At 39.3% G+C, this 113,009-nt stretch overlaps 5 protein-coding genes and 1 long non-coding RNA gene across 6 annotated transcripts in view; 2 read left to right on the top strand and 4 right to left on the bottom strand.

Annotated features, from left to right (window-relative positions):
- Nucleotides 1-25,278: 25,278 nt before the first annotated feature.
- Nucleotides 25,279-29,372, bottom strand: LOC124067546. Its single transcript, XR_006844766.1, has 2 exons — nt 29,041-29,372; nt 25,279-26,787 (listed from the first exon to the last, which is right to left on the bottom strand). It is a non-coding gene; the product is annotated as an uncharacterized LOC124067546 (long non-coding RNA).
- Nucleotides 29,373-32,697: 3,325 nt separating this feature from the next.
- LOC124067405 (FAST kinase domain-containing protein 5, mitochondrial) lies at nt 32,698-35,916 on the top strand. Its single transcript, XM_046404732.1, has 2 exons — nt 32,698-32,821; nt 33,329-35,916. The coding sequence occupies exon 2, from the start codon at nt 33,341-33,343 to the stop codon at nt 35,771-35,773; it is 2,433 nt and encodes an 810-aa protein (XP_046260688.1). The 5' UTR covers nt 32,698-32,821; nt 33,329-33,340; the 3' UTR covers nt 35,774-35,916.
- Nucleotides 35,917-51,583: 15,667 nt separating this feature from the next.
- Nucleotides 51,584-58,112, bottom strand: slitrk5b (SLIT and NTRK-like family, member 5b). The gene is made up of 2 exons (XM_046404991.1): nt 57,889-58,112; nt 51,584-57,444 (listed from the first exon to the last, which is right to left on the bottom strand). Exon 2 carries the CDS (start codon nt 57,387-57,389, stop codon nt 54,786-54,788), a length of 2,604 nt encoding a protein of 867 aa, XP_046260947.1. The 5' UTR covers nt 57,390-57,444; nt 57,889-58,112; the 3' UTR covers nt 51,584-54,785.
- A 2,142-nt stretch (nt 58,113-60,254) lies between these two features.
- LOC124067673 lies at nt 60,255-62,400 on the top strand. The gene is made up of 3 exons (XM_046405243.1): nt 60,255-61,000; nt 61,109-61,931; nt 62,160-62,400. Exons 1-3 carry the CDS (start codon nt 60,432-60,434, stop codon nt 62,214-62,216), a joined length of 1,449 nt encoding a protein of 482 aa, XP_046261199.1. The 5' UTR covers nt 60,255-60,431; the 3' UTR covers nt 62,217-62,400.
- Nucleotides 62,401-83,103: 20,703 nt separating this feature from the next.
- On the bottom strand, nt 83,104-97,457 carry LOC124067547 (protocadherin-17-like). Its single transcript, XM_046404982.1, has 4 exons — nt 93,792-97,457; nt 92,583-92,641; nt 92,267-92,436; nt 83,104-84,393 (listed from the first exon to the last, which is right to left on the bottom strand). The coding sequence occupies exons 1-4, from the start codon at nt 96,258-96,260 to the stop codon at nt 83,816-83,818; spliced, it is 3,276 nt and encodes a 1,091-aa protein (XP_046260938.1). The 5' UTR covers nt 96,261-97,457; the 3' UTR covers nt 83,104-83,815.
- Nucleotides 97,458-112,077: 14,620 nt separating this feature from the next.
- Nucleotides 112,078-113,009, bottom strand: part of pcdh8 (protocadherin 8) — a 3,650-nt gene continuing 2,718 nt past the window's right edge. Inside the window, exons 3-4 of the mRNA XM_046404301.1 lie at nt 112,714-112,847; nt 112,078-112,572 (exon numbers count right to left, since the gene is read on the bottom strand). Coding sequence (XP_046260257.1) covers nt 112,229-112,572; nt 112,714-112,847 — 478 coding nt within the window. The 3' untranslated portion in view covers nt 112,078-112,228. The remainder of the gene's footprint in view (nt 112,573-112,713; nt 112,848-113,009) is intronic.

Here is a 113,009-nt window from a genome sequence, read left to right as displayed (position 1 = left end):
AGATCAACAGTGGATTAACATGGCTACCATCGCTGTGCAAAGGATTCCTATTGGTATGGGATACCACACTCTGAAAGGCTTGTTTCAGAGGGTGACACTGCACTGGGATATTTTGGATCAAATATCCAAATTCACAGGTGCAGGTGTAGGAGTGAAATAGTGACACAGGCTCTCCCTTTGTTGAGAGCACGTTCACTTTTATGAGCTCATACGGCATTGTTTTTTGGAAAGTCGTTTCTTCTGTCGTTTTTTTCAAAAAACAAATTACACAGTAGACAAAAGTTTTGGGGACTTATTGGGGCACTCAATCATTACACTAACAGGGACTTTAATGACATCACATTATAAATACACAGACAGCTTCACAGCTATAACAGCTTACACTCTTGTGGGAAGGCTTTCCACAAGATTTTGGAGTGTTTCTGTGGGAATTTTTGCCCATTCATGCAGAGCATTTGTGAGGTCAGACACTGATGCTGGACAAAAAAGCCTGACTCACAGTCTCCGCTCCAGTTCGTCCCAAAGGTGTTCGAAGGGGTCCAGTGTGGTCTGGTGTGGTCCAGTCAAGTTCTTCCACACCAGATGGATGTGTCATGTTTTTATGGACTTTGCTTTGTGCACTGGGGCACAGTCATGCTGGAGCAGAAAAAGACCTTCCTGAAACTGTTGCCGCAAAGTTGGAAGCATAGCATTGTCCAAAATGTCTTGGTATGCTGAAGCATTAAGATTTCCCTTCACTGGAAGTAAGGGAAAAACATCCTGAAAAACAGCCCCGTAAAGAGGTTTGTCTGGATACTTTTGTCTATGTAGTGTACTTTATGTATGTCCTTTGGTTTCAACCTGCAACATGTCCTTCCTCTCGAACCAAAACACATAGAAGTAGGACTTAAAACATTGCTGGCGTTGTGAATTGTGAGAATGGTGTAAACTCTGTAGGACACTGGTGTTCAAAATTCAAAAAGAATACATGTAATTCATGAACTACATTTACAGTCCTGTGAGTTTCTCTCTTAGATGACTGGAGTGCATGCAGTCATGTGGGTGGTATCGATGCAAATATTACAAAGAAACCAACTGAATACTTTTGTTGACCTAAGGTACAAATGTAGCCTCACACTCTGACAGTGGTTTGTCTGAGGTCTACCTCGCCATCATGAATTTTCCTTTCCACCTTTATCGTTAGACTTTTTGACCTTGACATGTTAGAGTTAATTAATGTTTGTTGCTTCTCAGGAGATGATCTCATCCAAATGTGTTTTTAATACAATGAAAAATTAATTTCACAGGAAATTCTAAGCCAAAGTAGCTGTCAAGTGTAAAGCACTGCAGGAGGGGCATTTGTATGTATGTGTGTGTGGACAGGCCTATGGGCAGCCTCCAGTGCTGGCTGAGCATGCTATTTGTAATATAACAAACGCAATTTTGCATTTCAGATTGGGTTGGCAAGAGATTTTACTTCAGCTCTTTTAGGATTCCCAGGCATCCAAGACTAGCTAGATATGTTGTCCCATGCTGTGTGCACCGAGTTTATCTTGAGGTCTTCCTCCAGCTGGTCATACCCAGTATACCTACAAAAGAAAGTGTGAAAAATAGTCAGTCACAAACTCAAGTGCAGTTAAAAGGCAGGAGACTGAGTGTGCAATAAAAATGGAGTTTCATTATCTTGGCAACACCACAAACACATCTTGGCAAAACAGCAGACACTGCAGCCATCGAGGTGACGAAAGTATAACTTTGTAGCTGGTGGTCAAAACAGAATGGAAATACACCCCGAACTGTCACACTTTCACAGTACTTAAGAAGAACACATTATCAGGAAATGGCACACCAGAAACAGCTACTGAAGATTTGGCAACCAACAGAAGTAAGTCATATAACCACACAAATAGGTGGATCCAATAGTTAAACGGCTTCAGTTATTGTAAGTCAGTTTCTTTCTGGCAGTTACAATTACACCTGACAACATGAAACAACCCAGAGAACCTGACAGCTCCCTGACGTCCACTCAATCAGCACCATGGAGAGCACTACATCCTTATCACGTACCTGAACTGCCTCGTCTAGTTCCGGCTAAGGCATGAACGCAATTGTGCAGCTTTGAGATCATCTGAGATGGTTCAAGCTTTTGACTACTTCATGAGAATGACACCAAGCGTGTGTGAAGACCTCTTGTTTGGCTGCTTGTATTTGTAACCTTATTCTTTTGGTCGTCAGCCAAAGCTTGCAGGGGGTCATAAGCAAAATGAAATGTTAAACAAATCGGTTAGATCTCCACCTGATCTTGGGCATGCATCACTGCGGTTGAGACCCCGAAGTGTTAAATGCTCAGGATGAGTCTGCTGGTGATCAGTATTCCAGTACAACACTGCTGGGACAATGGCGATGGAAGAACTTACGCCTGGTTATATGTCATGCTGATATACATTATTTTGTGGGTTTTTGCATATATGACAAAATGGTCTACGAATCAACAAGGTTTTTGTTCATTATTGTTTTATTAGTCATCTGTGTGTATGTGCATTTGGCTGAATAAGAACAGGAAAATATCTGATGATGAGTTGGTGAAGACGATGGAACAATTTTTGACTATATGGTAGAAGCTGGAGAAATGTGTTCTCAGCTCAGAGGGATTTATGTTTCTGGGAGCTGAAAACTGATGTGAAGAATGCTGATAAACTGCAAAACCCATGTGACTTGATTCCTGCCTCTCCTCAGAGTCATGACAACAGAAACAAGATAATTACTGAATATTATGAATACCGTATTTTCACGACTATAAGGCGCATATAAACGTCTTAGATTTTTTTCAAAATGTGCAGCGCGCCCTATCGTCCAGAGCGCCCTATCTGTGTGCGGAGTTTGCTGAGTTTCCGCGGACACAAGGCAAGGTGGCCAGAGCTGGAGGAAAGACTGGAGCAATGGATCGTCGAGCAAAGAGCGGGTGGGAGGAGCGTTTCGACGGTCACCATTCGGCTTAGAGCAGTAAAGTTAGCGGAGGAAATGAAAATTCAACATTTCCACGGAGGTCCGTCTTGGTGCTTCCGGTTCATGAAGCGGTGCCTTTTCTCCATCCGGAGCAGGACGACGGTAGCGCAGCAGCGTCCGGCGGATTATTGTGAGAAGCTGGCGAACTTCCGCTCTTTCTGCAGCAGACACATCGCCGACAAAAACATCCAGCCGAGCCACATCACCAACATGGACGAGGTGCCGCTGACGTTCGACATCCCGGTGAGTCACACGGTGGAAAAGAAGGGAACCAGCAGGCTTCGTTTACCGTTGTGCTCGGCTGCCATGCTAACGGACAGAAACTGCCGCCGATGGTGATTTTTAAGAGAAAGACTTTGCCTAAAGAGACGTTTCCAGCAGGCGTCATTATTAAGGCAAACGAAAAGGGCTGGATGGACGAGGAAATGATGAAGGATTGGCTGAGGCAGGTGTATGTACGGAGACCGGGTGGTTTTTTCCACACATCACAATCGCTGCTGGTTTGTGATTCCATGCGTGCCAATCTCACCGCCGACGTCAAAAAGCAAGTGAAGCAGATGAACGCTACGCTTGCTGTGATTCCGGGAGGTCTGACGAAGGAACTCCAACCGCTGGACATCGGCGTGAACCGGCCGTTCAAAGTGAGGCTGCGAGCGGCGTGGGAGCGGTGGATGACCGAAGGAGACCACAGTTTCACAAAGACTGGAAGGCAGCGCCGGGCGAGTTACGCCACAGTTTGTGACTGGATTGTAGCTGCTTGGGCTAACGTGTCTGCTGGCACTGTTGTTCGAGCTTTTGCTAAAGCCGGCATCATTTCTGGGGAGCCGCACGGCACGGACTCTGACTCTGACAGTGAGGAACGTGAACCTGCCATGTGTGATTTAGCGCAGCTGTTCAATTCCGACACAGAGGATGAGGACTTCAATGGGTTTGAGTGACTGTTACCGGTAATGTGCTTGTTTTAGTGTTGTTGTAATTAATACTTAAATAAAGCACAACCAAACTCAGTTTTGCTCCCGATCTATTTTTAAATATGCACGTGTGTGTTGTCAGGCGGGCGTACGTAGTATATGAATACACACAGGGGCGGACGTGTATATAAAACCCGCGCCCTATCTTCAGATGCGCCTTATCTGTGTGTTAAATACAATAATTGCACACATAACTGAGACTGCGCCTTTTCGTACGGTGCGCCTTTTCGTCGTGAAAATACGGTATTTTACCTGCCTGGCGTCCTAATGGGCATTGATTTCACCCCTGTACTGAATATCTGTACTTGAGGCATCTGCGCGCTCCTCATGTGGGTGAGAAAATCCATGTTTATTCATGGCAGGTGTCAGACTTGGTTGTGAGGTAATCCAAGAACTGATGAGGCCAGAACGATAATGTCATCTGCAAAACATAAACTGACTGAATGAATGCAACAATACTTTTTTACAAAATCCTCAGTACTTCCCCAACCCTGAGTGAGCATGTCAGTGTGATCCCACAATTATTGTGTATTGTTGTGCTATCTTATATTGCTCTTTAATACAGCTTTTTTTTTTCCACTTTGCAGGTATTGTCCCCATTGTTCCTGTTTATCTTTAAGACTGAAGAGACATGCCAAAATGTTCATTGTTTTTGGCATTATGACAGAATATAAGAATATATTCCAACTTAAAACTATTTGAGCAAGTAACGATTATCATATTGTTTTAATGGAAAATTGATTGTGCACATCTGAAAATATGTATACAAATAAGCAATTCTGTCATTCTCCCTGTGAGGTTAGCATCATCATTACATGCTGGGACAGTCTCACCGGTGTTCTTAACATCCTTTGCAGTATGTTTTAACTCTCCACCAGATCAGCTGATAGCTCAGCTTCAGCAACTCCTGTAAAATACAACATTAAACTGGTAGCTGACATAGATCATGTTACTCTGGTCACATACACAGTTTGGACAGTTTCTGTTGTGTTTTTTTTTCCTCGGTCTATAGCCAAGAGTGCTCCATGTAAACATTTGTGTTTGTAATGAGTGTGTCATATGTATGATGTATGGGGGAATTTCCATTTGATGTAATTGTTGATTGCATATCTTGGTTCTGATAACAGCACTGTAAAAAGCTCCTTGTTATTGCACTTGTTAGCTGAGTTCATTATATATTTACGTTGAGCAGACAAGCCATGTTGCAGCTAATAATCCGAGTAACCGAGTTACTGCCAATCAAAACGTCTGTGCGTGTCCCTGGGGTTAACCCCATGCTAGATAGCTTTGAGATTTGTGGAATCAAAGACCCCTGCGAGCGTTTTCGCCCCCACTTGTAATTCCTTCCCATTGCTATTGTTGAAATACTACACACACTTTAATCAGCGATAACAATGAAATGAACAACCAAAACAAACATTTAATTATCCACCGCTCTCTATATATTAATCCTCTAGTTTTCATTTGTATGCATGTTGAATCATGTTGTTGCCACAGTTGTTCAAACATGCTAACTGGAGTAGCGTCATTAAAAACCATGCCTGTTTATGTCAAAGGATTTCTCTTATGTTTTAAAGTCAGTACAGTCTGAACTGAACAAAACTGCCTCTTCATAAAGTCCACTGTGGCCTTGACATAAACTGCAAGAACAACTTCAGTTGTACCAGCCATTCAAACACCACTTTCAAAAAATGTTTCATGAAGAATGTAATTGTATGAAATAGTATTGCATGAAAAGATTTCCTCTTTTCCCCCCACTGAAACAGATAATTTATCTCAAGAATATACCTGTTACATATCCTTTAAATTATGAAAAAAAAATAATAAAAGATTTTCATTATATATATATATATATATATATATATCTTTATTATACAATTCAGTAAGACACTATTAACACTGTGATTATATTAAAGGAGTGTATCTTCCTCTAAAGTTACACAGCTACAGTTACCACTAGAGAGGATTCATAAGGGATAAAAAATATATATATATATCAATAAAATAAAAAAATAGATACACAGAGAAGAGAAAGATAAGTAATGAACCACTGTGGCCATGAAAAATTATATACAGCAATAATTTTCACCATAAAGTTTTTTATTTTATTTTTTTATTGGTCTACTGTATTTCAGTGAACTGCATAAACCTCCTAAACAGCCCCTCTTGAGTACAATAAACAGGATATTTTAAGCAAAAATATATTTAAAAAATGTGAATCTATATATATATATATATATATATATATTTAAATTCTTGCTCTGAAGCACTTCGCGTGAAAGGAACTCACCACAAACAAACCCACTTCAAACTGAGAGCCTCTGAGCAGTCAGTAATAAATCAGCTACTTTTAACTATTTTATACAGTGAACTTCTCAACCTGCCAAACCAGCCCACCCCTCCGTGGGGGTCTTTGAACATTTATAAACTGGAAAATAAGTGCATATGAAAAAGTGTTTGTGTTTGTTTCTTAAAAAAAATCTTATTTCATATCTGTTTTTTTTTTTTTTGGTTGTATTTTTTGGCATTGAAAATTGAAATGCTTCCTGGGAGAAATAGCCTGTATCAGTATGCATCTTTGGCACTTGTGTCCCCATTCAGATTTCTGTGAGATATGAAAACAGGCTTTTCCATGAGTAGTGTGGAGCTGCAGGGAGACACAACATCTCCTGCTGCACTGAACAGATGCTCAGAGGATAGGGACTCTTAATCCACTCCCAATGAAACAAACTGCTGTGTTTTTGGCAGAGCAGGGAGGCAGAAGACCCACTGAGGGAAGAATAAACAAACCAACACGAGCTTCACCAATGCCAAATTAGTAATCAAAATAATTTGATTTTACTTGAGTTTAATGACTTACCTGGTCAACAAACCCTTGACTGTGTGCACCACTTCTAAGCCAAGGGTGGGCTCAAGAGGTTCATTCGGTTTTGTTAAATGACTTGCAGGGTTCTTCTTGAATTGGCTATTGCCTAGACCTCCACCCGAGACCACTTTGCCTCAGGTGTCCTTACAAGGAGCACAAGGCTCAAATCAACCGCAAGGTTACTGAGGCTTTGAAACCCCTCCATCCCTCCATTATGTACATGCAATCAATTTCTGGTAAAAAAAAAAAAAAAATACACAAATAGCAAAAATAAATAAAACAAAAGTATTTCACCTTTTTATCTTTATGCCAACCCATCCATGTGTCTAAAACATAAAAAGTCAAGCATGTAATCAAGTAAATGTACTTACTATAACATAGAAAATTCAGTGTTTTTATTTTATTTTTGTTTGTTTGTTTTTTAAAGAAGAAAATGGTGATCAAGAACAAGCAGAATTTGAAAAGGCCATGTTTTCTGAGGGAATTTCATATGTGCTCACTTGCTGCTGCCTTTTCCCCAGAAACGTTTGAAAGGCATGAAATTCTCAAACAGTTAAAGTTGCCATCAAAACACAAATGCAAAAAAGAAGCTCAAACCGCAGGTGAAGTGGGAGTGCTGAAAGGAGATTAAGTTACAGTTTAAATGTAATGAAGCTGAACTTCTGAGCGAAGTCCTGAAATCATTCTGTATTTCACCTGAAAAGTGAGAGATAAAAGCAACTTAACTGTCAGTCTGAAGAGTTAAACATGACAAATTTTCAAGTGTCAATGGATGTGTTAAAAGTAGTTGAAATTTCAGTTGAAGGAAAAAAAAAATCAGTTCAGGTGTCCATTGAAGGGTCAGAGAAAATGTAAGTGTTTAAAGTGCAGGTGTAAAATGTAATTTAAGCTGTCAGTGAGATAGTAGAAATTTCCGGTGAACCGGATAAAACACATGACATCCACAAAACTGATACTGAGCAAAATTATCCTCACTTTCCTCCGACTAGCAACTAATGTAGTAAGACAGACAAGGCCACATGCACACACACTCACACCTTGGGGCAATATAGAGTAGCCAATTAACCTAATGTACATGTTTTTGGGATTGTGGGAGGAAGTCCACACAGGCACAGGGAGAAACCAGACCGAGATTCAAACCTGGAACCCTCTTGCTGTGAGGCGGCAGTGCTACTGTCCCTCTGTGGTTAGCACTGTCAAGAGTTAGAGTTAGCATTTTCAAATGGTAACAGGAATAACAAGCTAAGTTGCTAAGTTGTAAATCATGGCAATATTAGTTTCAACACTTCTTACATTCCTGTAGGGATAACATGACTCATTAAGGACTGAAAACTAAAACACCTCACATGCACACAGATTGTAATTATGTTTAAAATGAACTAATTACATTCAGACACAAAGCTAATTACCATCATCAAGTCAAGTGATTCTAATTAAATCAGTTTTAACTGCAAATACACTGAGGGCTTCCTGCATATTTTACTGTGCAGTATCAAGCAACTGGAATAATCTGCTATTGTCATTCATTTACATTGTGATGTTTATGATCTCGTTTCTAGGATGTTTTGATTAGGACAACAAAATTAAGATCTCAGGAAGACATGAAAACCTAAATGAATTACACAAAATCTGAAGTCACAAAACCCTTGATACTTCATATCAGGTCATTCCACTGTGATAGATGGCTGCATAAAGATGGAACTCTTTCCCAAACCCCTCCCCCCCAAAAAAACAACCTTAAATTTACAGCCCTTACCAGCACACTACTGACAACAGTGGAGTCAAGCCAGTCTGTGTATATTTTCCACTTTTTAGGACTTTGTACTAATCCAAGCCTCTGGTCATAATTATGTAAAAAGATGGTCTCCTTTAATCATGTATTTTAAAAAGATGACAGTACTGCTCAGAGGAGCAGAGGAACTACTGAAAAGCATAATGGGAGTGTAGTACATTAATAAGAGGAGTACACAATCTGCTTATTAACATGATAGATGAAAGTTGTCAGGGGTTACGCTACCGTCATTCCTGACTTGTGTGAAATGAAAGAGATGTCTGAAACAGTTCTACCTTATACCCAAAGAAAATGATTTAATTCAGGTCAATAGTAATGCAGATCCATCCATCTTTTCTAAATCTTGGGATGACGTGTGCAGTCTGGTGAAAGAATGATACTTGTTAATTTTAATTAAGTTATTGGTTAATTTCCCTTAAATTGATCACTCTAACTCCTTTTGACACAAATTAAAATGCAACACCTGGACTTACACCGTATAGATGCATATAGAAGTGTGAAAATCAAGGCATCGTGACAAAATTGCGTGCCTGTGACAGCGTCAGCACGTCTCTCCCGAAGGGGCTCAATGAAGTTTCTGTAAAGTATGAACAGAGAGGCACCACACATTCCCCATAAGCCCAAGGCAAAGGAAGACTGAATATATTTTCATTACTCATTCTTCATCACCCCAGCAATTGTTCATTGCATTAGAAACAAACATGTCTTTGGGGCATGTCTTGGGCTGTCTGTGAGAAATGAATCCATTATATAATGAAGAATGATCAACAGTTACGGTATGCAAATACAGCAAACAACAAAACAAATCTTCTACGTGATGAATCCTTTGTCTGATATAATCAGCTGTAACCCTGTTAAGCTAGTAATATCCCAACCAAGATGTACTGCAGTTTGAAAATCTCAAAAGCAAACATTAAAACATTTGACAATTTTATATATTTATCCATCCATTTTTTAACAAAGCAAAGCCCAAACTCCTTCCTGCCTCAGATCTGCTGACCGAGGAAATTAACATTCTCAAAACACTGGACTCTAATCTGCATGTAGACCACCACGAGGAGAGGAATTCCACCTGACAGAACCTGCAAACACTTGCAAACAGCCAGGACAAAGCAATAAAGCTGGGGAGATTAGCACATAAAGATAAGTGTGCTGTCATTAGACCTGACCATTTCAATGATTTATCTTTAGTCTGATGGCCTTGGCTGCCCCAGTCTAGTCTGTGCTTTTTTATGGTAGTGGTGTTTAAAGATCATGGTTTGTTTCAAGTACGTACAAACACTTAAGCTGGCCATTAATTACAAACCTTTCATTATGTTGTTGTAGAACTTGCAAATATCAGAAGACTGATTACTTAAACACACGTTCATAATTGAATTTAATGATGAGTAAATAAGCTCTTTTCTCTGCAGTTACTCACTAATTATTTGCACATGCAAGACACTGACTCAGGATCAAAGACTGCAGAGGAACATGGACACTTCAGATAACAAAGAGCCATCAATAAACTCATCAATTCATACAATAAGTGACATTTTGTTAGCCTGCTTGTTCTTTCTGTCATATTAATGCCTGCTAACCTTCGTTTCCCAGGATTGTATGTGAGTTAAAAGTCATGCATTTCAACCCACGACTGGTTATTTTATATTTGCATTTGGATCTTTATGGGTTTTCTTTATTCAACTGATGTTCAGCAAGACAGATTTAATATGCTGTGCAATCCCTCAAGCTTTGCCCCTTCCCTCCTCCTGGGGCATCTAATGCAGCATAATGAATCAGTGACAGATACTCTTAGATGAAGCCTGTGTCAGTGTCAACGGTATGGATCTGTGAAACTTTAATAAATGATCCAAAACATATGGTGCATTTGTATACTGCTGCTGTGCTCACTCTAAATGTCAGATGAACTTTCAAAGACATGCTGTGAGCTGACTAATTAGTTAATGTCAGTGGCAACTAACACGAATGCCACTAAACATTTCTAAACATGTTCATTATGTAATTCTATCATTCATAGTCATACACAAATGTCAGCGATATGAAATGGATTGTTTCAGGCCAAGATTTCAGTTATTCTTCTTTTTCTTCACATTCACACTTCAGCTGACCATAAATGCCTTATATCGTACAATAAGTGCTTAAAAGTGAATATTTATTTTTATTTCTTTACAAGCTTTACAGACTTTCCCAAGTAGATTGCTTCATAAACACGAAAAACTGAGCTTTAAAAAGTAAACATTTCCAACAAGCTATGCCACTGTTATGTTTTGTTGTCTTGTTTTGCTTGTTTAAATCCCTCACATTATTATTATTAAAATAGATTGCTGATGTCAGATAATTTTACTGTTAAACTGCAGATCAAAATTATATAAAAAATAGATTATTAGAAAATTATTAGAAAAGGATTTTTTTATGCCTCATTAAGGTAGTAGATTTGATCAGAATTAATGAAATTATTATCGTGGGAAACAAACTGACGCTGAAGTTGCTTAAAATCTTCCAACAACGTGCAGAATCTGGCAGCCCACATCACCCAGACAACCCAGCTGAAGTCCAGGCAACATTTGGCTGGTTACTTCAGATTTTCATTCAGCACAGCAGACTGACATTCATCATGACTGTGCTGTCATGAACAGGAGCGGGATCAATACAATCCAATTAGAAACACAGTATCTATGGGATCAAAGGCCTTCTCCGATCTTCGGGATTTGACTACTTGACAATACGCTAATATAGAACCTAGTTGTTCTAGTGACAGGGCTATCCCATCCTTTGACACTCCCCTACTGTCACTGCCAGAATATCAACAGTCTTTTATTGTTACAGCCCTTATGCAATCAATTTCAATCTAAGACTAGTGGTCAATCACTCTCCAATGGCGGACATGCAGAGCCTGCAAATTATTGTGAGGGGAGATAGGCTTGACAAAGCTCCTGAAGTCCGACGCCTCTTTGCTGTCTGCTGCTGGGCTGAGCAGACTATAGCACAGGGGGTTGTAAACAACACAGCTGGGACAAACAAAGCAAATCCTGACACTCCTTGGCTCTTGTCTAGTTTAATCCTTCTCTGGCTCTGTATCTGCCAGAAACCATAATGATTTGGACTATTCTGGGCGGCTGGAAGATGTTCTGAAAATATATTGCAAGTCAAATTACCTGTGGGAATCGGTAAGTCACAACACACCTGATGGCTTATAAACACAGATAAGAAAAGATGGATGGCAACACGGAGGATAGCAACACGGAGGATAGCACCGAGATCCAAACTACGTTGTTACTGAAATGTCCAAGTTAGCGCACTGATAGCATTTGTTTGTGCTGCACATACATGTTTTTAGAAAAAGCAGAGGCGGGAAGAAAGTGGAAGCAGTGTGTGTTCAGGTCCTTGTGTGAGCACATGTGTTTGTGTTTGTTAAGGGGGTTAGGGTTCACTCTTGTCATCAACATCAAAGAGGCACATTCCAAAACAGAAATCACTTCACGACACTTCAATAACACCAAAGTAGACCAACAATCAAAGTCGGCCTTTTATAGTCATTTGCTTACCTCTCTTACTGATGTTCCTGTAAACAAACTTAAGCTTGAATCGATTGCTTCTTTCCAAACAAAACAAATCAAGCAAAAAAAGACAAACAAACAGCTCTTTCGATTATCAGTGTTATCATGCTTTCATTGTAAATCAAATTGCAACATGTGCTTCTGTATTAAACTTCAGTTCCTAAGATATATTTACATTTTCAAAGCCCGCTCACAGGGACGTCCTCACAGTGGATTGTCTCAGATGACAGCATTTCCTCTGAGAGAATCATCAGCCTTTCTGTGCCTCGACAAAGGCCACCACAAAAACTTGATTGTGTATTTCACAGAAGCAGGACCAGTGTAAAAAAAAAACAAAAAACAAAAAAAAAAAGCTGTGTGTTTGCTCTTCCCCAGGCACTGCAATCTGTTTTGGCATACCTCTCGAGATAAACACAATTAAAACAAATTTCAATGCGCTGTGTGTGGCCAACTACACATTTTGGATGCAATTAACTGTGTTTTTATTGTAAATCAAGAAGTTTCAACTGCTGTGTGATTTGCTCATTTGTTTTCATGGCAAATGAACCTGAGACCCTAGCCTGCATCATTCTGCATTTTTCCTGTATTTCTGATCTCAGATTCACTGCTCTGCCATAATCTTGTTGCAACATCAAAGTATTTCTTGAGTCTGTCATGTGTTGAGGTTGCACATGTATTTTAATGGGTGTAACTGTTAACTATTAACCAGGATTTTTATGTGCCTGCATCAGATTAATTACTGGTCAAAAGCGTCATAGTGTAATTCCTTGACACACTTGAACGTCTCTTAGTTTCAGGTGAAAATGTGCTATCTGCCATGCCCTGAAAACAAATCAAAAAAGCTGTGAACAAGTCCAGAGGGGCTGTGAGTCTTCTTCTGATTAAAGTGAATTTCCATCAAGGAAGTGACACACTCTGAGAATTGAACACCACCAGTATGCAAGGGTCCAGGCACCTTGGGGACCCCAAGTCTAATTTGCTTCAAACCTAAAAGGCAGATAATAGTGCTGATCTGACAGCCAGCCAATTCCCAGCTTCCCTCATCAAGAATACATTCAATTTCAAACATCAAACTGCTTGCACCAAAAAATGAAAAACCCTTTGAATGAATGAAAGTTGGATGTGGGGGGAAAACCTTAAGGAATCCTTGATATACTTGACAAGTTTGAAACATGATCAGCCTTGATGCTATATGCTATATATACGCTATATGGTCCAAATTTTAAATTACATAATGTTTCATTTGAAAGTCGCAAACTTTTCAAGCGTGTAGAAAAAACAAAAAGTTTCTAATCATATTTCTTTATTTCAGTACAGTGAATATACTGTGTATATAGACTAATGTTTTCAAGTATGACTAACATTTAATAGTAAATTATATCACGTTCCTTTGGCATTTTGCATGCATACATATTACAGTGCCAGTATCACTGGAACTTTTCCTCCCCTCCACTTACATTCATTCAGGTCTTGTAACGCACAAAAAATTGACAACCTGATGGATGAACAGTCTGGAAGACTGCATATTTTTTGGTTGCTGCTTGACATTAGGATTTTATTTTCTCATTTTGAACATTTTGAACACAAAATAATCACATTAAATATCTGCAAAATGTTGACTACTGCTGTTTTTCAATAATACATAATACTGAATATATATGCACATGGTATACACAATATACAATGACTTTGCACTCGTTTGGTGTTCAAACCATATGCAAAGTAAATCTCAGAGGCCAGATCAAAGTCAGCATCAAAGTTGCTGTAGAAGGTTTGTTAAATTTGGGGTTAGTGAAACATCAAACTAACAACAACAAACTAATTGGTACTGTAGAATTAACATATGGTGAAGGTTAGAGAGCTAAACCTCTTAGTAAAGTTATGATGGACAAATACTTTAAAAAGTCAAAGGTGACTTAACATTCATAGGAAACCACTGCTATTGCAACTTCGATGTAAATGAACACAACCGGCAGGAGAAATGCTTTGGATCATTTCATATCGTAGATGAAATCAATGCAGTCAAAGACAAAAAATGATGTGACTCAAGGGCAAGAAGATAATGGAATTAAAAAGTAAATGGTACATTAATCGACTTCTATCTGTAGCCAAGAAATTGCATCAGCAATCGACAGATTTCTGGCGGTTTACAGGGGCCTGTAATTGAAATAAATAAGCCAGCCGGTAAACCAGCTAATTAAAGGAGAGAATCAATGGATCAGAGCAGAGAGGTCTAATGAAGAGGCCATGTATGTCTTAATGAAAAATCCTAACAATATCATCTTTTGCCTTTTTGGAAATGAAAAGGTTTAAACCTGTACTATCAGCACCTATCAAATCATTCTGTGCTATGAGGCAGGTATATCCTATCGCATCCTTAACCTGAGGCTGTGGTGGAGGTTTGGTCAGACCATTATTATAAAACACAGTCCTTTCTAAATAGTGGCAGAGAGGCGAGGATATGTGTTATTTCGCAGCGTAATACCTGGTTATGTTAGAATCCTGAAAGCTCTGCCCTGCCTCCTCCTTTACTCTTCGTGACCTTGGTACCTCCGCTCCAAACACACTAGTAGTGGGAATACAGTGGAGCAGAAAGTCACATTTTGAGATAGTTACTGGTAGTTCGTAGGCAGACATTGGTAGACTGAGAAGTTCAGTTGTAGTATGTTTGAGATTTTAAGAAACCTTCTAAATGATTTGCTGAAGTAAGTTTTTCAGTTTTTCTGATCTATTCTAACAGGTGATAAGCAGTTAATCTTATTACTGGTACCTTCACTGTGACAATATTCATATTTGTAAGTGTCTTTTGTACCTCTGTTTGACAGAAATGAAGTCCGTCCATCAAAAACCACTAATCTTACTATTGTACAATAGGACTTTGTTCATGGTAAATTTGCTTGCTGTATTTTATTTTATGAAGACATTTTGTAAGTTTTGAATACTGAACTCTATTTTTATTTGGGCTTTGGTTTAATGTTTGTTTCTTTCTTGTTACTGTATTGAATAGAGTATGGGCAAATGATTGCTTTTTTGGGGGGGGGGGGGTTTGCTTAAGTTGTCTTCACAAATTTGTGTCTAATACTTTTTTGTAGCAGTTTTCATTACAGTGTGTTGTTAGCAGATGGGTTGAAAAAGTCTCTCTATTTCTCTTGGTTTGTTCTCTCTCCGTGTTATTTAGGTGTTTGTGTGGAGGTTTGTGGGGGTTTTCTGGCTTTCACTTCTCACCTGAGATAACCACAAGGTCCATGCAGATTTTACAGATTTTAAAAATATTTAATTGCAGGGTGCTGTAAAATTATTACAGGGTAACAAGGCAAGGAAATTCATTCATTTTTTCACTGTAATTATAATGTAGTCGGGCCACACGGTGGTGCAGTGGTTAGCACTGTCGCCTCATAGCAAGAGGGTTCCAGATTCGAATCCCGGTCTGGGCCCTTCTATGTGGAGTTTGCATGTTCTCCCTGTGCCTGCGTGGGTTTACTCTGACTTCCTCCCACAATACCAAAAACATGCACATTAGGTTAATTGGCTACTCTATATTGCCCCTAGGTGTGAGTGTGAGAGTGTGTGGTTGTCTTCGTGTGTTGGCCCTGCGATTGACTGGCGACCAGTCCAGGGTGAACCCCGCCTCTCGCCCGTAGTCAGCTGGGATAGGCTCCAGCTCCCCCGCGACCCTGACAGATAAACGGTATAGAAAATGGATGGATGGATATAGTGTAATCATGCTGTAAAATATAACTCTCTTAAATAACTGCAGTTAAAGACTTTATTAATATGTTTGCCCATTCTAAGCACAAACTTACCTGCTCTCTCTGAGCCTTTCACCCATTTACAGTGAAATGATGTGAACTTGCTCCGTCCATGCTTCATTACCAAGATGGTGCTGCCACAAAAGTTACAGCTCATTAATTCAACACCTGTATTACTTGTAGTAGTATAATGGAGTTTAGGACAGAAGCAGTTCATTTGCAGAACAATAGATAGACCTTGTAAGAGATGTTGCACGGATGAGGCAGATTCCATTACTGTGTACAATTCTTACAGGTGAACATACATTAAAGCGATGCTTACGAGTTTCATGAGCGATTACTTGTGGTGAAAATCTCCTTTAATGAAAAAGATCTCTGTTTTCACATGAAAAACACAGTAACTCTGAAACAAGACATTAAGGTTGCTCTTATGCACATCTAGCTAGACCTTGAATACAATCCACCCACTAATTCATCAATAATCGTCCCACGCACTTCTGTTGTAAGAATTCTTTGATTTCCCCTGTTCTTTTTCAATTAAAATGCATACATAAAGCAACTCAAGTCTCTACAGTTATGCATCATATATGGTGGAGTTCACTGGGTCAAGAGTGCAGTATGTTTTGTGGTATGCTGTGACAAGACTGTAACAGGATTGCTCCAGTGAGACAGGTCATCATAAACTACTGTAGAATTCACACTTGCTCACTGCACTGTGATGCCTGTGTCTCTGGTGGGCAAAGTCAAAGTCCTTTCAGTATTCAGTCTGGCAGCATCGCCAAGTTCCTTGTCAAAACTGTCGAACAGTGAATCTCGACCAGACTCTATGATCACATTAGCAGAAAGACTGGTTCTTACATCTAGGACAAAGGGCGCGCCAGCACCACAGTTGCATGTGTGCCACAGGAGATCCTTCTAATAAAGCATGCAGTCAGAACTGCCTTGCAGCAGTTATGAAATGCAAAGGGCCAGAGAGCTGTTGCTGAAAGGAAACATTAGTTTATTTCTGACAAATGGTACATCTTTAGCAGCAGTCAGCGATGTGTGTCATCCAGAGTTGGCCCCAGCTGTCTCATTTGACATTGCCTGCAGGAGTACGCGTGTCAAGTGTGATTTTCAGACAAGTGGGGTCAAACCGTCAATTCTCCAGACTGAAGACGGTGACAGATAATTGCTTGCAGCTTTACTTTGTAAACTTTCAGAGCATGGAGCTGAAATATTATGTTAATTCAGACAGAGCAATTAGGAGACACAGTAATCTAATATTAGCTCAGAGGGAAACCACTATGTGATGACAAATTATATGATTCATTGTCCACAGTGGAACCATAAATTTATCTTTTCACTGTGATGAGGGAGGAGGAGTACTGCAAATGCTCTACTGCCCCTCAGCAATATGCTTTAACATATAAAATTTTCAAAATCAGCGGTTTTGGATTATTTGAAGACGTTAAATACAATAAACTGATGGTTGCTTTGACTGCATGAGATAAATTTAAAAATTTCCCAAACTCAAAAGGGCCTGGGCATTGTTCCATTATCAAAACATTGTTTAATTATAGCTGACAAATGGACGGTGGTTTAACAAATCACTGAGGTTTTCTGCCTCTCTCCCACAGTGCCTACAACAGTACAGATGCAGTGTATGAGACCACTTCTTTTCCCCTTTGAGACACTTTATTAATTAATGAGACACTGCTAAGAGGCATGTGTCTATCTCCTCTCAGCTGGTTTCCTCAGAGAAAATCAATGTGCCATTTGAGCTGTCAATAAATCTCTCCTGCCACACAAGGGTTGATTTCCCAGAGACCTCTGTATCAAATACTTCATACAGTGTGCAGAAAGACAAGGTAAAGTGTCAGGTGATGAGACAGCATCCCCATACAGACGGACTAAGATCACAGGACATGTGTCAAAGATTACCCAGCCACATCTAATGCTGCTTAAAGGAATAATACACTGTTTCAAATACAGGTACAAAGCAAACAAACAAACAAAAAACCCTGACCAATACAGTGATGTGGGACAGGCCGCTTTACACTTGTATGGCTGTTTTACACTACAGTTGCATTTTACCTGATGGTGACCCGTCTTCACAAAGCTCTTCCAAACCCCTCATCAGGCTGGGCTCAGCATTAACCTTTAGCAACTAAAATTTTCACAATTTATTTACCACTGCAGGAATTAAAGAATTTCCCCCCAGGGATTAATAAAGGAATTCTGATTCTGATTTTGAAACAATAAATAATAAAAAAAATAAAATCAGCGGAGCATTCCTTTAGTTCATCCAGAGTCAATGCGTCATTCCCATAGATTATCGTCCATGAATGCAGAACTTAAAAGATTTAAAACCAAAAGGAGTTTTTCTTCAAGCAGACGTCACACACTACATGTTTGGAGAGAAGATGTTCTTTGAGGGGAAGTGAGTTATGTGCAGAAATAAAAAAGAAGGCTTTGCTTGTCTTTGACTGAACATAACTCTTGCAGCGAAATGCTTTAAGTGAGATAAGGCTCAGTCAGTGTTTCATGTTGCCATTATAAAACATAAGAATGGGCTGAAAAGACTCAGCTGCAATCTTTTCTCTTCTTTGTCTGTTGGAAAACAAATATATATTTAACATCTCGCAGACACACTGCCACAGTGGCACACAGTGTTCTGTCATTTATCTAACATTTCAGTGATGCTGGTGGTCATGACCAGTGGCGTAAGTGAGGACAAAGTGTAAGGTGACAGAAACACGAGACACCTTGTATGAGCATGCATCAGCACAGATGCTATTCTTGGAAATTTGCGAATATGCTTTCAGCTCACACGTTGAACAAAAAATGTGACATACTGTGGTAATCATGTGTTAATGAAGTCTTAAATGAATATGAAACAGTGGTTGAGGTAGATGACAGTCTCCATCTCATCACCACATTCACCATAAACCAGTTTACTTCATTTTAATTAGAATCCCTAACTTCAAAGTATTTTTCCTTTCCTTTTTAAGAAGAAAATACATCAGAAGGATTTCTGTATTGGCTTTGACTTGATCCACCATCTGCCATTCAGAAACCTTCTGAAAATATTCAGTGTATTTGTTCTGGAAAGAGTCTGCTTCCTGTTTTGTGTTATACAGTAATCCTCTAGATTTCCGCCACAAAACCCAGTCTGGTGGCAAAACACTGTAAAAACGATGTGAGTGAAGGCCATTTTCTTGCAGTTAAAATGCTATGAGTTGCAACTTGACCACTACAAAAGAGAACTCATTAAAGCCATTTTCCTGTGTAGTGAGGTACCGCTGAACTCCACAGTAATGACTGTGATCTGTGACCCACCAGCTGTGCCAGCCTTTGCTGCTTTGTTCCTAAATGAAAAATCTACTTATAGGACAGCTTCACCATTTAGGCACCTTGAGAACTATCTATCTATCTAAGTCTTTTGAACAAAATGACATAATTGGCAATAATGTTGCTATAAATGACTGTTCCAAACAGACAGTTTATGTTTGACTGATCACGCTTTAGGTTAAGAAAAGCATTTATTTTTGGGCTCAGAGATTTATCACCTGAATCTGTTGTTTCCTTCAGCTCTACAGGGCATATTAACGTCTTCCAGCTCACCGCTTCAGTTTTACAGAGCAAAACTTTCCTGTTTTGGTTCAGTCTCTCTGTTCTCATCATGCTGCTCTCAGCAGCAGCTGGCAGCTGTTTTTACTGAAAAGGTTTTAATAAACCCACTGTAATTTAGAGTATGCCACAGTCTTTATGTTAGAGAAATGTTAGTAGTCTTATCTAAACTTAACATACGCAAAACTGAGTTATTTGATTATTAAAGATGATTGCACCCCAGTTAAAACAAAATGTGGGGACTGCACAAGTGCCACTGTTCATAAATAGGACCAAAAGCCCAGATGGTGCATTTTGGATATAGCTCATACCATATAATACTGATGGAATACACACAGATGTTTCACTGCCGTTTGCCTTGTGTGGCCTTTCGACAGCCCAAATCCAAGAGATAGTACCCAATTCCATTGCAATCCAGCTTTTCTACATCCATAAGAAGACATTAAATAGAACAGTTGGTGCTTCAGCATCTGCAGTGCTGAAATCTCTCCCAGTACCGTCTTACTGCTTGGCCTACTGGAAATTAGTTGAGCCGATGAAAAAAGATTGGAGAGGTTTTGAAGCCAAAGGGAACTTTGACTCCCTAAGGACAGGAAATGAGAGACAGGTGACAGTAGGGTGAGTGAAAAATAGGACACAGATTGGTAGCTGTGAAACGGTGTGGTTAAAGACATTATGTGTGATTTAGCAGCCCAGTATATAACCACAGCACTGCTCTTTCTTGCACACAGTGCCTGCAGGCCCCCACTTAAGACCACAGCTTCCCACTATCATCTCCAAAGTGGCCTATATTTTACAAGGACGTTTTTTTAAAGAAAGTTATTCATCAAGATCCCCATATAACTTGCAACTGTTGTATACTGCACAAATCATACGACCATGATCTATTCTACTGGAGCAATTCCAAGTTTTTTTTGTCAAAAGATTATATGGCTGAAATATATTTGAAGAATAAAGAAACAGTAAAAAAAAAAAACTAAACTAAAAATATTTTACTGGAATACTATAAATATTAAAGTTTAAATATTTAACATTCACTGCCACTAGATACCACACTAGACCACCAGACCAAAGCAGATATGCATGCTGTTTATGCAATAAAGTTGAAAACAACAACAACAACAAAAAACAAAAAAGAAAGCAGCATCTGGACACACAAATCTCACAATATTGATCGCTGAACAAATGTATGTAAAACATGATTCTGATACTACACCCTAATCCTCACCTCAAATGGATTTCAGAAACAATTTTTATGCACTGTTTAGCAGTAATACGAGAAAGTTTCTTAGCAGGTTGCCATGTTGAAACAAGAACAGAAAGAAACTCACTTGCTCTAATGTGATGCACAGCGATCACGGCAACCAAAACCAAAAACTGAGAAACTCAAATTACAACACACTCATAGGCATTACCTCACTATATCTTTATAGCAAATATTTCCTTGCTGCTATAATCTTGTTTAAAATATCACGTATTTAACCTTTGAATAATCTCATTCAAGATCTAATAGGAGTTTATATTGTTCAGTGATGTAACACGTGATATGCTGTCAAAATACTGTCTTGTGAAAGATCCTTTATTCTGGAAGTTGTGTAAATCTGTGTACCAGCAGGTATTAGCAACTTAGAATTACTGATACCATTGCTACTAACTCAGAAAATCACAAGGTCCATGTTAACATCACAGCAGATTGTGTGTGTACAGTTTATTAAGCAGGCCAGAGATTGTTTCCTAATCTCGAATGGACATTCTTTAAATTCTGTCCATGTCTCACTTCACAAGTCACATAGTCAGCAAGTGTTCCAGCACAAAAGACTGTGATTAAGCTCCTTGTGAAAACTCCTCATCAACCTGCTCAGAAAATTAATTGTTTTTCATGGCTAATTCAAAAGTACATTAGCATAAATTGACAGCTGCAGTGTTCCATACGCATACATAAAATTGGGAGTTCATCCTCCGGTCGGGCATGATCCTGGAGATAGAGCCACGGTTAACTCGCGGAGGTCAGCTCAAGGAACAGACCCCTGTCGGAGTGAACGCAGCAGTGAACTGCAGCCTCAGCAGCATGGCTGACACGGGCTTTTTGTGTCTGTTAGCAGAATTAAACAATCCCCCGAGACATAACATCAACACACACACAAGGTCCCTTCTGAATATTCAATTAGCCCTACAAGTACTGTGAGAAGCTAAACAGGTTTGTCTGAAATCAGTCACACCCTGATAGCCATGAGCACACAGCTCTCGAGGTTAAAGCAAAATAAAATAAAACAAAATAAACTGATAAAATTTTAATAAATTTGATAAATTGTGACCCCTGAGTGTGCTACACATTGCTCTGTAGATAGAAACACAGCTTTGTTATTACTATCAGGACAAGAGTCTGTGTTCAGGACTTATGTTGAGGCCATCTGCAGAGAACTGAGGGTCTGTTAAATGTTAATAAAACCAAAAACAGCCAAATGTCCATGAAAAATGACTCTGACTCATGGAAACGCATAGATGTTTCACTGCAGTAGCCATGCATAGCCTACTGACAACCCAAACCCAAGAGATAGTACTCAATTTCATTGCCAACCAATTTCCCCAATTCCATAAAAAGATATTATGCTCCTACATGGTGCAATGTGGACAGGAAACTCTAAGAAGAGACAGCAGCTACACTGCAAGAATACTCTAACATTTGTTGACAAAAGACAAAGGGAAGCTTGGGAAATACAAACCTCTATGAAGAATGACTTGTACTGAAATTCGCACATCCTTCTCCTTTGTGATCCTTCACAAAGTCACAACAGTAATTGCACCAGGGAACCCAACAAATTTAAGTGTGAACAAACTCCCATCAAGGAATCATGGCATATTGATTTTCCTGTTAGATGTCGACTGTTGCTCAGAGAAAGGGAGAGCACATCACACCCAGACTGTGACTGAACAGTCTTGTTAATTTGATCCTTGTGTCTTATATCATCTCCTCTAATCCAGAGAGAGTGAGGGCAATAACTGTTCACAATAAAAGGTCAGTTTTGCATAAGTCTGAGCTGAAAAATACCAATCCGGCAACTGGTAAGGGGCTTGTAAAATTTCAGGAGAGACACACAGAAATAGAGAGAGAGAGAGAGAGAGAGAGAAGCTGAACTCTGAATACAGATTAGGGAGGAATAGGTCTGTGAGATAAACAACACAATCAAGCAGAAAGGCAGAAAGCCCAACACATCTCGTAAAGAGTACTTTTGTGCTGAGAGGATTGTGTCTTAATTAGAGTCTCCCTTTGAATGATTTGAGACAACTTGCATCTGCAAAGAGACAGGCGTTCATTTCCCAGGGCTAAAACTAATAGCTCATGAAGAGATATTCTCTAATCACAATCCCATAGCAAATGTAATAGGATGACATGTCCCAAACAACATACTGAAATATTTAATAACCTGAGCATGCCATCAGATGTTTCATCACCTTCATTCATCTGTTCAGCACAGCCTCTTGAGGAGTAATGACTTCGCCCATGATTTTTATTCTAATATTACAATACAAAGGCAATCAAGTATAACAGTTCTTTACCAAATTACACCATTTCACCTTTTACTGTACATTTGATTAAAAAAGTGACCTCTTCTCATCTTACTTCTGGATGAAACATAATGGCACTGATATAATGACTACAGCTGCACTTACAAAGTGGTGCTTTACTTAGTGCATTAAAGTTAACATGCTCACAATGCCAACATCATGATTTTGATGAAGTACAATGAAGCAGGTATAGGCTCACCATCTCACACTGGCATGTTACCATGCTAACAGCTGTTCAGGCTGTTAGTAATTCATTTTTGCAGGTATGATGTCATAAGATTTCAAGGAGTCTGGGATCAACAAATTGATTGCAGTTCATCCTGAATTTCATTTCAGCCTCACGCTAGCAAAAGCAGATAAGCCTGGAAATCAACAAAGTCATTAGGATTCATCAGAGAGGAACCATGGATGTCTGTAAAAAGTCTCATGACAATCCATTTAGTCTCTGTTGAGATATTTCAGTAGGAAGCAAAAATGAGGCCCAATGGACTGACAACCAGACAGATAGATAGAATTCTGCTTGCTTAATTGTAATATGCACTTATATAAATAGTGAACTTTCTCTACCACAAGCTTTGCTCCATAGGTGTTATATCATGCATTTGAAATAAGGTCGAATGCCAACGTAATTTGGCCACATTAGCACAGCAACTTCGCCAGGTGTCATCCACCTGACAACCCACAATCATGCAGCATTCTACATCTAATAAAGGCATAAGAGTTTGTAGTCATCAAAGTAAATAGAGGTTGCAAGAGCAATCAACATGGGCTGACAAGCAGAAATGCGTTTTTGAGTTGATGTCCTTTTGGGATGCTTCCCATTTATCTTGACTGTCAAGTAAAGAGGACATGATAATTAAAGGTGAACAATTCAGCGGATGTTTCTCTGTGCTTGGCCACCACACAGTGCCATATAATGAAAACTCATAGTGCAGAAGCTAGCTGGGTGGTGGATGTGGAAGTGTGTGGATGTGTGTAGTGGGCATTTTAGGTGGGGCATTCATCTTGTTAATATCTGTCTGTGACAATGGAATTCGAGGCAAGAATAAATATGTAACATCTGTCCATTTCATACATTTGGACATTTAAAAATACAGAGGCCAAGATATTAACAATTAGGGAAAACATCAAGAATTGTTTCACGAGTTTGTAAAATCTCAAGGGATAAGCATTTGGTGATACAATATAATTAAAAATAATTCATTTTTTTCTCTTATTTATGACTCTCCAAGTACAAATTATAATCTTTTAGAGAGTAAAAGTGTTTGAAGTTGATATATTTGTGTTAATCTGAATGGTGCTTAATGTACAAACATTTCATGCAGCACACTGGCTTCTTGCCCTGAAATAAGGAGACACTTAAATGTACAGATACCTCCCTCTGCTGGAAGAAGGCATGAATGCACTCCTTAAACTGCAAATTCAATTTAAAGAGAAATTTCAAATAGACAAAAACAAATAAATAATAGAAATAAATAAATACCAAAGATCCCAACTGCTACAATATTGATGCGTCATATAGTACAAGGTGTGACACCCGCCAAGAGCGAACCTACATCAAAATTGTGCTATTGGTGGCTACTGGTGCTATTAAACATTTGACATATACAATTTGTAAAATACTTGCTTCACTTCACATGAAATAATTCCATATATTTATGACAATGAGCAACTCTTAATTACTGACTGCTGAACAAACTCCTGTTCATCGACAGGTGACAGCAAAATGTTTGGGGATGTTAGATTTATTTCTGTATAATTTAATTTATTCTAGCAATGTTTTGGCATTAGATGTTTTACAGCAATCATTAAGCATAAACTATCCTTAATAAGTAAACATCTATTAACATCTACAGGCATGTGTTGATATAAATTCTCACCTCAACCTACTATTCACTCCTCCAAAGCTTAAAAAGCATTTAAAACAAAGTTCACCCCTCATAAAAAAACAAAATATTGCATCAAAACATTAACAATCAAAATTTAACAAACTATTTTTTGCTACCGAGACAGCAACATACAAGTGTGACTTTGATAAAAATCTTGTTGTCCATTTTCCATAAAAAATTTATTTGTTTTAAATAATTCTTATATAATGCTTTTGGCACTAAAGCACCCTTTGGCCTTTAGTACTCAGGTAATCAGTGGGTTAGAACTGGTCTAAAAATAAACACCTCAGTGAGCCAATGGAAATATTTTATTGTCAAAATTTGAACATCAATTGTACTTTGTGACAAAAAGGTACATTTTTAAATAAAAGCTGTTTGGCAAAGTTCTATTCAGTAGTTAGCTATATGAAGTGACTTAACACTGAGGCAAATTAAGTAGCCAACACTTAGCAGTTAGATCAAGATAATAGCACTTCTGATAATATGGAAATGTCAAACCAAAGGTCTAACACAAATACATCCTAGACGGCTGAGGACACTTCACGAGAGACTGCAGCAGAACAATTCCCCGTTTCCTCAACAGGCCGGGACAAGTGCAATACCACACAAATACAGAGCATTGCTACCTCTCCCAACCTGCACAGAAAGGGATCACTTCTGAAAGATTCATTTTAGCTCTATGATCAGTTTTGCATGGATTTGCACAGCAGTACAGTAAAAAGCTGAAAGCAAACCAGCAAAACTAACCAGAGACCTATGTGCACGGGTTACGTCAGCAGTTTTCCGAGATGAAACACGCATCTAGAAGTACTTTAAGTGCTCATACTGCAGTAGAATTTTATAAAACTACCTGCACTATAAGCACTTTAATACTACTGAAACCTGACTTTACCTTATTAACAGAGCTGAGTGACCAGCATGAAGTAAGAAACAAGTCAAAAAGAGGATTCAGATGGAAACACAGGCCACCATCAGTTTTGCATAGATTTGCACAACTTATTTCTTCTTGCAGCGCAACTATGCAAAACTAACAGAGAACTGCAACAATTTAAAGTATGAATGTATACATACACTGAAAATACACATACACAAAAGATACAGTGAAGATGAAAGTCCCAGCTCCTTATGCCAGAAGGAGCACTTAGGGCAGTAGGTGCTAGTCTACTTCACTATCTGCACTAGATGCACCTTAGCATAAGCACTAGTGGAAGTTATGCTGAATACCCGTTTAACAATGATTTGTCTCAACGGCAAAGTGGCATGGGGAAAAAAACTATATAAATCGTAATAAGTAAATCTGCATCATTTTGTCTGTATTTTAATGGACACCACAATACAAAGCAAAGGGTAAAACTTTCAGCAACACACAGATTTCATGCACATCTGAATTATGCAATGTGATTAACGGTGACCGGATGCATGATGCCTAACAAATAAAGCATATTTGAGAAAAGGGGACAAGTTCCAGGCACAATTGCTTCACCCAGGAACAGTGGGGCTCCAAACCTCACAGCAGGATGGAGAGGAGGTTCTGCCAGATGTGTATTCACATGAGCATTTTGATTCAGTCTATCCTGGACGAGTTGTGTCTGAACAAGTGACATCCTTTAGTCACCATTATCAGAATAGTGGTGAAAGTGCCTTCACTGCAGTAGATTTTATAAAACTACCTGCACTGTAAGCACTTTGACACTACAGTGACATAAAATTGTTCAAGATGAGTTTTCATTCACAGAATGAAATCATGGTATCTTTCAGTCCACAATGAGATGCTCTCCAGAGACGATGTGTACAGGGGTCTGCAAGAATAAATGAGACATGGCATCAAGACAGTGTCAGCACCTTCAATTCAGGGCTGAAATCAATGATTTTAATTATCAATTAAAGGAAATTTTGTAATTATAGTGTAAAGAAAATGCGAAAAAACTGTTAGTTTTCAGTTTGCAGAGACAAGTGATGTCTTGGAAATGTTTTCTTGTTCTAAATGCAAATTTCACATGTAATAATTTTCAGGAATAAGCACAACAACTCTGCATTTGACAAATTTAAATCAGGTCATGTCAGGCATGAATGTCTGATGAAAGATTAATAATTCATAGGAATTATTGTGGATAAATTATCAGCTGGCTAAACAGATGAATCACTATCAGGCCTTCAAACTGGCGGTGAAAAGTGCATTGTATGCCAACTGAGTCTTTGATCTCCAAACAGAATGACCCTTGTTAGACTAGACCTGTATTGTAATCTCTACCAAGGAGGTTGTGTTTACAGTGCGGTTTTGTCTGCTAGCTTTCACAAAAGGCTATGTGCACATTTATATATTAAAAACTGACTTCTTGATCACAGCGACTGAATTTAAACTTCGTTCGTTTTGCAAGACATCTTTAGCTTCCTTGGAACACCTCATTCACAACATTAAACTGACACGCCAATTGTTAAACGATGCTGCTACGTTTGTTGGCGTTTCGGCTTAACGTCGACCTACAAAAAAGGTATAAAAAAATCTATCATCTTATCAGGGATTAGAAAACTGACTGATTCACAATTTCGTACATTTATCCCTGCACCAGGGCCTAAAATTCCGTCGGCTGAGGTACCCTACCACCCGCCAAATTGCCTATTAAATTAATGTGCATGGATGCCAGCATGGATGCAAATAATAATCCAAAAAACTTTTTGTCGTAAAAACACTAGTGAATCCACGGGCGGAGGGGGAGGCATACGAGAGAAACGACCACATGCCTAAATATCTTCACAACAAAGTTCAAAGGGAGACCTGAGTGTGAACCAGGACTGCTAAGGGATAGCAAAACTTGCGCTCTATTCACACAGCTTTACCCCTCCCCCATACGCTAACATGGCGCCCAGGAGTCCGCATTTTGAGCGTTTTAAAAAAAATCTTCCTCTCCCACCGACTGAATAACAATATAAGTGTGGCTAAATTGGCAACCTTACAAAATATGTGCACTCAACACTGCAATCAGGTGGCATGTGAATTGTGCGCTCATTATTACTAGGCGCACCAAGCGTATGATACCAGCTACTACAAACTTAAGTCAGAAGCCAGCACACAACAAGCTAGTAGTATCCGAGGGCTCCATCAAAACAGTTCAATGCAAGCATGTGCTAGCCAAACAGGCTAACGCGTGTAGCCTGTGAGTACGGTTGGCTTTCACAAAAGCTGTTATCGGATAAGGATGGAAAATAGAACAGAACGGTTTTATTAAACATGGTATTCTGGCAATTACATTACGTTAAAAAGGCACACAAGTCTGCAGGCTAATGTTGGCTAACACCCCGCATCCACTTCAGACCACTGCATTCTCTTATCTTAGCCAACTTAGCTGCTTCAATATAACCTACTCATACAGTCTAACACATCCACATTTGTTCCCGAATTGTTGTACACCCAACATTTCCGCTTAGGCACACATAACACGGCCAGTCAAGCCAATGTCAATAATAAAACTTAACGATATCTTCTCGTTGGTATGTTAGCATTAGCAGCTAGCTAACTATGCAGCTCGCGGGATAGCAAAGGCGCGCGGCCTGCTTCAACCGCATGTGCTGCTGCTTTGTTCTGGAGGCACTTTTTAAGTGTATACCACAGCGCAGAAATCGACTTAAAACTTAAAATTCTATCAACATGTGGCCGACAACTGGAGTACACGTATCTCTAACTTGTAGCTACTCGCGAAGTGTGTAACGGATAATTTTCACGACTGAGTATCACTTCCCGAGGTACCGACTTAAGGTGCAGCAGCAACACATGCTTTTCAAATCTCCCTCATTCTCCAACCATGGAGGAGAGGTTGCCATGCGCCTCTTACAACATTGTTTTCAAACGCGGAGACTGACCATTAAAACGTCTTTTCCTTAATGTTAACGTGAAATTGTGGCTCCCATGTCGCATAAAATGCCGAGTATTTCACTTTCATTCCGTTTACCGCACCTCCCGTAAGGCTAACAACAGGTTTCTTGCCAATAACATGCGCGTAATAAGACACTACCTTCTAAAAATCCACCATCTTCACTCACTTGTACAGACTTACCGTTTACTCACACTGTTTCAGAGGAATCTGCAAAACTGAGAAAAGAACAGACTTCACAAAACGAGTAACAGCTAGGGCGTAAAATCCAAAAAACACAACCATGTGCTGCTATTATGATTTGCTAGGAGTTTGAGCTTCGTAGTAAGATTGCGAAAGTGGCGCGAGTACACTCGAGGTTTAACCATGTGGTGAATGAAGGGCGGCTCCCAGCCAGCGTAGCTAAACCCCAACTCCTTCATTAGCATAAATCAACTACTTCCTCTCCAGTGCGACTCTCAAGTTTCACCACTTGATTTAGATGTTGGTAAACATGCACAGGAAGTGAAATATATAAATTCCTAACTTATTCAGTATTAGAAAGACCCCCCCCCCACTCAACAAAAAAACATAGAAAAAATAACAACAACAACAAAAAATATTATAGGTCAGTATTACAGGCAACATCAACAGAGGAGTCGACGTCCATAGAGTTTGTTAGAACCTGATTTTTCAGTATGTTTTTTCTGCGAACTGTTCAGACAAAATGTCTTATTAGTTTGGATAAACAGTAGAAATAAATATGCACTGTCATTCTAACGAAAAATCATTTACTCAAATCATTTGTTTGTATTAAGTCACGATGCAAGTAGGCCAACTTAATTCTGTTTACCACATCATATTTATTAATCTTTCAAATAAGATTGATATGAATTCGGGTATAGACTTACTAACTACACACCATTCGAAGTTTTTGTATAACAACAGAAAGTTGAATTAATCAAAAAGTAATAATTACTAATTATTAATATTTTTTTTAAAGGAAGAGATGTACGTGTATCTCTTCCTTTATACAGACTCCTTTATACTTTATTCAGATGCCCCATGAATGAAACAAAAATATTGGCTTAATGTGCCTGAATTATTAACGTCTGAGTCATCACAGAATTTAGATAGAAATTGAAAATAAAAATAATAATACATAAATAAGTAATAACTCGATGCCTTTGTGTTTTAATTTGCTCATTCAACCTTCTGTTGAAAAGTTTGTTTTTTCATTTGATACTGTTGGTAATAATAGCCTATACCTAACTAAATACAGGATGCATATTAAGAGAACATAACCAGGAGTCCATAGTGCCGAAAATGTAAGAGGATCAGAATGTTAATGATATAACTAAAAGAGGAACAAATGAAAAAGCTACTTTACCTGAATTCTCATGTACTGTACACTCAAACAAAAGAAAAAAATAGTGAACACACATATATTATTTGTATGGAATCATAGCATGCTCACAGACATACGCACAGAAATACAACTAGCTACATCCTCTTTAAATGCATGTATGTCTTCATCATTTTAATGTCATTTTGGATCATCATTATTGTCATTTCTATCAACATTTTCCAACAAAATTTTACAGCACAGTCTCAAATACCATTATAAAGCCAGTGCAGGTTTATTGTGCACATTGTAACCACAACTTTCTCTCTAACCCAAGGCCACATATTTTGTAGAAAAAGTTGCTGTTGTGTTATCATCAGTATGAAACTTAGTTTCAGTCAATACCTCGATGCACACGTGGCTATGATTACTCAGCAAAGTCTTTGATAAAAATGAATGTAACTGCCACTGACATAATTTAAAGAGTCTGTTGCCAAGGCTCCTCCCACTGAGATGGTATGAGGAGTGCCCTCCCTCCAAGCAGAAATGCAGGGATTGTCTTGCTTGTGACCGTATGGTCAGTCTAGTTCACCTTTCACCTCTAGATTCAGTCATGTGTGAAGTCACACAATGGAGGCACAGAATTTGAAGTTGCCTTCCTCCTCACACAGACAGAGAATCTAAGAATATTGCACTGCAATTTAAAAACTTTTATTTTTTTATGTTCTGTTTAAATATGACAATATAAAGTGACCACAAGATTTAAAGAAACATTTCATAGATATGGATATAACATTAAACACATGTTATTCCAAAGTGATGAAAGTCCAGAATGAACTGTGATGCATTTCTGTGACATACAGTTACAGTTTTGCTTTATTTTAGTTCAGGATGAAGGCCATGTGGCGGAATGTGAGGAAATGGTGATGACATAACACTTAATATTTTCCGAAGCTGTTTATTTATCATCAGTATTTTTTGTAAGAACAGGAGTAAAGTTTTGATATAATATAACAATCCAATACAAGTATAAAGTATATACTGCAGATCAATTGAGAAACATCAGTTATATCAAGAGTATATCTTATTTTTAAATGGTCAAAATGACTTCTCACTTCTCACAAAATATAGAGGATCGGGGAATATAATTGGTCCACGGGGAAGGAACCCACATTTGAAACCAATTTCTGGAAAGAGTGTATGTGTATGTGTATTTCAACAAATTATACAAATGCCATTTTAATGTCTGACCTATCAGTAGGATTGGTGCAGTGAAATACCAAATCCACTGATAGTTCAATTTAACAAAAAAAAGGAAATATTTCTTTCACACTCAGATTTAAAGTGAGCTAGAGCTGCATATTCAGCCATCACTAACTGTATGATTTTAACCTGTGCTTTAGACCAGATAGAGTTTGTAAAGAATCTCAGGTGTAGACCCAATGATAAATCCAAGTTATTTCAAATTTAAGTTAAGTCACAGTGTGATTTCTCTTAAATGTATAGCTTCACTTATAAACCATTTTGAAGTATTAATAATTTTTGTGCAACAGTTTCACAAAAATGTAAAGATTTATAGCTTGATCTAATGAATTACAGATGTTTCCAGGGACACATAAGCCAAACTTCAAAATCAATATACTATATGCATTACAGTATGTAAAGTAAGCTTTATAGTTTGATTATGTGAATGGGATTTTTTTTATCTAAAATTGAGTATCATCTCAGTGTATGTTCCAACATTATTCATTAATCAATACATAATAAACAAAGAATAATCACACAGAATAGAAACAGTAACAAAATAACCATGTTTGGCATCCCTTTGTTCCTTGAAGATTTTATTTCTTAATTTTATTTATTTATTTGTGATAAAGGTTTTCAGCTGCAGAATCTGTATTACAATCATTCTATAATTATACTGGTGATAAAATAGTTTGTAAAAGTACTGGTTTGGTGTTATAAAATTATTTAAAAAAATTAAATTATGAAGTGATAAGTTCAAGTTCTTTATATATCTTTTTTATGTTTTAGCCATTTTTATTGCAAATTAGGCTAATTTAAACATGTGTGGTCTTTGTCTTAAAACCTGTTTAAACATTTGTTTGGTGTAAGAATCTTCTCTTAATATACATTTTCAATAACCTGTACCTAGTAATAATGGAGTTAATCACAATAATACAGCGGATAAACATTATTAAGTTACATTTTTACCATTTTTATGGTAAAGGGTATTTTTTTCCTTCAAAATTGCATTTCGTCTTTCTAATGTTTGAACCTATCCAGCTGCCATAGGTCACACTGCGTTCAGCTATGGCTGCCCTTCACGGAAGCTGTATCAATCTGCCAAAATAATCTAAAATCAACATTCCGACAAGCTACCTTTCAGTAATTTATTGTAGACTCTAACGATGACACTGAATATTCCCGTACATTATGACAATCTGTACAGCACAGCACAGCACGATGTCTGAACTTGTTTCAAGTACACCGGTTTTTATACGCCTATGTGATTTATTTTGAAAGTTAAAATGGTTGACTTCCGGTGTAGCTGTAGCGCTTCCTTTCTCCCACAGTTCACGAGGTTCTAACACACTTTACAGTCAACAACTGGTTAGCTTAAATGCAGGAAAATTAAAGGTGAGTTGAACGGCCTGATTACATGACACAGATGTGTTTAATGCGATTTATTGTACAATTTACGTGTGCCGGACACCCAGAAACTTAAGCATAAATTAACGTTATCTGCTGCCTTGAAATCACATTGCTATTCGAAAATGTGTCTGTTTCTGTCATAACCAGGATCATGAATATTTTGGCATATAACATTAAACATAGTAGAAGACATAAAAAAATCCTATCCTAAAGTCCTATATTAAAGTACTGCCAGTTAAGAATCATAAATGGAAATGAAAAGTACGTGTGTGTAATTGCACAGTTGTAACATAACTAGCCACTGAATTATTGACTGTATTATCGTCATTTGTTATTGTTGAAATCAAAACGACCACTTCCAAAACTTCCAAAACCACTTCCAAAACAAGATAAATAACCCTTTGTTGTCATATTGGCTTATTGCATACTGGGACTTGCGTGCATGATGATATTTGTTGGCAGTCTTTTAAAACTGGACTTTTGTCTTTTTAGTCTGACAGATTGATGGCTGCCTGTGTGTTGTATCGACGGGTGGCCAGGCTACGTTACCTGCCAGGCTTGAGAACGAATTCTAACCAGACTCAAGATGTTCGTGTCAAACAAGTGGATGAGACTGATGATTATGAGGGCAAGAAAGGAGTACTGCAACCCCAGGGAACCTCTCTCCAAGGAGGATACAGGCTGTATTACAACCCTAACTCATATTGTTCCATGTCTAACTCTGCAACCTCCCAGAGCCGAGCAGATAATGATGAGGACGAGTGTGTCTCCACTCTTACACCTTCCTTGTGGCAACAGAGCAATCGCTACAGTGTGAGTTGCTCGCGGCATATCTCCAGCTCAAAGAACTCACTTCTAGACTTGGATTTCAACAAAGATTCTGAACCTGAGATACTGTCAGAGTCACTGGACCACGGAAAACCCATACCGCCAGATATTAAACCAGATACACGTGCATACCTCAAATGCCGGCCAGGGTACGCGTCCACGACCCTTGACCTTACCCAGGGTCCTCACCCAATCAAATGGGAAGAGGCGATGTCGCTGCTGAACAAAGTGACTGTCTTAAAGGGCAGAATGAAACCAAGTGATGTGTCTCAATTTCTTGTGGAGCTCAGCCGTTTGCACCCAGACAGGATATCGTTAGTGAAAAGTGACCAACGCTTCATCATGCTTCTTCGATATTGTGTGGAACACCTCTGCTTCTTTACGCCCCATCAGCTGCTGGAGGTCCTGCAGTCATTTGTGTGGCTGGACATGCCCTCAACTCACACTGTACTTGCCGTATATGAGGCCGAGCTGATCAGCCGGGTTAACCAGATGAGTCTGCATCAGTTGATGTTAGCTGCTGACTTGTGGCGCTGCATTGGGAGGCAGGTTCCCCAGTTCTTACAGCACCTCTATGATTCAGTCCGTATGAACCTTGGACAGATGGGGATCCCTGAGCTGGTACAATTGTTGTATATAATGGGTGAAGGTAGGCACTGTCCAGAAGCCTTGATTCGTCCCATAGAGCAGCTTCTCATGCAACATTTACACCAACTGTACCCTGAGGAGGTTGGTACTGTATGCTTGGGGCTCTTTAAATCCCAGACTTCAATATCTGATGATGTGGTGACGCGTATTATTGACAAAGCACACTCCTTTGTGGAGGAGATGAGTGACTTTGCCTTGGTGAATGTGCTGAAATTCATGCGATTCAGCTACCAGTATCACAGGCTGTGGCTGGAGTCTTTGGAAAAGGAAGTTCCTCGACGGGCCCACCGGATGGGTGTCCAGGGACTAATGCATGTAGCGCTAGCCTGTTCAGCACTGCATTTCTGCAGTGATAAAATCTTAACGGCAGTTGCTGAAAGAGTTCCCCCGCTGGTGCAGCACTGCAGGAGTAAGGACTCAGGGAAACTTCTGTGGGCCTTTGGCACTTTAGGGTTTCTGCCAGTTCAGAGCCCAAGCTTCTATCCGAGCCTGACAAAGTCCCTGAGACAGAGGAAAGTTGAATTCCAGCGATACCCACAGCATCTCCTTACTGGTCTTCTAGGCCTGGCCTTCGTCTCTCAGTTCCCAGAGGACCTAATTGCATTAGCTTTGAGTCCTGAATTTATAAACTTTGCACTGAAATCCAAACAACTGGAGTTGAAAAAAGACTTGTTCACTTTAGATGGAACAGTGGCTATTGAGCTGCCTCAGTGGACTGGCCCACGGCTAAGCTGTGAGCTGAGAGAAGAGGTGACAGAAATGTTGTGGAAGTTTGTTCATTCAGATGTGTGCCAGAAACCAGAGGTTCAGGAGGCAGAAGCTGCTCTGCAAGATCTGCTTGGAGGAGAGAAGTTTGTATGTAAGAGGATGATTCTGCCCCACACTCGCTCCATCGACCTGGAAGTGCATCTTAAGTCTACAGGACAGCCTATACCTGTGAACCCGCCATCTGACACAGCTACGGTGTCTGCAGAGAACAGATCCTCCAAATTTTCTTCTCGTCAGGGTTGGGGGAGAATGAATCTAGGAGTAACTATAACTGATGATCTTATAGCACAGCTAACGAATACCAAAAATCCCACAAAGTCTTTGACCCCATCTCCTACATGTAAACGTGCTTCTCTTCACAGTACATGGCCTGATGAAAGTTGTAGCATGTTTGACACAGGGTTAGTCCTGACCAGTGACAGGAGAGAAGCTCTCACCAGAATCATTAGCCAAGACTCAGCCCCCCAGGACACTGAAAGCACTGTTAAACTTGCTATCCAGGTCACAACCAGGAACCAGCATTGCATCCAGTCACAGCAGTTGTTGGGCCTTCATGCCTTGAAGAGGAGGCAGTTGAAGTTGGCAGGCTACAGGGTTGTAGAGATTTATCATCAGGAATGGCTTCACATACTGAGGAAAAGCAGGTCTGAGAAGCTGGCATACCTGCACTGCAAAATCTACGACAGTCTGTAATGATCCTCTGTCCTCCGAGAAGCAAAGGAAATCACAGCAAACTCGGACTGCAATGCAAAATACATTTCTGACAAAATGCGTGACATTTCAAGACATTCTCTTGTTAAAATATGATGGAAATTAAAAGTGTATTCAACACATTACTGTCCTGGTCAGGGTGGTGGTATGATATTATACACTTTACTTAACTTTTAAACCTCCTTCAAAAAAATTTTTTATGCCTTTCAGGATCTGTAGAAGTTTAAAGAGAAACAATGTTGTGCATCTTGCCTTAATACAACTGCTGCCTCTATAAGGTTTTAACAAGAAAAAAAATACACAACTGTTTGTAAAGAAGGGCGCTTGTTGCAGGATACAGTGTCCAAATCATCCAGATGTAAAGATATGGATGATCAGGGGACAAACCTCACAAAATTAAAATGAAGTGGCAATGTTTAACAAAAGGATATATTTTCAAAAGTGTCTGGAAACCCTCAATGAAATTAACATGAAAAATACAGAAGCTACGTTTATATTACAGCTCAGCAACTCTCAATACTGTATAATCCAACACTACCGTAACTGACCGTATTATCATGCAGACACCTCCCTGAAGAGCCCAAAGGCTATTAAATGTTTAAAGCTTCACAGAAATTGAATGCATGAACAACATTTATGACAAAGTACATTCTACTGTTACTTTCTTGTGACAAACCTGATTGCAAAACATGATGTATATGGCACATAATGAAAAACTGTAAACACTGAGCATACCAAGCGACAGACTGGTCACAGCCACGCTGAATGGTAAATTAATCCTTTCACAATGGGGTAGAATTGATGTTCCCATCCGCCAAGTTGTTACAGGATGACTTTGCAGTGGAGGTCATCTGTCCGACTCTCATTCCACCACTGCAGCATGATTAGGGATGTTCACTGACGTCACAGAATTTTCATCATTATTTCTGAGAAAAAGAAATTGTCTTTTTTTTTTTCCTTTGACGTGTTATTGTTCTGTCACCTTGCACAAACATGAAGCAGTGACTGGCAGCAAAGTAGATTGCTGAACAGATACACGTTTATTGTAAGGAACTGTCAAATTCACATATTTTACGTTCATATTTTATTGTTCTGACATCCTGTGAATGTAATTCAGTTCAACAGCCCGAGGTCTGAGATGCTGCGGCCAAAACTCACCACAAGTCAGTGGTAGTTTTTCAGAGGTTTTGGCTGTTTCAAATGCATTACCACACGAGGTTCAGCTAACTGTCTGAAGTTGATTCTTGTGGTGTATTAACATGACTGGAAATCACTGGCTGCCTGGAATGAAGGTGATGTTTTAGAAAATGAGTATTTTAACATTACATTGTAGAACTAAAATCAGCAAAACAGAAATGCAAGACAAAATTGATTTTGTTTGGTTGTTTCTTATGTTTTGCTGACTGCTATATCCAAGTTCAGGAACATCTGAAAGCAGGATATCCTTGTTACTTCGTGAAGAAACAACTGTGATGAGACCTTGGGGTAAGGACACACTGGAGACACTACAGGTGTGTTATGTTTCCCTTAAAATGCTTCTCTTTCTTTCCCTCCCTCCCTCCTCATTTCCTTTGTGACCCAGAAACAAGGGTTAGTGCTTCCATTTTACCAGCCGTCCTGATACTGTAGGAAACAAAAACAACCTCAAGGGCTCCTGAAGGAAGGCAAGAAAATCCTGCAGGGAGAATTTTTCTTTTCTTTTTTTTTTTTTTTTTTTTTTAATGGCATGCCCATTACTGAAAAGACACAACTAACATTCATTTCCCCTATTTTAAAAAGGATTAAAGAAAAAAAGAATTCAGCATAAAAGCTTGCACCCCTGTACTTTGTAACTGTTTTTAAAGTAAAAAAACAAACATAATTTTGAGTAGCAGATTTTATAATTGGTTATTTGACTGAAGATTTAAATCAGACCTTTGATGTCAGTAGACGTCTGGCAGAATTCTCCTCACTTCTGTCTACTTGCCTCACTTCCTGATGTGAAACAAGTGGCACAAAGGGAGGAAAAGAAATGAGCAGAAGGAAAGACAAATTTAATCAACAATGCATCTGCCAGCATGCGTGGGAGCGCTCGATGATCCCCCAGGAGGAGCTGGAGGAAGCTGCCGGGGAAAGGGACATTTCGGTTGCTCTGTTGCCGTTTCTCCCAGATGAATGAGAAGAGAATGAAAGTTGTGCTTTGCTTACAGTTGGCCAGCAGATGGCACTCTCTACTCAGGAACATGCACATCATGTTTGACTGCTAATGATGAAATAGTTCTTTGACTCCTTGGTATTTTTATATAACATTCTCATAGTAAATCCAAGGTGTGCATCACTGTGTTTAGACAAAATGAAAAGACAAGCTTCTTAGTTTTTAAAGCTTAGAATAACATTTAAAGAAAATTCATTTTATGTCTTGTCATCATTTTCGACAACACATTGAATTTACAGACCCGACAAAAGAAACAGTACTCTGTTCTATCGCAGCATTTTATAAGATAGGAAAGAGTCAATAAATACCTCTCTTATTCTTCATAGATCTGAAAAACTATAAAAGAGAATTCGCATTTGGCCACTTTCAAGTCAGCCCCATCCCTGCAGCTATGAATTTCACACTTCTGGGTGTGCAGGAATGATGCTTTTGAAGTGGAGATGATTCAGTTTCTCATTTAGCACCATTTTCTTTGGATTCAAATGCAACTCACTGGATGGACACAATAAATCCCTTATCCATGTGCTGGAAGAAAACACTATCTCTCTCTCTCACTGATGTTGTGTCAGCTTTATTATGTTTACAGGTTGACGCTAACAAGGGCAAACATGTTTAGGGAACAGTGCGCTAGTTTCATTAGTGTGTGTGGTGTAATCGGAATGATTATTGGCTGAGATTGGCTCATTATGCTGTTATTATATATGCTGAATAATTCCAGGCAAGATGCTAAATGTTCTCTAGTTTGTTCATGTCTCATTGATGACAAGGAATTTATTAAGTAATTAACTGGCTATAAACAAAAGTAAATTACGGAGAATAATCATTAGGCTTAGACACTGTTTTCAAATGTGACCAGTATTTCACCCATTAATGGTGGAGGCTCTGGCAGAGTGAATGCTCTCTCAGTAATCCTCATCTGATTTGCATTTCAATTCTCTTGCTTTTTCAGCCTGGAAGCTAATCCGGCACAGTCTGAATGTAGGCTAAACTTGCATCAACATTTCTTAAGTTATCTCAACACAGAGATACTACTGTCTGTCTGCCATAATTCCTTTACTAGCTTATTGTGGAAACAGACAAATCCTAGTGTCACATATTCTTTAAGCATTGATGCAAGACCCCTACTTCTACTTGTCATAGAAAAATCCACTTCATAGACTTGGAGCTTGACTTGGAAGATTCACAAGTTAGCAAAACAGGCATGGATTAACCAGATACATGCAAATGATTTTTCCTGGAGGATGATGACTTGTGATCCCTGTCGCAGTGTTGCAAGACGGTGGCACGATCTGCTGCCAGTGTACCCGATGTATCACTCCCTCTCAGTGCAGCTTCCTTTCTGACCCCTTTGGTGGCATTCAATAATGTGTCTGGATCCTTGCCTTTAAGATTCCAGACACACACACACTCTGCTAAACCAACTGCTGCAGGGATGCGACTGATGGAGTGTTTGCATTCAGCACTTGTCTTTGCTGCTATTGATAGACCTTTATTAACTTAACCAGGTTCAAGATTTGCTTGCTCATTTACTGGTTTAGTACGGGACAAGCCTCAATAACACAGAGGATTTGGCTGGATTTTGATTATTCCTGTTGTATTTTTGTGTCCCGTTTGTGGAGAGGCACGTTTGCGCTATTATTCAAGCTATAGTCTCCAATAGACAGAGAAGAATGTGACCATCTAGTCACGGGTACTGATATCCTATTAAAGCACGGGACATGACACAGCAGTGGGATGCTAAAGATTTCCATTTGTGTACAAGTCTTGCTTCTTGTGATAGATTTTGTTAATTCAAGCTCTCCATAGAAACATTATCAGTTGGCCCATGAAAAGATCCATCATGACCAGAAGGCACATTAAAAAGGGAAGGCTGAACACAAACAGCAGTAATAATGATAAAATGCAACTTGGCAACTCAGTTCAGAAGTTAAGCAGAATTAAACATTTGTGAAGTAGAAGTTCCAGCAATTAAAGCATATGCTTTTGTAATAAAAAAAAAACCCTCAGTCATACTGCAGTGAATATTTTTAGCTAGCTTGTAAAAGACAAAACAGTTCTGTGTGTGTTTTCAAGCTAATTAACATTATATGTCCCAGTCACTGTGTGAGATAAGTTCAAGATGACACTTCTGCAAGCGGCATTGTGTTGCATAACCACGTGGCTCTGCCTGTACACTCATCATTTGGTCACACCAATCATTACAGCTCAAACAAGGATTGATGTAAGCTCACTAAACAGAGTGGAAGTGTACAGCACACAGTCACTGTGATACACTTCCACATTTGCAGCAAGGTGATGCCATTATAAAACTCCTCATATTCATGAAAATTCTAACTTGAATATCCAAAGTCATTTCGAGGTCAGTATTGGTTTGCAGCGTGATGATGGTAAGACATGTTTTAAAGTTATAATGTTTGAGTTTATCATTACATCATCTCATTTTCAGTTCTATTTATGGATGGTGTTATTTCAGCAAAATCCAATCTGTGTATGTGTGCACTGTAATTGCATCTCTGTATTATAGTTTCACTGCCACATGCTATTACTGGAGTCTGCCCTGCTGTGGGATTCATATTTGCTACCCATGCACAGGGCGAAACGATAGACTTACATTTCGGAAACAAATTCAGTGTCACTCAACACTGTTACTAACAATATTTAATTGAGAGGTTCCTCTCTCTAAAAATCAAACTAAAGAGGATGGCCCAGACCTGCTCTAATTGGAAAGTGTCATGAGATAACTGTTGTTGTGATTTGACACTAAATAAATACATTGAACTGAACTGAATTGAATTATTATTAATTTCTTGTAATGAGTAAAATTTGCTGCCACATACTCATGTTTTATATTTCATGTAATAACTCGAGTTTTGCTGGTATTTTAATGTTAAGCTCATCCAAAGATGATACTGCTGCAGTTATTATGGTGCAAAATGTTTCATCCAATTTTTAGATGATGAAGATTTATAAATGCATACCACCGCTCAAACTAATTCTCCAACTAATTTACTGACAATACAGAATGCTGTAAAGCAAGTACACAAATTGTTAAATAAATCCTCAAAATTCAAACCCGCTCACCATGGGAATTTCTGGATTATTCCCAATAAATCTCCACTGATGGCTATTACGCACTGAAATACAAATTATAGCGAGTGCCTTCTTCCACACTAGAATCTAATCAAGCAAACACATTTAGCCTCCAGGTTAATATCAATATGTGACTATTTTTAATGTTGGCAGTTTGAATTAGACTTTAGGACACGTGATCCTGCTTTATGACTAATGTCTGGTGTATTTATGTTATATATGTCATTTTTAGTGCTACCATAAATAGAAGTTGAAATGCCACAGAGGAGTGATGTAGCAGTTGCAACATCACAAAATGGAGCAAACATCCAACCATCAAGGTTTAATTCTGCATGTCTCCGTTTCTCTGTTCTATTTCACCTGCTTTCAGCTTTTTGGTCATCAAAGTTGTATTTCCTGCTATATGGAATTACAAAATACTGCAATTGCATTAATCAGAATTTGTCTCATGAAATTACAAAGTGCATTATGCTTTAATGGTGCACTACACAGTGATGCACAGCCTGCCCCTGAGCATGAATTAAACCTGTCCACATCAATTGCTTTTAAGCACATGGAAACCATCTTCTGCTTAGAGGGAATTTATATTTTAGTCTGTAATTGGACTCTTAGTAAGCCTGGTAGACACATTTAAAGTGATGTCCTAGCGATTGTGTAATGATTAATAAAATTATCTCAAACACTCAGAGATAAGGTATCGAGATGTGAAAGGAGAGGAAATACGTTAACAGATACACAGGCAGCACACTACTAAGTGCACAAACGCACACATGTCTGAAAACACTACACCCAGTGTTGTCTGTAAACAAATTCCGTCCGTACTGCATTATATCATCAAAAGACATGCTGGGGAAGACAGCTGATGAAAGAGCTGGAGAAATGTAAAATCTTTCCAGTGTTCCAACTTACTTTTATAAATAATTGATGAATTTTACAGTACATTCACATTGCCTTGACATTGCAAAAGATTGTGCTCTGCTGCACATTATTTTCAAACATTTCCATTTGGTGGCGAAGGGGAAAAAAGAAGATGGAGATAGTGACAGTGTACTGTATTGACTTACAGTGCAGACTTGCAGTGCAGATGGGAATTCTGCGCTTCTGAGTCACACTCACCTTATGACAAATAATGACTAATGGCCATTTTGATAGGAGTGGTGCGCAACAAGGACAGTTTTTTTTTTTTTTGTGCTACAGTGGGTGCAAAAGTGCTGCTATCAAGCTGAAAGGGACATTTGAAAAAGGTGCTCAGTTATCAAAAGGCAGAAGAGGACAGTAAATAACTGAGTCTACCAAATGCCAGGGCACACCAACAAAAACATAGTAAGGAAGCTTCACATTCAAAGGGGAGATTGAAAATAGGACCTATTTTATGTTACCCAGAAATGTCAGGTACTTAAGAATCTGCAGTTCCGAAGCTGTCTTGTACTATACAGACATATTATTTTACATAGCCAGAAATAACGAATTATACTCAATGACACTGTGGGAAGGAAGGACATTTTTTATTGTCTTCCTCCCTCACTGTGCAGCATATGAACTGTTCTAAGCCAGTGCAGGTTTCTACAGCTGTCAAAACCACATATTTAATGGATTTGACTGTAGGAAAACCCAAAGTGTGTGACCTCATTCTTGAGGATTGATGCATTATGGGACCTTCTGATCAGAAGGAGTTTTTAATAATTTCTGTCTTCATGGCTTAATGCTTATCAACGTATCCTGCTGCTGATTAGACTGCATTCCTGCTTTAATCCGGACAACTTAATTATACAGGAGATGTCAGACTTCCAAGGACGCTCTTATTCTGAGTGTGGTAATTCCAAGTGTGAATATTTGATGTCGTCATCCTCCTGTGCCATAGAAATTGTGTCTCCTGGGAGGGACAGAAGGACATACATGCAGAGTAAATGTGATTTATACATACATGCATGAATCAAATCACATGTTCAAACACTGATAATCTGAACTGAACCTATATATCCTATCCTGTCCTATGAATACAGTCAAATGAAAAAATGTCATGCAAATGTGATTTAATGTTCTGCAAACACAATATAAAACAAAACAGTGTTATAGTTAGTGTGCAGTCCATTATGTCTGCAGGAGTCCATAAAAGAGCAGATCCTGCTACTGCCATCTGCAATCATCACAGCAGGTGTTCTTGCTGTACGAACAAGGGCTTCGGGTGATTAATACAGTTAATATGCTCCTGTCCTAATAACAAAATTGTAGTGTGAGACCATACAAGAAGTGGTATAAGTTGCTATAGCAACCAACCTTTTTTGTGCTTGTTTTCCTGTGAGTGGATGTTGCTTTGATGTGGTAGCCAGTGGCTAGGTGAGGAGTTTAACTGTGTTATAACCAGTGGGAGAATTCTCCCTGTGGGAAAAAGAATCAATCTAGATGGCAATCAGCACTCAGATTAAAGGGAAGGGAATCTGCTGTTATCTGTTATGTAATGAGTTTATCACCTTCTAAGAATTCGCTGCCATCTTTGAAAGGTTTCACTGCATGACATTTTACAGGACACAGACATAAAAGGAAACTTAGGAAATCTATCTTCCAGTTCATAAAACGTGTTTTATTTATTTTTTCATTTTTTATTTTTTGCTGGATTGGCTTGTTAATTAAAAGATACTCTGAATGTGCTTGTAAACCTCCACACAAACTCAGGTGCTCTCAAATGTGCAGGATAGATGATGAATTATTAAAAGACATTGTGAAATCTAAAATAGTGCCTTTGAATAATTCATCTTCCATTCTTATGAGTTTCACATTGTAAACCACAGTGGAGATTGATTTGTTATCACACACTGTGAAAGAATTTGTGTTAATTTTAACATCGCTTTAAATCCATTCCCTTTTAAATAGCCCTCAGAGGAACTGTATTTGGTGCCGGCTCAAAGCAGCTCTGAAGAGGTTCACACACTTCACTCACTCGCTGAGCTCAGCTGCAGCAGGTGACTCCCTTAGCTTACACCTGAGTGTGTCACCACAAGATTCTACTGTACTTTCGAGGGTCCTTTTCAGGCAGCGTCTCAGTGCCCGTGGTGGTAAGATCGCATTTGTTCTTTTGTGACAATAAACAAAAACACAGACCTGCATTCTGACTGGCTTTCCGTCTTTACAAGACAATCTCTTTCCCTATACAACACACACAATAAAGCCACTATGATTTTATTTACATTAAAAAAATTACTTTGTCTGATCTTTCAATTAAGGCATCACAGTCACGACGTTTCGGCTTCCCTACACTTTCCTAAGTTGCCATGGCTGAACATTGTACCCGTCACTGTGTATCTGTATGGAGTGTGTCAGGCCTGCAGTCACCTCAGTTGTAGCTGATGCTGCAGTAGTAGGTCCAGCTGTGCTCAAGATTCATCAGGGATTAGCACTGTTCTCTGTGGAAGAGTTCTGCACCATTTTAGTCCTAACCTCAGCTATATGACATTTGTTTTGCATTTGTTAAAAGCATTTTTTTTTTGCTAGTTTTTCTGTTCATTTCATTGTTTTGTTTGTGTGAGCTTATACCAGTATACATTTTTACAAAGTTTTTTGAGTTATATTATTGAAATAAAAAAGTATCCAGAAATACCCTTTATGGAGCTGTTTTTCAGGGGTTGGGCTCGGCCCCTTACTTCCAGTGAAGGGAAATCTTAATGCTTCAGCATGCAAAGACATTTTGGACAATCCTATGTTTCCAACTTTGTGGTAACAGTTTGGGGAAGGCCCTTTTCTATACATATATATATATAGACCTGGTTGGATGAATTTGATGTGGAAGAACTTGACTGGCCTGCACAGAGCCCTGACCTCAACCCTATCCAACACCTTTGAGATGAACTGGAAAAGAGATTGTGAACCAGGGCTTTCCGTCCAACATCACAACCTCACAAATACTCTACTGCATGAATGTGCAAAAATATCCTCAAAAGCACTATAATCTTGTGAAAAGTTTTCCCACAAGAGTGGAAGCTGTCATAGCTGCAAAGAGAGGACCAACTCCATGTTAATGTCTGTTTATTTTGAATGCAATCTTATTAAAGTCCCTGTTGGTGTAATGGTCAGGTGTCTCAATTCTTTCATCTATATAGTGTAGGTTTGAATGTATTTGCAGTGATGTGCTCTAGTATGATAATGGCTCGACTTCTTCCCATCACAGGTGACAATATACTGGCATTGAACATTCATAATTTCATAATATCAAGACCAAGATCTGCAGCCATGCTATTGGCTTTGTGTGGCTGCACTTTGGCACAGTGGTGTGTGGGCTAAATAATGCATGTCAACACAACTGCAATGCTAATAAGCTGATGTTTCTCCAATATTTAGCTTTTAATGAATCTCCACAACTCATTCTGAGGGGATCATGAATGTGTGTACCAAATTTAATAGGAATCCATCAAGCAGCATTCAAACATTCCACTCAAAATGACAAATATCAACCTTATGACAGTCCTACAGGAAAGATCAGGACAGGACCAAAATCATTTGGATTGATAGTGGAAACCACGGACATCAGTTTTGGTGCCAGTCTGTCAAGTTAGATGTTGAGATTTTCCACTGGATAAGTGAAAAGTTTGACCTGTTTGTAATGCTACAGGAAAAGTCAGGAGGTCACCAAAGTCATTCATTTATCCTTAAAAAAGTTTCATGTAGCTCATGTAGTTTCATAAAGCTTTGAATGCCGTTAGAAATATCAGTGTGGACAAAAGCCTGATACACTCATTATGTCCAAGAATTCAGAATCAATTTAATTTGAATGTCCCCTGTCAGATATTAAAGTGCATTACTTATGTGAAATATTTATATCAACACATTCAAGAGATTATCTTCTTGATATTTACAGATGGGTTAAAGTGTTCAAGAATGTTCCATTTAGGTCAGTTGTGCAAATGTCAAAATCAAAAACTAGTCCTGCATGATTCACAATCAAATGATGATTAAGATTATAATAGTTCATGTTAGGGCCATACTGCAAGGGGGCTCTGAATTTAAAATACCCTTAAAAGCTGCTGTTTGTTGTTGTTGTTTTTATTTAATTATGGCATGTTTCAAATTTTCAAAGGCATAAGTTTTTGTTTGTAGAAAAATGAAACAATCCTTGTCAAAAATCTGTGAAGTCTTTTAGTGGTTGGCTGAACAAATATGACATGTCTTTTGGGGAATCTGGGAAATCTTGGCAGTCAACCAACAATAGCCTGTCAATTATCCAGTCAACAGTGAACAACTGAGGCAGTGTCTTACATAAATTGCTAAGAGCTTCATCAGCATTACCAGAGCTGACACGTACTGTCAGTGGGTCCTCTCCGTCTTTTGGCTTGTTAGGAGTTGTGCAGCTGCACCATACTTAACGCAAGGAGGAACTTGAAAGAACTGTTTTGATGCACTTGCCACCAGCCCGCAGTACACAGCCTTCAGCAAATAATGCTTCTCACTGTGGTTAATGAGGAAAGATATGAATGGTCAAATTCAGTTAATGCTGAGGCATTGAGTTACCACTCTTTGAAGTTCCGCTTTTTGAAAATTAATGCTATTCATGACCTATTTGCTACTTCACTTTATGTAAATTCCTGATGGCCTTGTTGCCCTGATGCATTCATAGAGGATAAGAAGATGCTGTTGGCATAAAAACAATATAATTAATAAGGCGAGTGTATGCATAAACTTCTTAACAAAAAACAGGATTTAGAGTTAACACCGAATTCACACTTTTTGGGTGAGTGAAAAAATTGTGAAAATGAACATCAAAGTCAAGATCTCATTATATTATAACAAATGAAACTCTGGGTGAAGACATTTGTTTGACAGCTTGTATATGGCAGTGCTCCCTGGGGTTCAGAAGATGGTTACCCAACACCCCCACCTTGCCATCTGTCTGGATCCATTGTAGCTCACAGTAAATCCCACAAGGATACTCACAGTGAAGAGAGACAGAAACACGGAAAAGTGCTTTTCGGAAACGCAGCACACCCTCAGCCTGTCACGAGAGTTGAGGATGACACGAGAGTCTTGCTATGCCTCCAACTATACACTGCTTAAAAAGTTATCTTCAAGTTTAAATAGTGTCTCAGTTGCCACCAACTAAACACAGAGGGAAGTTTTTCTTCTTGCAGACAATGCTGTGTACCCAAACATCTTTCTCTGAGCAGTCTGAGAATCATTGAAATACGTGGTTGTGCATAAATGGGACAACCAATGAAACTGCATTCACACTTAAATTTACAGTGCTGCTATTACACACAAGATACTCTACATTTTGTGCCAAGAAACTACTGCACAGAGCACGTAATGGTAGCCAAATGAAGGTGACACATGAAGATAAAGGAAAACGCAAAAACAGGAGAATAACTAGAAGGCATTTACTTTTTTTTATGAGACAGCTTAAAAAGAAGAATGATTTAAGTGGGCAGTAGCCTGTGTCTGATGTGCTGGCGTTTATGTTGTGGTAACCAGGTCCTGTGCTGTTTGGTTACTGAACCGGATGCCAAAAACATGTGTGGTGATGAGGGTCACATCAGGTTTCCCTGTCACCATAGTTTTTCTTCTGCTGCATAGTCCTTGAGCAAGACACCAAACCCTTATCAGCTCAGAGGGTGTCGTGATTCATCTGACACTGTACCAGGGCGAGAGTATTGCATTAATGCAGTATTTCCAAAAATTATTTCACTTTTCACTCATATTACCTGCATGTGGTGTATGGTTTAGTTATGTCATTAAAAAAAAAATCTCTTGCAACAAAGGTGCACCACACCCATAAACCATCTAACTTTTGAAAACACAACTGTGTTCTGTAGCTCTAAGCACAGTGGTGAAATGAGAGACCTTGGTGCTGAATAGTATTTGCTGCAATGCGCTTCAACTCTATTTAGAGAGGTCTGGCTGAGACTTTTCAGCTAGCATTTCCATATAAATGCAGAATGCTGCAGATGAAGTCTTTGCCGTTCTGTCCACAAGAACTTCAGCAATGACAGTATTTAACAAAAATGATTAAGACAATCAGACAATGATAGACTTGACAATGACAAACTATTTGATTGATTGAATTGACTGAAGTTACTTTATTAATCCCAAGCTGGGAAATTACTTCTCTGCATTTAACCCATCACTGATTGAAACACACACACATGCAACATGCAACATGCAGTGAAACACACAGGAGCAGTGGGCTGCATCAAGTGTCCGGGGAGCATATATTGGGGGTTAAGTGCCTTGCTCAAGGGCACATCGGCCAGGGGGTGGGGACATTATCACTCCACCACACTCAAATTTTTTCTGCCCGTCCGGTGGGGGAATCGAACCAGCGCCGCTTCTCCGACCTCTAGGGCTGCCCCCTAGTACAAATGTCTCAGGTATCGTAAAATGAAACATTTTAGTGTATGCTTACATTGTAGTTGCTATAAAGTTTAAACCACAGCATTTACAATTACGGGTTGAATGTTATGCAGAATGCTGGACTAACACATGTTACATGACTCATTTAGGGCATTTACACTGTCAATGTAAGTAAATTGGAAAATATGTTAGCGATATAATCATTATAGTCTCTCCCTCTATGGTTTTAATGGTTTTATCAAATCAAAGTGCTACGTGTCAGAACAAAGTGAACATCTGAACAAAGACTTGTGGTTGGCTGCCTTCCTCCTGCTGTCAGTTTGGTTTTAGGAGATGGTCAGGAAAGGGAGGAATGAAATGTGCAACAGCGCAGCAGTGGCTGCATTTAAATTCAGGCTGCCACAGCACATGAGCAATCTGTAACAGTCCACTCACACATCATAGCACTTGATTCAAAAGCTTCACAGCCAAGACAGATTTATCTCGGTATGTGAAATTACAACACTTCTAAGAAAAAACTGAATCAGTTAATACAAATTACGACTATGAATTGCTGAAAATATGTGTTTTTAATTTAAACAATCCTAGACATTAAATTTAAATGTGTAATCTGGCCCTGCAGTTTTATTCAAATGGTCAGTTGCAATTGCTTCCGCAGAAAATGTTGTCCTTTTTAACTGTCTCAGATCTTGGGTACACCATTGTTGCTCAGACAGGGCTGCTTTTTCACTGTGAGATCTGTGTCTCTCCCATCTCTCAACTGAACGAGGAAACACAAACAGGGCCCTTTCAGGTCACATCTTTTTCAAATCAGCAGGAGACAGGGCTGTAGTGGATCACGCTGGTGTGCAGCATTTATAAATAAATCCACCATCAGACAAAAAAAAAAAAAAAAAAAAAAAAAGCAGGTTTAGTGTTTCGATGTTAAGACACATTTTGCAACATATTCACACTGGTCCATTGAGGCATGTTTTTTGTCACTATAAATTACAGGCCAAAGCATGTCAGTCTGTTACAGCATTTATAGTGACACTTCAGGCCAGGTTACAGAGAAGGACATGTCCTTCGTTTGCAGAGGAGCCATGAGGAAAAGAGGAGCTGATAAAAGAGGGTGGATATCGGGCATGGACAGAGGTTAATGTGAGATGAGTGACTCAGAGCTGCACAGTATGCTTGTTACTGAAGGAGGGAAAACATTCATACATCATATTCATAGTGGGTAATTTTGAATTGGGGAATAGCGATCCTTTGTCAGAATGCTGGCAGGAAATCTCACTGATATTATGCATACAGCCAACAGTCTGACATTGCAATACTGAGCACTCAAGAGCAATGAAAGCCTCTTATAAACATCAATTCACTGTATACACAACACAGCATTTTCTTTTGCCATTTGCCGAAGTCTTTCTTTCTTCTTGATGTGAAGTATCATTCTCATGTTTAGTGAAGAGAACTACAAATGGGAGGATGAAGAAGGATTTTGTCACTTTTCTCAGGTTGGCAGTCATAAGCCTGGATAAGCTCTCATAAATATTAGTGTGTCTCATATATACTGTTTCCAGTTGTTGCAAATATATTGCCGAAGTTTAGCACATCCTAAATCCAAATCCCTCCCTCTGGGGTTGTAAATACTACTCTTCCCCTGCAGCATGTAATTTCTCTTTAGTCTAAAACAATGGACATTACCCTGACGTGCAGCATATGCAAGCATACTGGACACAGATAAATGACAGTTTATGTTCAAGATGTTATAATGCATGAATTATTACTGACGCCATTTCCTTCACTGGTGAACTGTGCTAAGGTTTATTGAGACAAAAATGTTGAAAGACGAAAAGAGTGGATAAAGGTCTTTGCTACATTGCTTGGCTGAAGTCCTCGAGGCAAGCATGAATACACTCAGAGTCAATAATTTATGCAGCCAGACACACACACACACACACACACACATTCAAACACATGCACACATACAAAGTGAGAACGAGAGAGAAACGGAGCATTGCTGCACAGGGAAGCAGAAGACTGAAAAAGCTTCAGGGACAGAAACATAGCATACCAACAACTGGAAGCCATACATATGTCGCCAGATGTGAGATTCTATTCGGCCCTCCATCATGAAAGAAGAAAAGACATATCAAAAAGGTTTCGGTCAGTGGGGTTTCTACGGTTTGCATGCCAGATGTAAGCAGATAGTAAAGGTTTTCCCTTTGGTGAATGCTTACAGTCATATTCTGCCTTCACACGGCCTGACACATCTCTTCAAGCTTACATAATGTAGATCTGCCCTAATTTCCTTCTCCCTAGCAAAATTGGGGTCTTCAAGCAGCTAAGCAACATAACACCATCAGTCTGACAAACAGATGAGTCAAAGATGATCCACAGTGGCTGGTTGTCTTATTAAAATTGACACTTTCCAGACACAGATCATGTTTTCGTAATTTTTTTTTTTTGCATTTACATTTTTTATATATAATTTAGAGACACGCAACATACAGGTATTGAGTTATCACATAAATGTCATACAGCAGAGTTCACAGTCTGTGTCAGCATAGTATCTCTTGCTCTAGAACTGTTTTTCTGTGTCAGGTAATTGGATGTTTCCATGGATACTGGGTTGTCTGCTAAGAATATAGTTTCTCTCCAAGTGTCTGCTTGCATGTGCATGCAGATGTGTTCCTACTGCACAGTTACAGTAAGGTCAGCTTTATACACTGCACAACTGAGCCAACAAATGCATCCTTTGTTGCCATGAGAGTCTCAAGAATCAAACACTGTGAATTCAAAAGTGCACAAATACTTAATTTTGGTACGAGTACATTTTTTCATGCTGCCCCAGGCCTGTTCAGTAATTTGTGCCGCTGTTTGAACACTCTGGACATCAGATAATCATTTTTATTTTGAGAGAACTGATCACTTACATACTTAGTTAAATCGTCTTTGGGTGATACTGGGTAAAACTAAGGCATCATAAAGTACTAACTATGCCACCTCGACGTTGATTGTGCAACACAGCCTTTATTTCCCATCTGACTAATTGAAACCGCGACAACGGCCTGATCCAAACATTTGAAATGGATATTGTAATTTTAGTAATGTTCTAAAACATGCCAATTGGGGTTTTGTGCAACATTTTAAAATCCTGTCCTCTCTGCGCACTGTGACATTTACTGCACACACCAGGGTTTAGAGTATGAAGGGAACACACAAACAAGGGTATACCAAATGAATGCATATCTTTTATTCATCAGATGACAACTAAAGAAACAGCACACTGTAGATATATTTACCCCACATATTCCTAGTTGTACTGTGTTTTTGCAATAAGAGACCAAGTTTTTGCTTTTCAGAGACGATGCAAGTTTGCATGGAAATGCTGATGAAGTGTTCTATTTACAAATCAGAGGTTGACATATATAGAAAATCACTGTTTCATATGAAAACAAAACAAAAAAAACAAAAGCAAACATATGTATTGGAATAAAAATAAGACACTGACTGGACCTCTTCCGCTTTGCAGATTAAACTTTTGCACATACATACAGGACAGTCACATTTCAATTCAACATATTTTTTGGATTATCAGACAAAAATCTGCATTTGGTCATTGATTACAAAAAAGCTGAAAGAGAAAAACATATTACAAATTTCTGTTATGTACAATAAATGCTGTGTTCCTTTACACTGTTGCCTTTGCAAAATCACAAACTGAAAGAAATGTCATGACACACAAAATGTTACAAGTGTAGGATTTTCCCCCAAATACTTTGCCTTTTTGTGAGGTGCTATTTAAACACACACTTTAAAAAAGAATTATCTGCTTGAGAAGTGGAACAATTAATTACATGTTGCTCACTGTTCACAATGAAAAAAACATTTTCTGTGTATCAGTCTGTGCATGTTTGCAGGTTTACAGTGTTTAACTTCACAGCCATACATTGAATAAAAAAATCCTTCATTTAACAAAGTACAAATCTGTGCAGGTTTACATCATGCATTACTGTGTAGATTTTTTGTTTGTTCTGACGAATTTCCAAAAAACCAGCACAGGTCAACTGACAAAAGAATCACAAAATGACTCTGAACATGTGAAAGGCAACAAACCAAGACTGTAAACTTGATAAACACCATGACTAATGCTGCAGTGTAATACATGGTGACATGCAGACAGGGTCCAGATACACCATGTCCTCTAATTAGTTGAGTTAAGATGACAGGTTCAGTGCATAATACTGCATATGATGTGAATTTTCTCTGTGTATTAAACTCTTAGGGAAAGTCAGATTTCTGGGCTTACACTATTGACCCAGAAATTGGTTAGACTGCATTAAGACTGGATGATGTGCTTAGTCTGCTTTTGAGCATAGGACGTTTTTATGCATAAAGACGACCATTCAGCTACTGCAATCATTTGTTGTGCTTTTCTATCTAATAGCTAAAGCTCCTGCAAACTTTTACACATTTACGCATCAATCCCTCCTTATCAGGAGAGCAAAGAGGACTGCTAATTGCAGTCAAAATGCCAGATTACATACAACCCTGTACCACATAGATGAAACAAACAATGCCAAATAACAAGACTGTTTCTCAGAAGCACTCAGCATTCCCCTAAAAACACATATAATTAAAAATATATGACATTTTAGAAAAAATGAATTATCCAAAATGTGGTACCTCTGAATATTCATCTCTGTTATATTTCAAATAAGCATTTATGGGATGTGATAACATTATTAATTAAATATCATGTTTATGACTGAGGGGATGAGCTGCATTAAGTACAGATTGTCTAAATATATTCTATATCTATGCATAGTGCAAGATTTTTTTTAACATAAGTTTATGTATGCATCCAACCTACTTCTATGGCTATATGCACGTGTTACTATATTGTGCATTTCTGAAAGTGACATCATTTTTGACCTGTAGTAGTCAATAGTGCATTGTTTGACAAGAACAAAAAAGGTAATATTTGTTTCTATAAAAATAGCAATTGAAAATAGGTTTTTTATGGGACAGATTTGAAAGATTTTCAGCTGAATTTCAAACAGAAGTCTATGGAGAAACATTATACTCTTATTGTATTGCAAATCTACTCAAATGTATTGCAACTGGAAAGTCAATTCAGATTTATAATTAAGAAAAAAAAATCGTAAGGGTACAATAAAACACAAGATTGAGCTTTGATGTAACCCTTTGAGTGTCAAAGATTGCATATATTATGAGTGAATTTGTTCTGAAGTGCTTTGGTTCTGGTACAAATAAATAAAGACACTTATTATAGGTCATCAGTTTTCAGCAAGTGTATTGTCAAGTTATATGTTCATATAAAATCCCAATTGTGACATATGATATAGACCTTCAGTCAAAGCTCATTTTCTTTCAGTTGCAATACATCTGAAGGTAGTTGGGAATATAATCTTCTAGTTACAACATTTCCGAATACAGTGACAAAACATTAATATTTAACTCCGTACAAGTACAACATGTGTCCACAATCCACAAGTGCAGTTGGTTTGGAGATGAGGATGCTCTGAGGGAACAAGACCTATTTTCACATATTATCATACAGTATATGCACTAGGTCAGTTCAATATATTGTTAGGATACATTAATTATTCTTTCCCAAATCTGCAAACAAGAGAGCAGAGATTTACTGGCGTCATAATCTGTGCTTTGAGATATTACATTGGAATTTGTTTTATGACCTCATGCATTTAATATTATCATCTCAGAGCTGTGCGTGCTGGGGAACTCACTAAATGTGTCTGATTCCATTTTTTCATTTGAGCATAATTTCCTGACGGATGTGTAGGCCATATCAGTTTAGTCAACACCTACACACAGGTCATATTCATGGGTACAGACAAGTTCATCTGCAGAATAAATCTTATTTAGTCTCATGTATGAATTTCATTTTCAATAAATTTGAAAAGACATGACTGGGAGCCATAGATATAACTGTAACAAAACCCTGTGTTATTTTGGGATAAGAACATATCATCTGCACGGTTCATTAACACTCACGAAATTCAGCTAATTTGAGAGTAAAAGCTCGGTCTCACATTATTGTCAATGTAACATCTCCAGGATATATTTCATGATGGGATTACTCATAAGAGCCCTGAATCTCTGGTTGCTTGTTCATATTTACAAATTTAAACCAAACTGTTAAACACCACAGGGATGAAGAGTTAAGTGATACTGTGAAATGAGTAGAGTTCCTCTTTATTATTCAGTCCTGTAAAGCATGATTCCCAGAAATACATTGTTCTAATAAAGGTGATAAAACAGTCCTGTCTGTTTTTTAAACATGGTCTCATCCCTGATTAAAATGGATACATTGCATCAATGCATCCATCCAGGGGTCGAGTCTCTCTAAAACTGTGTAAATGTTGTTCGTTTTTCAAGAACCTCAAGGTAATCGGGATCAATATGAAGCTTTGCTTTCAGTTCCCAGTACTCGCTCCTGTTGGGCTCTACATAAACAGTACTTGGTGCAGTACAATAAAGTATCGTCTGTTGTATTCTCTCTGGGTGCACATATTGATGCCTTGCATCAAAGTCTGAGGTATACTGACTCGATGAATGCGCTGCATGCTTGCATGGTAGTGTATTGCTGTAGCGTGTGTGCTTGTCAGGCTCAAGCACATCTCTGTAGTAGCACAGGTCGTCTTGGTGTGGGGTGGCAGACTTGTTCAGAGGCTCTGGAGTAGCGGCACTGTATTCCGAGCTTATTACATTACTGGCTGCCTCTTCATCCGAGTTACCCAGAAAAGCACCACTCAGCTCATCAAAGTCTCTAAATCCTTCCACTGATTTGCTGTCCGTTGGGGTGTGGGCGCTAGTTCTGCTTGTGGCTTCTGTGGGAGGTGGGATGTACTCATATACATGTCCGGCAGATGTTCTGACTTTGGGAATGGATCCTTTTTTGTAAAGGCCATATTCCATGTTGAGAGAGCTAATGCAAGCATTCATGGAGTTATTCTGCTTGTTTTGGCTCTTTTGACGTCTCTTTTTTATTGCCACAAATAGTCCTGCAGCTACAAACACAGACACAATGAACATAAGCAGGAGGGCAAGAATCATCACAGATAAAGGAATTGAGCCGTATTGTGTATCAGAGTCCAAGGATGTTTCTATGGTGATAGTGCTGCCAGGAAAAGATTCTTCAGAGGGTGGAATCATGGATGCAAGTACATCTGAGTTATTAGGGCAGAAATTAGCTGTCTTAATGTATCTCATATCCTCTCCAGCTAGCCTCTTAGGCGAGCCACAGATGACATTGTTTACAACTGTGCCTGTGCTAAGCTGCTCCAGCCACATCTTCAGCTCCAGTATGCTACAAGAGCAATCCCAGGGATTCTCGAACAAATCGACTTGCACCAATGCCGTAAGTTGATCGAGGACACCGCTAACAGGCAGATATCGCAAATGGTTGTTGCGAAGATTTAGTCTGGCTAATGTCAGACCATTAAATGTTCCCACTGGTAAAGTTTTCAAGAGGTTATTGTTCAGGAAAAGAAGCTGAAGTTTGGGTACATACTGAAAGGTGTCAGAGGCAACCTCTTTAATGACATTGTATTCTAAATATAAAAACTGTAGGGTTTCCAGTCCGTAAAACATATCAGCTGTAAGATGGTCAATCAAATTCCCATTAAGGTATAGTCTCCTTAGAAGTGTCAAATCACCAAAAGCTCTATCATGTATGCGAGCTATTCGATTGTTACCAAGATGAAGCAAATCTAATCCTGTTGCCTCGATAAAATCTGACCGACGCACCACAGGGATATAATTTCCTGTTAGATACATCTTTTTGGGATTGTAAGGTTTAGGATTTAAATCTGAAATATGCTCAATCTTTCGCTCCTGGCAGTTCACATTCAGGCCAAGGTCTGAAATTTGAAGATTGCAGGTGCAGGCAGTTGGGCAATCTAAAGGCACAGGGGATTTGGTTTGATATGAAATGATTTGGCCATAATTTTGTGGTTTATTAGATGGGATGCGAGAAGTGGGTCTTGATTTTAATTTTCCTGACTGGCGAGGTCCCTTAGTGGGTCTTGATGAGGACCGTGCAATCCCAGATGAGGTGAAGGAAGCTGTGACTAGAGCTGGCGTCGTCCTATAGTATGCATCGGTGCTCAGATGTGGCAGGGGTGGCATCTCATACTCAGCGATGGCTCTCCTTGGGCACAACTCTTGTTTTGAAACCTCATCAAGATCTCTCCCATGTAGCCGAAAAGGGAATTCGCAAACAACATCGCCGACTAAAGCTGTGTAGGATATGCTCTCCAGCCAGGTTTTAAGAGCTATCAGCTCACAGGAACAATTCCACGGGTTCTCCTCCAGCTGTAACTCCACAACACTGTTCATGTGCTCCAGCAGACCTGAGTAGGGAAGCACTTTGAGCTGATTCCCCCTCAAGTCCAAATGAGTCAAAGGTACATACTGAAAGATGTTCACAGGCAAAGTAGATATTAAGTTGTCATTTAGAATCAGGACCTCTAGATGTCGAAGTCTGCTGAAGGCATTTGGCGCCACATGAGTAATATAGTTATAATCAATTTGTAGATACTCCAGACTTTCAAGGCCAAAGAAAAACTCTTCCTTCAAGGCATCAATTTTGTTATTGTTGAGATGTAATCGTTTTAATCCCTGAAGTCCATTAAAAGCTCCTGCTTCAACCTCAGATATGTCATTATTCCCCAGATGCAATATTGTTAGTCCTTTATATTCAATAAAGTCATTGACAGATAGCTTTTTCAAAAGATTCCCCGTAAGCAGTAGATGATACTGGGAAAAGTACACTGGGTTTATATCTGAGAGACTTAAAATTCCTCTGTTTTCACAGCTCACTGTAAGTATCCCCTCTCTCTCCTCGCAGGCACACAGTTTTTGACATATTTCTCCATAACTGCCAAGCATCTCAGCAGTGCACATTGATGTTGCACTTAGCAAAACGTATGAAATCCAAAGATGCATTTTCCTGCAAATGACAGCCGAGCTCACAGTCCTGCTAAGTTATCCTCAATGTCATCTAGAAACAAAAGATAGACAAGGTGATGTGAAACAGGCAGGCTGCACTGAAAGCAAGTTCCACACGACAAGCTGTAGCCTGCATGAGTCAAAGCTTCATTTGCTGCTACCCAGAGGTAACTTCTGGCTCTGTGGCTGCAGATTTAAAATGGCTCAAACAAAGCGGGGTAGAAAGCAACTCCTTCAAGCTATGTAAATAACAAAAAGCAAGGTCAAAGCAAGACATAAGCACAAAACAATACTCTAAATCCGCTGTGAGGGGAATAAGCCATATCGCATTTATTTGTTAAGACACGAGGAATGCAATTAAGTGCTGGTTTTGAATTTAAAGCTATGGAAATTACAGATGGATGGCTGAAATTTCTGCATCACTCTGCACGCCTTGTCAGACATAAAACAGCCTGCATAATTTTCTTGTCTTATAACTCCCCGTAGAAATACATACCTCCCGAACATTGATGAAGATGTAGGCTCGTTAGGTTTTACAGCGCATCTTTTCTTTTGTAATCCGTCAAAAACGATATAGGGAACAGGATCTATGTAATGCGAGCGTGTTCGTCTTCTCTAATGCACCGAGAGGATGAAAGAAACGCTGATCAACCATAACTGCCAAATGCTTCTCTTTCACCACGCTGTGCCGGAGGAGACAAGGCTATGGCTGGTAACAAAGTTGCTTATTCTCTCTCTCTCTCTCTCTCTCTCTCTCTCTCTCTCTCTCTCTCTCTCTCTCCATGCACACGCACGCACACGCACACTCGGTGGTCGGGAGGATGTCAAGTCATTTCATGCACAAAGAATCAGCTCACTGGAGCATCATACCGAGATACGTCCCCCCCAAAAGATGTTGACCTACCTACAGAAAACATGTCCCAAAAAATATCAATAATTCACAGGGCAAGGCGCGCTCCTGCCCTCAAACGGGTTGTTAAACCGCTTATCATGTTATCCATCCTGAGAAAAAAAATGAACAAAAATAATAAAAAAAAACCTTTACCAGTTACATCATCCTTTTTTTTTTATTTGTCTATCCTCTAATGTTAAATAAGCAGAGAGTAGGAGAGCCTAAAAGTCTTTATTTTGACCTGACAGGAATTGATTGCATCTTTCCATCATCACACTGACAGTGTGGTCTATTTACTGCTATTTGCTGCTATTTCTGGACATCTCAGTCACAGGCACATAAGGTGCCCTGCAAGTGCTTTGCTGGTCACAGCGTTAACTTGATGTCCATAACTTATCTGCCAGTCTGAGGTCACAGGTTGAGATGTGACGTGTTTTGTGGTTCACTTAGCAAATTTTTTCCCATTTTCCCAAAGTGGTCATGAGGTAAGGGAAAGTCATTGTTTTGGTGATACTGAAAAAGTGTTATGTTTCCATAACGCGCACACAAACACAACAATTCATACACACACATTCTACAGTTTTTAGAACACAGAATGTTCTAAGAATTCAGTGTAATGATGCTTTCTTGTGATGTGGCTCATTCTCATCAGTGAAACCACAGAGAGATCACCTGCACTAAACTGCCCGTACAAAACATTTTGCCAGAGTACATCAGTGCGACAGAGAAAACCAGAGCACCGAAATCTCAGAAGAAGAGAAAAGAAAGAAAAACAAACGTCTGCAACCAAACCCAGCTCACCTGAAGATGTCTGAACAGAGACAGGTAAGAAAATGCACTATCCAAGAAGCTGAGGCACTGCAATGTTTTGGAGTTTACAGAATAATGATTTGCACAGTTGAAGTATATAAAAATGTGATCAATAAGCTGTTAGTAGAGGGAATTCGATGAAGCAGCAGCAGTGAGTGAGGTGGTGTCTTTTCATCTGTCCAGCTTCACACAAAGACAAGATGAAAACTTTACAGCTATGATATCTGAAGAAACAAAGTACTACCAGTAAAACATGTGCTGATCTGAGGCAAGCATTGATCAAGAGTAAAGCTACAAGTTTTACTTTATTTGTGTGCACAAAAAAAATACTCTAAAAAATATATTTTTAGACTATTTTTATTCGATACATACAGCTTCTCTAATTGTATTTATGTAACAACTTAAAAAGTAAGTTCAGTGCACTTTGCACATAAATACACACAATGCATGGGGCAAGAAGGACGTAAGAGATTTGTTTTCATGTTCCCCAAAATCATGCATGCTTATAAACTGTTCGCATGTGAAAATGCTGTTTAATCTGACAATGTGATCATGTATCCAAATGAAATGTGCTGTGGGATGTGAACATCTATACATGAACAAATTACTGATATCAGTCACTATGAAAAGTTACCTTATGCGGTGTTTGCAGTCTTATAATTGATAATATGGAGAAAAATTAATTTATGAACAGTGAGAAGTTGTATTGTACACTGTACAAAAGTGGTTCAATGATATATTAACATTTGCAATTCTCAACACAGGAATATAAAACTATGTTACTTCAATTTCTGTTTATGTTGTGTAGCAAAAGGTTTCAACACTTCTTTTAGCAAAGCTAATGTTTTCCAATGTTTGTGTTTCCATGTCAGATTGTTGATTCATGTCACATGGACGAAGAAGCAGAGAACAGGGACGAAATCTGCACTTCTCCTGCTTACTCCATGACAGATTTTGACGAGTTCATGGAGGAGGATGACATCTCAGATGATAAAGAGGTCACCTGCTGCACCTGCAGTGAGGACAGCATGTCTCTATTTTCCTTTTCTTGGTGCTCGTACGATGACTCCGAGTCTGTCTCAGTCGAGATGCTTCATCAGGATATCAATGAAGTGATATCTCAAGTTTGTCAAAGCATCTTGTTTCCTGAAGATCTGGAGGGAGAGGAAGATTTTGGAGAAAGAGAGGATCAAAGCATCTTGTTTCATAAAGACTTGGAGAGAGAGGAAGATTTTGGAGAAAGAGAAGATGGCTGGATCACAGACACAACCTCCATCTTTTCTGAAGAGAGCATTAGATGTTCCTCCTCTGCCTCTTTTTCCTACAGCTATGCAGCCATGACTGAGACAGCAATAACTGTTGTCTCCCAGGCCATTGAAAAGGCTGTCAAGACAGTGCAGTCCACTGATGCTGTGAAGAACCTGAAAGAGAATGAGGCTGAAAAGATAGTGCAGTCCACTGAGTTTTTCCAGACGCTCGAGAACACAGAGGTCGTCAGGACCATTAAAGACAGCAATGCTCCTCAGTCACGTCCAAGTTCCAGCCCTCTTGGGCTAGTGGTGGAAGAACAGGATATCACACCTGAGGACGCTGTAAATGTTGTGCCAGCTCCACTCTCCACCAGCTCATTTCTGCCAGCTCATCAAATGGATGAGATCCCTGAAGCAGAGAGACAACTGCTGGTCCAAACTGTGGACCAGGAAAAAGTGACAAGTTCCCCAAGCCATCTGTTCCAAGACTCTTGTGATGGGGTGCTGAAGGGTTTTTCTCCCGGACCCTCAGACGACGATGGGCATGTTGCATTGTCCCAGGAGGACAAAGAAGCAGTAGCAGACTGGCAACTTGTCCTTAATTCTCCCACCATCACTACCTTAATAAGAAGATTTTTCCAGAGTCTTGATGATGAGTAAGTTATCTATTTCCCCATCAAAACCCTTTGGTGGATACTCAAACACATTTACAACATTTGTGTGTACTACTTTCATGCTTAATTTCTCTTTTTCTTCCTTTTTAGACAATGGAGGGAAGTCAGTGAAGGCGTTTACAACTGGAATGTGAAGGAGCAGCTTACTGACATGTGCACAGATTTGCTAAAGTTCATTTCAGAGTCTGTTGCTCAAAATGTCTTGCAAGTTTGTCATATGAAGAGTCCCTTGTGCTCAGTACCACTCACTGAATTCTTTGGTATCACTGAGTACAGTATGCAGAGATGTTTGGAAAGTTCATTCAGCCAGGCTCTCAGTGACATTGTTGGTGCCGACAACCCTGGAGTGATTTCACCCAAATTCACAGAGGACATGGCAAGAGAAATCACTGATGAGCTCAACTCTATCCTGTCAGTGGCCAAACAAGCCTCTTTGGAAAGCGAATCCTCCAGCCTCCCCATTCCTGTCAGCTGCCTGGTGTCAAAAGACAGAGCAGCCAAGAAAACTTTGGAAGGAGCTATCTCAACAATGAAGTCCTTCCTCACAGGACGAGGCATTACAGTAAAAAGGAGGATACATAGAGACGAAGGTTCTCCTGATACAAATAAAGAGGAGACACCGGCCAGAGGAGGTAAAAGACAGAGGATGAAGTCATGGAAGAGGTGGTTCAGGTTTTGGTCAAGGAACAAGACTGAACCAATTCCCCTCACAAATTCATGTGAGGCCACCACTTCAGCCAGCTCAGAATCTAAGAGTGATTTAAATAACAGCTGGTCTTATTCTGAAGAGACGCCCTCCACCACCTCCCCACATCAGCCTCAGCCTGACTCTGAGGTTCTTGATGACCAAGCTGATATTAAAGACACCAAATCAAAGAGGAGTAAACTTTTCCTCTTCGGTCTCCTCACAAAGGTATGATTTCTATCTAATTTGAAAGCATTACAATCTTAATCCACTTGTGTGTCCCTTCTTCCATTTTTCATGGGTTTTGAAGTGAAGTTTTTTTCTGAAGCAAACCTCAAGTCCAGTGTTTATCTGGCTTGAAGATGTCTCCTGATTATTATTTCTTTGTTGAACCATTTATTAGCATTTATATGATAGTGATCTGATAATTTCTTTTCCTTCCTTCTCCATGAAAAGGCATCAGCAGACAATCGCACAAGGAGGCCTCCTCTTTGGACAAAATTCTTGCCTTGAAGAACCACAATCAGGACCAGCTTCAGCCACTGGCCTGAAAATAACCTCTCCCTCTTTCTACTAACTTCCCTACTGACACAATTTCTTAACCTCATTCAACCCCCTTTTCCCTTTCCGTAATGAATGTGATTAATGTGTTTTATTGTGACTTGTTTCTAGTTTGCATTTTAAAATAAATACTTGAACAGTGATGCTTGTTTGCTGGACACTTTCATGGTAAGGGTTAAAAGGAACATGACTTTCTCTATTGCTGACAAGCCACACTGAAGTGCAGCACACACAGCCTTTGGCACATCATCTGACGCCCACACACACGCAGAGTGTCACACAGACCAAAGAAGAACGTTTGTACTTCTGTATTTTATGAGTGAATCCACTCTGAATAGAAAGAAAGAGCATCTTGGAGCGTTATTAGTTAGCCAACATCGCACACACACAAACTCTTCTACTCTCTGATCATACACACCCAAAATAACAATACAAGTCAAACATATGAAATACATCTATTAAATTGTAGTAAAATAGGTAACTGGTAGTTATATGAAAACTATAAAATAATTTCTCTCTGAGATCTTCTGAATAGTTCAGATTATTGTCAGCAGATCACATATGTGCAATCATGTAACAGGTTATTAAAAATATGCATGAGATCCTGAATTGTTATCCCCTCATTCTATATCCCCACATCTTATTTCCTAACACTAATGTATATGCATTGCATACACAGTTACAAAAGGTTACATCTTCACTCCAGAGTAACAAGGCTGTATGTTGTAGACTGTAATCTAAAGCGTTTCCAAAAAATTTCTTATAATCCATGAAACAGCGGACTCTTGACTGTCATACTGGATTGCATTTCAACTCCTCAAAAGCAGCACTAAAGTGCTTATATTGCCTGTGCAGGAGAGCCTTAATAATCATGTCATCCATTGCATAATGCATGAACACACTTAGACCTTGTGCATGGATGTGTATTGATCAACATGTGCCAGCAAAAAGCTTAAAAAGGAAGAGTAATATTCTCAAATGGTGCCACATTTGCCTGGTGGTTTATCAGAATGAAACAGTAAACTATGAGTCACACAGAGTATGACTCATCGGCTTTACTTAGTGTGTTTTCACCTGATCCTAATGGAAACAAAACAATCCAGGCACCAGCTCCAGAACAGGTGGAATTAGAGTGAATTATTCACTCCCCTCATTTTAATTTATCAGAAGTAGCATCTGAACTGGTGGCACATGTTGCATAGGAATATGTGGCTTTAGTTAGTTAGTTGACAGTGCAAAAGATAAAGAAAGAACCTGTCATGTCCTGACTTCTCAACCTAATGCAGCGGCACTCCCGTGGAAACATGACAAGTATTGTTGTATATTGCTGTGTCCTCGTGGAGCTATATCCATCATCCTCTCCACTTGGCTCTTGCTCACATGGGAGGAGAGCAGGCACATCAGGGACACTGCCTGTGGCTCATATTAAAGAGTATGAAGGCTGCATTCAGCCTGCATGCAATTCATTTGTGCTTCTGTTTCCTCTGCGTTCAGAGATTTGCTCTGCATATTGGGCGAGACCTTCAGTGTTAGCTAAACCTCATCATCACACCACTATTCCTGCATAAATTAGCATTTACATTTGGAGCAATGGGATAAGCAATTTATGCAGCTAGCCTATATCTTATTTCACTAAAATAGCCACCGTCATAAATGTCTGAATGAGAGGTTTATTTCTGTAATGAAATATTCCTTTAAATTTGGTGTTGTGAATTTTGTGCATTTGCATTTTGATGATGTTCTCACGTATGTTTGCATCTCTCTGCTGTATGATAATTCCTGGTTATCCATGGTCACAATGTGCAGGGGGAACATGAGGCACACACAGGCTGTGCATGATACAAGCCTCATTTAATATCTCCCAAGTTTTCCATGACACTGAACATAATCTTCTCCAACTGGGAGCAGAAGACAGAACTCTCCACATGCACACACACACACACAAACACACACACATAGATGCATGCATACAAAAGGAATCAGCATAACAAATGACTAGAAGAAAATGATGATGATGACTAACAATTATGTCCTCCAAGGTCAGAAATACACAAATGAAGTTGGAGCTGTGCCACAGAGGATGATGGGTAGTGCCTCTGATATATGTTCCTTACAGATGGTGTGTTGCACTTTGTCAACAGTCCAGCTAGAGCAGACAAGAACACTCAGCATCCCAGCGAACTGTTCTGCTGTTGTCTGGCAGGAACATTACTGTCAGGGCTCTCACGAGCCTTTGTTGCATCAGAAGTGTTGTTACACAGCAAACAACTACACAACACAGAGTTTTTAAGATTACCGAATTTGCAGATTTGTGCAAGGATTTTGTTTTTTTATTTTTTATTTGTTTTTGTTACTGTAATAGTATTATCGATTAAAAAAAAATGGTGTCATGCAGAAAATAAAGAAAATACTCCTTTGATCACCATAATACTTGAGCTTCATGTGGAGGTATGTGGTACAGAAACAACTAGGGGCCATAAGGGCGGGTCAGATGGTCATATGAGGCTTTGAGAGGCTGCTTCAAAGAAAATAACTGAGAAAAGTCAGCTGCGAGGAGAAGATGTTGCAGACAGCCTGACATACTGCATCATGCATAATCTTTGAAAACGTGTCCAGCAGGGAGGTGCCGTGTTTTTCCAGCAAGTCCTGGATTTGGGAACTGAAGGCGCTACTGAATGGCAAAAAAAGGTATTTCATGTCGGGGACAAAGAGGACCTGCGGTGGGTACAGAGGAAGCAGAAGAGGAACATTAGTGAGGGCAAACACTGTTACAGGAGGAAGAATGAGGACAGGCTGCAGCAGAAGAATCTTAGCGAGTGTGTAGAGGCATGAAAAACATCTTTGGGTACAAGAAATCCAACAGCAGGCAGTCAGAGAACATTCCTCCCAGGGCATCTCCAGTCTCCCCATGGAAGGTGGGAGAGGAAAAGATGATAGCCACATTATTAGCCCTTATGGACAACACCTCTCACCCCCACATGGATCCCTGTGCTCCCAGGGCAGCTCTATATGGCATGCAGCTCCATAAATAAAGGCACAGTATAACATGTTTTTCATCTTTGCTGCCATGAGGCTCTACAGTCTCCACTGTTCTCAGAGGATCATAATCATCCCCAGACAATAATATATAATTTTATATTATAATTGTTTTTGAACTTTTCACTGCCCACTGCTCAGACATATATGCTGCTGCTGACTTTGTGGATGTCTTGTTCCCATTCAAATGCAAATTTAATTCAAATTATACTCATCATATGTTGTTTATCTAATGTAGTCTATCTATGGACACTTTGCCCATTTACTTCAGTGCACTCTCATGCATCTTTAATTTTTTTCATACTCTATAACACTGTGAGATTATATGACTTCATTGTGCATATAATTTGCATATAACTCCAAGTTCCTTCAAGTCCTTTCACTTCCATTTAGTTTTTTCTCTTGTTTTCTTGAACCAAGATGGCTGCTCTTTTCCTCTTGGTTGTTTAAAGGTGCATGAGACTTCTACCTGACCTTAGATATATCCCCCAACACCACCAGCCTGGCAGGCTAGAGTTTGTGAAGAAATGATGCTGAACCAGGCTCCTGGGCTTCTTTTGTTTGACCTTGACTGGACTTCCCATTGTTCTTTTTCTGTAATTGGCATTTATCCAACTACATCTCCTACTAGTCCTTGAGCCACCTGAGGGGGGATGGTCGCGGTGATAATTAGTGCTCCTGTGGTCTCATATTTTTCTCAGTCCCAAATTTCTCATCACAACGTTTCCTCAAGCTCAGTCTGGGGCTGTTGCTGTGTTGAGTCTATAAAGCCTACAGAAATTTTCATGTAGCATTAAGAGATACAAATGAAGTTGATGACAATAGACAGATGCAGTCAGTTTCAGTTTCTCACCCACTGGTGTACAACATTTGACCTATAAACAAAACATTTTTCAGAAGAGCTCATCGATAGTTTGGGATCTGTTTATGATGTGAGAGGTGATACTGTCTTTGAAAATCATTCATTCTTTCCAGTTAGTGAAATTGAAGTGAACATAACCCACAGGTCACCCACATTTTGTCTGTGACCTCTTGGAGATGCTTCAAGGGCTGCTGGTGGTCCACAAACCCCAGTGTGGACAGCACTGCTGATAAAAAAACGGAATCAGAGTCTTTGTTTTTTGCTAGCTGCTGTGGCACCACCTGTTGGTCAAATTTGATTAATACAGAAGGAGACGTGGGAGACAAAAGACAAAATGAGCATTGTAAGCGGTTAATGAAGCTAATATTCAGATGCACATCTAAAGACATAAACACAATAAAGCAGGTGGACACAGTTCTTCTCATTACCCTCACTGCCCGTGAAGAAAAGGTTCTGTGCACTACGGGGAGAGAACAACATGAATATGTTCTTGTTCTTGTAATCACATCTTGATCACTAAATTCAAATGACTGACTGGTTTATATTATAGTTGGTTTGTGTAAGATGATGAAGACATGGCTGACGGCAATGAAAGTCAGCCTACTGGTTCCGTATCTCTGGATATTTGCCTGGAAAGAGAGGCACAAGATGAACATTTCTTATCTTATCTATAAACTTACAAAAGAAAAAGTATATTTCTTTTACCTTGGTCAACCTTGTTAACAGCAGAGGTATTATCGAAAGAATATAAGAGAACTGTTTGCATAGTTGTGTGTATATGTGAAGTATTATGGTCAACAAGAACTGGGAGACAAATATTACTTCACAGTCATGGTAAAACAAACAACCAAAAAAAAAAAAAAAACAGGTATTGCTATCCTTGAATATTCGCTGCTTCCTTTCTTTGACATACAATAAGAGGTTAGCAAATTGATGTAACTGCAAGCAGTTTCACTACAGTTACATTCATTCTCTTGAGTCTGATCTCTGACAAGAGCTAAGGGAAGTGAGTGCTTTACTCTAGCAGTTGCAAGTCTGTAATGTATCAGAAGAGCATTTTAATGAAATATAAACTTTGGGAACTTTTCACTTTCCTACATTTATTTGCTAACTTTAGTTTACCATTTACATTCAGATTATTAATACAGAATATCAATCAACAAACAAACGATGGTTTATTTTTTACAGGATGAGCTCCCCAGCAGTCTATAAAGTAACTGAAAGCATCAGCTGCATCACTGAAGTGATCAAAGCATGCATTCATCCTAATCTGAAGATGGCCTACTTTACCTTTGATGTCTTTTGATGCTAATATGTTTTGTACTTTTTCATGTGTAAATGTACTCAATGCAGAACTTTTGCTTGTAACAACATTTATACACTGTGGTGTTACTACTTACTCAAGTGCAAAATGGGAGCACTTCTTCCACTCCTAATACTGATATTGATTCTTTGTGTCTTTGCATTTTTCATCATTGTTTTCTTATTTTCATATTTCATTCTGTTGTTGATGTTTTGCTTTTTCTTAATCTCACTCTCCTGCTTTTGTTGTTGTTTGAATTTTATAATGGGCTAATTGCCTTTCGGTGAACCAATCACGATGAATGACATGTAGTTTTACCTCAAACCTCAAGGTGTCACTGCAGCCTTAGGAAAGAATCTTGTTACTTCACCTTCACTATTCCTTCTTTTGTTATTACTCTCTGCTTTCATGATGAGGAACATTTGATGATTCACAGCTGCAGTGAACATGAAACTAATCTGGAGTGAATATGTCAACCCAGAATTTACAGATTCAGTAATACAGTGTTGAATGGACCAACTCCAAAAAGTGGCACATGATTAAACGTTTGATACAAATGTTGATGCTCTGATTTGCAGCTTAGGGTGACAGTTTATGCTTGAAGTTGATGGCCTTATTGTTCAAAAGTGGCATATTGCAGATTCTGTTTCTGAGTGTCTTTTCCCGTCAGATCTGTGATGTAGCAGCACAGCTCTGGGAAATATTCTCCCTTTTAATTTGATTATATATTCTGTGCAATTTATTTCATTCTGTCGCACATATTTCAAAGTAAAGCACAGCAAAGAGTTAATTTACTTGAGCAGAAATAAACATGACACACATTAATTACTGATTAAGTAATTTATAAATACTCCGCATTAAATAACGTCACTTGGCTTGGAAGAAATAAATAAAGGCTGTAAGCCACCACTTGAAAATCCTTCACCTTTTGGTTGTGGAAATCAAAAGGCTGTCCGAAAGCGTTGCTATTTACTGTCTTCGCAACTCCTGCTTGGGGCTGATGGGAGCAAGATAAAGTCTTGACATGATCACTAAGGTCAATTGCTGTGTGGTGTCTGTATGTAGCCAGATACCAGGAGGGCTTCCTGCCCTCTTAATTAAATACTACATTCACCTTATCTCAGGTCCTCATGCTGACAAGACTCTCCTGAAAACTAAAGACATATTTTCTTTGACTAACAGATCAAATGCTAATGAATAAGCAAACAAGCGAAAATCACAGAGCAAGTCTAGAATGAACGACTGTGCTGTAGCTCCCAGAGGATTGCATAAACCACACTGCTAATCTGATGCAGGAAGATCTCTGAGGGCTTTATCTCTGACTCCAATGACTCAAGAGCTGAGGTAATTACCTTGGTCAGAGAGGTCGTTGTGGAACATAATGGAAAAGTAACTGTAGGGAGTTGAACTTAGCTACATTTAACCAAGGACACTAAATGAAACAGCAAGAGAAGAAAGGATGTCAGCTGTGCGATGGTGTTAAGCCTATGAAGGAGTGAACAGAGAGACACATCTGCATCTTGTTGTTGTTCAATTACTGTGACCTACGTGTGTGACAATCAAAATCTGACAGTTTTGTCATTTTGTCTTTGGAGTCACTGTTTCAAAATTAAATTCTTGCTAACTCAGAGCTACTTTGACTGTCAAGCGTTTATACTTTGCCCACTTTTCCCCACAGAAACAGGTTGTTACAGAATTCCCTACAGAGAAGAGACAAACAGTGGATTGTAATAGTGTGGCAGCAGGGTACTTGAGCTTTATTTAGCTATGTGCCTTTAATTCTCAGGGGGACTGGGTGCAACGTTGATTGTTCACAACCACAGCATTAAAAAAAATGGAGGCCTCTATGATGTTGCCACGGTAACACACATTGTGCCTTTAATGACAGCCTCTGCTCACGTCTTTTGGGTGATCATTTGCTGCCACGATAGTATCCAACTTGCACTGATTCTGTATCAAATAAGTTACAGGGTTGCATATGTTTTACACATTCAGTATGCTTTTTACAATGAGAAGCATATTGTGTCATGCATCTGTTTACACATGATAATTAGCTCACATTGTGTACATTTGTATGCATGCTGTGTCATGATGTCTGACAGAGAGTCACTGTATGCTTAAGAGTTTGGGCATGTTTGTATACATGTCTCAACATGTGTTGCTGTTGCCCCGTGTTATGTTCCTGTTCCGCACCAGCAATGATCATTCAGCTGACCATCACCTTTCTCCCTGCTCCCGTGTGGATTCAGTTATAAAACAGGGAAGAGCACCAGCTGAGATGACATAAACAGCTTGAGTATTTCTATCACGTTTATCAGACCATCCACCATCCGAACAGTTATGGAGTTGCTTTCATTCTCGGTTCATATTTGTATAGCCTTAGGCAGTAACCCAGAGTAATACCTAGTGGCAGTCAGGACTCAGTAGTTGTACATCACTGACGTATTAATGTCTCTACTCAATTAAAGTGAGAGTGCATGTTTGTGAAATGTTATTCCACCTAATAGCTCAGGTTGCTTGCTGCCATTCATAATCTATATTTCATCTGGATATGCATAGAAACAGGAGCATATGCCAGTATTTTTATTTTTGCCTGAATTCTCCGTGTAAGATGGCAGTCTGCACTGCATACTTAATTGCAAATTCAAAGGATGAGGGGATAATAGCTCGTGTCTGTGTGTGCTTGCATATGTGTGAATGTGTGAGAATCCACAGCCGGCAATACAACTCAACGTCTTCCTAAAATAGAGACAAATTTTCATTTGAACACATTATCACCTTATTAAGTCATTTAGAAAATGGTACCAAACCCCCTCTTGAAAGCTCAGTCTGTTCATCTCAACACTGCGCTCTATTGACTTGAGACTTTATGGTTACCTTGAGGCATCTGTGCATGTTTGCACGGCCTCTTATAAAACAGTAAGCAGAACAGCGTAATGAAGATCCAACAGGCACTCGTTGGTTTGAGTTCATAGATAATCTTTGAAAGTTGAATTTTGGCCTCAGCACACCTTTGCTCAAACAAAAGGTTTGTGTATCGTTTAAGCTCCCGGAAATGACACACTCAGCCTTTTTTCCTCTTTAAAACAATGTCCTTTTGGGGTATGTTTTGACCTGTTAGAATTTCAAAGAAAGAATATTCCAGCTGTGGGCTACCTCGTAGGACCGCAAATACTTAAAAGGACCATGTATTCACATGTTTGGGGATTGTTTTGGGGCCCAGGATTTTATGAAGACTTCAAAGAATAATGGGATAATTATTGCACTTAGCACCAGAGGGAAAGAGAATGGTAGAGAGGAAGAAACACATTGAGACAGACAGACAGAGAGAGAGAGCGCGAAAGGGAGGGAGGGAGTAATGAGTGTTCAAAATAGGCAATAAATCTAATAGCTTGCAAATTGAATGGAAATATGCTTTCACAGGAACATCAAATCTGTGATTATTATTATCAACTTTGATGCTGCGATCTTGTCTAATTTTTTTTCTCCTCTTCTTTTTATGAGAGTTTCACATTGCTGTTAATGTTTTCTTTTTCTTCCACTATGGTGAGCTCAGCCCAGGTAACACGAAAAACAGCTGGCACAAGCGTGGCTGATAGCAGCATGCTCACGCTGATTAAATTGCAATCGATTTCTACAAAATGTCAGGAAATGCTGGGTCTAGTGCCATTTAATGTGCGTCAGATGAGACCTGAAGGTAAGGGTCTGTGTTATCACTCATATGTCACAGAATGTGGAGAATGACAGGGGGGTGCCAGGAGTTTAATTGGCGTTAACACTCAGTGCAGAGCGCAGGCTGAGTCTCCCAGGCAATGCCCAGTCAATGCGAGTCAAGACAAGCACTCAACAGGCTTTGAAGAGAAGCAGTTGTATTTACTTACTGAGATGGATTTTTTTAGGGGGATTTTTTTTTATAAAGCATTACAAGAGTCTGGAGAGTGATGGGAGGCATGAAGTTCAAAAGAAATAAAAACAGAAAACAATAGCTTGAGCACACACAAATCAGGACCAGGCTCTCTAGAGAAAAAAAAAGAAATCCTGAGATGATATAAACTGATTTTGTTGACTAATAAAACAGAGGCTATGATCAATATGCCTGTAAATTGCTTTTGTTGGATAAGCCACCACTAGAACTGAATAAATATCATCATGCAAAATAGCCTCCCCAGATCTATTGGTTATCTAGGACCTATTCATACATGTGGTTATTATTGCAGCAGCAGTGATGAGCTCACAGGTTGAATATACACAGTTATTAGAAGGATAACCCCCTCGAGATGAGCCATCTTATTTTCAAGGGGGTCCTTAGCACAGATATACATAAAATACAGTACATAAAATACAGTACATAAAACAAACACACAATAACACACGCAGAGACAAAAGCCACTCCCACACCCATCGTGTCTGTGCCAAACACATGCCAAAACACACACAATAAATGCAAAGCTGCATACATTTACTGAGTAGCTTGTTGATGGTGCTTTAAATTTAAAGACACTAGAGAGAACTAAATAAATATCATCATGCCAAACAGCCTCTCTCCACCTGTGGGTTATCTAGGACCTATTCGTAGCAGACATGGACACACAGGTTACTATAAAATAAATCATGTAAAAAAAAAACAAATGCAAACACAAAAAAGAGCAACAAGACAAAGCAATTGACTTAAAACATCGCGCTTGACAGACACTATAAATACTGATTAGCCCACTAATTGACTGGGAGGGGACGGCCCAGTCTTAGTCAGCGTGCTCATTTGAAGGTTTCAAAGACATGAGGAGATTATTCTTTTGGATTACCTAAATGGTTTTACAGGGAAAAAGGCCATTAATCAAAAGCACCTTCTGGACAAGAAATAGCTCCATAGAAAATATCTACAACCTTCTCATTTCAGCACGGAGATTCAAAGCAATAAAGCACAGTGTCATGAATGGCTGGCCCCACTCCAAACCCATTAATGATGTGATGATTGAACTCCCTTTCACAGAATAACCCAAGACACTCAAAATGTCACATCAGGTTTGTCAGCAAAGGTTGTTCATACAGATCAAGGTCACATGCTGGAGACATGGGCTTGTTAACTCTTCAACTTTTTGGTTAACAGTGGAGGATATACTGAAGCTTCCTTTTCTAGTAAATGATAGACAGCAGGGGCATACACATCTTGCAGATGTGGATGCGCACATTATTTCGCCCATACATAATAATTTCTAGCGCACATAAAGTTGTCCAGAAAACAAAACCTGGCTGATTTGTTGGCCCATTAACGGCTGTCTAAACAGACTAACTTTGACATATATAAAGACAACAATGAGACACACCTCTGGCACAACATCATTCTGGAGATGAATAAATCTATTTCCCTTGAGAATTTGTTGTCATGATTTTCATGGTCATATGAATTTCCCTGACGATGAGTTACTCTCTCTGTCTCTTCCAGCAAATGCTGTGTTTCATTCATGTAAAACACTTTCTTCTGGATGTTGTCCTCCTTTGCATTGACTGGGGATCTCCAAAATTCCCACACGAATCACGACAGAGAAATAAAATAGAATTCAGTCAGATGTTAGTCTCAAACATCTGATAATTTATTCGCCTCTTGTTTCCTTGTTTCTCTTCCTGTACGCGAGGCGTAAGAAACACAAACATGTGGAGCAACACACAGGAATACAGAAGACTATCTGATGGAAATTATGCATATTGTAATGTATATAGTATGCGAATTGTAAACTTCTACTCCTTGTTTAATCACGGTGTTCAAATTCTTCTGCAGCTGCATGAGTGATGAGCGAGGTGGTGTGGGAGGATGACAGGGTGAACTGGATGAGGGAGGTGGCAGGTGTTTGTGAGTTTAATAAATGTGTTTGTGCCATTCTGTGTGAAAGGAATGAAAAGCTAATACAAAGCTGGTCACACAAAAGACATTATTCACCATCTCCTATAAGTTAATCTGAAGCTGTAATCATTTTTATCATGTTCCAGTTTTGATAATAGTTTCTTAGCTTTAAATTTCCTACAATTCTTCATTGCATAGCTTTTCACAATATATAAAGGTTGTTATATTAGTTTTCTTCCAAGGCAGTGGCCAATTACCCTCCGCACTGTGGTGCTGATTTCTATCAGTTTTCGGCCTGGGCAGGGTGAGGACAATCACAAGTTTCAGGGATTGATTTGCTGACAAGCCTCATGGGAGTAGTAGTTGTTGAATCCTGACAAAATAATTGCTGTTTTATTTTAGTGCTGGAAATATGAGGCGATCAAGTCTTAGTAGCAAGGACAAGACTAAATTTAGCTTCACATGCTGGGCAGAAAAACAGTATCACATTACAGCTTTTCAGAAAGGCTATAAAAGAACCTCTGTGTGAGAAAATGCATTGTGGAGTTGAGGCCAGTAGAACAAAAGCTAGCTTGGAAAAGGGGGTAAGACATCTGCACTCTATGCAAAACTGCCTTAAGATAAAGTTCTTAAAGTGGCTGTCAGATGCTGCACTGAAGTCAGTAGTAAAACTCACACAAACTGCAAGGCTCTCTTCTGCTCCTTTTTATTTCCTTCAGACTGAGAAAAACAGCAATGTCCTGAAAGAAAGGAGATATCGCTGTCCCCACACGTCCTTTCCCCAGCAATATTTTAAAGATGACACTCAATTGGTGTCAATTCCAACCATTGTCACTTCACCATATGCCAAGTTTTCTTTTAGATGGATTATTTCAGCACTGTGGTGGTTTCTTCCCACCTTGAGATTTCTCTGCTGCACATTCTCTGGACTTTGACGTGTTTCCATCAATTTTGTAGATAAGTGGTTATGAGAAGAAGGGGGGAAAAAACAACATTGTACTTTAGAGCATTCAGATCCAGCTCTAATCTCCTTTCTCAAGATGACGAAGGAAAAGGATCACATATGATGGAAGGGTCTTTATAATGGACTGGAGAAAAAGATGACGAGAGCTCACGCAATCACTCCACCCTCTGGTGCAAGAACTAAATCCCCAAAGGAAACTCCTCATAAACATTCAATTTGTTCAAGGCTGCTCAAAGTGTGTTCAGTTTCTCATTTATTGTACCTTTGGTGCATATCCAGTGGAGCTCTGTGGTAGCATGTCGACCACTCAAATAACCTGGAAACAGGTTTGCTGCCTCTGCCATGGCTGTCATAAATTCTACCACTATGACAGGCCTTTCGGTTTAATTCAGTCTAAAATAATACATTGAATTAACTTTCTATTACAATTCCTTTGATTTGTCTTTAATCAGGGACGTGATTTGTTTGTTTAGATCAGCAGGAAGATCCATAGAGCTGCTGGATAGAAGGATTTAGGCGTCATGCTGGATGGTTATGTTTCATATCCTTCACTAAAGAAAGAAAAAAAATAAGGGATCAAGGGAATGTAAATGCTCCCTCACTTCATCTAAGCCAGAATGAAACTCCACCTTGGCTGCCATTTTCATCCACACATGTGGAGTTCTCAGGAAAGGGAAAAGTGAAAAGAACACATTTGCCTTCACAAATTGCACGAAATCCATGGCAGGGATGTGGTGATAAGGGTTCAGGACTTGAAGAGACGCTCACATTCTGTCAGTGAGGTTATTGGTAGATGCCATTTAATATATTTTCGGCAGCAGTGAAATAAGTGACCTTGAAGAGGTAGTTGTCTCACCAAGGTTAGAATATTCAGAACGATTTGAGTTCTAGTGTGTGGGGGTTTTTTGTTTTTTTTTTATTTGTGGTTTTGATGTTTTGTCCTTGTTGCAGACAGGCTGCAATGAGAATTAAAATGAGAGTGGATTGAGGTATTGCATCACTGCCTGATGTGGAGTCTGCAGTTGGTGCCAGTTAAAGCATGCATGTTTGAAATGGAGATGCAGTTCATTTTAGTTTAGCTGCCTCTGTTTTTGGCTTTGTTCAGACTTTATGTAAATAGTGACAGACCTCACATGATCTGACTCAAGATGTTTGACAAAAAAATCATTTTGCAAAAGAACTACTTGCGAAACTTAATTGAAGAATGTTACATTTTACTGTGACAGGAGGAGAGCCGGCCAGATGGACAAGAAGCAGAGCCATCAGAGCCGAATCTCACTGTCGTCGCAGCTCTCGGGTCAATATTGCAAATAGTGTTTCAACTCCAAGACAAACAATTTTGATCCTGGTGCTCCCACTGATCCAAACATTTACTTATCCAAATTTACTTCCAGTTATTGCCTGGAAAGACAACGTAGGTCAGCAGAGTGTGGATGCTGTTAAAAGATGTGCCATATGATTGATGACTTTGCATTTGAAATGGTTTTCTGTTAAGTAGTTTTTTGATTGTGTCTTGTTCCTTTCATATAGTGCACCCACTGACACAAACTTAAGATTCAGGTCAACATTTAAACCTTTTTAACCTCTAATCAGCATAGATGTAGCACCAAGTGGGCACTGCGGGTTCTGACTTTAATTATGGACTATTATTATCACTGAGGGATGAACACAGAGGTCACTGAATCTTTGAAAATTGACCCTTACAATTCCTCTTTTGTTCTCAGCTTAGACTAATGTTCTTCATGACATTTCGGTGGCATATAGGAAGACGGAGACACATGAAGAACAAGACATTTTTCAAGCTGACATCTTCTGATTATCTGAGCTGAATCGTTTGTAGGTATATGGCAAAGTTACGAAAAACATCGATACCAGCGAAAAGCCTTGATGAAAGGCTCTATTGTCTGTTATTAGATACTTCCAAGGGCGTGCAGGCTTTCACAAAACCAATGTCTTCATCATTTTGGTTTGGTTTTCAGAAGGTATAGTGACGATCAACAGGATATAATACCATTGCATGCAATTAGATTCAGATCCATGCAAGAGCTGAAAATGGATGATTTCCCAGGGGTTTGTACTAATCCACTCAAGTGCCATGGTACCTTGTCATGCACTTCTTTAAACAAATCATATTTTTATCCCAGTGTAAGGTCACACTATTTACATGCATTTCCGCAGCTGCCAAAATTATTAAAGATGGAATTACTCCTTAAAACATTATAGACTGTTGTGGGTGGAAATTTACCTTAAATGGGCATTCATAATGAATCCATTACACATCTATAAATGCAGTGCTTGTGGAACAACAGCACCATAGGACATCCATGTCAGGTTTGTGGGTCTCAAAATTGCATTGTAGACGACTGAATGTGTTTTGGGACACTCCATCATCAAACAGCTGCTGGTGGAAATGAAAAGACTGGCAACATTCATCAATACTTCAAGGGTGCAGCGTGTGCCATGACTGAATACATATAATCACAGACACTGCAGTGATCTGATCCACTGTAATAACACTGACGCTTGCCATGTGTTGTCTTCTGCTGATAAACACATGTCTGAGCAGCGTCAGTGCCTATGTGAGCTTGATTCTCATTCCCATCCCGGTTACTTAAATAACCTGTCTTTGGGGTCAATGTATGCATGCTGCTATAATTGGTCTATAATAGTTCACACAGACAAACGTCCTCATTAGGAGATTAAGAGGCACGGGTGTGATATTTACCCAACTTGTACAGCATTATGGTTAACCTACTTTTGCTCACTGAAAGAGAGAGGGGGGTAGCTGGCAGCTGCTTTTCATATTTTTACGCCAGTGGACTGATCTATCTCTGAGTAAAATAGATGAGGTGGACGAGGAAATTCTCTTAAATGCTTTATTGATGATGACAGTGCTTCCCATTTAAGAGGCGTATCAATGCTGCATGAAAACAGCTTAACCTATGTTCCTAAAAAGGCGATCGTGGGATTATCAGTGCACAAAAAAGCAGCGGGTGTGTGAGAGACAATCTCCAAGGCTACACTTGGAATCTCCCAGTCTACCAGTTGTTGCAAGCAGCAAACCTTTAAAGCCTACGTGCTTTTAGATTACTTTGCTGATGTGTACCTAACATAAGAGCCAGAAAACTTTATTTTAGTCACAGTGTGACATGCGGAATGTTTTATTGACTGAGCTCTGTAGTGTAATAATAAAACATGACCCTATAAACATACATTCTCAGAAATCATAATGTACCGAAAACTGTAACACATCAGTGGAAGTGAAAATTTGTATAACAAATCAAAAAGCCAATTACTGCAAACACTTCACTACAGCAGAAAGCTGTTTGTTACAGGGCAAAATGTTAATGACAATGGAAGACAAGGCGACTCAGGAATCATTAGAGTTGCAGTGCTAATTTATGGGTAAAAAAAAAAAACTCAACAAAATGTTAAAACGATTGGTGTTTGTTCATTTACACATAACAAATACTGAATCAATCTTTAATGTGCCAGTATTTTCCATAAAATATAAAGACAGGTCTGAGGCAGGTAATCCAAATTATACATATACATATGTACAAATATATATTTGTCGAGACATTCAGTGATGCTGTGACATCCCAGGCTGAAAGGCTCTTCGTTGATGTTTTTAGTTATTCTGGCATCTCAGACCTCTGCTGGGTGGACCTTTGCTGGGAATTATGCGAGACACCCATGCTCTATGTACTAATAATCATAAAGGTGTAAATTGACTGAACCTAACAGGCGCAATAAAACAAACAGGAGAGTGGGGGGAGATGTCAGTTAAGCGCTCTTCTGTACACGCCCACACAGTCCACTGGTGAGATTTAATCAGCTAAAGTGAAAACAGCTGGTTGGGCCATGGGTGGATAAGGGCTTTAATGTCGAGGGAACTGCTTCAAACTTTTACATGCAAGAAAAAAACACTTTGTGTTATCCCTTTTGTCCATGTTTGCTTATTTCTTTTCTTGTGGATTTGATGTTACAAATGCAACGTTTATTGAGAGCTGACTCTCAAATCAAGGATTTTATAGTGTTTTTGAGAGCACTAGAGAGGAATTGAAAAGATGAATAACTCTGACAGTAAATAAATGTGCATTGTGCCACAGTAGATTGCTTATCTCTGAGATGTTTGAGCTCTCTGCAAGTTGATTTGGATAATGAATTGAAGTGGACAGAAACCCCTTGCTGCCTATATGAAGTATGAATATGAATTCAAATACTTATGTAGTTAATGTGCTAATGCATGCAAACTCATGCAGTCCTTTAAAAGGGAGTAAACTAACTTACATCAAAACCACCTCCAACCAGGGTGGCTGCATTATCTGCAGAGGTAAGTAACAGTAAATGCTAGTGAGAAGTCTCCTTTTTAACAGCTGTAAAACTATACAACACGTATCACTTAACATTCAATGTTCTCTACACAAGCTTTGTGACAGTCTTACCTCCACAGTGTCGCGGGCAGCTGAACAGTGTGTGTGGAGGCCTGCTGCGTCCGAAAGCCCAAGCTTAGTGCCTGTATGACACTCAGTCAGGTCATCCTATTCAACATCTACCTTTTTGTTTTTTTTTTTTTTGTCACGCAGATATGTGTCACACTGCACCAACCAGGTATTGAGCTAATAAACTGACTACTGATCTAAAAGGGTGAGCATGTTTCTACTCTGTGTCTTTCTCTGTCTAGTGCTCCTCTTCACTCTCAGTCTCAGCTTAAATCTTATTTGTGACGGCAGACAAAGCACTTAAAGGGTGAAGCTTTTTTAGGCTCAGGACTTTTGAGCATATGACAGAGTGCATTAGCTTTTCCACTTTATGCAGATATTGGCCCACTTTGTCACTAAAAAGGCGTGTTGAGGACTATTTTTGCCGAATTCAAAGTGAGGAAAGTGTGTCATGACCCAGTAACACGTAGTGAAACCTGTGTGAAGTCCTGCCGGATCGCTCCCTCATGCTATAGCCTTTCATGGTGCCTAAACATTAAACATGATTGACAGATTGCTGTGCATTTGAACTCCTCCCACAGGAGAATGCCATAAGTAACACCTTTTTAACAAGCACTCAAAGGGAAATGGCTGTGTTGTTGGAGATTTTTCTGTCAGACGGGGTCATTGAAAGGGGTGTTAATTCCTGTGGGTCTGAATGAAAACTAAATGCAGTCAACAGTGTCAGACTCCTCCAAGAACGGGAACAAAACAACGCTTAAAGGACAGTATTTTGCAAAAGCCTCACAGACTGCCCTGTCAAATCTGTCTGCAGTCACGAAGGGGCAACAAATTCTGAAGTTGCTTCACCACATGCATATCTTACTGTGCTACTTTGAATCCAAATTAGGGAAATCATTACTGAATAGTGAAAGTTGGCATTTACATTTATTTCCATGTCACTGTGCGTGGGAGAAATTTAACAACACATTAATCAATTTGGTTAACCGCTTTCTCGCTGTGTGCTTTACAATCATCTCCTTTGACCAGTGTACTTTTAGCTTAGTCATTATCACAGCTTTATTTCTTTCTGAATAAAATGGCTGTTTTTCCAGGCTTCCAACAAAGAACAAGGTTACATTGTTACATTGATGTACAACAAAAGAACATCACTCAATCAAAATATCACTGATGTTGACATTGCACAATATTTCTCTCTAATTTTTATGGTATCCTCAGTACGGTCATGTAAGATCTTGCATGGTTAAAATATGTATAGTATTCTCTTATGAGGTTATAATTTGGTTTATGAAATCTGCTAACTAACACTACTGTGGCTGTCAGGGAAGAATTGCAGTCACGCATGAAGTCTCCAAAAAGTCTCAAAATGGGAAACAGGGTTTAATATTTCATTGTTCCCAGATATTAAAAAAAGTTTAACATTTTATGCAAATATATTTATCTGCTTTCTTGCTGGGAGCAAGTTGAGAATATTGATAAAACAAAAAACAAAAATGCTCTCATATCCCTATACTAAATATGAAGCTACAGCCATCTTAGCTAAGATAAGAAACAGCTAGCCTAGCTCTAGCTACACATAACTTCTGGTTAAACTTCAACCTGCCTTTTTTACATTTTGATTTTTGTACAGATTAAACAAATGATATATAATCACAGATATACAATAACTGAGTGAGTTTTTGATGTGTCAGATTTGAGGTGGTAGATTTGCTTCCTTTGGACAGAGCCGGCCGATGTTTTTCAGTCTTTGTGCTAAGATAATCTATTCGATGCTCAATCTTTTCATCTAACTGCTGGGAAAAAGGTCAGACATTCAAGTTTTAATCCAGATTTGAACTAATGAAATGACAACAAACTGCTATTCATGCACATTATTAGTGTATTCTCTTTTTTTCATATCATATCAAGACATTTTTGTCTTGGTTTGAGACTTTTGGTGACTTGCCTGTGCTTATGCATTGCTGAATTTTAATTGTGTGTATTATACAAAGTGATTCTTAAAGTAACACCTCTTTAACATTAAATTCAGGGACATCACATTTACATTAACTAATTGGCTTGAGTTTTAGCTGTTTATGTGCTAGTTTGTTTTCTATGTTTAAAACAAATATGCAAATAAACCTAGAAGCAGCATTTTAATATTTTTACCCTTAAGGCATGCATGCTGTGTTCACTGACATCTCCCAGTTAAAATGAAAACTACACTCGCAATATTGTTTATGTGACGCGTTCACTGTTGTTTCCCCACCAATAGTTCTCAGCCAAGTGGAACCATCTCCCATAGCATTTGGTGGAGGTGGAAGACAAGCCCTTAATCAGCTGTGTTATTGAATTATTGAATTAAAAGCTTAAGTACTCAGGGTGAGCATGTCAATTTTTCACAACTGAATGGTACACTGCTCATTCTATTTTCATCTGAATAGATCAATTGTGTATGTAAAATGTAGAAGAATGGAGGTATTACACAGATCAGTTTCATTGTCTGTAATTCCCTTTCACTGTGACTGTAATCATTCTGAGAGACAAGCCATATTCATCCAGCACTGCATGCTAGTCCTTAATCTGCATTCAGCTCCCCTCAACAACATAGCACTTTTTTGTCAAGCAGCTGTACAGTAGTGCAGTGTTAATTAAAAAATGGTTTGCTTCAAAGCAAATTTTGCATAATTATGTCAGAAGTGGAAGTTTAACCTGCTTACATCCTTGTGATGTAAAACAATGATATAACGTTAAGAAACTGGAGGAGTAAGTGTCGCAGCAAACGGTTCAACCCCTCGCTACTTGACATTCTGCTCACCTGTCTTCATCCCCCGTGTTCTGAAACCCCGGGACTGATACAGATAAAATGATGTGATGTTTCTGTCTGTATTTCAATGGGATGAGTTGCTGTGACCCACGCAATCTCCCGTTCAAAGAGTATTTCAACTTATGCAGATGAGCTCATCAGAGCTGCCTGCTGAGATGAGACATCTAGGTCTGGAATTGTGTCAATACCAGCACCAAAACAAATGCAAATCAAAATCCAAATTAATGTGTTTTCCCTGAGGAGAAACTGAGTCGTACTTATAGTCAGCTCTCAGTAGATGACAGGATTCTGTTATCCCGAGCTCATGAAAAACAAGGCATTCTCAAACCGCTCACCAAGCCAGGGTACAAAAGTCAGTGTCTAAGGATGGTGGAAGTAAACTAAACTAAACTAAACAAAAAAAAAAACAAAAAAAAAAAAAAAGGAAAAAACAAAACAAAACAAAACAAAAAAAAACCAGGAGGCTTTCATTTCATTGTTTTACAGATGAACAACACAAAACATTTCTACATTTCCAGGATTCCAAAGTTTAGCGATCTGTCTCAGTAAACATACATCCATGTTTATATTTAGTCGTTCTATATAGAATATGTCGAGCAGATGTAGTGGATGCTCTGATTGATGCTCTGAGCTTTTTAAATACTATTGCTCAGGTCCCAGCAGCATTTATGTCCCTGTCTCCTGCTTGAATGACTAAGAAGCAGCCGTATTTATGTTTGGAAAGAAGTAAGCAAATGCACAGATTGCAGTGGTTTATGCTATTCTAATATAATTGCACCACAGCTCTGCCCTTTGTCCATGTGGCTTAACAGTAAACAGTGAAAAGTGCATACAAACAGTGCCTGTAAAATGTCTACTAACCTTGAAATCTTTATTTGTGAAGATGGTGTATTTTTATTTGTTGTGTAATTCTCTTTTTCAATACATACATCTACTTGTGATAACCTTTGCTGCGCAATTTGTTCAGTTCATTGCTACTGCAATGACCCACTTTCCCCCAGAGGGATCATTAAAAATTCATTTTAACTAATCAAAGAATTCTTCACAAAAAGTCTTTGCTTGTAACTGACAGCTGCAACCGAATGTTAACGCTTTCATTTTTGTTAGATTCATGTCTCGTAATTTGTCAGACACACTCTTAACTAAACCTAAAACCACGTGTAGGCATTAACTGAAAGCAGGTCTGGTGACTTTGAATCTGAGAGGAAAAGTACAAAAGCACGAGCGAGGTTTCTATCTTTATGATGCATATACTTCTAATATAAGCATTGAGCAGAGGAAGTCAAATCACTTTCTGTTGGGTGCACTAATACACAGTGCCTGTTTTTATTTGAGTTTTTAAATAGCTGCATAAAATGTTGAGTGTGATTTTCTTTTGAAGTCCCCCTAACTAGGATCTAGACTACTGCAGATAACATGTGCTGGTACACAGTAAGTAGCTACAGCCGGTACGTTTGCAGAGTCGCTGCAGCTTTTTGTTATTAACACGCATTAAGCACCTTGTAGACATGAATGCACTTCTCTCACATGAAAACATGACAGCTTCAGAAGTTGTCACCAGTCAAAAATAATTGCCTTCCATGCACACAGTGTATACAAATTTAATAAAATACACAACAAGTACAGTAGCCCACATTCACGTGTAAGCTCAGCTTATTTTCACATAAACTGCAGAGGACAACGATAAAATTACAAATACATTCTTAAAAAACAGTTTTTATAGGAACCTTAGATGGTTTTATGAAAAGGGACGTTCCCTGTTGCACCACCATTAACAGTTCATAAGACACTTCACTTTTGTATTTAACATCACTGATATGTATTTCGGTTGCCTGTGATATTCGAAGAGATGTTCCTTATACACTAAATGGAGACAGAAAGCTTCACCGTACAAAAGCAGACAGGACTCAATAGCTTAACAGTAGCAATTTGTTCAACAGCCTCACAAAATTGGAGCTTGTAATGTGTAAAATACAGACATCTAAATTGACAGGTACAGTACACTGTGAAAACACTTGAAGTCAGGTAAGCACTGATCACCCCCCCACCCCTAACCCAAACCTTCACAGCAGTCAAGGACACATATTTCACTTAAACACAACAAGTCACAAAAAAAACAAAAACCCAAACAAAAACAAACAAACAAAAAAACAAACACACAAAGCAGATGGTTTTTGGTTATACAATGCGTGTCTGGACACCTTAGTGAGTCAAAGTAAATCACCTCTTGGTCATTAATCTGTGATATCATCATCACACCCCTGGCAGGTGACAGCGAGCGGGATCATTTGACCTGTCAGTTATTGGAGTCCAGTGGGTCGAGAGCACAATCTGACCCCCCACACTCCTGACTGATGACAGAGCTGTGAATGAGACTGCTTGACAGGGACTTAGGCCTGAGCTCACAGGTCAGGTAGGAGGGCTCCTCCAATTCAGTGTGCAGTGGGGAACACTGGCCATCTGGAGGTCCATAGGCACTGATGTCTGAGCCACCCTCCCTCTCCTCTGTGGACTCTGGGTTGGCCAAGTCCAGGGGCATACTACTCTTAGTGGGACTGCTGGACGCAGATGGACTCTCCTGCAGCGGTGGGCTTAGTGCACGCTGCGATTTTAAGTAAGGTTTGACATTGGCCACGAGGATTGTACTGTCCCGCTGTTCCTTTCCGAATGTGCTGAGGGTTTTTCTGCTGCTGCAGCTGATGGTGCCATAAATCTCTGTCTCTACCATGGCATCCATTCCCACCGGGATGAAAAGGTTGGTGCGATTATCGGCGCTGTCGGCTTGGCTTCCTACCCGTAACTTTGGCATCCAGCATCTGTCAGAATGTCCCAGTGCACGACATTCATCGGTGCAGTGGACTGATTTGTCTTGCTCTGTAAAAACAGTTAAACAGTTGTTATTGGACCCTGCTGGGGTGAGAGTAAACAACCTGGAAGAAAATGTAGCTGATGTTGTGAAGAATGAGCAACAATAATAAAACACAAATTCCATTACTATTCTTAAAACCCGAAATATAGTATCTTTCTTGATATAGGTTATTTGGTATGCATCACTAGATTTTTTCAGAATAAAATAAAAACCAGCAGCCTGTTGCGACAGCTGTGACTTCATATTTAGCAACAGTGTTTTGACTTGCTAAAGTACAGTCTTTTCTAGTCTAGAAATCACTCACAAGGCAACCTTACAATAATGTCATATAAATAAAAGAAAAAGTAAGTTAATTTTACTTATTTGTTGTTGTTTTGTTGGTTATCGTAGCAACTGAGTGAGTCAACCTATTCATGAACCCATTTCCCTCTGCTATTCTCAACAATTTATGTAGGAGTTTCCTGGAAAAAATCATCTGGTGCAGAGGAAGTGATGTGTTTCTCATTTACATTTCAGCAGTTTGAGTTGAATTAACAGAAAAACAAGAGTGAAATTTGCATGAGCAATTTGCATGAGCATGAGTGATGTTCACCACTTTTTGATCAGAAAGATGGTGAGAAATGCTATAGTTGGTTATATTACTGTAAGGGAAATGTTGGGGGTCATTATTGTGATTTTTGCATTTTTTTCAAAAAAGATTAACAGATGTGACTCTGTAGGTGTTCATTTATGATATTCAAAAAATGGTGAAAATCTGTCTGAATGTCTTAAAATTAAAACCCAAGGTGAAATTGAATTTTGGAAATATTCAAGTTTGTGGCACAAACACTCATTAGTTTGACCTTTAGTGATTTGTCTAATTACTTTGAAGGATTCTCATGCATTCTAAGTAGCTCTTTTGAATTCCCTGCCCATTTTTCTTTGCACTTCTTATTAATACTTACATATGAAGTATATTTTGTCCTTGCCAAAAGAGGACCTAACTGTACTCAGTAGTCAATGGTTTCTTCTTGCAGCACGAAACATTTCTTTCGAAAGTGTGAAACCTTAAAAAATAAAAGTTGGTGAGAGCTGGCAAAAATGAAAAACAATTAGCTTTAAATATAGTGTAAGTGTTACCTCAGTGCTACTAGATTAACACTACTAGAGGTAGAATTTGAAATTGAAGGGGGGTATTTATGTCACTTGATGTGTCGAAAACACGCCACCTTTTATTCTTGATTGAAGTGTTTCCCTGATTATTTCATGACTGTAGTAGCTTCAGCCGCATTAGTTGACACTGAACACAAAGCCAAATGCCACAAGACTGTACGACATGTGCAAGTGACTATGTATCAGTGTCAGTGGGTAAGGCTCCATCTTTGTGCCATAACTTAGTCTTTTACATTTCACACCTGCATCTAACCCTCGTAGACATGAAATAAGCACAGAATGAGTGACACGTAGAAGAAGCCAATTTCCATGGTGTTAGGATGTGGAGGGTTTCATTTTTTTCTGTAACCATTACATTACACTATAAAAATTAATTTGACAATGATACATCGAGGTGTTTTGCATGTAGAGGCACGAAGTAAAATGTCAGGCTTGTATTTGTAAATTGGCAACACATGACAGTTTTCCTTCCTTTGTTATACTGTACATGAAAATGAAACAGCAATTTAATTTGCAAAAGTTTAAATTTAATCTTCTTCTTCTGACTTTACTCTCATAAATGTGTTTTCTTTGCTGTGATGCTATGAGGTTGTGAGAACCTCCTTTTATGCTAGATATGCTAGATATTCAAACTAATGAGTGTAAGACAACTGTGCCTGTCTAGAAAAGTAAAAAATCCAAAGATTCTACCATAAATTTGAGTATTATAGCTCCAAGAGAACAAATCATACTTTCAATAATGAAGATAATCTCATAAATGTGCATTTATATTACAGACAATGGTTTTTCTTATTCAATTTTGCCTGAACTTAATATAAAAGAACTGTCTTTAGTATTCTGAATGGCTAATATACCACATGAAGCATTATCTTTTATGTAGGAATCCTAAATTAATTCAGTCTTATGGCCTGTCTTGGCAGGCAATTACAATCAGAAACATGAGAAAAACAAACCTACTGTATTATATTAATATATTTATCAATTATTTATCAAGATTTCTCGCTATCTCTATCTGTCTCTCTCTATCTGTCTCTCTCCCCTGTCAACCAGCAGGTTTGTTCGGATGGGAGAGGAGTGGTTGAAGAATAAATCTCCTTTCTGCGACTAACTTAGTGAACCTGATCAGAACTGTGTGGTTGTCTGTCGTAGCAATTTGTTTTAATTATTTTTATATCAATATACTGGGAGGAGATTTTGTGCACATTTGAATATTGGGAGGGATGTGTCACTCACCCCCAACCCCCGATATATATTATAATTACCGCCTTGATGAAAACAATGTCTGCTGGTTATATGGAGCTGAAAATCAGCAATAACTTTAATGTTCATCTTGCCTAACAGCTAAGTCAGTTGAGGAGCTTTTTGTAGTTTTAGCTGACCCATATGCAAAAATAGAAATAGAAATCCATAGAAACTCCATACTGAGATGTGGAAAGTGATGCCAGCCTCCCTGGTTTCTTTGGTCTTTTTTGTAGAGCAATTAGAGGCTACACAACATAGTTACTGCCCACAAGGGACTGTTGTAAACAGTAGCCAGGTAAGTTGGTGGATGGTTGTCACATGATTTACAACATAAGGTCACACCTAGTGTTCCATATCTATGGGTAAAACACACAAAGACAAATACCCAGAAGGAAACAGCACACACCACATGTGAAAAATCTCCCCCTCTATGCGGGTGTCTCTCCACAGGAGCCCAACGCTCTTAGTAAAATATTAAAAATGAAAATATAAAAAATTTCTCGCATATATAACATCACATGTTAACATACATTCCGTTTCTCTCATGAATCCATCTCCTCCTGTTTTATTTATGGAAATAACCACAATATTTCATCCCATCACAACATGGCTTGATGCTACACTGATCAGCGCTCGTAGCTTTGGTCTATAAATAAGGCTTCTCCATCTTGTCCACATGCCATTATGTGATATCAAAGACAATGAGTAGCAGGAGACTAACTGCGAATGAGGCACTTGATCTCACTTTCAAACCTGGCCCTGATGAAGATGAGAATATCAGCCTGAAACAAGGGGAAGCTCCACATGATGGGGCTCTTCCTAGGAAGGGTGTGTGTGTGTGTGATGGGGAACCTCTTGTTCAAAGCCAACAGTGCCGTCTTCACCAGCCTCGGCTAGTTTTCTGGGGGGATATGCACAAACCCAAGGGGAGGTATGTGTGTTTGTGTGTGTGTGTGGCGGGGGGCTTAAAGAAAAGATACTTTCTTTCAGACTTAAAGAAAAGATACACTCTCTGCGCCACAGCCCCCAAGAGATGTAAAAATCAGCACCATGTGCCACACTGCAAGCTCATTTGGAAAGTACAGGCCACCACCATCAACGGGTCCTATTGCTGCTCAAGTCCATGAACACCCACACAAACACACACCCACATGCACACTTTCAGCCATAGGACAAAATGAAACTGTTAATTATTCCATGACTGGATGGAGATTTAACAAATTTAATTAGGCTGTTAACACCACAAATGTTCTAGACACTTCATAAAGGATGCTGCATTAAGAAAGTCAAAGGAAAAAGGCTTTTCTGCATTATCCACATACGTGCCCCATACATCCTTATGTGGGCTACAGTAATTTCTTTAAGATATCTGTTTTAGGTGGGTAGTGCAGGACAATGGGTGTCATTTTTTTTATCTATTTGAAAATGTAGCAGTCTTACTTTTCTTCCTGAGAATGATGCTGCAGATTGAAATGTTAAATATATATATGCACATTTTTCCTTCTTTTCCTTTGTATGCAGCATTTTTGCTCTGCAGCTGAGGTTTGATGTGCACACTACCTGCCTTCTTTCATTCATTCATTCATTTTCTATACCGCTTACTCGTCAGGGCCGTGGGGGGACTTGAGCCTATCCCAGCCAACTGCGGGCGAGAGGCGGGGTACATCCTGGACTGGAAGCCAGTCAATCGCAGGGCTGACACACAAAGACAGACGTGTGGTTGTCTGTCTTTGTGTGTCAGCCCTGCACACCAAGGGGCAATGTAGAGTAGCCAATTAACCTAATGTGCATGTCTTTTGGGATTGTGGGAGAAAGCCAGAGCACCCGGAGAAAACCCACGCAGGCACAGGGAGAACATGCAAACTCCACACAAAAGAGCCCAGACTGGGATTCGAACCTGGAACCCTCTAGCTATGATGCCTTCTTTCACATGGAAAGAAATGTGGATTCTCTCTCAGATTTGAAATCTCTCAGTTTTGACCAGCAGCACAATGACTGCTAATCTGGACTAAAATTTGTAGGATTGGAGCCTTTATCAGTATTTGGATAAATAATATGAAATATTATTTGAAGTGTGTTTATTCATTTAAAGCAAAATGTCCAATAAAAAATGCTTTCGGTAAGCTGCTCTGAATTTAGTGAATTTATTGGTGAATTTAAGTCAATTCCAAGAATCAGGAAAATAGCACTCATTGCTTTTACATTTGCAGATTGCTGTCCTCTTGGGCAGGTCTCTCTTGAAAAAGAAATTTTAATCTCAGTGAGGCTCTTATCTGTTTAAATAAACAAGACTGAAATGAAATAAACATCGGAATATCTCATACGTGGTATAAATAGTTGGTTAAAAGATTTAAAACAAAATTAGATTTCAGTAATGAACAGAATTGTGATTTTTTATGTCAACAGGTCAGGTGCCAGCAAACCAATTAGAGAAGCATAATAGTTGAGCATAGAGTGTTTTCTGTAGTTAAGTATGTTTTTTTTAACTGATAAGCTACTGACATCAATGTTCATCAGTTTGTGGCACCACAGACCAGAAATATGTCCATTTACATATAACTATATAAACAATTATGAATTTAAACAAAGTTTACCCAGGTTGCTTTGACTCTTTCTTAAACAAATTTAATTTCTAAACTGTATACTGTATTTTTTCCCACCTGTCATGTTACATATTACGTGCACGTGCTTTGTTACATTCAAAGCATAAACCGTTCTGGTGCTATCTTTGTCAGGACTAAGATCAAGAGAAAATACGCATTTGAGTTCAAAATGCATTTAACATCAAAAGGGAGAACTAAATGATGGCTTTGATTTGGCAAAACCGCAACACAGATCCTGCATATTACAAGTGCTACGCTTTGAAGCATCTACACCCCAGATTACAGTTCTGTGCCCCATGCATTTGTGTTTCTCCGTCTTTCTTCTGGCGCCATAGAGAAAAGTATTTTTTAGGCTCAGACACGCGAGGCCAGAACAATAAGCATAAGCAGAAAGATGCTGAATTCATTTCCATGGTACCTTTCACCACCGCAGAGGAGCTAGGAGATGATGCTGATGCAAAGGGATGTATGTGCTTGGAAGGTTGAGCAAAAACAGAAAAGGTATTTTTGTCATTTGTCTTGCTATATTACCAGAAGCAATTTCAGGAACATGTCTACATGTTTACATTTACCAGTAAATCCTTCATGCTTACAAGAGATAAGGATTTATTTTCTTTTTCCTGCCATGATCACACCTTTATGATCACTCGCTGTAGTTTTTCTATAACACAACCATTAACTGCATGCAACAATTTGGAAAAACATTAAAAATAATAAATGTATCACAGTGCTGTGAGCACCTTTATAACTTACATTATTTCAAAAAATGCAGGGGGAAGCAGATGAGTAAGTGAGGGTGCTTTCATCTATTGTGTCTGTCATTGGCTTTCCATTTCCATTTTCCATTCCATTACTGAATAAAAATTTGTCGAATAATAGCTCTAAAAATTAGAGTGACACAATGGTCTTATATAGTCCACTGCATTTACATATTCACATAATACAATCATGACAAAGTGACAAAGTAGATGTGATCTTATGGCTAACTGTGAATGGAACAATAACACGTTCTCAAAAACAAAGAAACTGGCTGCCCATTATAAATAGAATCAGAGAAAGCCTAGCAGCATACCCACTGTGCATCTGGTGTCTGTGAGAGTGAATAAATATTCAGAGTGCATGATAGTCGAAGCTGCACAGGTGCATATATTACCTGTATCAAAGCAGCCAGGAGACTAGAGGGATGGTAAAGGTAAAGACATAAAAGCAATACTACTTAACCCACAAGCTTTTGTGTTGGTGCATTTGGAACTAAAATTCTGTGGTGTCTCCATTTTGGATAATAGCTCTATCTTGTCAAAATCTGCACAACAGTGGCTTTGTTGTTCAATAATGTACCTGTATATATGTGAGAGACAGAAAGAGTGTGTGGGCTGGAGCGTGATGTTTTTGTGTGATCAGGTCTAATGCATAGTGCATAATGCAGATCTTCCATCTAGCAGCCAGCAGACAGTGACACCATTTAATGTTTAACTGACCAACCCAGAAAGAGAGAAAAACATGTATTCTAACCATTAGCTATATTTTTTATATGCAAAGAGTAGAGGCATTAGCAAAAAAAAAAACTATTAAAATCATTGCCCCCACTTCTTTGCATTGCTCTTATCATACATATGCAGGTCTATAAATTGACTGACATTCCTGTCAAGCAAGCATCAGAGCTGCACATGTAAATATTCAGTCTCGCATGTACAAAACATCTCTTTCAAAATGTGTCCATTTGATTGGCCTTAGAACTGGGGCTGAATCAGATTCAGGAATGTGCTGCGAAAAAATTGTGATTGAATTTACACCTCCCACGGAGTCAAGTTTGGTCTGCCATAATTCCTCACAGCACACACTCACACACAAACACACTCACACATGGACACAAAAAGTGAGACAGATAGAGAGAGAGAGATTCACACATCCTTCTGGCAGCCACAAGAGCGTTTCCATCTCTGCCCTCCTGAGCATGCCACAAACAAACAGTTCATAGCAATGTAAATGGTGTGGAAAGTACTGCATAGGGACTTGATGACCAGAGCCATTCTCTTCCAAGGCTCACAAGGAAATGAGAAACATCACCACTTCACTCAAGTTCCTCATTATCTTTTATCTTACCAGTGAGAGTAGCTTTCATATTTTCAGTTTATATCCACAACAGATAAAAATATTTCAGTCCCTGTCAGGTCAGGCGAGTTGCAACAGATTGACAATCACCTATGATTATACTCCTGGCAGTGGGGAGATTTGTGAAATAAAATTTATGATTTCTATTTTCAGTTGTGCAGCAAAGCTGCACTCAAAACAGTGTAACCACTGCAAACCCGATAATAACTGAGAAAATCTTTCCAGGTAAAAAGCGGAAAGACTCTGTCATGTTGCACCAGACATACCTGTCATTTAGCACTGCAAGTCTCTGTCATGTTTTCTCGTCCATCGTGTTATTCGAGACATGCATGCAGTGAATTTGTGTTCAAATAATGATGTGATCAGAAGAGACACAGACACACTTTGCCATGCATATGAGTTTGTTTGATGGCAAAATCAGACAGAAGATGTTTGAACATTTTACCTTCCACCAATGGACTCTTTTATCCTTTAAAACTGCCATCTACCTTAGAGTCTGGAGCCTTCGTGTCATCTTTGAAACATAACTTGGGCTGTCTGCAATGTAAAGCGCCACAAAGTAACCCTATCTGCATCTAATAACAGTGGGGATTTTCCTCTTCTATGTTAAATATTTGTTATCCCTGGTTGCACCCAGAGGTCAGTGGACCTCTGCTCAAAACACCAGCGAGCTGCGCGCATGTTCTCAGTGCATAAAGTATAAACAATGTTTGGTATAAGAGTCAGTTAGGCATCTTCAAGATGTCAGGAAGAGAGTGCATCCACTCACCCTGTTCAAAAGGCTGGCCATTAACTGCTGTTGCTTTCATCTTGAGGGCCTCCCTAGCAGACGTGTCGCAGTGTGAGCCTTTATTAGTATCCTGGTCACTATCAGCCTGGTCACTATCACCATGGCCACTGTCTCGGAGGCTTGCTCGTTCTGCATCCTTAAATGTTGAGCTGCAGCAGAATGGAAGGAGGGAAAAAAATAACTTGACATTACCTCTGCATGAGCACTCCTATTTGATAGCCATAGTCAGCTGTCTTGGTACAAGGATGAAGAAGTTAAATGCACTGGCCAGGAAGCTTTTGGATATATTTCTTACCTTTGAACAAATGGCTGCCTGCTGCCAGCATAATTGGGTTCTGAGGGGAAATTCTCCGTCTAGAAATGAAAGGAAAATAATGTTTGGCATTGGCCATGTTAAAAGTTTGATGCAATTCTCAACAATTCAGACAGGAAAAAAAAAGTCTCATCTGTTTTTCAGATATCTTTATATCTTTACTACAGCACCTGAAAGATGTCAACAAAAGCCACAGAGCACCTGCCAGTTTTGACGGCATGATAAGAACAAATCCACTTTGTGACCATATGTGACTCCTTGGCAAGGCAAAGGAGTAAAGCATTAGCCACTGTCATCAGCATCCTTTTCCCCTATCTTGAGAATAATGTGTTTGTGTTGATCACACCCACATTCACTAGTGACTGGTGACAGTGCCAGGCCTTGTCATCTGTGTTATCATCTCCAAATGAGACTGTCTGTGAGACTGCCCTAGATATTTACATCGTTTACAACAGATAATTCTGCTGTGCTAAACATCACGACAAGCCCATGCTGTCAAATTAGCATGTTAGCTGGCTCGTGTACACAAGCCTACCATCTCTACAAGGCAAGGCTGGACCCTATTAATGGCCTTATTGTGCCAACTTTGGATGCGGATGGGTGGATCTGGCTCATATTTGTGGGGAGCGAAAAATGCGATTGTAAGGTTATGCTGTGTGCATCTTGCTGTCTGGTGCACATTGGTTCAGTAATATGATCGGACAAGCTGCTCAAACACCTGTCCAATCCCACATTTCAGGCAGGGTTTTGTTTTCACTCTATAGCAGTGGATCTGGCAGGGTCACAACAGCCTTGTTCAAGACTCACGCTGTTTGCATGTCTAACTGAGAGGACTTTCTGATTATGCAGACCACCTGTACCATTTTGCAAGAGAAGACTTACAATTGAGCACTTTCTAAAATGATTATGACTCCTCAAATGCACTTAGGAAGGGCTCCTTTTAGTGAAAAGCCATTTACAACACATAAATACATTATATTTGGCAACACTAAGTTTCCATATCATGCAGAGAATATTTCACAGTGTCATAACAGGGAAAGAAAAGGTGATAATAATGATGTCTGCTCACAGTGACAATTTCTCTTTTTCAGTCGATTACTTTTCTTTTGTCAGATTTGTATAGCAAAGCAGCGTGTGTAGATAAGCCAGAATAAAGGGCAGATAAAGAATACAGTGCGGCATCCACCTTACCTGTATCACTGACATCCTATTCGCTGGAGTGTCTGTGCTAAGCCCGGCAAAGCTGGAGTGGCACCCTGCCCTGGGGACTGTCAGGCTGTTTGGGGTGGTTTTCAGGTACATGACCTCTGACCTGGGCAGTGTGAGTGGCAGAGGACTCTGGTAGTCAAAACATATTGGCGAAGTGATGAGAGATGGACTGCTCACCACATTCATCCGACTTGCAGAATCTCTCTCCTCCATCTCACTCTGCACCAGCATGATGTCACTCTTGTTGATCCTTTTCTTTTTGCCTTTCCCCACTGGAGGATTGGAGTACTCAGTCATGCGGCAGTTATAATTCCCAGTCTCCTTATCTTGATGCTTGGACTTGACAGCGATGGCGGTCATGACTGCTAAGAGCATGACAGAGATAATGCAGAGGGTAACTATGAGGGGCAGGGATACATCCCAGTGCTGCTGTTCCCCACTCTCGCTGGAACCCCCTCCTGCTGCCGTTTCTGTGTTCGCCTTAATGATCAGCTTAGCCGAGGCAGATAAGGGGGGCTTGCCATGGTCAGTTACCTTCACCACCAGCTCAACCACAGGGGAAACTTCTTCCCAAAGAGCATGGGCAGTTCTGACCTCTCCTCCCACCGGATCCATCTCAAACAGGTGATCGTCATTTCCTTCTGTGATCTCATAGGTCAAATGGCCACTTTCTCCATGGTCATGGTCCACCGCTTTCACTGTAGCCACAATGTAACCGATACCTACATTTCTAGGCACTGGGATTTCTGCTGTATCATTCAGCAGAACGGGTAATATAATAACTGGGAGATTGTCGTTGACGTCAAGGACATTGACCCTGACCGTAGAAGTGCTTTCCATGTGAGGGGATCCTCCATCTTTAGCTTGAACCTTGAACTCAAAGGATTTTGTTTGCTCATAGTTGAATGACCGTGAGGCATATATGGCTCCATTGGTGGGATTAACAGACACATATGTGTACACTGAAACATCTCCTATATGTGACGGCAGAATGGAGTACGACACTGTTCCATTGCGACCGACATCTGGGTCGTGGGCCAGAACGGAGCCCAAATACTCCCCTGGGATGTTGTTCTCAGGCACCTGTAGCACATACACTGTCTTTGTAAAGCGTGGCGCGTTGTCATTCTCATCCAAGATTTTCACAGTAAACGACTTGGTGTAGTTCAAAGAGGGGATCCCATTGTCTCTCGCCACTATTGTCACATTGTATTCATCTTTCATTTCCCTGTCCAAAGGTCTGTCTGTGAGCAACGTGTAAAAATTATCATTGTTTTCCTGCAGTCTGAAGGGTACATTTCCCAGCACCCTGCACTGAAGTTGACCATTTCGGCCAGAATCTTTATCTGTCACTCTCACAAGTGCTATGACAGATTCTGGGGGTGCTGCCTCACTGATGGCTCCCTGACGAACAGAAACAAAATTTATTACTGGAGAGTTGTCATTTTTGTCAAGAACTTTGACAGTAATTTTACAGTGGCCCGGTATCGGGTTGGGCCCAAGATCCTTAGCCTGCACGTCAAACTCTATGATTGGATTCTCTTCAAAGTCAATTTCTCCTTGGACCTTGATGACGCCAGTATTGGGGTCAATGGAGAACAGATCTTGGATTCTCTCAGATGCATATCCAGTAAAGGAATAAACCACCTGTCCGTTGCTCCCCTCATCTTGGTCGGTGGCATTTAAATCTATGAGTACTTTTCCAGGAGATGAATTCTCTGGAATTTCAATCACATAGGAGGATTTTTCAAAAACTGGGCTATTGTCATTCGAATCAGTCACCCTCACGTTGATTTGCATGGAGCCTGATCTTGGATACTCCCCACCGTCAATTGCTGTGAGCAGAAGGGTGTGATGGCTCTGATCCTCCCTATCCAGAGGTCTCTGAACCACCAGCTCTGGATATATCGTCCCATCGCCCCTCACTTTTAAATCCAAAGAAAATGTATTGTAATCATCTCTTGTGACCTGGTATGTCTTTATGCCATTTTCCCCAGAATCTGAGTCATGTGCAATAGTCAGAGGGAAGCGTGTCCCAGCAGCTGCGTTTTCTGAAATATCAATATTAACATGATCTGATGGGAAACTGGGTGAGTTGTCATTTATGTCCTGTATATCAATCTTGATCATACATATTTCCTTGTCATTGGCAAACACCTCCATAGAGAGCTGGCACTTTGGGTTGCGCCTGCATAACGTTTCCCTGTCAATCCTTTGTTTGGTGAAGATTAGTCCACTCTCGGGGTCAACATCCACCAGATGTGGTGCAGAATTCTCCAGTACTCTGAAGTTAGATTTTTTTCCTCTCTCCGTGGTCCCATAACCGGCATCTTTTGCTATATTACCTATAACAGTGCCAGGTCCTTGTTCCTCCGGGACAGAATAATTGAGATTTTTCAATGTCAGGGCTTTAACCCACAGTAGAAAGAAAATGGGTACAGAGAGACGCATCCCTTCAACTGGATATGCGGTAGTGGCAGACAGAAAAAAAATCCTCGTTGACTTTCAACCTGTTGATTACGGCAAACCTAGAGGACTAAACCTAAACCAGGCGTGTGGCTGACGCCGATGCCGCACTAATTGTGTATTAAATCGATCTGTGAATCGTTATTGCCTTTTAATCGGTATTTTATCCTCTTTCACATGCCGTTCGGCTACGATGAACTCTTTCTGTAAACAAAGATGACCGCCCGACGACACCTAATGCATGAATTAAACATCAAATTCAACATAGTGTACGAGAAATGCTTTGTTTTTCCTCACAGGGAGACTTAATGAATAATCGATGACTATAAAGTATTAATATTCCCTACTGCATCCAAGGTTAAAGCGTTTGAATCTCCGTGGTGAAGGTTAGACCGTAGCTTACAAAAGCGCATTGCCCTCATGCGACATCTACACCTAGGCTACAGCAAATACTGACATGCCCGTTCAAAATGCAGCATTGTCCGATGTTACCATTCACGATGCATTTACTTTTTTCCTGTGCGGCACACTGTTGCATATGGGTTCTGCTCGTGTAGCATATACAGCCTGCCCATGCCACAAAGTAGAATAAAAGCAGGATATAGAGCTGTTAATCCCGTCCAACCTTTTGTGTGCCCGTCATTCAAGAGCATCTATGGCACGGCTGCGACTTTTGCCCGATGATTGTCCTATAATCAGTCCAGTAATCCCATAATCCAGTCCAATTGGACCCAGTGCTCTATCATCCTTCATTCGGACAATGCTCATCTGCACTGCCCCTGTGAACGTTGCCAGAAAAACGTGGAAAAAAAAAAAATTGGGTGCTGGAAGATTTCAGATAATCAAAATTAATCGCTTTTCCTGCGCTCAGTTCTCTCCGCGTCAACTGTTGAAACCTGCTCCCTTCGCAGTGAGATCTGACCGGAATCCTCTCGACGCCTTTATGACAGACTCCAGTGTCTTTCTTGGTGCATTTAACATAGTTTCTGATCGTCTTCCAGCAAATGAGTGAACAGTGACAGATCTTGCCTTGGGGGGTTTCTCCAATAGGTCTGGCAAGATCGCATGAAGAAGGGCTGTTCTAGTGCTACGTGATTCATTTACTGATGTGCGCGCACAGAGCAGCAGCATCAGAGGGAAAACGTGCTGTTGGATGTTGTTCCTAATACATGTGGATGTGAACCACGGATTATGAATAGATCGATGAAACGTGGTAGACTGGGATGTAGTAGAAGTGGTCAGTGTAAAGGAGAAGTGAATCAGATGGGCATCACGGTGTGGAAAAATGTAAAATTTAAGATGACAAATTAAAAGAAAAAATATTATCAGGGTTTATTTCCCTCAGAGTGGTATGTTCTCAGTATCAGCGGAGCCCTTTGGATATTCAGAACTACAGATTTCTATCAATAATTGAAAACAATACCTGTCTCCTGTATTGTATCTTATCATTATGAGCCAGAAGATAAAATGAAAGACAGACCGTGGGTGTTTTCAGGATAATCTCTGCAAAGGACATAACAGAATTACTTATGCTTCTGAAAAAAACAAGGCTTATTTCACAGCTCAAATATCACAGCTGTTGGTATAACCTGCCTTCTGCAGCTATCACACTTGCCTCCAATAGCCTATCCACATCAATCTCATATCTCATATTGAAAAGATGGACTGACATTTAGTTCACTCAGCATTTCAACAATATGACATTTGCATTTTTATTCTCACTTGACCAGATCTCAGTGACGCATGGGGCTCCTTGGTGATGCAGGTACCCTATACGAGTAATTCTGAGAGGAAGCTGAGTCAACATAGGGCAAGAACTGCGTGGCCTGGTTCCTCATTTAATTCCATGTTGCCCAGGATCTAAATCAACCTTGAGTTGTCCCCGAGTTCATTTCCATTGTCTGAAACATGGCTGCTTTCTTCCTCTGGGGTGCATCAACTTTGCCTGGCCAGGGTGCAGCCTGCATAAATTGGCCATTTCTGCAGGTAAGAGATAAGGACAACAAAGAGAAACTAATTATCATTCACTCTATGTTCAAACCTCAGGAAAGAACTGCTATTGACAATTGTGTTGGCATTGTCACAGTCATACTATTTAATATGATCTGAACTCTGAATGAGAGGGAGGTTCATATCCGTAATAAATAGGCCACATCCTAATGTGTAGTTTTGGCTGCCTTGTGTTTTTGTTAGACGCTGACGACTTTGTCACGGATAACTTTCTCTGATGAGACCACAGACTGAACCACAGTCATTGCTGTTGCTTTTGCTGGCAGTTAATAACAGAGGGATGCACAGGTTGTTTCATTATTAATTGATTTTTATTTAACACACACTATTCTGTTGGTATAAAATCATACCTGTTGCAATTCAGAGGCTGAAATGATAGACTTGCTCATTTATGCGTAAGCACAATATCTCGCCGTGACTGCCATGTGACTCGCTTACCACTCGGCATGATTAGAGGTGAGATTGTTTATGTGTTAGGTGAAGTTGTTTATCATTCTGTTTTTGTGCCTGTTGATAGTTGCACCACACCTCAAGCAGCACACTGGAATACTGATGGTGGTGAGTGGGAATGATGATCAACACAAGTCGGTGAATTTCGCCACAGAATAGATGCACGAGAAAACAAGGTCTGCTTGGATTAAATTTCTCCATGATTCATTGTGTAAACGTGTTAATTTCACACATATAACAACACCTACAGAAAGGTTTTTTAACAGTTCAACAGGATTTTAAGAACATTATGTTAATCAATCACAGAGAAAAAAAAGATGGTTTAACCGCAACACAACATCCCTTGGACTGTCAAAGTAAACACAAATTAAAGTCAGTTAATTAAATTCTAATCCTGCCACCACCACAGTAATATACTACCATGATAAATACAAAGTTATGTTTGTTATGGCCCAGTATCCTGTCTTCTACCTTTTGATGATGATCCATTTCCATAATTCATGTGCTCCTCAGCAGCATTCCCAACTTAAAGGGTCAGTCCACCCAGTTCACGTATGTGTCGCGGTTTGAGAAATCCACCTCTGAAACTTCTGCAGCCAACTTAATACAATGGAAAAATGGATTTCAAAACTCACTAATATAATGTTTTTCCAGAAAACAATTTCACTGTTGTGGACAAAGGAGTAAGTTGAGCCAGTGGTTAAACTGAGCTCCTCTCACCTCTGATTCTAGGCATCCATAGTAAACCAAGTAATCATGTAAGCACAAATTAAGGAAGTATGATTCCAATTATGGAAGTATGATTCTCAATATTCAACCCATCAAACAGCAGGAAAGAGTGGGAAGCAAACCAGAGCCCAAAAACGAAAAAAGTGTCACGCCAAGTGAATTTATCGTGTTACTAAATTTATCATTCTTCAGTCTTATTTTGAATCCACTTGTTTTGGACATTATTACATTTTAATTTAGGTCAGTGTAAATAAAACAAAAACAAAAGGAGTTCAAGATGTGTATCTGAGCCTCTGTGTGAAACAGTTCTGTCACAATGGAGGGTAAAATGTGCCAGTGAAGTTGGGGCAAGTTCAGTCAGCCGCTCAGATTCTATAACACAATCCATTTGTACAGAGTAATCTGCATATTTAAGTTTGTTTGTTTTTTGTTTGTTTGTTTGTTTGCTTTTTATATTCTACAAATGGGATCAAAATGGCAAGGCAGTACAAAAGAAAGACAAATAAAGGCTTAGCTTCATTGGATCAGAGAGCAGCAAAGCAGGTGTCAGAGGGGAGGTTCATTTGGTCTGTGGGAAAAGACAATAAGATAGACTAAAGGACATTTAAGAAACGTATCAACAAAACAAGTTAGGAAAAGTTCCCAATACAGGCGATGACACACTAACAAAAACTCATCAGATTTTTGATGATAACAGTCACATCAAGAAAGTTGCCAGCCAGTTTGTGGCCTCTCTTTAAATGCATAGAGCTTGCATTCGAATAAGGAAACAAAAATAGCATTTCCACTGTGGAAAATTGGACCAAGCAAAGGGGAGCAGGTTAATTCTTTTTAAAGTTATTTTTACATCACAAGCCTAGGTTATTTTTAGAGTCATATCTGTTGTTTTTAAATAAATACCATTTTATTTTGCAGTAAAATAATCAAATGTAAAAAGAGGCTCATGTTGTCCTGTTCTCCCAAACTCTGGACAATCCAGAGACCCTCATGTCCACAGTTTTCATGGGGAGTATTTGCTGAGCTCAGATGAAGGCTGCCCATAGAGGTCTGAGAATATATCCATCTTAAACAGTACATTGTTTCCAGAAAGACATTTGCTGTTGTATGTAATTTTTAAATGCTTTGACCACCTTAAACAAAATTCAATTTTCTTCTGTCAAAGTGGCAACAGAAATGCCAGCAGATAAAACTGACAATATACGCACGACGCAATATCACCAGGCACAAGGGAGGAAATGTTTATTTTGTGAACTGACTGTTTAAAAAGTTATTTTTATCTGGTTCAATTTAGCCATCGTCTCGAGTGTGAATAGTGTTTCTCCTAAATTAAAGTATAAGTGTGGTGATATTCTATATTTTTCTCACCATCAACAAATCCCACAACAAGGACAAAACTTATAATGATGATATCCTACTAACAACAGCTATGGTCTGTATCGTCAAAGTCTGATATTACAGCTTGTGGCTTTGAGCCACTGATATATGATGACAAAAACACTAATAAAATTGGTCAGTGAGCTACACTGTCAACCCTGTCTTACAGAAATTTACACCTAAACTGCTACACTTTGGTGATGAATGTAGCCATTGGGATTATATATGTATGTTATTAGGGAGTGAGTTTTGTTTTTTTCTTGAGTGAATGAAACACTAGCATTTGTGCTTTGTTTTAGCCATCAAAAGCACTTTTAATTGCTGTGTGTGCTTAAATTTTACCATAAAACACTTGAATATTGCATCAGCTGAGCAGATATTGTACTTTTCTGCGAGGTCTTTCATTCCTTCAGTAAGATAAGCATGGGTGCAGTAGTTTATTTTCAGTCTATCCCACCATCCTGCTACCATAACACAGTAACGCACCAAATGTGTATTAATCCACAGCTGAAAATAACCCCCCCACCAAATAACCTATTTACTCATGATGGAGTAACGTTTGTTAAAAACTACAGTGCACAGCTGTTCTAGGAACTTATGTCGCTTCTTCTTCTTCTTCTGTTTTTAAAAATTAGTCTATAGGTTTTATTCTTAGCATACTTACAGTGCAATCCATTCAGGGCAAATAAGAATTGTAAGAATAAAATATTATGTTATTTATATATTTTGCAAGTATTAAAATGCTATTTTGGCTTGTTGTGTAGATGAACTGTCAAAAACAACAATATCTAGAACATCACCAGCCTTATCCTCTGGGTTTGTTTTGCATACTCGTGGACTGGTTTATTTGTGTATTTTTCAAAATAACTGAAAATCTTAATTACACTCGACTTGCAGAATGTTTTCACTTATTACATTGCTGGGTCATCACTGTGGCTTAGTGGTCTAAGGTGAATGTTATGTTATAGCTTTGCTTTTTTGTGTATCTGCTGTCTACTCTAGTATGAACTCAACAGATGTCAAGAACAAAATAATGTGTTTGATTGTAAGACTAAATATAGATATAGATATAGCGACTGTCACTGGCATTTTCACACCAGTCCAGTGGCCATTATTCCTGCATTTCTGTGGGTTGACACTTGTCGCGTGGGTCTTCCACTACGACCTTCACAGGGCGAGCTGCTGGCCTGACTGTGGAGGCAACAAAAGTAGCCTCCCACATCTCGCAAGCCTTGTTATCATGATGCCTGTCGAATAAATTATTTCTGTTACAGACCAGCTGTGGATTTGCATTTGAATGTAAATCCTCAAGGGTCAATATGCCAATCCTCCAACATTTCAATTCTGAATCAAAACTCAGGAGTCGAGCTTCACTCTCCAGAGCATACGGGTTAAAGAGATGATGTTTCTGTATTAGATTTGTGGAGAAACTCTCTGGGGCTCTAGAAGTTAAGACAGCCTTCTGCCAAATTATCAAAATGGAAAGTCTGGCTTGAAGGCATTTTGGATTCTTCATAGCATCCAGTAGAGTTTCAGTTGGTGGTCGGTAAAACGGGTTTAATAAATTCTGAACCTAATCTGCATTTGTGGGGGAAGGAGCTAAGAGTGTGACTGTCTGTTGTGAATGTGCCTTTTAAAGGGTTTATGCAAATATGCACCTAAAAACTCTCAAATTACCTGCTCATCAATCAGTCTGGAAAACAAGCGTGTAATACACTTCTCTGATCCGAAACACATTAGGATTGTAAAACTGACGGATATGTCCTGGAACAAAATTCAAATCCCAATTCACATCAAACATTTAGCGACTGTACTCATGAATACAATTTTGAAAAACAAGAACACAAACACCATAACCTGTGATGCACTAAGAGACAATCCTTTGAGTTTCTCCATGAAAGGCAGACTCTGAACATGCTGTGATGTTTGCCAGGAGGCAATTTCCATTTCTTTAAAACAGCCAAAATGTCAGCGGGTCAAAATTATTGTTAGGCTTTGAGGCTCTATATCATTCAGTCAGACGAGTTAAGACAATACTAAAATGAAATCACATACTTTTATCTTCCTCCTCTTACATTGTAAATGAGAGATGGTCACAATATTGTAACAATGACCAAAAACACATGCATTGTAAATATTTCAGCCAATCCATACTATTTACCATTTAATCAAGCAGCTTTTATTAAGGAATGTGGAAAATGTATTGCAAATTAGTAAGGTAATTGTAAATAGCCTGAGCTGGAAAGACTACAATATTGCAGTTGTCAGGAAGAATCACCTGCACAGAAATACATTGATTATTCATTTCAGTAATAACCTCATGTCGTAACTTGTTAAACTTCAATAATCTGCGACCTACCGTGCAGCTTCAGAGGCTCCAGTAACAATGTGAAGATCAAATTTCAAAAAAGGCTTAAAAGCAGCACATGTAATTACTGAAGGAGTCTCTGTTTTTTTTTTGTTTTTTTTTTTTTGATCATTATGCTAATATCATATTGTATTTTTAAGCCTGAAATTTGATTCAGGCTTTCAACAATAAGTCTGACAAGACAATTGCACTGTCAGAACATCGAGCTACAAGTCACATGCAGTCAGCACTTGCCACAAACCATTCAACACCTCAAGATGCTGGTACACCCTAATGATAGGATCCTCCAGGAGTGAAGAGCTGGATTCCTGTATATGACACCCCATGTGATAGCTGTGGGAAGTACTGTGTTCCTAAACTGTGGACAGGAAACTGACTGAACACTGGAAAAGGAAAACATCCACTGTCTGTGAACACCAGACCAAAACTGGCTGGGAAGGGATCAGAGACCACTGGTGGACTGATGAAAAAAGATCTGACGCTAGAGACTGTCCTCAAACAGAGACAGGTGGTGACAATAGGTTTCATGCTTAGGTCACATGGTAACCGCTGAGCCAACTTCACGGCAACTGAGAAAACTGCTGACGAAGACAGATGCGGTTGAAAGCTCTGGAAAATGGTGTGAATTATTTTGTCAGACGATTTAATTTTTCAGGAGGGTTACAAGATCCCTAGAAACAAACTGAATATACAGCTAATCATACACATGCTTTCAAGTGCCGCATTTAAACTTTGAGGAAGGCATCAAATCGTGGACCTCTTTGGCCCCCTACATAGACATTTTATGAGTCATGCTACTTTTTCAGATTTAAATGAATAGTTTGGCATTTTAGGAAATACGTTGACTCACTTTCGCTGCAGGAGGTGGAAGTTAAGATTGGCAAGTCTGTGCATTAAAACCTTAAGTGATTAGATTAGCATAAAGACTGGAAGCAAGAGGAAACATTTTTTGTCTTTTTTTTTTTTTATTTCTTTATCCGTCCACACATCACATCTGTGCAGCGTCCTCTCTGGTTGTCTGGTAACCACAATATGATTACAAAACCCCTGGTAACCAAGAACCACAAACTCTCAAGTCTGAGCGATAAACAAAACAAGACACAGGGTGTTCATTTGTGACCTAGAGCTTCTGTTAGATGTATTTTTAAGCTTTGGGCTCATCTAGGTTAGCTGTGTCTCTGTATTTATTCGGTGGAAGTTCAGAATAAAGTTAACAAAAACATAAACATGTTTAAATCCACTTTCATCTGTTTTGTAAAACTCTGCTGCTCTGTATGGAACTGTGAGTTTGATTTGTGGCACAAAAGATCCATATACTATCAAGATAAATATAACATGTGTGCCACTTTATTTCTGGGGCCTCTGTCTAAATTTCACTGAGCTGAATCCAGCGCGCAGTCTCATGAAGCTTGTGCCAGATGCCTCATCTCACTCTTAGCTCAAGTGTCCCACATACAGTGTGAGAGAATTGCTGGTTACACTGCTCTTAGGACTGGCAGAGAAGCAGCAGGTTAGAAAAAAAAAACACCTCCCAGGAGAAATGATTCAAGGTATTGGAGAGCCAGAGAGGCGAATAAAGTGAATGCAATTTCAAAAGGGAAATAATGGAGGCCATGGTGTTTGATGTTCCTATGCTAGCCACGAAAATGACTTAGTTGATGATGGAATCAATCACACCTTCATGGCACTGAATGCTAATGAAGATATGTTTGGTTGTTTTTTGCATTTTTAATAACAGTGTTAACATCAAACCTAGCCAACCATTGCTCCAGACAGAATGAAGTGCAGTTATCTGCAGCCATGCCGGATGATATCAGCTGACTGAAGCAATTATATTTGAAATGTGATGGGTGGGTTTTTTTTTTCTTCTTTCCCCGCGCTGTTCCTCTCTTGTGTTTTTGTTGTGATGAGTGAGCGCAAGGTCAAAATGGAGTTTATCCTCTGATATCACCTGCCAGTCCAGACAAGAGAAATGCTCACTCAAGGTGACATTACTTTGGTGTCTGTACTCAGCATGCCACTACATCTTTCATTTCCTGTGAGCTAAAATTTACAACTTATCCTTTGACAGGAGGAGTAAACATCTCTAATATGACCCAGGCGGTGATCTTCCTGGGTAAACAAAAGAAAACCTGCCTCAGCCTCTACGATCCCTGACAATTCCAAAGGAAACAATAAACAAAGCACTTTTTTGTTTTTATATATCTTTAATATATGAAGAAGCCCTTCAAAATGCCTTTAAAATTTCAGGGTATTAAAGGAATCAAAAATAAATTCATTATAAGGCCTGTGATTATGACAATGAATAGATTTCTGTATTTTGTGTGGGATCACTAGAAGGTGAGAATCATGTTATGAACAGTGCTTACATAATTAGATGAAAACAATGATAACAGATAGTTACAATAGCAGTGTGATTTAGGAGAGCTCATCACATTTCCTTATTCTTTCCGCAGTGGCACTTTATCTTAGGCAGGGAAAGTTATTTAGTATGCAATGGATCAATCACCATCCTCAAAAAGTCATTTAAATTAACTTCTCGGGCAGATATCTATCCAGCAAAGTGGCCGACTGAGGCAAAGAACTATCAGAAAATTAAAAAGGACATAACATTTTTTCTGTGCAGAGTAGAAATGGAACAAATTTGAGCAAAGCATCAGCTCTATGCAAACATTCCAAGATGTTCACTAACAGATTGCTTTTTTTTTTCATGTGTGTCTTTGGATGTTTTTCTTTTCACAAATTCAAACAATGAGGGCTAGACTTTTTCTCACATGCAGAACTCGTCATCCTCGTCCTGACAGCACATTCAGTCTTTCCATTGACAATCGGACCGGCCGTCTGCTGATTGCGTCCTATAGCATGCCACTGATATGGTAGTTGTCAAAACCATGACAGCTAAATTCATTTTTCAGTGAAACACTGTCCAACTTATTAATTCTTAATAAGAACTGAGGGTAAAACCTCTACACTGACTCTGACTCAGTCTCTCCTTTTAAATTAAGAGGAGCCCAAAGTGAATGTTTGATTCTCACTAAATAAAAATAAGCCAATGGCCATGCAGTGCATGTCTAATTGCAGATGAAGCATCAAATTAAAATGTCAGGGACTAGTTGGAGAAGCAGTGGCTGCAGAGTTAGTGTTTAAATTTATGTTAGAGATTATGCTACTTTGAAGGAAGGTGTAATTTGTGCAGCAGCATTACCAGAGCAACACCATGTTATTAGTTTTGACAATTCTCAGTCATGTAAATGTCGAGGAGGAAGGAAGACAGCATGCCACCTAGTGGGATGTGAATAACCCATGTATCTCACGACCAATTAGTATTAGGCTGTACTGTAAAGTGACAGGAAACTAATTCATAAATACTGTAGCGACATGAAAGAGGAGGGAAGTCATCCAGAGAAGAAAAATAAACTGTCAGTCCCATACAGATAGGGGAACATCAACGGAGCCTTTCCAATTACTTCAAGGTTAACTGTGAACCACTAATAACTTCAGGGAACTGAAGAAACAAAACATTGTTAGCTAATTACATAAGCAAGTCATTTAGACTGATTGATGCAACATATTATTCTACCCCCTTCCCCCCTCTCCATCTCTCTATTCCTCTCTCTCTCCCTAATTTTCCCTTCCATATAGCAAAGCAGAGCATAAAGGCTGAGTTTCCTTTGGCAGCTGTCTCCATGACGGCCCGCACTGACACAATGAGACACTCTCCCAGCTCAGCAGTAAACCACAATCAACTGGTGAACAACTGGCACAGATTTATCATCATCAGCTCAGGACCAAAGCTCTATGTGTGAGATGACACACTCTGCAGATAGAGAACTGCAGGCACTGCCATTACTGTTTAAGAGAGAGAGGTCAACCAGTCTGTTACTGATCTGGGAGCAGTTGCTCCGTGTGCACATTTATGCAACAATAAAGGAAATTAATATTCCTATGGCTGTCAGCCTCATGAGATGAAACATTGTGTTTTTGATTTGGTTTATATAGACAACAGAGAACAAGGGAGGTTTAAAGGGAGATCTTTTATGTTATTTTTTTGTAGCCTCTTCTGTCACTGAGGTAACATTCACAATACGCTGTTCACTCATGCATGCAGTGATGCTTGTTATTTATAAAGATGCATAATAACAGCTCATCCTGAGTACATACCCAACAAGGATTTGAGCTTTTGTTGCACAGTATTGTAAATATACTCAACAGGAATGTGAATTAGCTTTCTCTAGTGTTTCTATGGAATCATGAATATGATTTACACTGAAGACAAAAACTAGAATTTTAATTTGTTTGCATACTGTGTGTGGGTTTGTTTCTTGGTTTCTTTTTAAGATGAAGTTTTAAGAGCACAATATGGAGTTTGTGGCATTGAATGGCTCGTGGATGTTTTTCAGCTGACAATGAGCACTCGATGCTCCGATTGCTGAAGCCCATCAGGGCGTACTCATCCATTGTTTGGTCTCCAGACTTGAACATAACATGTCCTTAACCTTCCAGATGATGTCAGCCTGGACAGAAAAATTAAAATCACTGATAACAAACAAGGAATAATGTTGATGAAACTGTCATTGAAAGCAGGAACCGTATAATAAAAGGAGACATTTAAAACAGTGCTGACACAAAACCGGGGTTCTGAATAGCATTGCAAGAGCACAGAAATTACACTTATCTGCTTGAGTAGAGACAGATTTTGGAGTTGAACCACTTATGAACCACTGGAAATAAATGATGTATAAATCATTTATACTAAATAGCACACATGCTATTTAGTTTGGGAGGCCTTATTGTTTATATTCTAGCCACATTTCTGTGTATAAAGCTGTGGTCCATAAGTGTAAATAATATTTGGGTAGCCAGTAATGTTTTGAGGTTGCATAGCATGATGTGTCCCCCTAGTGGTACAAGAACTAAAATAGAACAGACATTTGTAATGTCTTTTAATGCTGATATAGGTTGTATACAATTATGCTGCATCTGTATGAATCTGTGTTTGCCTCATGGTATTCTGCACTGAAACAAAATGTGACAAATGATGATTTTAGGAAAAACTGTAAAACTTATATACTGTAATGTGTATGCCAGCAAAACCAGTTTTATATCATGTGGATATAAATGTGGAAAATTATTTGTTTGTTATTATGTAAGAAAGAGAGATGATTGACGGATCACATCAGACAACATTTCCTTTAAAATTGGTGCTCTTTTTAGTATGATGAACTGACTTTAGTGTTCAACTTTTGCGCTCTCTTTTCTATTATCTGTCTTTCTCTTGAGATACAAAAGAAATTTAGCCCATCATATTAAAGCAGTAAATATATCAATCACATGACTGTATTCAAATTCAGAGCTGACACTTAAACAGCTTTGCATCGTCAAGTATGTGACATAATTTGGCACATAGAGGAAAATGATGTTCTCAGCTCAGATTAGAGAAGAGTCAGATATTTATAGAATGATTTCAGTGAGCAAGATAAAGAAGGGAAAGTGTGTCCTTGAAAGGTAAATTTTAGGTTAAAGAAATAATTTGACATTTGGGAAATTAGATTTATTTGCTTTCTTGCCAAGAGTTAGATGATAAGATCAAAACCACTCTCATTTCTGTCCTTCAGCAAAGCTGGAGCAGGCAGACGGTTAGCAAAATGTAGCACAGAGGTTTGAAGCAGGGGGAAAACAGCCAGTCTGGTTCTGTTCAAATGTTAAAACAATAAAAACTTGCCTACCAGCACCTGAGAGCTCTGTAATTACACATCATATCCTGTTAGTTTAATTCAAACAAAAAGGGTAAAAACTAATTTTCGTGCTTTAGGCAGGGCAATGTGCAAAGACTTCCTGGAGTCTGCTGGCCTGGCACACTCAGAGAACTCCAGAGCGAGGTTTCCCCCACCTCCTCCTCCTCCTCCTCTTCTTCCTCCTCCTCCTCACGGCCTTTAGGCTAAGCTAACATAACAGTTTCCTGGCTGCAGCTTCATGTTGAATAGACAGATACAAGAGCGTCATTGATCTTCTCACCTAACTCGCAGCAAGAGAAGTTAGTGAGCCTGTCTACAAAAAATTCTTTCTTAAAATTACTTGGCCAGTAAAATGATTCATTAAAATAAGGTCTCTGTCTGCCAGTTATCAAGAAGGGCTTAAAATTTAAACTCATCTTTGTAAACTGTCTTTTAAAATGCAGGCATATGTTGCTGGGACAAAAGACTAAAGGACAGGTCAGCAAATGTTCTATGTACAACATACTGTGTGTTTAGACAGTAATTACAGAGGGATGACAAAGTTACATCCCATGATTTAATACAAGCTGTTTTTAATCATCCTTAAGTATCAGAAATTGATGTGGGAGTGAACTTTGCTTTCATATTGTAAATGAAACAGACAACATTTCAATGGTAAACGAACACAGACAAAACTACTCCTTCCAGACAAACTGTCAAGTGGAAAACAAATGGTGTTATTTTTTTCACACAACAGCCCCACAATTCAATGCATCCAAAAGTCAATATCCACACTTGGCAGTTGAGACAAAGATGAAGATGAGGTGCAAGTGGTACGAAACATTGCATTGTGGGACGGCCCTGAAGCACCAAATGACATTGATTCAGAAAGGCTCCCATCTTTACACACTGGGTACGCTGGGGAATCGCATCTTAAAAATGAGTTGCCAAGAGGCCTTAACAGCATAATCGTAGTCATACAACTCGCCATTAGTCAAAAATAAACCGAACACCAATAGGTGGGAATGACGGGCACAGATCTGACACATTTGTTGGTGGACTGCTGATGAAAACCAGCTCTAAAACACTCATTTTCTATCACCTGGGGAGATTTCAGATGTGCTGTGAGAACTGTTGCAGGACATTAATGTGAGGTCCATTTGGATGTGAATGAACACAGTGACTGCCAGCAATGGCTGTTCAAACAAACATTTTATACCAAACTGTGCAGATGAATATACCTTGTGGCACAAATTGCCAGGTCAATGCACAGCTATTTGACCTACAAGGAGCATATAAAGCAACGATGAAGGGAATCATATTGTATTGACTGATAAATGCATTTTCCCTCTCTGTGCGATTGGCTATCTGTCAGACCAGTACACATCACTGGGGGCACAAATATGACCTTCTTTCTTATTGCTTGCCTTTTGTACCGCATGGCCTTGAATCCTCTGCGGACTCTATGCCTAAAATAAAGTTATTAACTTTGCAATTTCCAAAGTGCAGTGACTTTGCAGTCTACGACTATTAAATAAAAAAATGCGATCAGGACATCTTAAATAGAGAATATAATTTCTGAACATTGTCCTCTGTTAATGAGGCATATTGTGGTGAGGTGAAAAATCTTTTTAGTGCTTTTCAGCCATGTAAAAGGCATCTAATCCACTCCATTCCAGCTTTTATCACAGCTATCAAAACCAAAAAAAAAAAAAAAAGCAGGTATTTATGCTTATGCAAATGAGCACTGCTCTTAACCACCTTTTCCTGCAGATGAACAGAAAAGAGAAAAAAATAATGGCTCAGTCTGCCATCAGATTCCACTGATAGCATTTCCTTGGCAGCAGTTTTGGAAGCTATTTATTTTTTTCTTCAGGAATGGCCCTTAGATGGCTATTATGTAGTTTGTAACAACCCTTCACTCTAATTTGCTTTCATACATCACTGGCTTGTTTGAGGTGACCTTAAAAATAATGAGGACTGAACACTGTGACAAACTTGTGCATGCGCAGATGAAAATCAGAGGCTCTTTAACATTATTTAAAATGTTTATTCTCAGGCTTTCAGCTCCTCAACCTTTGAGTTTGTAAGATGATGAAAAGCAATATTAAAGCAGGCCTGTACATTTTAAGTTGCGGATGAAAACACACACACTTCCCCATGGACATCGTGGCTTGATTGAAAGATGTATTTAATTGATTTTGTCTTGCATAATGCGGTAAGAGGCTTTCTGTTGGTTTTTCCATCTGTGTCCTGGATTTACTTGCATAAAATTGTGTTTCCGCCATATTTTTGGAGATGTTAAGGAAGAAAATAATGAAAATGTTGTACATTTTGTATTCTACAGCTACATATTTAAGCTCAGCAACTAATAACCAGCATTCAGGTTGATGTTTGTCAGTGTTTGTTATTGTGTATAAACTCATCAGTGTCTCATCAATAAATCATTCACACACTCAGAGACAGTTTGCACTTGCCCTACATATTCATGGTTTCATTAAACTCAATAATAGTTACCAGCTCTGCAAATATGACAGTAAAGCCAGACGAGCAAGTGCCGCATGAGTCACATGAGGTTATTTCATCTTGTGTATATTTTGTCCCAGTTTTTTCTTGGCAAAGAGAGCCGTGTATATACAGAAGCTTAACATTTGCCCCTCACAGCAGCAAATGACAGTCAGAAATTCGTCAAGAAACCTAATACATGTTGTACTGTGTGTTTAGAATGATGTAAATTATTTAGAGGAGTTGAAGCAGGTGTGACAGCACCCAGAACGACTTTATGGGAATAATGCTTTATCCTTTATTTTCCACTTCAGCACCAGCTCTGCTCTCTCATTTGTATGCAAGAAACTCAACCGAGAAAGCAGGAGTCTTCAAAGCCTGTCTCCCAGGTAATGGGGCAGCTTGAGATTTTACATCTGATCATCACTGACTGGAGTCTTGATCTTATAGACTCAAACTATGGGAAGAGTTCTACATGTTTCAACTAGCAAGGGAATCATATTTAATCACAGTATTTCTGAATTAAACTGATGTATTGTCTGATCTCAGATATATCATCATATTTGAGAATTTTGTTGAATGATTTACACTTTTCTTTACTTCAATCACTCTTTAATTGGAAAAAGAAACACCAGTAAACATCACAGAATACAGTATACATATAACATGAATAAACATAATATAGATTTTATATTAACAATTCCTTTTTTTAACAAAAATATGTACAACACATCTCGAAGTAGCCAGTTTTACAAATGTTTACATCTTCCTGGAACATCCCAAATACCTCATCAGCACAGTTTTTAAAAGATAGTTGCAACCTCTAATGCCGTAGCCACAGTTACAATATTTGGACCCTGTTTGTGTAATTCAGCACCACCAGCATCGCGCTGTTGTGTGGGAAAGTAAGAAGGGAGGGTCCCAGTCCTGGAGAAGGTCTGCATGCTGCTCCTTGATTTTGGCCAATTTGTGCCATAACCAGAATCCTTCCAAGACAGGGGATACCCATGAGGATTGCTAAAGATCGGTGCAGGGGAGAAGCCTATTGTGGGTGCATTATCTCTCGGGGCTCTGAAGCCCTGTGGTGGTACTGCACAGTAAGAGCTTTGACAGTCCCCAGTGAAGTTCTTAGCAGCGCTGGATGAACCTGAAATACGAATGGAGAAAAAAATAAGGATGAGGAAATTGCTGATGCAGATGTTACATTATCATCATTTATCATTTATGTCATGCTGGTGAATATTTGTGTTTAATTCAGCAGTGTGAAACTCTGAATGGGAAAACTCACTTTTGAGCCTCGGCTGAAAGGTAATGAAGTTCTTCTTGCCTCCGTCGCCACTGATATCAGAGTCACTGTCGTTAAAGTCACTGTCCCCTTTGCCGCTGTCCTTCACGCTCAGCTGGTCAGTGTTGCCAATGCCACTGCAAATGTAATCAACAGATACAGTATGAGCCACCAGCACTGCACCACATTAGCTTGATTATTGATGTCTTTTGTCACACACAGGGCCTGTCTCTATCCTACCCATCTAACCTCATTCCACAGGAACACCACAAGCAACAAAATGTATGCATGGCGCATGC

Source organism: Scatophagus argus, chromosome 11, assembly GCF_020382885.2.
Source record: "Scatophagus argus isolate fScaArg1 chromosome 11, fScaArg1.pri, whole genome shotgun sequence".
Lineage (NCBI taxonomy): Eukaryota > Metazoa > Chordata > Actinopteri > Scatophagidae > Scatophagus > Scatophagus argus.
This window is presented reverse-complemented; position numbering and strand designations above follow the sequence as displayed.

What these genes read in the sequence shown, in the direction of transcription:
- LOC124067673 (XM_046405243.1), top strand. Translation starts at nt 60,432, where the DNA reads ATGACTGAGACAGCAATAACTGTTGTCTCCCAGGCCATTGAAAAGGCT. An exon ending in TTCCAGAGTCTTGATGATGA is followed by an intron (nt 61,001 to 61,108) that starts GTAAGTTATCTA and finishes CTTCCTTTTTAG; the next exon opens with ACAATGGAGGGAAGTCAGTG. An exon ending in TCTTCGGTCTCCTCACAAAG is followed by an intron (nt 61,932 to 62,159) that starts GTATGATTTCTA and finishes CTCCATGAAAAG; the next exon opens with GCATCAGCAGACAATCGCAC.
- LOC124067547 (XM_046404982.1), bottom strand. Translation starts at nt 96,260, where the DNA reads ATGCGTCTCTCTGTACCCATTTTCTTTCTACTGTGGGTTAAAGCCCTG. An exon ending in ATAGGATGTCAGTGATACAG is followed by an intron (nt 92,642 to 93,791) that starts GTAAGGTGGATG and finishes TTTCATTTCTAG; the next exon opens with ACGGAGAATTTCCCCTCAGA. An exon ending in TGGCCAGCCTTTTGAACAGG is followed by an intron (nt 84,394 to 92,266) that starts GTGAGTGGATGC and finishes CTGTTTTTACAG; the next exon opens with AGCAAGACAAATCAGTCCAC.
- slitrk5b (XM_046404991.1), bottom strand. Translation starts at nt 57,389, where the DNA reads ATGCATCTTTGGATTTCATACGTTTTGCTAAGTGCAACATCAATGTGC.
- LOC124067405 (XM_046404732.1), top strand. Translation starts at nt 33,341, where the DNA reads ATGGCTGCCTGTGTGTTGTATCGACGGGTGGCCAGGCTACGTTACCTG.